The sequence below is a fragment of the Desmodus rotundus genome, chromosome 4 (assembly GCF_022682495.2).
Source record: "Desmodus rotundus isolate HL8 chromosome 4, HLdesRot8A.1, whole genome shotgun sequence".
In the NCBI taxonomy this organism is placed as follows: domain Eukaryota; kingdom Metazoa; phylum Chordata; class Mammalia; order Chiroptera; family Phyllostomidae; genus Desmodus; species Desmodus rotundus.
The window spans coordinates 38,421,286-38,565,464 of record NC_071390.1 but is presented as its reverse complement, the minus strand read 5'-3'; the positions used below and the strand labels follow the sequence as shown (position 1 = coordinate 38,565,464).

At 36.8% G+C, this 144,179-nt stretch overlaps 1 protein-coding gene across 2 annotated transcripts; it reads right to left on the bottom strand.

Annotated features, from left to right (window-relative positions):
* Nucleotides 1-25,236: 25,236 nt before the first annotated feature.
* On the bottom strand, nt 25,237-140,396 carry CABCOCO1 (ciliary associated calcium binding coiled-coil 1). 2 transcript variants are annotated; one of them, XM_024561311.3, is made up of 8 exons: nt 140,263-140,396; nt 127,979-128,085; nt 122,060-122,229; nt 109,779-109,923; nt 105,201-105,273; nt 32,140-32,262; nt 31,577-31,717; nt 25,237-25,631 (listed from the first exon to the last, which is right to left on the bottom strand). In XM_024561311.3, exons 1-8 carry the CDS (start codon nt 140,341-140,343, stop codon nt 25,557-25,559), a joined length of 915 nt encoding a protein of 304 aa, XP_024417079.2. In that variant the 5' UTR covers nt 140,344-140,396; the 3' UTR covers nt 25,237-25,556. The 2 variants fall into 2 exon arrangements, with proteins under 2 accessions (XP_024417079.2, XP_053779012.1); XM_053923037.1 differs by lacking the exon at nt 127,979-128,085 and having other exon boundaries at nt 140,263-140,376.
* Between the last annotated feature and the right edge of the window lie 3,783 nt (nt 140,397-144,179).

Sequence of the window (144,179 nt, the reverse complement as noted above, 5' to 3'; positions counted from 1 at the left end):
TTTGGATATTGAAGGGTTGTAGCCACAGAGATTAGTGTTGACTTTTGCATGGGAGGGTTTTTCTTTAACTTTATCCTAGAATTAATGGCACAACAAACATCTGTGCCAGTAAATCCACTCTGCTTCGTGACACCTCTTACCAGAGCAATTGGCAGGAGGTCTGTCTTGCAGAGGGTTGCAGTGGAATGGGGACAACGCTGATAGGAGAAGGGGTCCTACTTATTTGAAGTCAGATTCCTCCATTTTTCTCCTATTTAAGTATTTAAAGTAACTTGCCTCATAATCCACCTCCCATTCTAACTAGGTGGACAGCCTCTCTTTGTCATTTGTATACATCTACTTGGTTCTACTTTTTCAGTCCCAACATTCTTGTTCCTGGCACCTAAAACTTTGTTCACACTGCTCTTGGGTGTTTGTCTGGGGGTGTTATTCCTCAAGAAGGCTACTGCTTGATTCAACCTTCTGATAAAATTACAACTGAGAAACAGCAAAGTGAATAAAAGGAGACAAGAGGAGCTAACTGTGTGACAAAGGCAATCTTGTCACTGCAGTGCTATCCAAACCGATTTTAGTCTGGATGCGGAGCACAGGCCTGTTTGGGGACCTGGGTGGTGCTGTTTTGTATTTGATTTGTATTACTATACCTTGAAAAATTACCTGTTGTGTATCTTATGTTTGTCTTGGAACAGGCTGACTTATGTTCTAGGCCTTGGAATGTAAGAAACATATTTGTGAGTGTTTAGAAACCTAGGCATTTTTTTTCTTGTTTAAAAATGTCCTTTAAGGAAAAGAAGTGAAGCTTCTTTTTTGCTTCTAAAAAATTAGTCCATTTCCCTACATAGCTATTAGAGAGCTAATGTCCCTCAAAACAGTTGTGAGCATGCCTATGTATACTCAGTTAGCTCAGAACTTTGTCCTTGAGTTGCTCGGTGTCCTCTACTTCAAGTTGTTTTATGAACATTAATCATCAACCATTCTTTTTTAAACTGTGGATAGGTTACCCACTCCTAAGAGACTTTCTTTTATTTTTTACAGGTTTATTGAAATGTAATTGACAAAATTGCATATACTTACGGTGTACAGTGGGATGGCTTGATAGATGGTTACCACAATCAAGTTAGTTACTACATCCATCATCTCAATAATTACCTCACTTTTACGTATGTAAGTGTGCGCATCCATGTGGTAGAACACTTAAGATGTCTTCCCAGAAAACTTCAGATATTCACTCTAGCACTATTAACAGTAGTCATTATGCTGTACATTAGATCCCTAGAACTTACTCATGACTGAATGCTTGTACATTTTGACCAACCCATCCCTAGCCCCTGACAACCACCATTCTACCCTCTGGTTTCATGAGTTTAACTTTTTAAGAGTCCACATATAAGTGAAATCATATTTATCTTTCTGTGTCTTGCTTATTTCACTTAGCAAAACAGTGTCCAGGTTCATCCATGTTGTCACAACTGGCAAGAACACAACTGGAAGAATTTCCTTCCTTTTTAATGGTTGAATAGTATTCCACCATTCTTTTCTTTTCTCTTGTCTTTTCTTTTTCCTTTCCATTCCTTTCCCTCTTTCTCTTTCTTTCTTTCTCTTCCTTCCTTCCTTTCCTTTCTTTCTGTCTCTTTCTCTCTTTCTCCCCTCCCCCTCCTCTCTCTCCCTCACATTTTCTTTATTTATTCATCTGTTTGTGAATAGAGTGTTTCCATATCTTGCCTATTTGAATGATGATGCAATGAACATGGAAGCGCAGATATCTCTCTGATATATACTGATTTTATTTCCTTTGGATATATACCCAGCATGTGACTGTTGGATAAAGAGGGACTTTCTGCTATAGAATTGTTTTTGATGGTCTGAAGATGAAAAATGACTCAAAAGACTCTGAGATACTGAAGCCATTTTGTAACTGACTCCCAAAGAATGTTTTTGAAATCCTGACATCACAAGAAAATTGTGTACTTGCTGTAAGGCAGTAAGTGCTACAGGGGATTGTCAGGGTTTCCTTATAGCCCATGAACAATTGAACCCATGACTTTGAGAGTCCCTTCCAATTCTGATATTATTCAGCACGTGGGAGTTCCTTCTACTATAACTTCCCTTCCAGTGGGGAGAACATCCCGCTATTGCTTGACTGTCTTCTATGATAGGAAACTCACCACTTTAGCAAGACGTTAGTTGGAATTTCTGTAATTGTGAATATTATGTCCCCAACCCTGTAACTTCCACAGAATCTGCATTCTGGAACAGAAAGAACCCATCAAATCCCTCTTCACATAACAGGTCTTCAGGAGATGTCTTATCTTCTCTAAGTCATTCCTTTTAAGGTTAAACATCTCTAGGGGGTTCACTGCTGTCCAGGCATTTTATTACCTTGACTACGCTTGTCTGTAGAAACTCCAGCTCAGTCAGGGTCTATATAAGAAAACAGCCTGACGAACTGACAGTGCTCAGGTGACTAGAAGTATAATGGTCACGTTGAAGGTGGAGTGGTTTCCTAGACATGTCTAACCAGTGCAGAGCATGCAGGGCCTCAGGTATTGCTCTTTGAAACATTCTCATGTTTCTGTTTATGGGAGAAACATCTGCCACTAAATACCAAAGGAATTCAGGCTCTTACGCAGTGCCTAAGAATTGATATTTTTGCTTGGATACCCCCAAAACACATAAAATCAAATTTATTCAAGTCCAGACTGTGATCTCTAAACTGAAATCACATTTGGTTCTTCCTCTGGACTTTGCTGTTTCTGAGAGTGGGGACCCACCTTCTTCTTCGTGTCTCTGACTCCTCCTTTTTTCCCATCACCTTCTTCCGGATGATTATCATTCCTGATCTTCCTGGTCCCAGTTTCTTTCCCAATTCCAATCCACTTTTTAGTTGATACTAGGAGTGTGCAAAACATAGGCATTCTTGTAAAACCAGACCTTCTTCTGAGGTCACACCGAGGAGAGGCTTGCTACAAAACAACCTGGCTTTTGACAACGTTAATCTGCATTTTCCTAAAATATACGTGTGAGGGAAAAAGTTCACATGACAAGAAGATGGAGAATGAAGTTATTCCTCTTCTTAAAGAGGCTAATGTTGAAAGGGCCTCGAGAAGAACACATTTTCAAACTGAGTAATCATCTACAAATAGTTAAAGCTGAAGTTCCTCCAGCCCAGCTACACCCAGAGGAGTGGGGCAGACATTCTGATTGAGAACTTTGATTTCACACAGATTGTTTGCGTCTTAAATGAACTTTGGAAAGGTTCCCTGACATCAAAGGCTGTTCCCTCTGGTTAATTGATTGAGTATGTTGTGCCTGTCCTCCCCTGAGGCCTAGTGCCCCCTTCCCCTACCCCTGGGGAACAAATGTCAGGGTCTCTTTTTGCCAGTAATTTGGAAGTTCATGATAATAAAACATCCTTTTCTCTATGTAAAAGAAAGGGAATGTTAAGGCAGCACAGGAGAGCAATGATTTACTCCTGCCTGAAAAAAATATACAAAGCCTGATCAATTTCTATCTGAATATCATCTGCATAATTTGAAAGTAACACACTGAAGGGAATAGGCCCAACCTCACTATCCTGTTCACATTTACATCTGGAACAGCTGCCAGAGCCTCTTGCAGTTGATTTTGTTCCATTCTGCAGGGCCGACTTGAAACCTAGGCAGAAAATGAAAGTGAGCAAATTTACCTCTGGCATTCAAAGAAATGCTTTTGGTCAAAGTGAGTATTTCTGACCATGACTCATTTTCAAAAGAAGCATTGAATTCGCTTTGTCATCTTTGCCTGGATCGGACTCAATCGGCCCTTTTATGATTTCTAAAATACCGTATATAGCCAGGATGGCATTTATTAGGCTTCAGCTATTCAATATTGCATTTCAATATATAAAAGTCACTGTTCAATTGAATATTGCGTTTTCTAAGGAAGTAAACCTACGGAAAAGAAATTTGCAAGAATCTAAAATAAATGAGTTTGAGGAAGATCAAACTGCCCTTTTGGCTGTTTCAAAGATCAAAACATCTTTCTTTTATAGAAATCAGGAGCGGTTTGAATAGGCTCTTTTCTCTACCGCAAAGCCCCATTTTCTCACTGTCATTGATAGCTTGGGACTGCACCAGAATGGTATGAAAGGCCCCAGGGAGGAGGGAAGAAGATTCATTCCCCAAAAGCACCCAGGACTTTTGCATCAGAAATAGCAGGTTTTTCATTTAATTTAGTCTCGAGCCCAGCAGAGTGAGAAAATGAAAATCTGTCCTCAGCTCCTTTAGGAGGAAGGGTGGTCTTAAAGGGCACGCCAGGGTCTCCTGATAATTATTTTTAAAGCCTGCTGAGCATCTTTGTCTCTACCGCTCTGGGAGGCTGGATTATATGAGGAGGCTATCATGGGTTTCACACTACCTCTGTTCTGGGGAACTTTAGGAAGTTACCTAATCTCTCTAGGTCTCTATCGCTTCATGTGTAAAGTGGGGATTATGCTACTATGTACCTCATTGGCTGAAGCTCCTTCCCACCTCAAAGCCTTTGCTCATGCTGTCACAACATGTTTTCTGAGTGAACGAAATTAGTGGAGATAATGTCTGTCACACAGAAGTGAACAAGAAATGGCAATTTCTATTATTACCCTGTACTTTCAATTCTTTCAGGCCAAGGTGAGCCTCGCCTCTCTGCAGGGGTCAGGATGGAGCTGGTCCAGGAACGCCTGTGGATGTGCAGATGGATGTCATCATTCACTTCTCTGTCCCATTGCCTCCTTCACCTGCCTGTTTCTTCCTCTTCTCTGAGAGTATGTGATCAACTTTGCAGGAGAGTCTGGACTCCTTGTTCATCTCCTGCCGATGCAGGCCTTCTCTTTCCCGGAAGGCCCGGTGACTGTACACAGGGCTCCAGAGCCGAGGTCCGCAGTGAGAGGTGTGGAACTGAGTGGCAACCGCGGTGTTTCTGGCCCTGGTTGGAGGGTGCAGCGGGCTGGAGGAGAGAGCTGCAGGTGTTGGCCCAGGGAGCCTTATAGGCTGGATCAGCTCCCTCATGCTTTTACACATCACCACCACCGTTAGTGTCTCCATCATCATCAACAACTAACAACAACTTCTTTACAGTTTTAAACACCTTTGCCTCCCTATCCAGGAAAAAAATTTCCCATCAACATTGTAAGCCATTCATGGTTAGAAATTCACCATTAGAATATTTTTGCTTGGTTAAGACAAGTGCCCATAAGAAGTTACCTTCTTAGTTATTAACTATGTACTTATGGTGAATTGGATTATCAACTCATGTCATCTAAGATGGGGAGGAACAAACATGAAGGAACCCGGTTGCTTATGTAGGATGAAGTGTTCCTGTTCCTGTTCCTGAAGAGTTACCTGTAGTTAGTGGAATCCAGCCTACTATTTTTAGCAGAAATGGATTTCATACAAGGCATAAGGAATTTAAAAAAACCCTAGAAGGCATGGAGGAAGGGGCTTTCAGCAGAACTTCCGAGAATCACATCTTAGAACAATAACTTAGAGCTGCCCTCTGAGGCCACTAGGGTCAAGGTGATGAAGGAGGAGGCCACCGCTCCAACTGCTGGCTCTTGTGCTCATCACATCCATCCCAACCCCTCCAGACAGAACAGATACCGTCCACTTGCTCTCGAAGCCACAGTGCTGGCGTCTTGACCCTGGGGCTTCTGGTAGAGTCCCCCCATGTCTCCACACTGTGCTGGCTAGCAGAAGTAGTGGAGTGCAGCCCCCACATCAATGTCTCCCTCCACCATATGAATCTCTTGGGGAGTGTCCACTTGGCTGACACTTGGTCTCATGTGGAACCTACGCTATAGGTCACTCTGGGGAATGAGATCATTTAGCTTATCAGCCTCTGCAGGGCCATACAGTGACTCTGGGGCTTTTGGGATGGACTAGACTTAACCAGCCTGTGGGTTTTGCCACAGGGGTACATGGTGGGTGAGCAAGAGAGCATTTTTTGAGAGAGAAATGGAGAAGGTGCTGAAAACAACCTTGAGTCACCTCACAACTTAGCCCGGTCCTGGTTATTAAGATGAGGCATTTCAGGAATGCCACATCAGAGAGATATTATGGTTTTCTGGGGGGTGCTGATTTTGAGGTCTGCATGTAAACCTTCTTGAGTTAATAGACTCCTTCTCCTATGGCCCTGACATGTATGGCAGCAGGTATTTTACTGGTCTGCGAACTGGCCCTTGTACATGGAGGGCAAGGAGAGGCTGAAGAAAGAGGCAGATCATTGCGTATTGGTAGGTGGCAGTTTTAATAAGCAAAGGGACCTTACACAGGAGACTTGTCTTGGGTGACTGCAAGACGAATAGATCTCCGAACCCATCAGCCAGGACCTTAAAAGATCTCACGGAGGCCCTAAGTGGGCCAGTCACATATACTGTCCAGATGGTCTTCACAACACATTGCTCCCTCCAGGCTGCGCACTTAAAAACAACAGTTGCCACTGTGGGAGTGGTGAGCAGAACCTGTGTTCCAAAGTCTGGGGAGGAGATAAGGAGACACCATTGCCAGGGTCCAGCTCACTCCTTCCCAGAGGAGGAAAGGTGTTCAAACTCACCTTCAACTGAGTGACCTTCCTTTAGGCCAGTGCTCATTTGGCCTAGCAAGTGCTCTCAGGACAGTGGCTGAAAAGAGAAGGTTTAGGTTCTCCCCAGAGGCGTGGGCACTTTGGCCTACTGGGTAAATAGATATGAAGATTCCAAATGAGGGCTGTGAGTTGTTTACATGGGATCCATCCTGGGAGCCCCTCAGGGTGTTGGAAGCAGACAGTCAGTGGTGCTCTCCTGCCGTCTCCCTTTTAACATTCAATCCAGCAAACACCTTAAGCTTTAATAAAAACATCTTTTCTTTTAATAGTGTTGACTTCAAGCTAATAAGGCAACCAGCGAATCAAGTAAAAGTAAATTTCTCATTAACAATTTATTTAACTTTGTTGAAGAGAGCAATTCCAACTTCTGCTAATTGAGTTTGTAACAAAAAGATGGATCCATTTTACCACCACCCTCAGGAACTTAATCAAACTCAGGGAAAGGTAAAGTAACTCTCATTAACAGACTAAAAGGGAAAACCCAGGATGGAATGGAAGATACTAGAACACTGTTAAATTCCAAAAACTTCAACAGGATTATAAAGCAGAGGTTCAGATTGGCATTTCACAGTGTTTTGAATTTTATTTGCCAGAGGAAGAGCCCCTTGACATGAAGCTAAAGCCATGTGTGAGACTTTGAAGATGCTGGCTGTAGGATGCAGGGGATGCGTTCTCTTTCTCCCCCTTTATTCCAGCTGCCTGTGTGGAATGTGGAAAAGCATGCTGGGTAGACCTATAAGAGGACTTACCCTTTTCAGCTGATCCAAAGCCTTTCCCTCTGGCTCCCAGAGGTGGCTGTAATTTAGGAGTTTCACAATGAAGGGAGAGCGAGATCGCCTAATGTGACAGCTCTGTGGGCAGAGGGACATGTGGCGCGTCTGTGATCAGCCAGTGATTGAATTTGAAGGGATTTAATAATTCTTCTTAAAATTCTCGGCTTTTTCCTCAGACTTTCCTCTGGAAGCCTGATTAAATGCGTATTATTTCTTCTTAAGTGATTTTACAGGTCGTTTATTTTGGATTTATGAGCATCAACACATTTTAAAAGGTATTAGTGAGCTGTACTGCTGGATACTTGTTCTCTAAATCATTAACTTTACTCTCTATCAGCATCAGATAATAAGAAATATTTCAAATATTACTTTGTTTTTAGTTCTTCTGTATTTGCTCGGGCAACAAATCTTTTTAAACACGTCCTGTGTGCTGGGTTCTAGAAATACTCCACGAACAAGGCAGGCATGGTCTTGCTATCCCTACACCGTAGAAATTAAAGAAAAATGTTTAGTCAAGTCTGTATTATTGTGAAATCATGGGGAATGGATTTTAATTTGATTGAGCCTTCATTTCCCATTCAACACTCCACCCATAAGTCAAACGCTGTGCGGGGAGACACAGACAGGACATAGTTTTGACACATGCTAGTGTGTGGTAACATTTACAGTAGGAGGGTAAGGCGAGTGGGGTAAAAACTATCCCTTTCCCCCTTGTCACCTTCTCCTAAGGTGCCTGTTCTATAGAATTTGAAATCATCCAATTGTTTAAGGTCAATAGCTCCCAAAGAGAAAATGTCCCCAGGGCAGGCAGAAATCCTTACAGTGCCTGTTTTGGGAGACACATACATCTCAGCTCCTACATCTGCATGTAACTCCTTTTCTGACTATGTCCCATTCATAGAGCTGGGGTAAGAGGTGCTAGGACCCAGGTGGAGTGGGTAAAGGGAGCGTGATTGAGTGAATCATTCCAATCATGATGGAGAAGAGAAGCAGAAGACCCAAGCCAGAATAGTGGAACCATCTCTGAAGCAAGAGAGGTGAGGCAAACAACCGCAAAATGGTAATCACAAGGTCAGGAACAAGGTGAGTCAAAGGGATTCAGGATGGAATGGAGCCCATGAGAAGTGGTGGATGGGGGGTATTGTTTCTCTGTGTTTATTTGAGGCTGTGGTTTTAAGTGTCACGAGTAGGGCCTTGTCTGCTTACAAGCTCTTGTTGGGGCTGTGTGGAGGGATCCCACCGGAAGTGGTCACCTGTGCAGCCACTGGAAGTCCCTCTCAGAACATCTTGTTCACTTCACCTGTGGCTTTGGGGGAAATGTGGATGGTGAAGATGGGGGAAAGGAGACAAGGATGCCACTATTTTCTCAGGAGGAAACAGGAGTTAACCCAAGACAGAGAAGAATTTAGCAGGGTCCATGCAGCTTGAGACTAGTACTTTCCCACCCAGCCCATTTGTCCCTACAGTGACCCCAGATGCAGATGGTAACTAGATGGAAATGGGGCTTCTTACTTGACGGATGATGAAACTGAAACCAGGGAGAGCAAGTGAATTTAAGATCACGTAACTGTGTAAGGTCAGACTTAGCACTTGAGTCTAACTTTCATTCCAGCTGCAATTCTCTTGCCAGTATAACTGACGTGGCATTTAAATGATATGTAAAAATAAGTAAATGATGAAACAGAACATTACAATTTATTGACCCATGGAGATATAAGTGTGAGATTGTAGCCAAGTCTCTGTGATTCTTTTGGAGCTTTTGACAACTTGCCCTGGCTATCTCTGTTTTCGCCGGTCTGACCTTGCTTGGCCCTGGTAGAAATGGTCTCTGGGCATTTGTGACACCTGCTACCTCCAACACAAAGACTGGCATTCTATCTGTGTCCACAGGCTTCAAGGTGATTCAACTGTGGAGTACTCGGAAACTTTTTATTCAGTAAGATTCCACTCATGCTTACTTGGTTACTGAATTATCTTCCTGGAATAAATAAAAAGGTTTTACCATTCTATTTGCTTGCTTTATTTGGGAAATCTGAAGGAAACAAGTCTAATTCACTCTTCACAGTTACAATGAAAACTTTTGACATTTCAAGCTTTTTGACAGGGGAAAATGAGACAGGAAACATTGTGTGGAAGGCAGCTTTGAGAAGACAGAGTCCACGTGAGATTGCTTGATTAAGAAGGGTTAAAAAAGGCAACAACAACAACAACAAAAAGCAGGCTTGCTTGCGCTGGCTGGTGTGGCTCAGTGGATTGAGTGTCGGCCTATGAACTGAAAGGTCGCTAGCTCGATTCCTGGTCAGAGCACATTCCTAGGTTGTGGGCCTGTCCCCAGGTGCGGGTGTGCAAAAGGCAACCAGCCGATGTTTCTCTCCCGCTCTTTCTCCCTCCTCTCTCTCTAAAAATAAATAAATAAAGTATTTTTTTAAAAAGCCTGCTTGTTTTATGCTTGCTTAAAAAAACAGCAACTCAAACCATCTCCAAATGTAGCTTAATCCATTTTCAGACTCTATACATTATGCATCAAGATTTTGTACAAAAGGAATTTGAGAGGAGCGTTTACATGAAACCACTTCAGTGGATTAAATTTGCAGTTCAGCGTATTAAACTCAAAAAATATAGAAGACATTTTGAGAGCCCTGCTCCCCTTTACATGCCAAGTTCTCACCTTAGATAAATAACTTGTTAAGAATAGTTGATTCCAGCAGTGGTCTTCTTTTAAAAAATTAGGAAACAGTTTGGTCTTCCTTCCACCTAGTTAGTTGAAGAGGTGGATCTAAGCAGTTCTGTGGATCATGAGGCTGTTTCGGGAAAAGCCATCCTATCCGAGGTGGACATGCTAACGTGAAAATACATTCCCAGTAAAAGGAGTTCACACGGATTGCTTCGTAATAACTGCTGACCCCACCCAGCCACAGTTCAAAGTTGAGCTGCCACTGTGGTTAAACGTCTGGATGGAAAGCTCAGAATCAATCCATCATCCAGATGTCTTTACCTAGTAGATGCCAAACGTCACTGAGACCACATCTGCATGCTTGGAGGGCCAGTGGCATTTTTCTTTCCTGTTGTTTAAGTAGTGGATTGTTGGGGTCTTGGAATAACAGTGTCTTTTCCCTGTTGCCCAGAGGCTTTGCCTCACTGTAGGAGCACACTTTATGGCAATCAGGCAAGGGTCTGGAGCACCCCTAAGGCAACCCATTTTGGGGCTGTTAATGACAGGAAGCCCTAAAGTGACAGGCAAAGTCTGACCTTGGGCATCATCACTGTTATAAACCATGGCCTTTCCAAACAATCTAAAGAACATCTGAAAGTGTCTATGTAGCTTTTATGTGTTTTAAGTGTTGAAAAGTTCCCTGTGGCATGGCTGGTTGCCTGGGCTACAGGGCTGTGTTGACAGCTCTGGTCCTTTTCCTGGCAACTAAAGATTTGGACAGTGACCAATGAGAGGGCAGCATTCTCTTCTGAACTTTCCATTAGGCTGGTGATTCATTTTGAGACCCACGTTTTATGAATGCTGTGAATTCAATGCAGTGTAGCTGTTGAGGTGTCTACATTCAAATTGGATTCCATTAACTTTATGGTGTGATTAAATGTCTGAATCATAAGGACTCAGGGTTGAATTTATGTGCCTTCTGAAAGCACTTTCAAGACTGGCAGCTTTGATGAATGTAATTTGATGCACGGGATTGAAAGAACAAACCTAAAGAGATATCAAGGCTATCTCCAACATAACAAGGATCTGAGAATCCAAATTTGAGAGTTGAAGTGGGTGGTCACTTTCAAATGTACAGAGTAAGAGCTGTGTTTCAGCATGCATATACATTTTTTTTCCTTAGGAACACTCAATTTTGGACAATAGAAGGAACTTGGTGGTCTGCCATTGTATGGTTTTCAAACTTTAAGTACCAAGGTGTTAATTGGGGTGCTTATTAAAATGCCAGTTTCCAAGTCCTGCCTTCTGATTCTGAAGGGCTCTATGAAGTGCAGGAATGATAGACCTTTCTGGGAGAAATACTAGTTTAATCATTTCAAATTTGGAGAAGTGATGTGCCTTATCCCTGGCCTGGCTCACAGCGAGGGGTGAGAGAGCAAGACTCAGAATTGGATCTCTTCATGTTTTCCTCGGGGATTGTTGGTCGTGTATTTAGTCCATGCTCATCTAGATCAGTATTTTTGACATGCAAATTGTCACATGAGGAAGCTATATGTGCCATGTTAGAAAAGTAGCACAGAATATGGGGTGACAGGGAGGGTGATTAAGTGGCACTTAGCAATTTACCAAAAACGAGTTCTAGTATCTCATTTAAAAATGTAAAGTACTCCTTAACACACAGGGATGTGAGAGCTGCACGATGCTTCTCATATTTGAGTCAATTTTGGGCAGTTCCTGACACAGAGATATACAAAAATACTTTAATTTCTGTGATTTAATTTATGGATTTTTGGCTTTAAAATATACCAAACACATATACCAAATATACCAAACATATAAAATTTGGAAGTTCAAGTGCTTTTCCATTATTGTTGACAATTTGTATTTATTCTTTAATTTGTGAATTATTTGTTTAGATCCACTGTGATTTTTCTACTGAGTTTTTAGGATTTTAAAATTTATTTTAAAGAGCTATTTATATATTAGTTATCAACTCCGTATTTGTCATACATCTTGCTGAAAGTATTTTTCATCAGATTTTTGCTTTCTTTTATTTTTACATACAGTGAGCTTTCTTGTACATGGAGCAGCTCAAATATTTCCTGTAGTTAAAATCATTCTTTCTGGTTATATTTTGTTTCCTTTTTTCTTCTATTTATTATGTTCCAGTTAAAGGTGAGATCATATGGTATTTGTCCCTCACCGTCTGGCTTATTTCACCTAACATAATGCTCTCCAGTTCCATCCATGCTGTTGCAAAGGGTATAAGCTCCTTCTTTCTCTCTGCTGCGTAGAATTCCATTGTGTAAATATACTATAGTTTTTGGACCAGAGACATTGAAGTTAAGAACAATCTAACAATGGGCACGGGGGAGTGGGGAGGGGACAGTGAGGAGAGGGGATTACAAGAACTACTATAAAGGATACATAGACCAAATCAAGGGGGAGGGTGGAGGTGGGGGAGGGAGGGGGGTTTGGCTGGGGTGGGGTGGAGGGATGGGGAGAAAAGGCACACAACTGTAATTGAATAACAATAAAAAATTAAAATAAAAGAAATAAAAAAATAAAAAAATAAATTCTTTCTGCCTGTTCTCTGTGATGCTGTTTCATTACTTTCATTCATTGAAGTTCTCCCCATCAGGATACCCAGAAAAAAAAATCTCTCATGCTTCCTTTTAGCTATATGGTAGTTTTAATATTTACATTTAATGATCCAAACTGTTGACATATTCTGCAAAATGTAATTTATAAAACAAATATGTAACATATAAACAGTTTTCTTTTAAAAATTAATTGTCCCAGCACAATTTCTTATGGATTTCTTTACTTTTTCTTGGTTTGATTACTGCCATTTACAGTATACTTTGGATCTGTGTAAACTGTTTTAATGAATTTTAAATGTTAATGAATATACCTTGCATTTGGTCCTTCCAACAATATTCTAGCGTAGTTACATTTATCTTCATTTTACAGGTGAGTGAACTGAGGTTGGGATAGCTTAAATTGCTTGTCTACATGGGGCAAATCTGAGAGGGGATCTTAAACCTTAGTGAGTTCAAAGTTCACAGACTCAGTCACCCATGGAGATTTCACTATAAAACAAATTCTTAGTTTAAGGCATTTTTTGGGTTATCTATTGTTTCACTAATTTGGCTGCTATTTTTGCAAATAATATCATACTTTTAAGTATTATAGCAGAGAGCCTTTGCACTTTATTACTTTTTCAGTATATATGTTGACCTCAGACTAAAATTAGCAAATACAAAACCTGCGATTTTCAACGGAATTACACTTACAATGACATCTTTACTATATTTAAATTTTGCATCTAGCAAAATGCCCTTTAGAAAAGTTTTATATTTTTCTTCAGACAGGTCCTTTACATTTCCTCTTTTCACCTTAAGTGTTTTGTGTATTTGTTACTATGGTAAAAGATTTTTTCCATTATATTTTAACCATTATTAGTTTATTAAAGATCTATATTTTAATATTTATCTTTATCTGACTTATTCATTTTTTAAGAATAGTTTTGCTCATGGGTTTTTCAGTGTACATAACCTTATAATCTATATGTAATAATGACTTTTAGCTCTTTGTTAATTATACTTTAAATTTCTCTGTATTGTTTTATTGCAGTGCTAAGAAAAGCTAAATACCAGTGCTGAAAAGAGACAAGCAGCCAGTGTGTCTGTTTGGCTCCTGCTTTTTCTTCTACAAAAATATTTAGGAAGTACCCACTCTGTACCAGGGACCGCGCCGGATCTTTGAGAGAGAGTATGGGCAAGACAGACTCAGTCCCTACCCTCCTAGAGCAATAGCCTAGGCTGCTGGACAGACATTAAATAGGTGTTTATACAATCATTTCATTAGTTATAACCCATTCTTGACTTCAGTGGGAATGCATCTGACATTTCAACTTTACTCCAATTTGAGAAATTCTTCTACATGCCGTGTTCCTTTCAGGCTACCTTCTATTTTTTTTTTTTTTTTAAGTCAGAGATGTCCCTTGAACTATAGGAAGAGGCATCTCAACTTTGCCTCCTTTCACCTACTGCCAACCCATCCATTTTATAAATAAGAAACTCGAGGCTCAGTGAGGGAATGCAGCAAACTTCACATTACACATTTGCTGAGACAGAAGCCTCTGGAATTCAGCTCTAGATGATGTTGTGGAACTGTGGAGGCAATGTGTATATCCAATACTTGTCAGTGTATCCAATTTAGCTTGGAAGCTTCTTCACAAAAGGGGCCATTTATGGGCAGCTCTTTGCGATTCCCTGAATCCAAACTTGCCATGTTCTCAGGGCTACTGTAAATAGCTAGAACAGCCTACCTGCTCCAGAGAGGGCTGGGGAAATGCCCAAGCCTCCAGTGGGTTGGTCCAGAAGCTGGTAAAAGGGCAATGACACTGAAGGCTAGGGTGTCACATAAACCTATCAGAAGCCGTGTTTATTTCTCATTAAAAAAAGTTCATGTGGAAGTATGAAAATACAAAAAAAATATTAAATCATCTGTAATCTCACCATTAAGAGATAACCCCCATTTTGTTTGAATGCCTTTTCTTTCCCTATCAATTTCCCCCCACAAAACACACACGGTGAATGATAGATTTTACCTCTTTTCTTTTCAGTTAATATTATATCATGAAAAGTTTCCCAACACTGTAATTGCCTCACCTTTTTGTTTGTTTTGTTTCCTCAGTTCAACGCTGACCCATACATTTTGCTTTGCGGTGTTCTGCTGATTCATCTGGCTGTTAATTTTGAAATAGTTCTAGCAAATAAAGGAGCCCATGAGGACACCTTGAATGAAGACACTTAACTGAATCTGAAGTGGCCACACTTGGTTGAATGAATGATAACCATGTCATCAAATTTCAGCAGGATGGAAGTGGTAATAGTAATTCAATATGAGCCTGGCACCTTAACAGCAGAAAAGCTTGGATTTCAAAAATTTCTAGCTATTTTTCATAGACATCTTGGAAGTGCAGTAGCTTCTTCTACCGCAAACACAGTTGTATTAATACAAAACACCCCACTCCACCATAGAGATGATAATCAGCACCAGTAGCGTAATCTTTGAAAAAGAAGATCTATCTAAATTTAAAATTGAAGAGTGCTGAGAAGGTAGGACATTCCAAGGTATAAAATGTGATGCAGGCAAAATCACTTGGTGGACTAGAGTGGTAGTTGCCTACCCAGTAGCCATTTATCTTTCCTCCCCCCTCCACCCCGATAGATTCCCAATTTTGCTCAGCTACTCCCCAGCTCCAGTAGCTGAATCCTGACTCTCCCAAATCAATCCTGATAATTCTTATTCCCTTCCTGGTGTCTGGTTTAGGACTGGCCAAGTGATACAATTCCCTAGGAGGGATTTTCCTGGCAGGCTCTGGGAAAAGTTTTTCTTGTTCTCAAAAAGAAATGTAAGAAAAGAAAAAAAATTTTCTTGGAGCTTTTGGTCCCTTAATGAGAATGTAGCTGCCATCTTGGGCATATGAGGGAACAACTCTGAGGATGAAAGCCAAGATGCTAAGGAGGGCACCACAGACTGAAATAATCTGGGCTTCCCATAATGTCATTGATGATTCCTACCTCTGAGCCATTTTGAGTTTAGAATTTTACTTGTTCATAGCCAAAAGCATTCTAACTGATTCAGGAGGTCACTGATAACAAGTGCATTAGAGACTGAGCATGGTGAGGGAGGGAACAACTAAGTTCTGTTTCTATTTCCAACTTTATCTATTATCTGACTGTGCCTTTTATTTAAACTATGGAACTATTTACTATCCAAGTTATAATAATTTATATTAATACTATTAATACTACTAATAATGCGTTAGCCTTTAGACCTGGATATAGTTAATATCAATAGTAACTAATATATCAATACTTGCTCTGGTAAGGGCCTTAGACAGAGTCCTGGATTGGAATTTGGTAAATAATTTTTATTTTTAAAGATTTTATTTATTTATTTTTTAGACAGAGGGGAAGGGAGGGAGAAAGAGAGGGAGAGGAACATCAATGTTTGGAGGCCTCTCACATGCCCCACACCGGGGAACCTGGCCCACAACCCAGGAATGTGCCCTGACTGGGAATTGAACTGGCCATCCTTTGGTTTGCAGGCCAGTGCTCAATCCACTGAGCCACACCAGCCGGGGCTAAATAATTTTTATTGAATTAAGGAATATTTCAGCTGAGGAAATAGCCTTGGCCTAAGGGAAAAACTATCATCAAACTAATTATTTAGAACCTTGTTTGTACTTTTCTTATTATATTAGAGAAGTCCCAAACCAACCACAGACATTTAAAAAATTACTAGCCTCACTTAAAGTAGCAAGTATTTAAGGTGTGTCCTCTCATGGGAAATCCCTGAGTGTACAATTCATCATACTTATACGGCTCAGTCAATTATTTCATAGAATGTCAGTTTAGGAGGGACTGTAGGCTTATATAAACTAAGAAGTAATTACCTTATGCAATAAAACTATAAGTAGGTCCCTAGTAAATGAATTTGCTAGTTGTTCTCTGAGTTTGTGGACATTGACCCACATGGGACATGTTACATATGCAGAAACACAGACAGACATATTCTTGCATTAATTAGGGCAGGCTAAACTGCGGTAACAGATAGACCCAAGGATGAAGTCACCCCAAGAAATGGAAGTGCATTTCCCCCTCATGAGACAGTCTGGAAGAGTCATGCAGGTTGGTAAGCGTCTCCTGACACATGGTGGCACAGGAACCAAGGCAGACAGTTGTTCTGCTACCCTCAGATTGCCACTCTCCCCGCTGCTGTCCAGCCCTCAGAGAGGAAGAAGAGAGGGTGTGAAAGAGGTGCTGTATAGTCTTGAGCAACACCCTCCAAGTAGCACATTTCACTTCTGCTCACATTTCACTGGCTGAAACTTGATCATATGGTCACACCTAATTGCAAAGGGATCTGTGAAATAAAATCTAGGCATGCGCTTAGGAATACCGGGAACCTGGATTTTGATAGACAGCTTCTGACACGTACGTAGTGTAACAGAAAAAGAATCGAGCTGGAAAAGTCTCCTAACTGGGGTGACCCCTCCTCTCTGGTCTCTTCTCCTTTCTCCCCACGGACGTGCCTGTCCTTCACCAATCGCCTCCATGTCTCTGCTTAAAGCCTTTCAATAAGCTTTCACTGTATTTAGGACAAAGATAAAACTCTTTATCCTGACATGCAAGACTCTGCATAATCTAGTGTTCATTTACCTATTCATTTTCAATTTTGGAAAGTGCTCCTTTTCTCTTTTGAGGTTCTAGACCCCTGGACCCCCTTTCCACATTCTCTACTTTACACCTTTTCTTTCCACAGGCACTTTGCACTTGCTGCTCCTGTGCCTGAAAACTCTCTTCTCCCCTCTTTGCCTAGTTGGCACCTGTTCATCCTTTAAGTACGACTCTCCCAGTTGAATCTTCTTCGATTTAGTCAGGTTCTTCTAAATAAGCTCTCATTGTAGAGCATATTTTTTTTTTTTTATCACAGCACTAGTTACACTTACTCTTTTATAATTGTGTGATTGATTAAAATCTGCCTCTCCCATTAGGCTCCTATGAGGTCAGTGATTGTTTTTGCTTATGAACATTTAGCATTGCTTCTGACCTATAAAAGATGCTCAGTAAACATTTGTTAAATATAAGCATGTTTGAATAAAGAAAGGAAGGAAGGAAGGAAGGAAGGGAGGGAGGAAGGAAGGAAGGAAAGGAGGAAGGGAGGAAGGAAAGGAGGAAGGGAGGAAGGAAGGGAGGGGAGAAGAGGGGAAGGATGAAGAGAGGAAGGGAGGTAGGAAGATCTGGGTTCTATTTCCTGCCACAAAAGAGCACAAAGTCTCTGTCACAAAGTCTTCACTTTCCTGGGCCTCAGTTCCTTCGTTGTGAAAGGATTCAATTAAGTGATATTTCAGACTTTTAGCCCCACGATTCTATGGCATTACTATTTTAAAATTGAGTCCTCTGGGTCATCACGTTTGTTCAATCACTCATTTGTTTCCTAAGCAGATGTGACAAGTTGTGAATCAGGCAAGGTCGAGTGAGAACACTTTTTATTCTTTAATTTTGAATTTTTTACTATTACAGATTCAGTGCAGACTTTAACTTAATCCTAATCCATAGATCCAATAACAACCAAAAAGGAGATTGGATGAAAAATAACGGCATCAATTATTATACGGTAAAAGATAAAAAAGTAAAATCCAGAAGCATTTTTGTTGGTCATTGTATGGGCCCAGAAGATAAGGATTATGTTCCTTTTATTCTGGTTGAATTTGGGCCCTGGTATTATGAAAACCATGTATTGACAGTGCATTAACATAAAATTTCACCAGTAGAAGAACAGGAGCTGTATTTTCCCCATTTAATTTTGAGATATATATTCAATTAAAAGATTAGTACCCAGGCTATTTTAACTTTTTTTTTCATAATAGGATGGCAGGTAATCACTACCAAGCCTGATTTCAAGTTGCTGGATCTCTCTCTCTCTCTCACTCTCTCTTACAGTCTATCCATCTACCCACCCACTTACCTCTGATGCATTTAACAAGCATCTCTGATGTAATATAAGACGAAGAATGCTTGTTTAGAGAAGTCTTAGTAGGATCCCGAGGAGACTTACCTCACTGAGAGAAGCTTCAGAGACCATTCTACCGCATAGTGATTGATCTCTTTTCTTTAGCTGATACACCATATTATCATGTTATATTTGAGAGAGTTAGGTATTTAAAGGAAACCATCTACTCTCTGCTTTAATAAGCTATATACTTTCATAGAAAGCTTAAATTTCTACCATGAAACTGAGAAAATAAGGAGTGGCCCAGGACTGATGAAGTTAGCAATTTCCTCTTTAAAAAGGTGAAGGGATCAGCCGAAGAACATGTGTGCATGACCTATGGTCATGGACAATGCTGTGGGGATTGCCTGAGGGAGTAGTGGGGCTGGGTGGAGGGGGCAAAAGGGGGGAAAAAGGACAACTGTAATAATGTAAACAATAAAATACAATTTAAATAAATAAAATGGAATTGTTTACCACTTTATCCTCTTCATAAGCATATCTTTTCTACTCTAGTGTTCAAAGTGGCTACATCTGATTTTTCATGTGTCATTTATAAAGGGGTAGCATTCCATCAATGGCAAAATCTGATGGCGGGGATCTTTCTAACTAATTTTGGTTTGTTTTCATCAAGATTTTTGGAAATTCATAACTATTTTTTAGAACACTTTTAGATTTACAAAAAGATTGAGTAGATAGTACAGAATTCACATTTATTGTCCCCTTTCCCCCCCTACAGTTTCCCCTATTATTACTAATTGCTATTATTACTAATCTTACATTAATATAGTATATTTGGTATAACTAATGAACCAGTTTTAATGCATTTTTATTAACTAACATTCATAATTTATACATATTTCTTTAGATTTCCTTTTTCTCTTCCAGAATCACATCCTGAATTTTTTATTCCATTAGTTGTCATGTCTCCTTAAGCGTCTCTTGGCTGCAACACATTCTCATCCTAGATTTGTTTTTGATGACCTGACAGTTTTGAGGAGTGCTGATCTGGTATATATTAGGATGCTCCTCCATTGGAATTTGCCAGATGTTTTTTCTCAGGATTAGACGGGGGGTATGATTTCTGGTAGGAAGATCACAGAAGTAAAGCACTGTTTTCATGATCTCATATCAAGTGAACATGCCGTCAACATGATTTATGACTACTGATATCGACCTTGATCATCTGGCAGTAGTAGCGTCGATCAGGTTTCTTAAGTGGGAAGACACTCTTCCCCTCCGCCTTTCCATACTGTATCTGGCGGGAAGCCGCTATGCACAGCCCACATACAATGAGTGGGAGTTATTTTCCTCCTTTTCTGGAGTGGAGCACCTACATAATTTGTTTGGAATTCTCCTGCAAAAGAGATTTGGACCAAGATTCTTTTTTAAGTAGGTGGGCTTATTTAAGATTGGGAGTCATACTGATAAGCATTTCCTTGCTATAATTCTGCATTTTTCTGAAAAAAAAATAAACGCGATATGACCATACCAACATGGCGGAATGGCAACAGCACTAGATTAGGAATGTGAAGGTCTGGAGATAAAAACCAATCTGATTATTTCCCAGGAGTCAGGCCCTTTCCCCTGGAAGCCGCTTTGAGTGATCACAGGTTCTACTTGGCAATGTCACTTCACTCGCCATTGTCACTAGCTGGAACGTGGTGTACCATGGTGTTGCCCATGGCTAGTTCCTTCCATTCTGGTCAGCTTACAAGTCATCTCCTACAGGAAGGGCTCTTGGAGCACCCTAGGTAAAGCAGCTCTTCTACATCCCAGAACCTTTTCCCCATTGGCTTTGTGTTGATCATTGCCATTATTTGTTATCTCAGATCACCTTATTGATCCACTTGCTTATCATCTGACTCTAGACCATAAGCTTTATCAATTCCATGAACTTCATGAAGTCAAGGACCATATCTTATTTCATCTCAGTGCCTAGAAAATACCCAGAATAAACTACACATTAGATTAAAAGGAAGAAACAAATGCCAAAATGACCACTGGAGACATCTACACTGAACACTGTCTGGAGCCAAAACCAAAATAAAATAACACAATACTCTTTGGCAGCTCTGACAAAAAATGTTAAGCTGATGTCCACTGCTTGTATTTCCATGAAAAGGGGTGGAATCCTAAAAGCAAAAAGAGATTTTTAGTATTCTCTCTCTGTTTCGGAATTTGATTTCCAACAAGATGGTATTATTCAGATCTAGAGTATTTTTTGCTTAAGAAACTTGAATTAAGAGGTATTTTGGCTGCCACAGAGGGTTCATGACTTCTCTTATTTAACAAATCAATATCCAGAAAAAAAGACTTTGATGTCTAGAAGAGGGACGTCTTCTCGAGACTCTGAAATTTGAGATGTCAGAAGCATTTCTCCTCTACAATTGTTGGAAAAGGAGCACATTTATTCTCTAGGGGAACTGAAGCATAATGAAATGCAATCTAAGAACATGCAAACTTATTATCTACCAGGATGGTTGAATGGTTCCAATCAAATGGAGGATAGAAATAGGGGCTTTATATTTGGATTTTGGGAAAATGACTCCACAGCTATATTTAGGTGCAATAGTGCCTGCAAATACCTGTAATGGTGGCAGGCTGTGGCTTGTTCATAACGTAATGAATATATTTACTCCTTGAAATTTATCCTGAGGGTGAGAAAAAAACACCCTTAATTATTCCTGCAAATGGAAGAAAGATGTCTTACTGTGGATGATAAGTGAAAGGTTGCTACTTGCCTAATAGATAGGCTGGTATTGTTTTTTAATCCGCCCTTCAGAGGGCTGCCTTTGTGCCAGAGACTCGATCCTGCGACTGTAACAAAGTCAACATTTTTCTTTATTTCTCCTGCTCTTGGAAATTGCCAAAATGTACAGCTATGGCACCATTAACAGTAAGAATTCTTTAATGGGAATATTTCCCCCACATCTCTATGGATAGATACCCTGGCACCACGGAGATGGCCTTTTAAAAAATACTAATCTGGTGTCACTTGCTACTTAAAACTTACCAACAAATTCCCATTGCTTTTAGGGTAAAAATTAACATCTGTCCGTGGTCTACAGCACCCTACCAGAGCCCTGGCCACGGGCAATTGTGCAGACTCATTTTGTGTCCCAGGGGCTTTGCACATGCTTTTCTCGCTGCCTGAAATCCATCTTCCTTCACCTTTTTCTGTCCAGTTAAATTTTACCTATCCCTCAGATCGCAGCCCAATGTCACAACTCAAAGGTTGCTTCCCTCACATTCTAGACCAGATCAATCTTCTTTGTTCAACACTTAAATGCCCTAAGCTTGTGTTTTTCACAGTTAGTGTTAACTGTCACTCCCACTAGATTATTAGGTAGAGATCATTTCTATTTGGCTCACTGCTGAATGCCATGGCATATAGTAGGTATTCAATGACTACATAGTGTAACAATGAATGCATGAATGAACGGAGCTGGGTGACACATTCCATCCTTGCACACACTTTCTAAACAATATGTTAACAATTTAAATAAGCCTGTGCCCTTATTATAACTAATAACAAAAAAGGTCAGTTTTCACTCTGTTTTCATCCAGACTATGGGGTAGCTAGATGAAGATAAAAGTTAAATACGTGGGTTTTGTGATCATACATGTCTAAATTCCAAACCTGGCTCCACCATTTTCTGGCTGTGTGATCATGGACAAATTACTTAAAATTTCTGGGTTCCAGTTTCCTCATCTGTAAAATAGGTCAGACCTGGGTTTCAAAACCTGATCCATCAGTTAGTAATTGTGTAACTTGATTCAAGTTAATAATATCTTTAAGCTTAAGGTTCCATAATTTATAAATAAGATGAGTAATAATATCTGTCTCTCTCTTAGGGTTATTAGGAAAATTAATACATATATATAATTTAAGTATACATATAAATATTTTGGTTATAAACATATGAAAAGTGCTCAGTCCATGTAGAGTAAAACAACAAAAGCAAATTAAAACAATAGTGTGACATTATTTTTATCTATCGGAACATTAAATGTAAAAAATTGAGTAATGCATGAAGCTGGTAACAATGTAGACAAAGAGGTTGTTTTCACACATTGTTGGTGAAGTAACTTGGAAGGCACTTTGACAATATCTATCAAAATTGGAAACACAAATAGAATTTGACCTAGAAATTTATTCTTCTGGGAATTCATCATACAGGTATAATCATGCTCGCAAAGGTGGCAATGCAGCATCGTGAGAGTGAAGTGCTGGAAACAATAACATTTTCATCAATAGGACTAGTTAAAAAAGTTTTGGAATTGCTATAATGAAATACTATATGATCATTAATATACTGATGGAGAACTATCTCTAAGTTACATTATTTGATTTAAAAAGGCAGTGTAAATAACAATTTAAGTTGTGTTAAAAATAAAAAAGACCACAACTTACAGGCGTCCACTTGTTTAAATGGGCAAAAAATGCTTTTCTAAGAACTTACTGAAAGCTATTGTTGCCTCATAGGGAGAGAAATGAAGGTACCTAGCTAGGGTAAAAGTTATTTTTCATAGTATATGCTTTTAAAAAAATTTAATTGTTGTTCAAGTACAGTTGTCTCCATTTTACCCCCACCACAGTCCCCAAACCCCAGCCATCCCCACTCCCCACCCTTGATTCTACCCCCCTCTGGTTTTGTCCATGTGCCCTTTATAATGTTCCTGAAAACCCTCCCCTTCCCCCCCCATTATCCCCTCCTACCTCCTCTCTGGTTACTGTCAGTTTGTTCTTAATTTCAGTGTCTCTGGTTCTGTTTTGCTTGCTTATTTGTTTTGTTGATTAGGTTCCACTTGTAGGTGAGAGAACTGCTTTTTGACCCAGCAATTCCACTGTATACACTTTTTTTTATATATAATGAGAGGAAGTGCATATATTTCTTTATTAATTTGAAATCAATTTAAAAGAGCAAATACTGTGAATTAAAATTTATAGCTACTGCCACTATGATTATTCTTTCTTTTTTTTATTATTAGATATTAAAGTTAGGCTCCCACGGAGAGCCCTGGGCTGCGCCAACATGAAAGGTGTAGGCCAGCGGGGTGGCCACATGGGTACTGGGGGAGCTCACACAGGCGCCAGTGGGGCGACAGGGAAGGCCAGCATTTCTGGCACAGAGGCTGTCCAACAACTGGCCAGTGGGTACTAGAGATGCACAGTAGCCTTTTAGGTATCCTAGGAGGTAAATAGAAACCAAACCTTACAAGAAAACATCAATTCAATATGTAGTTATTGGATCCTCATGACTACCTCAAAAATAAGTATTATGCCCATTTACTGGACCAGCAAATAGAGGTTCAGTAGCCTGTCCAAAGTCACACCGCAGCCACTGGGGAGGCCAGTATCAGACTCGCAGTTTCACTCTGGAGGCACGCCTTAGGCATGGTCATGTGCTTCAGGCACGCGTATAATGTATTGTCTCTGTGTAGCATTTAGGGATTCTCCTGTATTTCTTATTCAGTTTTGGACTATCAGTACCTTTGCTCACAATAAGCACTCTTTATTAGAGAATGCAGGGCCACTCTGTGCCAATGACTTCATTTGAAGTCACCGTGTTTGGTGATTTCTAGAAGCTCCTTTATTCCGGTTTGTGGTTTCTCTAATTTCATCTGCTTTCCCTGGAGAAAAGACTGATGGCGTAAGACATGGGAGCCCCCCTAGTGCTCCCCCGTGGCTGTGACCATTTTCAATTAGCAGGACAGCTCAAGGAAAAAGCACATCCCGGCACAACTCCAGGCCTTCCAGTCTTGGAACTGCATGAGCAATAAGCATGGTTTTGTCTTACGGGCCCCTCTTACATCGCTGGTCGGTGTAGTTAGAAAATCTCCAAATGCTGTCCTATCTGTCTGTGCCCCAAATAAACACATTTTGGGTAATCTCTTTGGCACTGATGGAGAGGGTAAGGTTATAGCTGGAGGCTAGAACATAGACATATTTGACCAAGTGTCTCCAAGACGCAAGTGCATTTGGTTCCAGTATGAACTGGAAACTTTTTGAAGGAACTGTCCCTTCTAGCAACACTCTCCCTTGTAGAATACTCTGAAGTCTAAGACATTTGGAAAGGGCCTAAGTTGTAACTGGTTTAATTTGTCCAACTAGGGACAATCCGTTAGTAAGTGGATATTTTTCTTTTGAAATGATATCTTAATAAATGTATTTAAAGGCTTGAGATGTTTTCAACCACTCTACTGCAATATAATGGTTAATTTTAAGAGCTCTGTGAGTTTGATTTATATTTAAGATTTTTACAATCTATATATAGGTTGGTCTTTAATAACCATTTATACACTGCTTCTTTTTATATAGGTCATGTATTCTCCTGGGAGAGTAACAAGATTAGAAATAACAAATACAGTACAGAATAAATTAAAGTGCTTCAAACTACATTATATAATTTCAGAAAATTGGTTTCACACTGAAACGTTTAAATAAGAAAACCAAACGATTTAAGGAAAAACCCCTAATATATGCATTTGAATAGCTGTTGTCTAGCAAGTTTTATCCTCAGTGGTGTGGTTAGTGGTATCTGCTCACGGTGCTCCATTAATGTGGCAGTTCATTTGGGTCAATACGAATAAAATCATTATTATTTTTTTCTTTATTTAAAAACGTTGGCTTCATTCTCCTTGAAGATGAATAACATTTATTAGTCAAAATGTCAAAGGAGGATTGTAAAAGTAATTGTGTTTTTATATATAATTCTCCAAACTCTTGTAGACAAAATGTTCTTATTACACTTAGTGCAATAAATTCAGAGGCTGTTATGAGACAGGAGATAGCAAAATTGGGGCCAATACTTTTCTAATTACTTAGGATAATAAAAAGTGGGGCTTGGTTTTCCTCTCTAAACTAAATATAGGAGACACGATGCGCTAGAGGGTCTGTCATTCTGACGGGTTTTGTTTGTTTCTGTGAAGTTTAGCATCAGTCTCTTTGTACCGAGTCCTCAGGCCTTTTTCAATTTTTCTATTCGTGCATTAAAGGCCTCTTCCTGTATTTGCAGCTTTTCGTTTATCTCGGTCTGTGAAGACAATCATAGAAAAGTGGTTATGATGGAGCTATCTTTTGCTGCACATTGTCTTTGTGGTTTTGACATACTATAGTGCCTAAAGACAGACATTATCCCTCACACACCTTCCTGTTTTGCAGACATAGCTGTGTTTCAGCCTGTAGTGATGTGATAACACTTTATCATATTTCTCTGCACATTCCCAATGTATAGCATGTCTGCTGCAAACAGGAAGTGGTATTTGGACAGCCATTTTTCACACAGCCTTGTGCTGGAAGATAGGATAATTTATCTGTATTTTCAGACAGACTTTACCAATAAGCACCGAGTCAGAATAACTGCTCAGGGCTCAGTTATTGCAATGTTGTTGGTCTCCCCACCCCTTTGCAATAAATGTTTTTGTCTCCTGTGTAACGCATTCTAACTGGGATCCCAGAAAGCTTCTGTTGTGAAATAACAACACAAATAATCTTACAATTAGAACAATTTTGATAATTAAAAGTATTCATCAAACAATATAACTCCTGGAATTATGCCACTTTGTAGTACAGTTTTGGTTAAAAAAAAAAAAAGATAAGTGGTGGCTGACAGGTTTTAGTGTTTGCTACAGCTGCGACAGTATTTAGCTCCTGGCAGTGGTGACCTGTGGGCTACCGTGGCCACCCGCACAAGTCCAGAAGTACTTTCACGTTAACTGAAGGCAGTAGCTCTGGAAATGTCTTCTCTGTTTCATGATGGATAATAAAATTGTATATAGAGAAACCAGTGGTGGGTGACGTGGTAAAATTGGTGTTCTTGTTTACATGATTTAAAAAAAATCTACTAATATATGTAGAGTAGTTTATACATATATGTTTATAACTAATTTGAAGTTTAGAATGTTCATGTCTATAACATAATTTGAAGTTTTCAGGGTAACTGTATTTTGAGAAACTTATTTTAATTTATACAGAAGAAATTTAAAAAATCAAATACTGTTTAGGTCCAGATATAACTTTTCATTCTTATTTATTTCTTTCTGACCATAATAGATAGTTTTGAAATGTACACCCTAGCTGCTCTATCTGATGAAATTTTATTTTACCTTCACACTAAGAATTGATATTTTTGAAAAGATCACATTGGTGTAAATAATTCTGGATTCTCATTTGAGTACCAGGTTTGTTTGTTTGTTTGTTTGCTTTGTTTAAGTTTTATCAAGCTTTGGATCAAACTCTGTCCTCTGGTTTTTCATTTTTTCCTTTCCTGGTGGTTGGGTGGAGGAGGCAAGGAGGGATGAACATGTTCTTCCAGGTTACAGAGAAACTTTCATTTTTCAGAAATCTCTAATCCCTTGGGCATGATTCTGGGACAGCTGAAAAGAGCACACGTCTAGGAGTGTGGAGACCTAGGGGCTGGGTTAGCCCTGCAGCCGTGGGCAAGACACTTAACCACCTAGGGTCTTAGTCCTTACCTGAAATAGGAAGCAGTTAAAAATTATCTAGTTAATATTACATGTCAGCTCTTAAACTGAGAATTCCAACTCCTAATTTTGTTATATATTCACCAATGTTACATTTCAGTGATATGATGTTGTGAAATGTTTTAAAAGCATGCTCTGCGAGGATTTAAGATCACAGTGTCCCATGCCGTGAAGATTGCCTATGCCAAGAAATAACATTTGGCATAGTTGTCTTTAAAGGGCTTAGTGTTACTGATAGCAGTTGTTTTGATAACATTTGGTCAGAACATTTTGATAGTTGGAGGTGGTAGGAAGTGAAGGTTTTTAAAAATTACCTAGTCTTTCTTTAGCCTACTAGTGAAATATGAAATATGAAGGCCTTAATCTTGTACGATAAACTTTTATTTGTATTCTATATATAATACTTCATTTATTGGCCCACTGTCCTATCCTCAAATACTTATGCTATTCTAGAACACATACAGTAAATAAAACTGCTAAGATGCTTTCCTAGTAATATTTTGGAGCGGCCAATGTAGAGTAACAGTGAACTATTTTAATAAAAGCAAAGAAGTATTAAATCAAAAAAATATGTTACTCTTACTTCTTTATGTCACGCAACATATTAGGCCATATCAGCATAAAGCAGTTGGAGGAAATAATCTTGTCACAATTCCAAAACTCGGGAAGCACTGCTCTCACTTAAGTGACTTTTCCCACTTTCGATTACGTGCCACATAAGGATGTTCTGGTCCCAGACAGACCATGTGGATGACCGTGGCCCCGTTAAGATTATAATGGAGCTGGAGAATTCCTATCGCCTAGTGACGTCATAGCCATTGTAATGCCCTAGCCTCGCCCATGACTCACCGCAGTGGTGCTGGTGCAGACAGACACACCGTGCTGCCAGCAATGTGGCGGTGCAGCACGCACCAATTGTGCACAGTGCATACTACTTGATAACAATAACAGCTATTTTACTGGTCTATGTATTTAACACACTACACTTAACATCATAGTGCAGCCTTTCCACTTAACAGCACGCTGTGTTATGCGGGGATCAGACTCACACGCGTCTGTGTTTACTGTGTTTCTTGACTGCATCATTCTCCCTTGCGCTTCATTAATCTCCGGTTGTTCTGCACAGCAACACGTTGCAGAGGCTTACAGCCTAGGAACAACAGGCTATATCACAGAGCGTCGGTGTGCAGCGGGCTCTACGATGTCTGATGTTAAGTACACTCTGTGGTGTTTGCACAATACTGCCTAATGACACATTTCTCAGAATGTATCTCTGTCAGTAAGCAGTGCCTGACCATCATGTGTTCTACGTCCAGCAATAATCTCATTTCTTTTCAACTAGGGCCAGAGGTACTATCATCTTCCAGCTTCTGTTTCACTGTCTCGCCAGGGTTTTTTCACATTCACCTGGAGACCTTTCTGGTGTTTCACTGAAATGGAATTCATCTGCGTAAGTGTGGGCTTTGGGGAAAGGAAGCATGAAGGTAAGGTGTCCATCTAACAGCGTGGAGTTATGTTTAAGATCTCCAGGCCGCTGTGGGGATCAGTACTTCAGACACGACCAGCAGAGCTGGATGAAATCACTCCTTGTCTGGTCCAGAGCACACTGTCGTTAGCCCACCATCTCTCCTTGTTATTCCCTCCAACCCTGCTGAAGGGACAAGCTGTCCCACAACAGCCAGGATTGGGGTGTTCTGTGTCCTTGTAGTAAGAACCGGAAACATGTGGCCTGGGTTCAGTAGCCTCTCAGTGGCCACCACCTTGATCTCACTCTCAGGTTTTCTAACCTGGAAATTCAAGTTGACCTAAAAATACCTGTAGGCCCAAGACGGCAAGCTTCCCTCAACATCTTCACTTGATTTTACCCTATTGCTTAGACAGGGCCAACAGCCAGCATTTAACAGCAAGAACCTAGTGTTAGCATTCATATTTTTCTGAAATGTAATTCTTTAAATATATTAAAGTTTGCTCCACTGGGTATAATTTTTTATTATACAATTCGGGGCCAAAATAATTTCATTTTGAATGTATCTTTAAAATTAAAATAACTAAACTATAAACCTTAAAATCTTTGCTCTATTCAGTATAATTTTAATTAACGACTCAGGGCCAAGATAACTTCAATCTTAATAAATCTCTAAAACTATAAAGTGAGTCAATGGGAAAGTAAACAGATTAGTGTAAAAGAATTTAAGGATTCACACTACATTTTTAGAAATTTCTGAATTATATAAAGTGAAATATGCCTCTAACCACACTGGAGAAGGAGCCCTGAAAAACACTATGCTTAAAACATGATCTCTCTACTGCCTTTTCCTCCAAAAATATAATAACAGTATGATTTTTAAATAAATGAGAAGAAAAACTATTGGAAAATTTTAAACATCTTTTAAATAATAATTTGTTAAATGTCTCTACAGCAGGTCATTGTTCTCAGAAGGCTTATATTCACTGGCCACTGGCATGTGGGTACCTTTGAAAAGGGATGCAACAGTTTTAAGAGCCAGAAACCTTGGAAGGCAGATTTTAGAACTGGAAAATAACTTACCCATCTAAAACAAGAGGAGAAATTTAGGTAAGTGGAGAGTAATTACCCAACTTGGAATCTGACCAAGACACAAGGGCAAACACTGAAGGAGTGCCACACCACGGGGGCATTAAAATCCAAAGTGGTCTGGTCGTGATATTAGAGGGTATGTGTTTTTTGTGGATAACTCTGGAATTTGAACTAGAACCCAGTTTACAGCTCTCATTCAGAGTCTTTCATCAGTTTCTGATCTTGGAAACTCTGGACAAATGACTCAGTCTTCTTGTGTCTCTCATTTCTCAATTGATTTGCCGGAGAAGTGCCTGCCTAAGTTGTCTAGCGTGTACTAGGATTGTTGGAAGAAAATACATAAAGGGGTTTGCTGTCTTGAAACACTGAATAAATCCACGCCATCATGTCATTTTATTGAAATATTGGCAGTGATTTGGCCCAAGCTAATCCATGAATTCACTTAATATGGAAATGATTGTAGCACCTAAAGGATCTACATCCTTCACCTCTGGTCCAAGTTCTTTCTATGTTGAATTATTCTTAGATGAACCAGCTAAGGAGCTTCCAAGCCCAGTTAAGGATACCTGCAGGCCAGTGGGGCAATCATGGGCATATACAGCAATCGTATTCTTCCTGCTATAGTGTTATAAATGCTGCAGACTCGAACATTTTTAAAAAATCAATGAGTAGTTAAAAATATACTCACTACACAGAACATAGCCTTGGTAAAATGTTTTCAATTTTGGGGGGCTGCAAACAATTCTATTACTGTCTAGTAGTTCCTCAGCAATAATTCAGAGCCACGGGATTGCAAAGGAGCCCAGGGCCATGATTATACATAAACTATATTTAGATGAAGTGTTATCAAATCTAAAAAGGAGATATGTTCTGAGCTCAGCTTAATTCACTGCACTCTGCCCTTCCACACAGTAACCAGTTATTACATTCATGGGGTTGTTAACAATAAAGCTTTGTGTGAAACGTGTTCTTCCACTATTTCTGGTAAACACTAAATACTCCTTATTAAGCCAAGGACTTTGGCTGATTCTGTTGGCATCAAATCATTAAATGTTCATGTAAATAGTGCATTAACATTTGATGATTAAACAAGTAACAAGCTATGCTTATGCCAAGCTAATCTTTTGCTCTTTCTAAATTAGTTGTTAATACAGTGAGCTTCTTATATACAGTCTCATGTTTAGATATCAACTAAATCTTTCCCTAAGATGCATTAATATTTTAAACATGCAGTAAACTGTCTTATTGATTCATGGTCATTTCTGCAAGAAATTATAAATCCTCTCAAAATATGCAATTCACTTATTTCATCACTTTGCCTGGGCACTGATGCAAGTCTTTGTGTAGGTAGAAATGTTTGTTTTGTTTTGTTTTGTTGATGGAAAAAAATTAATCATAAAGCCAAGCCAACGGATCCATCATTGGCAATTGCTGTTGAGACGGCTGTTGCCATCACCGGGCTCACGCAGCCACTGGTGTAAACTGCTTAGCTATTAGTAACATGTGAAAAGAAACAAACTATCTGAGAGGGAGTTCAAAGATTCGAAAATCTCTTTTTGGAAATTTGATGAGAAAATAGCTGAAAATTATACTTTGATCACCAGTGTTTACTGTTTTCAGAAACGTACTGTACTCTTGTATGAGCAATTTTAGTGTGACAAGGCGCAAAGTCTTTATTATTTTTTTGGTCTCGATGCTGAATGATTTTTTTAAACTGAAAGCACACACGGCACTATGTGCTATTAGCAGATCTATTTTGTGATCTTGTTGGGTCTCAGATGACTCAACTGAGAATAATGTGGAGATGTTAAATTGAACTCCTCCATTATAAGCGTCGCTCTTGCTGACTGAATGTAGGTATTACTTACACACATTAAGGATGAGGTTGGCTAATTAACCAGTAATGAAGTAAGTGAGCACACTAGCAAGGCCGAGTACCTGAATGCCGATTAAAATGTCATCTGTGACTTGAGCCAGCACTGATTTTACATCTTCAATAGTGAAACCAACCAAAGCATCTGTGTCTGAAGCACTGGCTTCTGGCGGGGACTCCTCAGGGACTTGTTCTTGATCCGGTCCCTAGAGTATTGAAAGTAAACAGAGCTCAGGTGACTTCTGGAGCACTCAGGGGTTTCTATGTGGCCTCGAACTTCCCCTAGGTGCTCTTCTACCAGGAAGAAGGCCCATCTATCAGGAGGCTGTAATTCGATGTCATCCTGCATCTGCATTATTTATGGGTATCCTGACAGATCATGTCAAGGCGCCAACAGTGCTTACTTTTGGGAAAGTGAAGGAGATTGGGGAAAATGGAGTAGGAAAGATTAAAATTGCTGAGCCACCCTCAACTGGCCCACCTGTGAATCAATGGTGAAACAAATACTTACATTTAGCTGGGAAAAATCAGAGTGAGAGAAAATAGAAAAGCAATTGCTTCCTTTCCTCTTGGCCATAGGGAATGCTATGCTGAAATAGGGTGAATTAAGAGACAAAAGGAAACATACCTTCATTTCTGTATCCAGTGTTGGGGGCGGCTCTATGAACGTTGAGTAAATATCCAAAGAGATCCCTTCTTCTAGAGGGTTGGGGAAAAGGCCACCCGAAGGCTTGACAATTTCTATCATTTGCTGAAGAGGAAGAAAAGAGCTGTATTATGATAAAGCCTTTTGTGTGTAACCACAATTTACCATTTCAACTCTGTATTGGATAATTAGCATTTTCTTCTACCCTTTCTATACTGTATGGTTTAGGACTTGATTCTGTGCTTCTCTGAGCTTTCATTGTTCATGGGTCAGTGTCTCCTTCCTGAGCTTGCTGCTTCCAGGCTCTCTGTATGTAGAGACAGTGGTTTAGATACCCTGCATACCTTCTCCAGTTGTGGCAGAAGGTTATATGACTAAAACATTCATAACAGCCTGATGATCTTCAATATTACTCAGCAAGATATACAAGTAACTATTCTTGGAGGCAACAGTAAAGTGACCATCAGGAACTTGATAATGAGCTTGATTACGTCACTAAAGGTTAACGTATAAAACTAGCACACAGTAAATCAGAGATTCTTACAAAACCAACCAGAAACCCCGAGGGCAAGGCAAGACTTCACTGTGAGCATTTCATAATTCTGTAGCAAGAGTGTGTCAAACAGAGGAAGGGTGAAGATGGTTGGTTAGCACTGGAAAGAAGAAACAGGAGTTGAAGAAGTCAACTTCAGTGGTGTCCAGCTCACCACAGAGAAAGAGGAGACGATTGTACTGATGTCATTAAATATCTGAATCATTTTATTAGCTCCTCTCGTTCTGATTCCACATTGAACAACTGTTTTGACCACAATCTGACTGTGCATTTCTCAAACGATCTGTAAAGATATGTCCGTTCAGTGCTCTGATTCTCACGCTTATTGCATTCCCTACTGTAAATCTGTAAACTGATGTTCCAGTTTGTATAGTGAGCTCCAACAGCCTGTTTTTGTGGCCTGAGATGAACACACCGACTCTATGCTGACAAAGTGAGCTCTGAGCCTACAAGTTTGAAGACAGTATTCTGAAAATGTATACATTCAAATCATTACCATTCCATGAGGCCTGGAAAAACCCTAAAATCATCATACATGCATTTCTAATTTCACATAAATTTACATATTATAATATTTCATTTGAATGTTAATATTTATTTTCACTTAGAGAAGTTTTGAAATGTACTGGAGACTAAGTTACTGCTTGGCCATACCAATGTATTTTACATTGAATTCATATTTTTGTTTTATTTTATTTTTTTAAATAGGTAATGTGATTTATTAATTTTTAAAGATTTTATTTATTTATTTTTAGAGAGAGGGGAAGAGCTGGAGAAAGAGAAGGAGAGAAATATCAATGTGTGATTGCTTCTCACATGCCCCCTACTGGGGACCTGTACTGCAACCCAGGCATGTGCCCTGACTGGGAATTGAACCAGCGACCCTTTGGTTTGCAGGCCAGCACTCAATCCACTGAGCCACATCAGTCAGAGCCATATTTTTAATTTTAATTTGATATTATAAAAAGTTGCTGCTTAGTATACATATATAGAAGAACTGAAGTGTCCTAACTTTACAGTCAAGTAAATTTTGAAACCAAGAGATTAAACAACTGGTTTAGACAAATAATTACTTAGTAGCAGGTCTGGAAGTTTAAACCCTGGTGTGCCGAATTCTCGGCCTATCCAGTTTTCAGTAAACTGTAATATGTCATCATGTTGCCATACTTGGAAACTATTGATATTATTAAGCACTTAATCTCTATTCTGTCAGATGACATCATGCCAGATTGTTTATCTTAAGTTGACTAAATACTAATCAAAATAGAATATCAAGAAACATATCAGAACAGTTCTTTTCTCTCATCACATTCATAAGCCACTGTTCTTTTTTCCTAGATGGAACATACAAGCATTTGCAGCTTCCTACCAAATTATTTGCACCTTTTTTTCACCATGCTTGTTTCTTCATCCTCTACCTTATCTTGCCCTTCATTTTACCAAGCTAGGGAAACGAAACAGCTAAATATATTTTAGTGTCCTCTGAAACATTATAGGTAAAATAAATAGGCTGCGCAAGGGGATACAGAGACAAGGGAAGATGATTAGTGGTATAGACTGTAAAATAGGGTGAGAATAGAAATTTGGGGGGAGTGGTGGTGAGTGACACATTGAAAAAAGGAGAAAGGAACTGAATGGAGGTTACTGAATTGACTGCAGGTATCGAGCAAGCAAGCGTGAGCCCATCTACAAGGAACAAGTATGTCCTCTTAATGAAGCCAAATTTTCTTCTTTGTTGCTCTTGCCACCTTTGTCTTGATGCTATGCTTTTCCATGTACTGGATGGGCCTTTCTGACGCTTTTCTCTCAGCTCTTGGTGGAAGTTCTCAATAGATTCCCTCTCCATCGTGTCAGGAGCAGATTATATCATCTGCCCACCTACCTGTGCCCCTTCTTCCACCGGCGTATACACATAAGTGTAAACAGATATTTGTGCTCAAATCTCTTATTTTATCCCGCATAGCCCTGTGGACTGGCTTTCTTTACAAGGCTAATCTGAACTACTCGCCAGTCACCCAGTTTCCCTGGCCTTTGGCACTGGGGTGTGCGTACACTGGGCGCACACTCGGAAACCCGGAGCGCCTCACTAGGTCCACGTCACTTCTTTTGTGGAATGAAGCTCCTGTTTATCCCCCAAACCTGAAGCTCTGACTGAGAGTCGACGTTTCTTTTCCTTGACTTTTATGAGTTTAGCTCATACAGTGAGCCACTTGATTTAATTTGTGCAAAAAGCTGGGGGTGAGCACTTCTTTTCTTTAGGGTGTTTGGCACACTATCAGTGAACCAAGCCATGGCTACACTTTTCTCTTTCATGAAGAGCTACATTTGTGTGTTAGGAAGATACTGCAAGGGAAAAAAAAGGACCCTCGTTTTAGATGAGAATAAATATAAAGTCATCTCACTAATATTATGAAGGTGTACAGTCAAATATATAGATTGAAATAAACACAGTTCCCAGAAGCATAACAGTAATTTTTCCCCATTAAGTAGTATTTTTTAAAAAACAAGTTTAAGAAAAATTAGAATCAATAATTGTGGTGAGAGCACAGAGCCAGCAAATATGTTTAAATGAAACCGTCTGATGCAATACTTTAAAAAAATACAATTAAGCCTTTGTATTTTTTTAACAAAACCTCATGTTTTACAACATCACTGGTTCTGTAATAAAATCTATTTAAAACAGAGAGACATGGTCAGCTTTATTAAGTTAGATTTTCTGAAAGAACGTTATAATTTCCTCGTCTATGAATAGCTGAAGCAAATTAAATAAAGCTAGTTTTATAACTATTTTTATACATTCTTGTAGAATTGTAATTGTCTCATATTTTTTTCCTCAAAAGTCTAACATGTTACCTTTTAAATCTAGAGAAATAAAAGCAGAAAAAGGATCAAGTATGTTTATTAAAACAACACTCCTATTTGGTACCCCGATTCAGCAACCCCCCCTCTTCTCTAGGAGAATGGCACCCATAATCTTCCGATCAAGAAACAAAGGGAAAGACTTTAAGTGACTTGCCTGAGGCCTAATGCTGAGATTAAAACTCAGGAGTTTCTGATTATACACATACATCCATTTGGCCAAATGATTGGTTTTGCTTGACTTTCAAATACCCCCTAAATATTACTTTGAATGTAAAGCAATAAATGTGTTTCTCTTGCCATTTTTGAATGCTTGCACACAAATGGATATAATAAAAAACAATCATGTTGTTCCATGTGAATGCCATTTATATTTTTTCAGATAACGAGCAGACCATTTGAACCAAGGTGAGTACATTAAAAGCTCTAATAAAGAAGAGAATAGATTTCTAAACTGAATAATTGGCTGTTAAGGGGACATACAATAAATAACATCTACAGATGTGGTCGCTAGAAAATTAGTTTTAGATAACTTACCAATACACCTTTCCCCCAGATGTTATCTGTTACATGAAAATTAATTTAGTTATATTGTTCATTCTGTGTACATTTCATTAGTATTATTTAAGACAGTTTACAATCTGAGTTTTAGCTGAAGCATGCTATGGTATTTAAAGAATATCAAGTAAATGGATTTTTGGCATAATTTAATACCCGTAAGAACAAAGTTTCATCATCGACCATTACGCAGCTTAAAAAAAATCCAAGGTCTTCACTTACTAGGCAAATAAAATCACTAGAAATCTTTTAGGAGTTTATATCTTCAGTATGAACTGGACCTCCATTGTGGGAATAAATGATAAGAATTTTGAACCCTCCTGGAACTAAGTACAGGGTCAGTTTAGATCTAAAAACATATTTGTAGGAATTAAAATCTGCTTTCAGATCTTACTGTGTCTAAGAATTATAAAGCTTTTATCTGAAAAATATCTTACTTCATGCTTTTTCCCCCTACTTTATATGATAACATTATTAATCCTGTTAACTCTGACTTATTGTTTCTTTTTGTTGTTATTTGGTTTCTGTTGTTTTTGTTTTTTGCTATTTATCTTATTTGCTTATTATTTTCTCTGGAGAAAGTACAGGTGATTTGTGGGTAGTGTTTGTACTGCTGAAATCTATGATTAAAGTGTTAATTACTAAATTATTCAAGACATTAAAAATGTCATTCAGATGACAACTTCCCCCTGTTTTGAATGGCAGACAGCAAGATAAATATGTTAAACCATTTTGGAGCTACAGGAACACATACAAAACTCTGGTTTGCTTTAAAAAGACATTTGTTTGGAATTGTCAAAAGATGACTTCATATGTAAATCAGAACTTACTAAAAAATGTCAAAAGTTTCAAAAAGCAAACTTTATTGCAAACTTTTCCCAATACCAAGGAAAAAAGGTACAAAATTCCTGCAATGATTTAAGTACTTTTCCCCCACAAGAGAAAGGCATTGCTGATTTGCAAGTCTAATTAAGAAATACTTGAGTGGTTCTGGAAATTTTTAACAAAAAATTGTAATCCACTGCCCACAATATACTGCACGTAAAGGAACAACATATGAATGCCACCTGCGAAACGCAGTCAACTCTGGTAATGTCATACTGAGGCCATAAATTTAAAATCAAAAGAGAGTAAATTCAAAAGCAAAGATTATCAGAGAAACTAAATTAATTCATTTCTGGAGTGTTTTTCTTTTGTGTTCAGGCCATTACAAACTCCTTAATATGCCCTTCTACATTCATAAATGTAGAATATCAATTCTGCTAGGAGATCCTCCTCCTCCTTTGCATTTTTGACTTGGAAATAAATTTGCAAATGCAGCACATTAATTTTCTTTCCTATGCTTAATATGCAGTATTTACATTCTGAAAAGGTTCAGAATGTTGCCAGGCTTCTGCAGGGTATGAATAGACATCTAATAGCAACTTCTATTTTTACTCTAGCACACTGGTAGTTTGAACATTTATAACTTAATAGAGCTTTGAGACCATCAGATCCACATGCTAATCACCTGCACAGTGAACGGTAACACAGTACAAGTCAGGACAGGAAACGAAGACGACTCATTCCAGCTGAAGCTGCAAGGAGGAATTTCGGTTGGCAGGCCACAGTCAACCAATTTGCAACCTGGCTAGGACACTCCAGTTAACACCTCGTGCCCATTTTTATTTATATGTCTTGATTTGATTTTGTTTAACTTGGTTTTGAAATTTAAAAAAGAATTTAGATAGTTAAACTGATTCCAGAGAATTTTAGACATCTTTAGTATTTCAAGCATACTTCTGCTTCAGGCCAACACAATTTGCAAAGAAATCTGAGTACTCCTACCTTAATGACCTCAGAAAACAAAATCCTCTGTAATGAATTTGGGAAAGAGTGCCTTCTTAGGGTAAATGCAATTTAAAAGGAAAAGATCTGCCTCTGATACAAATATTTCCGGAGGGGCAGAACCGTCCTTCAGATATCCAGATACTTTCAAAAGTGGCAGTAATCTGGAAGATAGGCCACTGAATTATAGGCTTTAGCTTTGGCTCTACTCCTAATTGTGTGATGCTAAGAAAATCCCTAGGCCTGAGTTTATTTATTTGTGAAAGGAGGATAATGATAATTGCCACCTGGCTACTTCTTCGAATTGTTTCAATCACAAATTAGATAATGTGAATGAAAATGATGGGAGTTCTTCAAAGGGAAAGTATTATTAAACCCAAAGGTATATTATTATTATTATTATTATTATTATTTATAATTACTGTTGTTGCTGAAAGAGTCTTCTCTGTGATGCCGAGCACTGGAAGACACATTGGAGTGGCCATATTGAGGACACCGCCTCATGTTATTTCTATATGGAATTGTTAATATTGCCCAAGCAGTCTAATGCACTCAGGAGAATTTAATGAGAACATGTCATCACCCTATTTCTGTATAGTCACAGTCTTGGTAATGCCAGACATGTACCCAAAGCCACCTTATTTGAAGAATTCCGTGGACTCAAACAACTTTTTTGAGACCTACATAGCATGGCATGACCAGGTACTTACGTGGCACGGTCGGCACGAAGGCAAATCTCCTACTTAGAAAAGGAGAGTATGTACATCTAGCTTACAGATGAGAAAATCTGCCTCCCTTCCACCCCCAGCTCAATTTATTACTCTTTTTATCTTTTGTTTTTCAGCATCCAGTGTAGTCTGTGGTTGTCCAGATTGAGTTCATTTCAAAAAGATCTCCTTCAACAAATTTCATCAAAAGGAAAGACTTAGGGCATATAGGGCAAACTGTCAACAAGTCTTTCTTTTGAAAATTGAAATAGCAGAGCTCTTGGAATTACTAAATTCAAGATTGTATTTTTGACTGATCTTATTCTCCAACTTCTTCAATGTGAGAGACGGAAAGTATGGTTGGTTCCATTATAAACAGTTAGAATATAACTAATGCTTTTCAAAAATATTTTTAGGAGCCACTCAGTGTATCTTTGTTTAGCTTACTAAGTTATACTCTAAAAGGCATATCCTTGAACTCAGTTGTAAATTTTTTCAAATAATTCTGATCATGGATAAATTTTTGTTTTTGTTCCATTTAGGGTGTTCTATTTCTTTTTTATTAATTAATTTATTTTTTATTATCGTTCAGTTACGGTTGTCCTACCCTTTTCCCTGTTGCTCTCTCCTATCTACGCCCTCCCCCACAGTCAACCCCCAACTCATCGTGCCCCCACCCCATCGTGCCCATGAGTCCTCTATTCATGTTCCTTGACTTGCCCCTTCCCCTTCTTTGCCCTGGTAAAAGTTTTTTTTAAAAGATTTATTTATTTATTTATTTTAGAGACGGGGGAAGGGAGGGAGAAAGAAAGGGAGAGAAACACTGATGTGAGAGAGAAACATTGATTGGCTGCCTCCTGCATGTGTCTGGACCTGGAACCAAACCTGCAACTCAGGCATGTGCCCTGACCAGGAGCTGAATCAGTGACCTTTCGCTTCGAGGGATGATACCCAAGCAACTGAGCCATATTGGTCAGGGCTGAGGTTTTTAGTATTTAAAATATTAGCAGAAAATACTCTATATTATCTCTTGTTTTAAGAATTGGAATTAAATATCAGTATGTGTCAATTAGTCAGAATAATAAAGATGAGTTACGCACTTATCTTTGTGGAAAGTCTGTTTTGAATTATCAAATATAAATTTAAATATTTTATTTTATATATGTTGCACTTTAATTACATCCTAAGGTAGCTTATATAAAGATGAAGCTATTTTATGGCCTTTATATTTGAGAATATTCTTTCTGAACAAGTATCATAATTTGCAGAAATCACACAAGATAATAAACCACAATAGTTAGATGAGAAACTATAACGGAAGGGCCCTAAGTCCACGATTCTAGTCTTTCTCTTTTCATGGGCTTCCTGTTATTTTTTACAGGTAAGCTACCTGAGTAAGAGGAGGCTGAAACCTTTTTTGAATCAAGTTGTACATGTAATTTACTTAATTTCAAAGCCTACTTAGTGAACTGCCTTTCAGTCCTGAAGTCATCACTGGAAAACTAATAGTTAAAAAAACTCTTAAAACTATATTGAAACTAATTTCATTTAGAAATACAAAGCTTTTTTAGGCAAAACAAGAATGTTTGTAAAGTGCTATGAAACTTTTAGAGAAGTCAACATAATATTATTATTCCTGCTCTCTTAGACCCAAGATGTCTATTTTAAGTAATCTGACATTAAATATGTGCTGACAAATATAGATTAAAAAACAACACAGGAAGTTGTAAATCAGTTGGTAACCCTTAGCATCAAGGAAATAAGAGACCACGAAAATATAGTCATTTACTTTAGTCAACCTCAACCTTAATTTTTAACTAAAGAAAATTTGCAGAAGGCATGATGTTTACATTTTGGATATTTTACTCATAGTTTCTGTGTTTCCTTTTTCTTCAGTGGGCTCATAAATTATTACAGGGAAACATGTTGTCACAGTTATAAATATTTCCCTCTCTGCTCAGCTCCCCTCCACCACGCCTCCCCCTCCTTTTTCAAATCTCCACTAACTGGTTCTGTGACTGTGAAGCACTCTTCCTTGGCCAGCAGCAGGGCATGGTTTTCTTCCTTCAGAGGAGGAAACTGCTGTCAGTGACTCTTACGTGCCCGGCACTCTAGAAACCGGGCTCTTTCAGGAAGCAACCAACCCTCTCCTCCTATGCATCCCCTTATTATGTGCGTGGGGGTGTCATCATTTTAAAGACCTAAGAACAGTCGTGTCTTCCCAAGCAAGACACAGCTCTAGGAACTCTAAGCCTCTGAGGCTTCTTATGGAATGTGAATTCTTGGAAATTAAATTCAAAAGTAGTTTTGTAGACAATGGTTTACATGACAATAGATTCTCTCAAAAAGGACCTTTCATCTGTAATCTGTAAGTCATGCTAGTTTAGTTAATACCAAACAAACCAAAATAACAACAACTCTGAAAGATTTAGATGGTATCTTTATTCCCGATTTGAATGTTTTAGAAATCTGGATTTTTTCCCTTAAGTGTGTAGAGTCCTGGATGGGTCCTCCCACTCAATGGAGAGTATGCCTGAGATGTGGTTTCTTTGCTTGTAAAATTAGGGGTTGGGCTAGGTCATCTCTAGTCTAGTTACAGATGTTATATCCTAGTTTACTAAATTTCAAGTGGCTTTTTCTCTGTTTATACAAGACTCAAAGTTGCCGGTCTCTGAGGATCCTGACTCAGTATTTGTCTGTAGTGATGTAGAAGAATATTTGGACTCCACACCCAGTGCTTACTGGAATCTTTTACAGGCTCAAGCTTGTCCATTCATCTCTCCTTAATTATCTTCTTGAAACCTGCTCCTCCTCCATTTCCTTATCTCTCAGTGGCATCAACAGCTTCTTAGTGACCAGACTCAAAACCTTGCAGTTGTCTTCAGTTGTTCCTGTTTCCTTGTTCCTAACATTAAATCCACCACAAAACATTTCGGGGGCATCTCTGTGATGCCTGTCACACCTGCCCCCTTCTTTTTCATCACAGTGCCCATTGTGTAATCTTCAGATCCAAGTTCTTGTCTTGTGCTCCAATCTTACTCATTCCCAATCACACAGTGCCTGGAACATAGTAGGGGCTCAATCAAAATTTGTTACATAAAAAAAGAAAAGAAAAAAAATAAGAAAGAAATCATGGTTGGAGGTGCACCCCCAGGCCCGAGTCTTGCCTGTGCTACTCACTTTGCTATGAGGGCGCTCCTCCCTCATTCCTGCCAGTCGATATTCCATTTGGCCTTCTGGGCCAGCTCATGCACCTCAGTGACGTTGTTCTTGATCGCCCTTGTGTTTCAGAGTATTTTGCTTGTTCCTCTTGTGTAGTACATGTTACATTGGACCCTGAGTTAAAGCCACGCATGAATGATCTCCCACCACTTTGTGGAAACAGCGTGAGGTCAGTGACCGTGTCTTACTCATCTTGAGGGGCCCTAGGTCGGGTCGGTCTTTGTGTATAGGAGGCATTCATTAGGTGTTGAGTGTTCCACTAGGGTACTCATTCATGTAAAAATGTCCGGGGCTGCCAGTTTGATCAGCTGTGATTCAGTTTAAAAAGTTTATCATGAAAATAATACCACCTGGAGGAGAAAACCTAATGATTGATTACGTGAGGGCAATACCTGCATTTCTTAGTTATGAATGGAGTCCTAAAGTATTTGTGTGATTAGCATAATGCCAAACGACTAAACAGCTTCTCACAGACTTGGCTGCATCGCTCAAACTGACTAACAGCTGTTTTATAGACACAGTGCAGTTTAAAATTCTAAGAAATTCCCCAGAGATACCAGTCCTCACGCATAGGCCCTGACGGAAGTCCCCACATTAGAAAATCTCTAGATTTTCAGAGTTGTCTGGTCCAGGGGCCGTTATTCACATTGTTTCCCATAAGACATCCCCTTCACCCCCGGCACTCTCAACCCCCAAAATGTGAAAGATACCCATTGGACTTGTGGCAGCATTTGCCACTATCCAGGGGAATGAACACTGATGATGAAAAAAAAAAAAAAAAACACCCCAAACCCCCAGCTTTTATTTACTGAGAACCTATTCTGAGTTTGGCATTGGGCTAGTGAGAAAGCAGATTATAAATTAGGTCCTTTAATTCATACTGAATTGTGAGGAGAGGGTTTTTGACCTCATTTTTTGAATAAAGAACCTAAAGCTCAAAGAGGTTAAGTAACGTGGTCAAGGTCACACAACTAGAAAACAGTGAATTCTGTCAGAACTTGCCCCCAGATCTATTTGGCTCCAGAGCTCACACGCCTAATCCGTAGGGGCAAATGGAACCTCACTGGTTCTTGATGATCCCCTGGAATATTCCTTTTGACTTTATAGGTGAGGAAGCAGCGGTTCAGGAAAGTAAAATGATAGATGTCCACTAGGGACCTGAAGGCATAAGTTCTCCGGGAATTTCAGAGAATTTGTTCACTGGTTTCTCACAGCATTCCAGAGCATTGTTCCAAAATCAGTCAATGAAAGGAAGGGGCATGGAGGATTGTTTTTTTTTTTTTTTTAAAGATGACAAGATATAAAAAGGATTTGGTTTAGAAAGAAGTCTGAGAACATGCTAATTCATTCATGTCAACAGGAAACACGGGAGCATCAGTTCGCTTCCGGCGACCAAAAGTGCGTGCTCCTGCTGAACAGCAGTCTGCCCTGTTCATCGTGATTGCGATGGATGTTTTCACTGGAATAACAGTTTTTTTTCCCAGGAACAGGCATGCAGACAAATAACCAATGACCTAGGCAGCTAAAAAACACATTGAAAAATGGGCATGGCTGTGTGAACAAATCTCCCGTGGTTGTCCTTCCACCGTGGGCTACGACGTGCTTGACATCCATTTCCATAGTTTTAATTAATGCTTAGTCCCAAAAACTTTCTGGAGGCCATTAAAATCACAAATGGGGGAAAGAAAAACAAATTTACTTTATCAGAAAATTGACTATAGACTATTTTGGTGGTGTTTTAAATTATTTTTACATTTTAATGATTAAAATTAAATATAGCTCAATTACTCATGACAGAGGACAGTGGAAGAATTTTAATGACTGATATAATTTTAGAGTCAAACCTAGGTCTGACTTTATGAGTTCTGCTGTGGACCAGTTTCATCATCCACCCTGCAGCTCTAATTCCTGGTCACGTCCACCCATTTCATAAAGGGAGTTAGACAGCTGTGCCACGTGACAGTTTCAGCAATGACCCAGTGGTGCTATGGCTTTATCTCAACAGCTTTTCTTTAGGGACTATAGTGTTGTTTCAGTCCTATGGATTTTAGGCACCTATTTACATAGTTTGAACCATTTGTTTCTTTGATAGGGAAACAGGGAATGAATGAATATTATTTGAAAATCCTTTGTACCAATAATCTGTATCATCTGCGAGTTTGAAACACTGTCATTGTTGCCAGTAGAAGGCAGAGCTGCAGCTGAGGACACTCACCCATTCGTGGTCCCACAGCAAGGACCGCCGTTTCCTCATCTGGAAAATGGGGACGACACTGGTTACCCACCACATGCATTTTTGTGAGGATGAAATTGACATGCGTAAACCTCTCAATTCCGTGCCTGGCATGTAGGAAGAGCTTAAAAGTATGAAGCTTGTTTCTCTGCAGATTTTTATCTCACATATTTATGTCTATGACAATGCTAAACAGAGCTCTCCACGGGCAGGGAGCTGGTCTCTTTTGTTCCCCATTTCATTATCTGGCAGGTGGCTGATAAATGTGGGAAAGTACTAAATATTTATTGAATAACTAAATGTAAGAAATCACTGTGGTCTCATATGGTCAATAGATCATTTTACCACTACTTTTCACCCTGTTATATAGTCTAATGAGATACAGGACACTAAATTTAAAGTTTCTTTTTTCAGTCCCACCCTTTCCCCCCTTTATGACCTATAACACAAGATACTTCTCATCTGCGTGTCCGGCCCAGCTCTTTGACTTCTCCCCTATTTCTCCCCTGCTAGTGGTCAGGTCCTTCCTGTCTATGCTAGATGGAGTTTTATGAAACGAGTAGATTGTGGTGGCCAGGAAAACCCTTGAATTCTGATTTCCACACTTGTATGAACACGGTGTTGGTGTAAAGAGTTGTTAATGAAGCCAGAGAATCTGACCCAGCATGTTAATTTCAATTCGGGGAACATCCGGTATTTATAAATGAATTCCGTACACTAGGCAACTGATATTTAGATAAGAAAATCAGAAAACAGCACATGCTGTAATATATTGCTCCAACAGATTATAATATCAATTCATTCTAGCAAAGCTAACATCATTTAAATAATCAAAAACAAGCAAGGACAATGAACTACTGTTGCAAAATTTTTTTGCTGGAAATAAGAAACCAGGACTAAAACCATCAAATGACAAAGGTACATTGCAAAATTAAGCCATAATATTAATTGGGTTTATCTAATTACACTGTCTATAATGCAGCCTTAACAGAATTCAGACTGGAGCATCACTGGAAATACCAGTCACCTGGTTATCATCATTGCCTCAGGGGAAGATGAAGGTTTTACCTTTGAAGGGTCCAGTGTTCAAGGCATGTTTTGAAGAACAGATAGAGTATCAAAATATTATGAAAAGACACATTCAACTTCTGCAGCTTCTGTTTCTATCTGAAACATTTTATTTTGTTTGGCTCAGCAATGATGGTAAACACTAAGAAATGACTGGGAAGATAATATTTTACAGTAATTCTTTATTCTAAAAATATTCCTTTCCTTACATTTTATTTTGCTATAACTAGTTTATTTATTTCCTTATTGGTAAATACTTTTACTTTGATTTTAGACACAGAAATGCAATATTGTAACTGATTTATTCTTTTATGAGACTGATTTTCTACTGGTAGATGACACTATTTTAACAAGAATTTTTTTAAGCATTTGCTGTTACATCTCAGAACTTCACCATCTCACTAACATCTGTCAGATTTAATCACCTACAGAACTACCTCATAAAGATTACCTTATCAGAGAAAGTGTCATCTTGTGAGCTTAGGTGTGAGAATTGCAAAATAAAGCTGAGCTACACTAACAACTGCTGTGCTAATTTATTGTAAATTATGTTTTTCTTTGTTTGCAGATATAAGACATGAGAAGTGTTTCTATTTTAAATTCATTTCCTATTATTTCAACGTAAACACCAAACGACTTGACAAAAAGAAGTGAGAGTAGAGATGATTCCTTAAATAGGTTCTAGGTACAGTGAAGTTTATTTTCTGACCTATCGGTACCAGTCACGTCACATGGTTCCAGGTGTAGAGCCGGACGGCACAATTAAGACAGCGTCTATGCTTAGAATGCTAGCTGGAAATTGCTGATTGTCACGTGAAGAGCGATGATTTATAGGATATGAACTGGAAATAATTGCATAGCACACTGGTCTACAACAAAGCTTTAATTCACTGGGCTGACACTGTAAACTCATCATGTGTCGCCCTGGCACCAGCCATGATAGATTACAGCTGTTCAGAACACATAAGCTTGTCCCTTTCATGAACATTCTGGGAACTGTAGTTCAGATGACCCCAGTAAAAACAACTACGCTGGTTTTAACCAAGCTGGTTCACTGAGAAATGTAAAAACCATGATGAATCATTATATTATTAAAATTCAGAACTAGGTGGCAATGAATCACATGAAGTTATCACCTCTAAATCATCAAAGGGGTATAAATTGGCTTCTATAAAGTACCACGAGCCTCAATGCATTTTAACAAGTTGAACCTCTTATATAAACAAGATTTTATTTTTATATTTATTCTTCTTATTATTAAAACAAGAGTGAAATTTAGTGGCCATAAAAGCGAAGGGCTAATGTTGCTAGCTTGAGCCAGGAGTACAGGCCTGTGTTTGTAGACTGCTTTGTGTAGCTCTGCCAATAACTTTTGACCTATTTTTGTTCTTATGAGTCAATGCCAAAAATGGGAATTTGTGTGATTCTTAAAAAATGCATTAGTGGATTGGACATGTGGCAAGAAGCCCTCAAATCTATTTTGTTTTTTAATCTAAACTAGAATTTGAACTCTAGTTTCAAGAACCAGTTGTAGGTCAACCCAACTATTTCACAGACACCCCCCCCACCACTTTTTAAAAATATGTTGGATTTTTCAAAGAAAACAGAATGGAAATACCATTTATGAAAAAGTTAAAATAAAAAAAAATTACTGGATTTGCTATGAGCTAGTAAGATTTATGCTGTACCAGACCACACATTTAAAGAAGAGTTTTGCCTCTTATGTAAAATTTAGGTATCGGCTCAATTTAATTGGTCTGGGTGTATTCTATCCAGGTATACACTTCATAGGCAGGGTTTCTGCCTTCACAGGCGAAACAGTCTGAAGGCAAAGTTAGAAGGCAGGGGATACAGATACCTGTGCAATAAATTATAATAATATGTGAAAAGGGCTACACATGGGCTAGAACAGGGTATTTTTGGGTCATTCACAATTTATTTAGTTGACGACTGAATGATGTAGCAGTTATGGAATCAGACAGACAAGGAGAAGAGCAATGAAGGGAAGATCAGCTAGCTAATTTTTATAATCATTACAGAAAGCAGGGGAATAAGTGACATTAAATCATTTGAATATAAAAGCCATGCTAAAATAAACTCGGTTATGCATAATTGTCAATCGCTGAAATATTGTCTTCTTATAGAGATTTTCAACCTTTTTTTAATCTTACGGCGCACCTAAGCTAATTATGAAAACTCTGCAGCACACCCCAAAACATATTATTTTCCGATTTGACAAAAAAAGTAGCTATAATTTTGATTCATTCACACCGGACGGCTATGGTCGTGTCGGCTCTGGCCATTTTTTATTTGACAGTCTGAGGAAAAACAAGTCAGCGCCCCAGAGTAAATAGTCGGGTATTGGATCTTTTAAAAATTCTTGCAGCACACCAGCGTGCCATGGCGCATCGGCTGAAAATCACTGTTTTAGTATTAAGAAGGATAGAAGAAATATTTTTGGTTAATGGTTATTTTTACTTAAAATATTTATAGTTGGAGGGACACAAATAGGCTTCTGGTCACAGATTATGGAAAACACATTTGATAGCTAAATATAAAAAAATCCAAATATTAATAACTACTGACATTTATGTAGTCTTTTTTTTCTCCTAAAGCTCTTGACAAATATTACTGACTGTACACACACAGGAATAGCAGTAAAATGCTGCTACTCTTAGACATTAGTCCAAGAAAAGAGTAGCAAATGCCTGATCTACTTAAATGTATCTGTAGAATATAGGTATGCATTTGGAATTAAAACGCACCCTGCAGCACCTCCTTTCCAAAGTGTTTGCCATGTTTTAACTTCAGTGAATAACTGGTCTTATCTAACTCCCTTCTCCTACTGAGACAACTGTGGTGTTAGTACTTTTTTCTTAGATGGGACCTGAGCTTGTGTACGATGTGCAGCAGTGACTAAGTACCGGGGCTGATGGCACCTCCTTTCCAAGGATATCTGCGCTGGCTCCTTAGCGCCTCCCAGTGGAAGGAGGGCTGATATGCCAGTGCAACAGAGGAGCGCCTCCTGCTACTGAGCTAGTTGTTTCATCACCAACCAAGTTATTAGAGATGATCTGGCTCAAACAAGTTTCATTTATGAAATATTAGGTCAGATGAATTGTTGCCGGGCTGCCCGGTAACACTGATTAAAAAGATGCCATGTTAGTTGTACGTGCTTGAACAAAGTGTAACTTACATGGCAATAATCATTTGTAAAGGTCAGAAAACATAAAATGTTTAATGTATACTCTTAGGGCTCTTACTGTAAAATATCAGTTATTTTAAATTATTCTCACAGTATGACTGGTAATGACAAATATAATTGAAGTTTCTTTACATTTCCTGTAATGATGTTATACTTTGGAAATTTTCAATTCAGGGCTTATTATAAACATCTTGCTTTAAATTTTAACATTCCTTCCTCTCCTATATACATCCCATGTCTTAAAAAGTTCAGCTAAATTCCAAGCTCCTCCTTAAAGCTTTCACACATTTTTCAGAAAACAAGGCACTCCGTGTTTTGAAAACTCTCATTTATACAGTCATTATCAGGGTACCTTCACTAAGCACGCACTGCAAGCCAACCGCCGTTAGGTCCTGGGGATTCATGGGCGACCAACACACATTCATAGACTCTCAAGGCAGGCTATGATCTAGTGTGCATGTTTAGAGATGGGGCTTGGTAGGGATGACACACAAGGGAATTTTCAGAATAAAATAATAATTAGAATTATAGGTAGGGTGTCCTAGAAATACAGAGGAAAGACAGCTGTTTCATTCTAGTGGAAAGGAAGACAGGAAGGGATTCAGGGAAAGCATACAGGGGAGATGGTGCCTAAATTGAGTCTTCAAGGATAAATAGGGATTAGTTTGCAGATAGGGCTGGATAGAGAGAAAAAAAAATCCCAGGCAAGAAGACAGAGAGGGGAAACGGGATGTACAAAAGCAGAGAGACATAAAAAGAGCATTCCAGGACAAGAGATGCACATGGTGTTGGTGAAGAGCTGGGGTCAGACAGGCCTGGGTATAGCTCCAGCTCTGGTATTTATGTAATAACGACCCAACCTTTGGGCAAGTCATTTACTTTCCTATAAGCATTAGGTTTTTCACCTGTCAAATGGGTCAAGTTTGACCCACATCAAACTGGCAGAGTCCATTCACCTGGACATTTTGTGGAAACATATCAACAATTTAAAAATCAGAAAAATAGAAATAAATATTAGGGTGTTAAAGTCTAACAATAAAAAAGAAAATTTTATTTTAGGAGTGCTAATGTTTTAAATACTTAAATACTGTGAATGTTTTAAGTTTAAAATGTGATTTATAGTCTTTTAGAGTAAGTTATGCCTGGAAGTAAGTATATGTTTGCCATTTGCTATAGCTACATAGAAATGATCAAAAAATGAATAAAAATTCAAGGGATTTATTTTCCATATGTCCAAATAACATCCAGCAATTTTAAAAACAAGTTTAGCAGAAGTTAGAACAATGTATTTCCTTCATCATTTGCTGAGAGGAAGCCTACTTGATTAATGTAATTAAAGGGTTGCTTGTAACTCAAGACTCAATTAAAAAAATAAATTTGGCCTCATTACTTTACTTCCAACTGGTGGTTTTCCTAGTGTGATTTTTGAGCTAGAGTCTGCGGCTGCTTTGTTCATGACACATGAATTGTTTTAGCACATCCTTTCCCCTGCTGTGCATATGATTAAGAAAGCAGAGGTTAAATAGTGCAGGAAAGAATTGGATAAATTCATTCTATTTTTGCTCATAGAGCGTTTTGGTCCCCCTCCCCCTTTCAGGACTTGAAGAGTGCAGAAATCTCTTACCTTCTCCTGAAATTATTTAAGATATGTTCTTATACCAAAAACTCAACTTCTCTCTCAGCGTTTTTCAGTACACTGATTTTGTCATGTCTGTGATATAGATACTATCTGTATTGGCATGAAAAGCAAATGCCAGTGCATCCTACCACTTAAGCAGTTTGAATATGTTGTTTTACTTTTACTTCGTGATAATCCTATGGACATTTTCATTTTTAGATGAGAAAGAAGGAGCTCTGAGAGGTTATGTTATCATTTCAAGATCCTACGATTATCAGGTGACAGAACCGAAGGTGGTAATGCCATATTTCACTCTACATTTCATGGTCGTATTTCATTCTAAACCTGGGTTCCTATCCATTTGCTTTTTTTGTAGGTAGAGTTTAATGCAAAGGATTTACTGGTAGAGTATGTTATATGTAGTTGGTGCAATACATGTTAAATTCAGTTGAATAAAAATTTTATGCTCAGAGGGCAAAGAGCAGTCAGTTGCCCTCTTTGAGTCTAGAGTTTAATGTGTGTATGACTATAGTAGAAGGTGTAATAGGGAAGCCTGGAAGGCACTGTAGTATAGTGGGAGAATCAGGACAGACTCACTATGTCCAAAGAAACTGTTCCTTCCCTTAAACCTGTTCCTCCTCCAGTCCTCCAGTTAATGGTGCTAATACCAACCCTGCTGTTCCAATCAGAATCCCGGGAACATCTTTGATTCCCCCCTTTCCCTCACATAAAATTCTTGATCAAGTCCTGTCAGATCTGCTCTGAAATAGATATAAAATCTACCTCTACCTCCCTGCCACCATCCTTTCCAAACCACCCTACCATCCCCTTCCAACCGGCTTCCTCGTTTCCTCTACCCAGCCAGAACCATGTATGAAGAACGGGCAGAGCAGGTTTTGTGAAGCCTGAAGTCAATTATGATAAAACACATACAAAAGTGAATATATAGAAATTTCAAAAGTGAGTATGTAGAATGATAAATTAATTAACAAAAGTTTGTACATTAAAAAGATGACAGATTCCACAAATATCACAGCAAATAAATTAAAAATTAATCATTGATTGGCCTATAATATGTTTTAATCTACTTTCTGGGCTTTATAATCTAATCAGCTGTTCAGATACCAACAACTTTGTAATATTACTTTCCACATAAAGAATAGATTATTTAGTGTTTCCTCTAGCTTGGTTAAGGAAAATTGTTTTTATTAGTGATATAGTTTAAAAAACAGACTCACAACTCATTATTGGAAACATCTCATACATTTTAAAATTGATGTCAACTTTCAGAGAACCTGCACAAGTTTCCTTCATACATGAACTGCAAGATTCAAGGTTCTTTTCAGGTTCTTTTATGCAGCAAACAATTTAAAATATTCTTTCCTCCTTGAATGGATGACACTCATTAACCAATTTGTGTCAATGTCTTCACTGTAGAGGCGTATTATACATTGGGTGTTCTCTTCAAGGAGGTTAGTATTTTTCACAACAATGCAAGAATTTAACTCTTTTTACAAGGTGTTCATATGATTCACTCTTCTTCACTAACTGCACTATCAAGCAATCTGGAGGCCTATTATTGCTTCCATTTAAAATGTATTTCTTCTTATTGATCTGATTCATGGGTTTACAATTTACTCATTGATGTCAGAATAATTTCTATTGAATTTAATTGCTCATCTGTATTGCTCTTATTTTATATTCCATGATATTTTGAAATTTTCTCAATTCTTTAATAAATCAATTTGAAGATGACAAAAGAAGGCACTCTGAATATAAGCCCAAATCAGACACTGTAATTTCTCACTTGTTGAACTAAAACATTCCAAAAGTCTGCCCAAATTGCAGTTAAAATGGTATATTCAAAATTTATTGAATAAAATGTTAGCATTTCATTTGCACTTGAGTTTTTATTCCAAGTCTTCAAAAATATATTTTAGAGTTCTTAAAATGTCATTTAGCTCTTATTGCAAGACTTGAATAACATTTTACACAGCCGATGATTATTAGAATTTTCCATAGACTAGCATCTAGCTCCATACATTTCATACCTGGTTTGTCCTCCACTACTTAACCATGTCCAGGTCTGGCCCTGAAGGACACACTCACATTGCAATATGACCTTGGACCCTGAACCTCTGTATCATGGTATCCTAGTGGGTGGTGGAAGCTATATCTGCACAAAGATAGCTATAGTTTATTACACAAGAGTTCCCTCTTCCAATTCAACCAGCGACCCTTATATATTTACCTAGCTCTACATGTCCAACTTGTGTCGGAAGTTTATATTTTGTCATTCCAGTAATACATTAAGCCTAATGTATTTAACACGTAAGTCATCATTGCAACTTTTCCTATCATTATGAAAAATTGTTTTTCTAATTATGTGAATGGCATAATTACTTTTAGATCCTTTTGCTCAAATTTGTGTAAGATTTTTTTAAAATATATTTATTTATTTTTAAAGAGAGGGAACGGGAAGGAGAAAGAGAGGGACAGAAACACTGTTATGAGGGAGAAACACCGGTCGGTTGCCACTCGTGTGCAGGGGATGAACCAGCACGCAGGCACGGGCCCTGATCGGCGACCCTTCACTGTAGGGGACGATGCCCAACCCACTGGACCACACTGGTCAGGGAAAAGTCGTGTAAGTTTTGATTGACCCTAACTTCTTAATCTGTCTTTACCAAATGGTCATAATTTCTATGTTACATTTTCTTTAGAATATTTGTGATACATGTCCATTCCTTTCCATTCCCATTCCTGTATACTGGTCCTGTTTTTATAATTTCTTAATTTCCTAACTTATCTTTCTGTCCTTAATCACTTTTCATTTCAAAATCTTGTATATAGCATTGCCAAGTTACTTTGCTCAAAATACTTCTTTTATCATACCAGTCATATGCTTAAAAACTGCAATCCTAAATTGCTTTTTATAATGGTATTTAAAAAATGAGCTCAAATTTCTGAAGAGTTAAAGTTACTTATATATAATTTTCTGGAGGTCTTAGTTCTCTTGCAGGACTCCTTTTAAAAACACTGGTATAGTAACTGGAATAAAGTGTTAATGAAATGTTACAAGTAGAGAGTCTGGATCTACTTTAATGACTAAAAAAATCCCCCACTTCATTTATAATTAGCAATGTCTATTTGCATATAAACAGTGGATACTGCCAAATTCAAACCCTGTCCCACTTCAGAGAGCAAGGGGCTGTTTATAAACAGCCTTCATGTAATATTGTCTACATCGCGTCTCTGTTCTTTTATAGACTAAAGTTTCACTATTAGTGCAGACCAGAATGACATGTCTGAAAGTCGAAGTTTTTGTGTTTGAATTAATGAGGTCTGTACTCTTCATAACTTGCAAAAATGTTCAGGCTGCAACTTCTATTGTCCAATATAATAGTTAACATATAATACTAATTTTTCTGTTAGCATTATATAAAAAATATAAATATTCTGAGGGAGAAACTATGAGATAATATTTGATTCAGGAATTACTATGTTCTTCATGTAATTTTAAAAATTGCACCTTTGTTCACAATACAAAGTAGTGACATTGGTGTATTTGGTTAGCATTTAGCTGTTAAAGTGACAGAGAGCCAAAATTCAGAACTGATAAGGGTGAAGACCATAGGAAAGGTTAAGTCAGAATTGTTAGCATCTCCTCAAATGTTCCTTTCTTCCCTAATTCAACTGACTTGGTTACCAGTTCTTCTTATTCCCACCTTCCTTCAAGCCTACAGAGTGGTTTGGCTACAGCCCACATGACAAAGTAAAGAGGGTAAAAGAAATCTAGGAAAAAAAGAGAAAAGTTTCCTGCAAGGAACTTAGGTGATTGATAATAATAACACTGACAGCAATGAAGTAAACTTCTGGCAGGCAAGGCCTTCATCTTTTCAAGAGGAACTCCAGGGTCTATGGCATGGTAGAAGCTCAAGGAACGTCAGTGTGGAGGAGCTACTGGTTCAGTCTGGCTGCTCCTGGGCTTTGGGTGGGAAGCTAAGACTCGAAATTTAAGGGTTGCCATTACCTAGCATTAGATGATTTCGCCTCCCTGACTTCACCTGATTTTATTGACAGAAAACTGCTCTCAGGCCAGCCTGGAGTCTGGAAAGAGATAGGGAGTTTCTGCTGATTCTGAATTAGCTTTCCGAGGAGGTTGTGTTCTGAGCCCTACACATTCCATTTTGACTATGGACCACGTGATGCTCATTTTATAAATGGCTTTGGGATTTATCCCGGATCCCTTTGAGGGACATTTTCTGGCTGGGCCCCAATTTTATTCCATTGATTTTACTGTCCTACAAAGATACCTTAGATTTCATCATTGCCTGACAATGGAAATCCCTATATTCTTGGCCTTAGAAAATTCTATTCTTCTGGATTCTTTTTAGAACATAGAACAAGGATACTCAGTACTAAGCATGTTTCAACTAAAATATTAAGGCTGCTTTTAGGTTAGATTTAGTTTCTCAATGATGGCTCTAATCTTGCCAGGTCTAACTAATTAAGCTATTTTCACTGCAGGAAACAAACTCTGTCCTCCACTCTGTTCCATATTATCTCACCCTATTTTTTTTTCAACACTTCTAATTTAGATGAGCTTACTCATAATCTCTTTGATCATGGCCATTGCTTCAGAAAGAGCTCCACTTACTTCTCTAGTTATGAATACCGCCAGTTACCTAATAGTCTGTAATTATAGACGTTTAAACTTTGAAAAGCCAATGTTTTTCCCTTTTCAGTTGCAGAAGACAGACCAAGATTTACATGAAGAGACAAAAATCCATTGTATTTATTGTTGACATGAAATGCTACAGAGAGCTTTCTGGATTTGTTTCAACTCTTTTTAGTGATTTTTCCCGTTTTCTTCAAGAAAGTTTTAACTGGTTTTAGTGGCTCTTAACACTTGTTTATTTCCCATTTCAGAAGGAAGGTGGCCTTTAGGTTTTGAGTGGTTAGCAGGCATCCTTAGCCTTAGCAAGTGGAAAAGCTTGGGGAGTAAAGCAGTGGGCCACTGGAGGAAAAGACTAAATCCAACAGGAACTACTAGACACTTAAATCCCCCGATCTGAGAATTTTATGCACATTGCACTGGATTATCAACGTTCACCAAGAGTAAAAATGTCGTGTGCGTGTGGGCGTGAGTGTGTGTGTGTGCATGCCACGTATGGTAATTAACCGCACATTTCCACATCCCTGAAACTAAGACTAAAAGGAAACTTAGAGCTGAGAGGAAAAGCAAAGTATTTTGAAATAAATATCTAATATGTAACATTGATTTATCCCTAGGAAGACAGTTTAAATCTTGATCTGGGGAAAAAAAGCTTGAGTTTGAAAAAAATCACCTTCTTCATATTTTATTTGTAAATATAAATGAGTGTATATTCTAGATTAAACTTTGTCATTTTCTCTTTAATAATTTAAAAATATAATCTTAAAGACTCATGGACATGGACAACAATGTGGTGATTGATGGGGATAGGGGAGTATAAAGGCACTAAATAGTAATGGAAAACATACGATAAACATTAAATTAAAAAATTCAAAAAATAAAAATATAATCTTTATGCTTCCAACAATAAAACTGTTCTCATTACATAAATCTGAAAATACCTTAGCCAAAGAGTTTATCTTTCTAGCTAAGGATTTGATTATGCTCCTTCTTCTTTATTAATTAATTATTTATGGAAAAATCAAGGAAGAAATCATTTAAATAAAACAATTTAAAAATGTAGATAAAAAAGACAACATGCCTCAGTTTGTATTTTGAACTGCAAATTTCCTCAACCGTCACTGCTTTTACATGTTAAAAGTAATTTAACATCTAGTTACAAATGAAAAAAATGACCAAACTATATCAAACTTCAGTCATTTGAATGCAATGATTTTGTCACTTAGTTTGAAAATCATTCTCATGGGCACAAAGATGAAGTTTTAACCAAACCTCCACAGGAGGGCACTATAGTGTGACTCTGGTATAAATTGAAACTACTGCAATCCAGTCTGTCATATCTGGCCCTTGGTTAAACATCTAAAATAGTGCGTCCTTCTCCTGAATGAGAAAATTCTGGTTTTTCAGAACTCAAGATAGGTAGATCTCACATGCGGTAAATATTTTTTATTTGGTAAAAAAGGTATATAGGTAAATTAATCTTTATTTTGTGACATTTATTCAACATAAAATCATATCTCAAAATAACACCAAAATTTGTAAGATCCATGGTCTGGGTGAAGCAAAATCGAAATAGTTCGAAGTTATGTAATACTTTAACAAGAATCAGTAGTATTTTAGAACCATCTTATTAAGCAATCAAAATGGAAAGACATTACAACTGATAAATGTATTCACTACGTATAAGTGGTATGTATTTATAAATAGTATGTGTAAATGGTCTATATAAATATTACTTCTAATGGGATGTCTAGATGACTAGACAGTAGATAGGTAAGTCAATCTTAGTGAATGTAGAAATATAATCAAAACATATATATACCAAAGCATTTACAAATTGTTCACCTTGTCCCAATAATGTTCTAAAAACATTCACTGTAATGATAAAGATGGAGATTTGGTCCAAATTAAGGTTCTTAAAATGCTTTTGGTCCTAACTTCAATTTCACCGGTGTATTTTCAAGTTGTTCTTCAGGAGATGAAATATTCTGATGTTTTACTAGAGTTGAATCAATGTAAAAGTAATTGTGATCTTGTCAGTTGCCATGTGTCTTTGGGAATCTTGCCTTGAGTTTTTGAGGACTAACGGAAAGTTTACAAGCCCAAGAAAGCTGTATTAAATAGAGTTGAATCAGATTTGAAGATTAACAAGAGCAGAGATTATAGACATAATTGCACAGTTCTATAACTTTACATAACAGATATGTTTCCACTGGGGAAATTACTCATTTCATTACAGTTTTGCAAAAAAAAAAAAAAAAGACATTTAGGTAAATTCTAATAAAGGAGGAAAGGATTGGTAGAAAGTGAAAATGGTGAAAATCCCTATTTATATCATCAGGGCTTAACTTTGGGGTGGTACATATGCCTTTTTATAGTCTAATATTGATAGCTTTAATATTATGGAATTTATAGTTAAATCAAAATGTAACCGCTGTACAAATCTGACAGCTTTTCGAATCTGCATTCTATATTGATGGAATCATATTTTCATACAAATGCAAACACTTAACTTAAAACAGAGGAGTTCTCTAAACTTTTGATGGTTCACACCTGGGTTGAATAATTAAATTTGTTGATAATTAAAATATTAGTTCATCACTCCCCTGGGGATTTAAGCAGCCGGTTCTAATTTAAATATCTTTTCTTTTAACTCATACTTACAGATTCTTTAGCCAATAAAGAATTCAAAAAGTAGGTTTAAAAGTAATAAAAATAACAAAGTAAGACTTGGGTAATCGGCTTGCACATAATAAAAATTACTTTAAAATATTATTTTTATGTAATATTGGCAAATTATATAGTCAGATACTTAAATAATAAAATCATACACAATCCAAGTTTTCCTTTGCTTTTTTAACCTGGAATCAAAACTAACCAGAACATTCAATTTACTGGATTTTTTTGTTTTTTTAAGAACTTCTATATTTAAAATGATTCCCTAGCTTTATGGAGGTACATTTTTAGATGTAAAAATTGCACATATTTAATGGATGATTTTGATGAGCTTGAACATATGTACACACACACCCATTACATCATCACTACAGTCAAGGAAATAAACACACCCATCACCTCCAAAAGATTTTGTGTCCCCACTTGTTTCATTTATTTATTTTTGTGGTAATAACAGTTATCGACCCTCTTAGCAAGTTTTCAAGTGCAGAACACCCTATTGTTCACTACAGACGCTATACAGCAGATCTCGAGCACTTATTCATCTTGCAGACCTGAAACTTTGTATCCACTGGCCAACTTCATTCCCTGGCAACCAGCATTCTGTTTCGCTTTGACCATTTTATATGCCCCATGTAAATGGAATCACGCAGCATTTGTCCTTCTGTCACTGGCTTATTTGACTTAGCATAATGTCTTTCAGGTGCATCTATATGTTGTTGTAAATGGTAGGACTTCCTTCCTTTTTTAAGACTGAATAATATTTCATTATATACACATGACACATTATCTTTATCCATTCATTGTTGATGGACATTTAGACTGTTTTCTTATCTTGGCTATTGTGAATAATGCTACAATAGATGTGAGAGTGCAGATAGCTCTTCGAGATCCTGATTTCAATTCTTTTGGTTATATATCTAGAGTGGGATTGCTGGGTCATACAGTAGTTCCATTTTTAATTTTTTTGAGGAACTTCCTTACTACTTTCCATTGTGACTGCATCATTTTACATCCCACCAACAGCATATCAGACTTCCAATTTCTCCACATCCTCACCAACATGTTTCTTCTTTCTTTATTATTTTTTTAATAATAACCACCCTCAGAGGTGTGAGGTGATACCTCTTTGTGGTTTTAATCTGCACTTCTTTAATGATTAGTGATGTTGAGCAACTTTCATATATTTGTAATCCATTTGTGTTATACAGGATTATGTAACAAAATCCAATAGAAACGGGATCTAGAAAATGTGGAAGTAGCTTCTCCTAACGGCCCACGTGAATATTGCCAGTATCCCTAACAATTCAGACCTTAAATTTTTAAAAAACACAAAAAAATCTGGGCAAAATCATCTTTTTCTGTTGTTTTATTCTTTTCTTTTGAAATAACTTCTAATTCACATATGCTATCGAAATAACACAGCATTCCTGGGTGACTATTGAGACTAAGTTGCAGACTAATGTGCATTTCTCATCGGTCTTCAATGTGCATTTAAGTACAATGACACTAACCACAGAACAGCTATGGAGATTAACGTTGATCTGATGTTGCCGTGTAATCCCTGGCCTCCAATGGAGTTTTGACAATTATCATATGCTGTTTATAAGTTCAGGATCCAATCCAGAAGCATGTTTTGTATTTAAATGTTTCTTTAGTTTCTCTCAATTTATGAGTTCCTCAGACTTTGCTTATTTTCCTTGACCTTGACATTTTAAAAGGGCCTAGAATAGTTACTTTTTAGAATATTCCTCTTTTGGAGTTTATCTGATGTTCCTCATGATTTATGTATTTGTGGCAGAAGTACCCCAGAAGTGATGTTATATTCTTCCCACTGCGGCATATCAGAAAGCACCAACATTAACTTGCATCATTTCTCATATTAATGTTTATTACATGATTAACATTATATGGATCAAGATTCTCTGCTGTGAAGTTAATTATTCACTATGTTTTCCTTATTATTTGATAAAAATAATTTCTATGTGAAGATAGAGACTATGTAAATATTCAGTTTCTCATCACACACCTTCACTTTTAGCACTCTTAATCATTCACAGCTAAATCAATTATTATTGTAATGGTTATCAAATGGTAATATTCTACTTTATTCTTTTTGGATTGTTCATTTCTCTGACATATCTATTTTTTAGATTCATGTATTTATAACAGTAATGCTTCATGGATATGTTATTTTACTTAAATAATTATAGCCCATTACCATCATAATTTATTTTGATGTTCAAATTGGTTAATAAGAGACCATTCAAGGTGACCTTGTGTCCTTGGTTTTCTTTTTTTCAAAAACTTGTTCTTTTTACTTTTTCAGTCCTCACCTGAGGATATGTTTATTGGTTTTAGGGCAAGAGGGAGGGAGAGAGAGACACCGACTGGTTGCCTCCCATATGCGCCCTGACCAGGGATTGACTCCGCAACATTTTGGTGGATGGGACGACACTCCAACCAACTGACCAACTTGCCCAGGGCAATTCTGTGTCTTTTGGATAAGACCCCACCACTCTTTGTTTGCTTCTTTACTGTCTAGCACAATAACATATCCCAGACTCATCCTATCCTTTCCTTCCCTAAAGCCAGTCGGCATTTCTTTTGGAGACCTCGTTTCTTCTATTGAACAACAGTATTCAGAAAGCAAGAGCAGAGGGCTTGTGCTTAGTGTGCGTGTTACCACGGTATCATTGCTCTGGGTCATTTCAGCAGACAAAATTAGAAAAAGACTGTACATTATATTTTATTATGATTACGATCATCCATCTATCTTTCTGTCTAATCTATCACCTATCTTAAAATCCATTAGTTCACAACGATAAACTCCAACAGCATAGAGTTAATGCTAGTCTTCCCCCTTACCAAATATTTAACTCTCTTCTCCTATAGTGACAAAGCCCATTGTTCTTGTTGTATTTACTTATTTGCTCAATACCCCAACCCCAATATGGAACCGATTTTCAAAGCTGTGCCAGAAAAGTTCACCCCTAGACATATGCTGCCCTGCTGCCCTTCCCCCTCCCAGTTGCCCCCAGCCAGGCTCCAAGAAAGGGAATGGGAAGTGGATGAAGAAAGCAAGGAGGTGGAAAGCCTTAAGAATCTTGGCTCCGGCAGTGTAGCCAGCCCCCTATAGTGCTCTAGTTGTGTTACCTGAAAGCTAGGCCCTGGATGGATACACTGTATCTCTCCAGGCTCCTGCTGGGTGGTGGCAGCAGCTAAGCTTGGTCAAAAAATTTGAAAACCCAAATTCTGAAATCATCTTTTGGAGTCTATTCAATATTAATGGAAATGACTGGGTTAGCTATAAAAACATATCTAAGTATATAAAAGAAACTAATACTGTTACATTCCCTTTCCCTTGTAATCCCATGTTCAATAGATTCTTTCACCTTGGAAGGAAGATAAAAATGCATAGGAATATTATAAATTATTCTTTTTTTTAATTGAAAAGGGATAGTTGATGAAGTTACTTCTGAGGCTAGCTCCCTACTGATAGGGTTTTGCGCGGAGGTCTGCGAGCTCCTGGTAATGTGTGGTGCTGCCGTGTAGACAGGCAGGCCAGGTGCAGCACCGGCGGAGCTCTCTCATTCTGCCACCTTTCGAGAAAGATATTTTTATTGCTAGACATCTAAGGATTTATATGCCAAGTGTTAAAGGCCCTGAATATAAACATGAGTAAAAATTAACTTTGTATATTTAAAAGAAAAATAAACAATAAAAATAGAAAAAATCCAACAATACAAAAGAAGACTTACAAAGCTAAAAGATTCTAAACAAATAGATAGGAAGATAAAGTAGCCATACCTCCGGTACATACAAAAGCATGTTGAAACAAAGGAAGGTGGAAAAAGCAGTTTTAGTCCTATAACATTATAGTCTAAAAACACTGAATGTTTGTGACCTACAGATTTTAAGTCTCTAGAAATACAATTTAAACCAATCTGAAACAGATGCTAATGTAAATGATGCTTACAGGCATTGATAAAACACTTTGCCTTCCTTCTACTAACATATTCCATAATTATACTGTGATTTAAATAGTTTATATATAGAGAGATGAATGTGGAACAGGAGAAAATATTCATACATTAGCATTCAGAGTATGTAATTCAAACATCTAATTGTTCCAGCTCAAGGAATATTTGAAAATATTACATTTAGGTGTTCAAAATTATTTTGGCTTATTTTTTTATCGAGTCATGCTTATCATTTATAAAATTAGAAAATGTTCTGGATCATCATACATGCACATTACAGAAAATACAGAAAAAGGAATAGAATGACAGACAAGTATCAGAAAAGCATTTCTGTTTTCCTTTTATTCTAGATACATTAAAAATCATTTTTTTAAAAACACAGCTTCTGCTAATTGAAGACAGTTATGGGTGAAAAACAGACATTTCTAGTTATTTTTTTATTTGAGAGAAATACTGGGTGTAGGTAGGGGTTTAATTGTACATTCTTTGAACTCCAATGCTCTTTCAGATACATTTTAATTAGCTTGCAAAAATTTGTCTCTTTATTAAATATTCTGAGAATACCATTGAAAATCTTTACTACTACAAAAATTATTTTGAGATTTATGCATCGGCCTATTTATAAGTCTTTTCCCTTTGTAACTTGTGTAGAACTGAATGAAACTGGAGTCACTTACGTCAAGGACAACAACATTGAGATGGTCAATGAAGTTTCATAAAGGAAACTTAGCAAAGCATTAGTAAAATTTACAGCTCTTCTCAGACATCCAGAGGACAATAGCGATCCCCAAATGTCAGGCTTGTTCACATCATGTCTGGACTTCCTTGTTCCCGTGATTCAGCTACCATAATCCAATAAGAAAGATAACCACTAGGTAACCAAGCAGCTAAAAAATCCAAATAACTTCTTTATTTTATCCCATACTATCATTTAATCTGTGATGTGAGCAACTTGGAACTCATTGCTCCTATAGCTTTGAGTTTCCCGGCTTGCACATTGAAACGTTGGAGTAAATTCTTCTCTCTGCTTTGTTTTATTCAGTATGCAGAGTTTGGTTTTTGACAGTAAAATAATTTTAAAATTTAAAATCTTTAAAAATTCTAGTTTTATTAGTATAAGTATAAAGATTATGATTTTTGAAATGGTTGCAGAAGTTCAATTGGTTCAACCCAATAAATGTTTACTGAGTATTTCCCTATGTTAAGATCTGTAGAAGAGTCAATTAAATAAGAAATAGTTCTAACTTCAAGAAGTGTGTAATATAAACAAAAGGTAATAACTTAAAAATCACACTTTGCCTTTTATGATTATAATTTATACAAGTGTCATAAATGATGTTGGAGTTCAAAGGAAGCCATCTAATTCTGGGCAATCATATATGATTCCATAAAAATAGTACTTTCTGACTATTAAAAATGAGTAACATATCCTCTATCATAGTATTTACCCATCAATGAAAATGATTTTATTGTTTTTTCATTATACAAACAAACAGAATCATTGTGAAAGAGGTCAAGCAACCAATAAAATAGCAGAAATATAAAAGGAAAAAGTGAAGACTCATCCAAATCACATAAATCATTAGCATTTAAACATTTCCCTAGATATTTTTCTATGTAATCAAATATTCACATACAAATAAACCCATGTTTTTTGTATTGCTATATTTAGTATTATGCGTATATATATTTATTTACAAAATAAGGTATAGGTATTTTGTAATCTGTCCTTTTTAATCTCATGTAAAATGAACAAGTTCAGCATTTTTAATGGGTCTGTGGTCTTGAATTGGAAGGACGTGCCAATGTGCTTAGTCACGTTCCCGTCGAAGACAGCTCTCCAAATTGTCAGGGCTGTAAAAGTAACATTAGGGTGAAAACCCTCACAGACACGCCTCTGTGCACGTTGGATTTTCTTCTTGGAAACAAGTCTTAACATAAGAATTGCCAGATCAAAGGTATGCCTTTCTAAAATTCTGATACAAATAAAACTCTAGAAGAATACCAGTTTAAATTGCCACAAACAATGCAGGAGTTTCTCACACACAGGCTAACACTCAGGACTTCCCATCTAATAAAGACAGACTAGTATCAAATTATTTTATTTGTATTTTTTTGTTAGTGAGCCTAAATGTTTTCTCATGTTTTTTGGCCATTTTGTTTCTTCTGTTGTAAATTTTATTTATGTTGTTTATTTTATTGTTGGGGTGTTTTTATTTTTATTCACCTGTGAAATGCTAGGAATATTACTAGTCCTTTGTTTAACATGCATTGCAAACAATATTTCTGTTTAAAAAACTTTTTCAAACTTGTTTTTGGTCCCTCTTTCTACTAAAAATGTAATTTTGATATTTTACAGTTATCAATTTTTCCCTTTCTGGTTTATTTGATATGCTCAGAAAGGCTGCCCCACACAAAGTTATAAACAAATTAATTCACTCATATTTTCATTTAGTTCTAGTATGGTTTGATTTTTTAACTTTATATGTTTATCTGGAATTTTTTCATATAACAAATAAGCCATAATGAACATTTTCCCACTTTCCGTATTTCAACCACTCCTTTGAATGTCATCTATATCACATATTAAGATGCTTTGCAGGCTCACAGCTACTTCTAAACTTCTTACTGTGCCACACTGATCTGTTGCTCTTTTCCAGATCCTGTAAACACTGTATGCGGCTGAATAAGTTTCGCTTCCTTACATCACAGTTCTATGGTTCCAGGTGGAAGAATAGCCTTTTTATACTCTATCATCAGTCTACATGTCCCACCTTGAGGGTGTGTTAGCCACAAAATTTTAATAGGATTTTTAATGGCATTGCATGGGATTTAAACACTAATAGCTTAAATTTTCACAATATTGAGGTTTTCTGTCAAAGAAACTATGCCTCTTCTTTTGTTCAAGCTTTCCTTTATGTTCTTCAGTAAAGTTTGCAGTTTATTCTCTTGGGTTTTGCATATTATTTTCACTTTTTCATATACATCTAAAACTTTTCTTACTTTTGTAAATGGAGCTTTTATTCCAACATGTTTCTAGTTACATTGTTTAATATGTCATTAAAATGTTAAATAATCATAGAACCCCTTGTCTTGTCACCATATTTTAATGAGAATGTTTATACTATTTATTATTTCAGCTTTTGTTTCAGGAAATGCATGTTTTTATATTGTTAAATATATTATTTTTAAATTGACATGACAGTAATTCACATTATGTATTTCAGGTATATAACATTATACTTCGATGTCTGAGTCCACCAAAAGTCTCATTTCCATCCATCGCTATTCATTTGACCCCCTTTGCCCATTCTGCCCTTCTCTGCTCCCCTTCCCCTCTGGTGGCCACCGAATGTTTTGTTTTGTAGTCCGCATGAGTGAAATCACATGATTTATCCCTTTTATTTTTGACTTATTTCATATAACATAACTCTCAAGGTCCATTCATGTTGTCACAAATAGCAATATTTCACCTTTTTTATGACTGAATAGTATTCCATTATATAAGAATGGAATATAATGGAATATATTCCATTCTTATATAATGGAATATAAGTTCCCCATTATATACATGTATATGTATACATATATATTATACATTATACAATATATACATGTATATATTATATACATGTACCCCATTATATACATGTATATGTATACATATATATTATACATTATACATAATACATTATACATATATATAATACCCCATTATATATATTCTTCTGCAAGACTCTGTATAATGAAAAATATACATATTTTCCATATTCCATTATATATAATATTGATTCTATTATACAGGGTCTGGCAGAAGGCCTGCCTAAGTGTGGTTGGTAGGGTAATAATATGGGTGTGATAACTTAGAGTTTTAATTTGCACATTTCACCTAAAATGTGCTTGAATGTGATATTGTTATGTTAGAGAATTACATGCTTATGATTTTGTAATAAAAGAGTTTGTAATAAAAGGGGTGTTATTTGTGCTGGACCCTGTATATATGTAACATATTCTTTATCCATTCTTCTATGCCTATTTGAACAAGTTCCTAACAGCAATGTGGTGAATATTAAATGTTATCAAGTGCTTTTTAATATTTATCAAGAAGATAATGTATTTCTTTCTTCTCTACTCAGGGATGACTTATGTCAGTGGACCATCCTTGCATTCCTGCAATAACTCTACTTGATCATAGTGTGTTATTTTTTTAAAGTATCACTGAATTCTATTTACTAAAATTATATTTAGGTCATTTGCATCAATATTCATAACTGAACTGCTTTGTAGTTTTTTTCTCTTTTAGATTACTTTTAACAAAATTTGGAATCATTATTTTGTCATGATAAAAAATATGAGCAGTCTTCCTTATTTTTATAGCCCTGGAAGTTTAAACACATGCCAACTATCACTTGAAGACTTAAAAATTTATCTCTGAAGACTTCTGTTTTCAGTTTTTACTCTAAAGCTATTGGCTGGTTTAGGCTTTCAATGTTATCTTGTGTCTATTTTGATATACTTTTCTTCCCTTTCAATCACATTTCTCCACACTGGTGTATGGCCAATTGTGCTTTCTGATTCATATGTACTTTTATATCAGTGCTTTCCCTTTTTAAAATTTAAGCTAGCTAGTATTTCAGCCACTATATTTTCTTTTTGAAGAAACAATTATTAAATTTATTCATTCTACTCTTATCTTTTACAAATTCATTAATTTCTGCCTTTATCTTAATTAATGATTTTCTTCTGATTTCTTTGGTATTACTGTTTATATTCTAAACTCCCCTAGTTTTGGCAATTAGTGTTTAGATGGCTATTCTTCTAGAAAGTTTGGTTTAGATTTAACCTTTGGCTAGAGTAATTCCAGGGGAAATTTTAACTTCTGCAAGCAGCTATTGTATTATTTCTTTATACATTTGTTTTTCATTCCTAATTTTAATGCATTATTGTCAGTGTATTTATTATGTACTATTTATAATACAGGAATTCATTGAGGCTTTCTTTGGGGACTAAAATATTATATATATTTTTTGATGACTGCTTGAAATAATGTCTTCCCTGTACACAACAGATGAAATACAAATATAGTTTTGTGTGTATATATGTATCACATGTTAATGCCCACCGGAGGCCATCCGGCATGGATGAACTAACGCAGTAGACAAAAGACTCAGAGAGTTGACATCAATTAGCTTTTGTCATCACCCTTCTCAGTGCTGGCATGATGGGCACATGGCTGGCCGTTTTGGCCCTATGTGGGATATGCTGATGCGTAATTCTCACTCCAGAGCTCTCTGATGGATTGCCTGAGGTTTTGTAGCTCATTCTCTACAATGTTTTGCCATGTCTTCCTCTGTCTAATCTCCCTTTATCCCTCTTCCCTTCACAGGTGTCGATCCCTAGTAAAGATTTTGTACTCAAAACTCTATCTTATCATCTGGTTATTGGATATCCAACTGTGACTCTGAATTCTATGTAATCCATCAATCCTTAGTCCTTTGCTTCCAGTTAGATTTGACCAAATGGAGACACAAGCAGGATGTAAGAGAGAGGGCAGGAGGAAAGGGAAGTCAAGGTATTTATTGCCCCATTCCCTATGGTTCTGGCCTACAGTGTGCTCTTTTTTAAAGTATATCTTATTGATTATGTTATTACAGTTGCCTCGATTTTTCCCCCTTTTCCCTTTTCTTCCCAGTACCCTCTTTCCCTTCAGCAATCCCTCCCCTCTTAGTTCATGTCCATGGGTTGTGCATGTAAGTTCTTTGGCTTCTCCATTTCCTATACTATTCTTACTCTCCCCCTGTCTATTTTGTACCTACCAGTTATGCATCTTATTCCCTGTACCTTATCTCCCATTCTTTCCCTTCCCCCTCCTAGCTGATAACCCTCCAAATGATCTCCGTACCTGTGGTTCTGTTCCTGTTCTGGTTGTTTGCTTAGTTTTTGTTTTTGTTTTTTTTTCCAGTTCAGTTGTTGATAGTTGTGAATTTGTCACCTTTTTTAATGTACATAGTTCTGATCTTTTTTTTTTCTTAAATAAGTCCCTTTAACATTTCATGTAATAATGGCTTGTGATTCTATATTACTTCAGTTCAAGTTTTGTGGCTCCTCTTTCATGACCCCACCCCTTAGACTCTAGCGACACCTGGCCATTCCTTTTCGCTGTCAGGCTTAGGGGTAGTATATATTAGTAAGAGAAGACTAGATTTGCTGTTGTAAAAACTTACTCCCAAATCTCAGTCACTTCCCACTACGAAGGTTATTTATTGTTCATTGGTTGTGGTGTTGCTTCCTAATGTCCAGTCTGAGGTCCAGGTAATGGAGAAGCACACACTGGCTTTAAAAGTTTCTTCCCATCTATTTCAGCTCACATTTTATTGGCTCAGACAGGTAATGACCAAGTCTAATGTCAGTGATCAGGGAAATATAAGTCTCCTCCAGAAGAAGCAGAAATGAATGAACAGTAATCCAATCTAGCAAAGGTATTGATCCCTTCCTCACTGCTGTTTGGGTGTGTATTTGTCCCCCACTTTCCCCTTTGCCTCCCTCCGCCCATCCCACATGCACCACCTTCCAGCCTGCACCACATCGTTGTCTGTGTCCTTGGGCTGTGCATATACGCATATATGTTTTTTTGGTTAATCTCTTTCAGTGCCCACCAACCCCCTTGCCTCGGATATCTGTCAGTCCATTCCGTGTATCATCCATGCCTCTGCTCCTCAGTTTATTTTGCCTCTGTTCTGTTCTTCAGTTTATTTTGTTCATAGATTCCATGTAGAAGTTAGATCATATGGTATTTGTCTTTCTCTGACTGGCTTATTTCACTTAGCATAGTGCTGTCCAGGTTCATCCATGCTGTCCCACATCTTTTTTATCCACTCATCTACTGACGGGCACTTGGGCTATTTCCAGATCTTGGCTATTGTAAATGATGCTGCCCTGAACATAGGGGTGCAACTGTTCTTTCTGATTAGTGTTTCTGGATTCTCATATACCCAGAAGTAGGATCGCTGGGGCAAACAGCAGCTCCATTTCTAATTTTTTTAGAGAACTCCATACTGTTTTCCACAGTGGCTGCACCAGGCTGCATTCCCACCAGCAGTGAACTAGTGTTCCCTGTTCTCCACATCCTCTCCAGCACTTGAGTCTTTTATCAACATTTCCCTTCAACATCATGTAGTTTTTCTTTCAGGAATTATAAAAATTACATTGCCTTATACTTTGTTAATTAGTAACTTGGCTTTAATTTTATGCTCAACTGAATTTAGTACTCACTAACCAACTCTCATCCCATGACTTTGCCACTTCTGTAGTTTTTATTTGGATGAATCTCTATATTGGTTGGTTTGTATTGAAAAATAAATTTTTCAGAATTCTTACCTGGATAGCTGGGAGATATACTTCCTCAAACTCTCTACATTTGAGATTATTTCATATCATTTGGACATTTGAATACAATTTGGCTGAGTATGTAATTCAAATATTTTTTCTCCCAAAACTCCACTGACATTGTTACACAATTTTCTTACATCAAAAGGTACTAATGAGAATTTTTAAGTTTGTGGATTTTTTCCTTTATTTTTATCTCTTCCTTTGTTGGTAATTTATTTTTATTGCTTGGATGCTTTAACCTTGAAGTTCAATAACTTCATTGGGATGTGTGCCAGTTGTCATTTTTTTACCTTTCTCTTCTAGAACAGGGACTCCTTTTGTTCTTCATATTCTGTCTCCCTTCACTTTAGAAATGTTATTTCAATTATATCATTGAATGATTTTTTTATTCCATTCATTCTGCTGTGTCCTTTCCATCACAATTTCTTGTGTGATTTTTTTTAAAGCTCATTCTCTGTGTCATAAGTTGGTTTCCTTAGTGTCATTTTCTATTCTTCATTATTTCTAAATATTTTAAAGTTCTTCAGTGTCATCATTTTTCTCTCTCTTTAGCAGTTCCTTTTTCATTTCATTCTGTTTTATATCTTTATAGGTCAAGTGTTTTCTTAATTTCTTTGGGGGTATATAGCATTTATAGTTTACAATCTTCTTTTCTCAAGTAAATCTTCATCTACATTTAGTGAGCCGATTTGGTTTTTATTAAATTCTTTTTTCCTCCCTTCCTTCTCTTTTCTCTTCCCTTTTGTCTTTTCTTTCTCTCCTTCCCTTCCCTTCCTTCTCTTCCTTTTTTCAGCTGTTTTTAGATGTTGTTTTAAATCATAGATCCATTTCTTTTAAACAACTGCTTACCAGTACTTATTTTTGACTGAAGGAATCTCTTTCTGGTACCCATTAATGTCACCCCAAAGCAATAACTGGAAATTAAGGGGGTAAACCACAAAACAGAACAAACTCCTAATGTAGAGAAGCACTCTTTGGTTTTGAAGTTTCAAAAAATCTAGAGGATAAACACCGAACGAAGCCCCTCATAATTCTACAGCTCAACGTTCGCCCTAACATGGCACCACTTTTGAGTAAAAGGACAGGTCAGAGGTAACAGCATGTTGCTTGGAGAAGCAATTTCCCACCTACTTGCCAGTCTCGCTCAACAATGGTAGAAGAGTAGGAATTATGCCAAGTATTTTCTAGCCATTTCAAGGCAAACAACAACAAAAACATGAGAATCTTTGATTTACTATCATACATCACCTGTAAGTCTGCACTGTGTTTGTAAACTGGAGATGTTAAGTGTGGCTCTCATTATCCTCTTCCGGAGTGGCCTAAATAGTGTTGAACCTAATAGTTGTTCTAGGGCATTTATTGTAGAGGCCTAACCTTTTCAAGTTTAAGTTGGAAATCAAAGAAAAGAGTTTTGGAAACATGCTTGTGTCATTACTTTTCCAAGAAGCCCATTGTAGCTTTCATAATTTGTTTTACTGAGACCCAGGAAAGCAATGATCAGACTTAATGTTTGGTTTAAGATACAGGAAGTCAGGGCTTTATTAATACTTCCTGAAACTCTAGGCATTTAGAGGCAAATTATATATTGGAATTATTTTACTCCATCAGTAAGTGTATCCAAAAGGTAATTTATTTAAATTAATGACTTTTTAATAAATTAACAAAGTGTTTTCAAAGCATATTTATGAAATAAAAAGTAATTCATGAAAGTTTTCCATTTGGCAATTTTGCTGGCTTTTTATTATTAATCGGAAATCAACTTCTAAGTACCTAGAAGATATAGGCATTTGGTAAAAATTAACATTTTTTTTCCTGAGAAATGTATCCCATGAGATCAATCAAATTTACTTCTATGACAAAGTGACAAGCTGTTAGATCTCATAAAATAATACCTGTATTAATACTTTTCACAATAAATTGGTAAATATATTTTAAACTTAGGTTTTTGAACTTTTTCCTTCAGATTGTCTATTCGTGAATTGAAATGACCAGCTTGGTTGGTGGGCTTCACTTGTAGCACTAATCTGCCTTTAGACTCCCCTCTTTGGACATTAAAACATACACACACACACACACACACACACACACACACTAAACACCCAAACTCTGACCTTTGCTTTATGTTTAAATAACGACTTATGGAAAAATGTACTATTTTTATACCTTTCTTTAAACAAATCAGGGTTGCTTTTCATAAAAAATGTAATTATTTTAATTTAAACAGTATATTCTAGTGAACTGACTATGTTTTGGACTGAACGGGACAGCTTGCTCAGTTGCTGAGACAACTGAGCCTAACCTGACCCCGACTTTGGAAATTAAAACACCTACACACATCATCGTGTTCATGGGCACAAATACCCACCCAAACACTGACCTTTACTTCATGTCAAAAATAATAATCTCTTTATGGAAAATCACGCTGCATTCGTGCCAAACAAGTAGGGAGACTTCATTCCAACTATGCGTCAGGAAGAATTTTCCTATGTTAAAACTCAGTAAAGTTTCATTTATAGTTCTCATGGTCAAGTATGTAAAAGGCTTCAGGTTGCTTACTGCACTAAGCCTGAGCCACATTGACTAGCATGCACTTCAAACTTGTTATAATATAGCCTTTTACCTATTAAATTATATTTCCAATACTCTCCATTACATATCCGTGCTCAAGATGAGTGTAGTCTCTTCCCTGTTTGCTGGTTCAAATGTAGCAATCGTTTCTGTCTCTGTGACCTTGCTCATACTGATAACAATTTCTACCTTCTCAAGTCTGAAATGTTCTTTGCTAACTTTTCTACTTTGTAGGCCTACTTCTTCCATTCTCAACTCCTGAAACAAAGTTTTAATTTGCCATCAAATTCCACAGTGATTCTTCTCTTTTCTGATCTTTTCTTATTTTTTCAACTAAAGTTTTCTTCTTAATGCGCTAAGTGTTTAATTTTTGCCTTTTCAGGTAGACTGAGTATTCTCTGATGTCAGGAGCTGTGTTCCACACCTTTTTAAAAAAATTGGACAAACAGGCACAAAGCATAGCACTGAGCACATAATAGTTTGGGGTTGTTAAAAGGATCAGAAATGTGTTTAATTTTCTCTATAAGGTAGATTTTTACTTCTAGGTAGAGCTCAAGTTAAAAAAAAAAAGTTATTGTTAGGCTTTGCTTTTCCTGTGTAAATGCTTAAAGGATTTAACAATATATTGAAAACAACACTAAGGTAATTTGAAACCTTCAAAGATCTAATAAGGTAGAAAATCTATGATTTTGTTTTTTAAAAATAAGAATTCACAAGATAAACTATACTCCATGCAAACATGGGAAGGGTAGAGTCTAATTCAGAGGAAAGATGTCTTTATTTATCCCAAAAGCCACTTCCTGAACATGTTCTTAGAGTCTGGGTGTCATCCTGGAGCCAGCTCGGTCAGATTTTCAGAAGTCCTGGAACCCTTCAGAGTTCTATAGGATATACTTTTTTCCTGGTTCTTTCCTTTCCTTTGTTCCTTATTTCTTCATTTTCTTCAAAACACTCCAGGGCTGTTAGGAGAATAACATTCTCAGAGCTGTGCCTGGCACGTGGTTAAGATCTCAGTAAGTGTTAGCTGTTGTGTTATTTTCTTTTGTTTCTTTTATTATAACAGTATCCACCTCTACCCTTACAATATGAACCTGGTAAAATATATAAAATTATTATTTAATATTATTTTGCCTATTTGTGTCTAAAAATATGATTAAGGATAAAAACTAAAGTAGCAAGCTAAATGCCCTCAGAAGTACCTACTATTTGCCTGTAAGAAAGGTTGGATTTTATTCCTACCTTCCTCAATAAATGTTTATTAATCATCTCATATGTATAAAGCAGTATGGGAAGGGACATATTATTCAGAAATACATCCTTATAATTTTCTACAATATGAATATCTTATTCAGCAACTAGAAATAATGTTATTTAAAATGTAGAGGGGATAAGACATAAATAATTCAAGGTTGAAAGTTAAAAGTGCCCCAAGAAAGGTACAGATAAAACGAGAGTTCACAGGGGGAAATGGAGGAGCTATTTTCAGTTTAGGGGGTTAATAATTCATAAAAGAGAGAGAATTTGCAGTGAACTTTGATGATGGAACTAGTTTTGGACAAGTATATATTTGAGGGAGGTGGGAAGATGTGATGGATTATGGATGGCTGCAAATTCTCTGTCACTCCCCACATTGCGGGGTGACATATTTTCCCCTCCCTTTGAATGCTAGCTAGTTCTCTGTTTTTTGCAAGGCAGTGTGGGCATGGTTGAAATGACACCACGCCAGTTCTGAGCTCAGCCTCAAAGGGGACCGGAAGCTTCTGCTTCCTCCTTCCTGTTCACTCCCACTTTAGGATCCAAGCAGTGTAATTAGCCCAGGTAGCCGCATGGAGAGATTCTGGGCAGAGCCTTGTAGAGACAGGTCAGCTTCCAGTGGTTTGCATATTCTTGATGACTAATAAAATTGGACACATCTTTTAATTTGGGTATCTTCTTTTGTGATGTGTATATCCAAGTTTTTGCCCATTTTTTCCTATTGGTTTATCTATCTCATGTCTCATTGATTTTGTAGTTCTTTATCTATTGTGGATATATCATTTATCACCTACATTTCCTGATCTACTTGAAGTTTTGCCCTAATTGTGTCTGTCATTTAAAAGAAGTCCTTAATATTAATGTGGTACAGTTTATCAGCATTTCCTTTTATGGGTAGTATTTTTTGAGACCTGTTTAAGACCATGATGATACTTTTCTGGTTTCTTCTATAAGCTTAAAAGTTTTACCTTCATGTTTATATCTACAGTGCATTTCCAATTGATCTTTGCTTACATTGTAAGCTAAGATTCCAGATCCATTATTTGCCTGATGGAATGTCCACTTGACCCATCATCATTTATTGAAAAGGCTGCGTTTCCCCCTCTGCTCTGCATTGCCACTTCTGTCATAAACTAAATGACCGCGTAACTCTGGGTCCCACTCTGCACTCTATTTTCTCTTCTAGTGGTCTATTTGTCCATCATTAGGCCAAATACATGTTTTAATTCTGACAAATTTGTAAGTCTTGACACATGGCAGTATAAACCCTTTAATTTTCTTCTTCAAGATTGTTTTATCTCTTTTTTGCCTTTTGCAATTCTTTATACATTTTAGAATTAGGTTGTCAATTACATGCACAAAACCTGCTGGGATTTTTAATGAGATTATGTTGAATATGTAGATCAAATTAGAAAGAATAGACATTTTTATTATATTGATTCCTACAATCTGTGTCCATTATATATTTCTACATTATTTCTACCTTCTTTACTTTCATTCAATTATGTTTTGTGTGTGTGTATATTTTACACATTTCCAGTAAGATATCTCATGCTTTTGTTGCTATTGTAAATGTTGTCATTCTATTTTTATTTCCTAATTGTTTTTTGCTAGTATTCAGACTTTTTCTTATATTTGTCAGTTGTCTATCAGTTCATGAAATTGTTTGAACAATTTTTCTGTAGCTTCTTTGACATTCTTAATATACGATCAGGTCAAATGTGAAAAATGAAAGTTTTAAATCTTATTTTCCCACATCTATAGTCCCATTTTTTTCCTGCCATACTGTGCTGGCTAAGATTGCCAGTGCATATTGAATACAATTAGTGACTGCACGCACCCTTATTCCCATTCTCAGGAGAAAAGGTTTCAATATTTCACCATTAATTATGATAATTACAATTATTAATTCTTCTATTCCAGGTTTGCTAACAGATTTTTATAATGATTAGGTGTTAAATTTATGAAATGATTGCTCAGCTTCTAATGAGAAGGTCATGTGATTGCCTTCTTTTATTCTAATGTGTTAAATTGCATTGACTGATTCTGAAATATTAAACAAACCTTGCTTGCATTTGTGAAATAAACTTAACTGTGTTCTATCTTTTCATTTGCCATTGGCTTTGATTTGTTGACATCTTGCTTAGAATTTGTATAGGTATGTTCATAGGGGAGATACATCAAGAATTTTCCTTTCTTATAAGATCCTTGTCAAGTTTAGGTTATGTTGTTATTTTTCTTAACTTGAAAAGTTTATATAAGATTAATTTCATTTCTTTCCTAAATATGAAGATATATGGCCTTGGAAATGTCCATGTGGAAAATATTTTAAATTCATTTTTAAAAATATTTTAAATTCAATTTCTTTCCCATAGTTATATTAGTATTTTCCAAATTTTATCATTTAATTTAGTATAAAATTTAGATATAATGTTGCTCATTTATCTTATCTTTTAATATCTGTGTGATATTTCAAGATGCCCCAATTTGTTACTGACAATATACTTTGTGCCATCTCTCTCTTTTTTCCTTAAACAGCCTTGCTAGAAGATTATCAATTTTATTAGTTTTTGTAAAGAATCACCAAATAGGCTTGTTAATTTTCTGTACTGGTTGTATGTTTTGTTTCATTAATTTATGCTGTTGGCTTTTTAATGTCCTTCCTTATCCTTTCTTTGAGTGTCACTTGGCATTTTTAATCTTTTTATTACTCTAACTTGATCTCTGGCTCAGGAGTCTGGGGTCTTTTTTGCCCACTTCCATAAAACTGAATGCTAACTTGAAAAGTTATCTCAGACCCTTCACAATTTCTGACAATAATATTCCCTTATCTTCTTTCTAATATTTGTAGAAATTTTAGTGATGTCTTAAGATTCAGTGCATGCCTGCAGTAGAGAGCTGTCCTGAGTGTCAGGCTCACTCCTGTACACCCACCTGCTTCTTGAGACCTTTCTCTCTTAATCCTGGCTGCCTCGGCATGCCCAAGCTCTAATTTTGTCTTCTAGTGTTACGAAATCACCAAACGTTTGCATGGCTTCTCTGCCTCTTAGGGGCAGCCCTCTGCCTCCTTCTAGACTTCTTGCTTTGTATCTATCTCCTAAAACAAATTCCCCTAAGGGAAAAGCAACACACAAATATTGGGCTGACTTTAAAATATTTGGCTCGCTTCTCTCTGGGACCATGGCCTCTTAAATCCTTCTTTGGAAGATCTCAAAAAGCCTTCCAATGGACTTTGGAAAATGCGTCCACTTTTCTATTTGTTCTTGATGAGAGCCTGATCCATTACCTGATACTCCTCCAGAGCTGGAAACACGGGCAGGAGTGATTGCTTTTTGAATGAAGCGCTTTCACATGGAGAGATATGTAATTATTTGTAAATTTTATGCCTTACTATTCAATGCCCCCAAAACATATTTCCACTGTTTTGAACAATGAGAATATTTTAGAGTTCACTGTATATTCAGGGAATGCCAATAGCATCACAACTGCTTTTAGGACACAAACTGTGTTCAACAGAAATGTAGTTTTCTTTAGTAAACTGTAAGGGCTCCTTAGAGAAGATGTTAGAATGAAGTCTCTATCATTACCTCTTTCTTTGTATCTATGTCTACACACACTCATGTGTGCACACACACGCATTCAGCATCTCAAGCCTCCAGTCACAACGCTGTGTTAGGAATTAATCTTCGGCAGAGAACAAAAGGTTATCATTGACTATACACACAAAAAAGCTCACCAAAAATACTATTTAAAATAGTGACTAGATAGGTTTCTTCTTGTTTTTGGCAAATAAATACAAAGAGTTCTTAAATCATTGTCTTCATTTTGTATACAAAAACTTAAACTTACACATTGTGTAAAATGCTCATTTTATGAAGTCGCTCATGCTTTAATTCATGTCCTTCACCCTTTAATTCATTTTATAATTTTGAAATGGCAAGTGGAGCTTATGTTACCACAAACATTTCCTTTAATCTGAAAAATATGTTTTTTAAATATGCCACTCAACTCAAATAAAGCTCTAAGTAAAGCTTCTTTCTCTAAATCAGTTTAAATTAGTTATATTTTAGATAGTGATGCAGTGCTGGAGACCTAAGAAAAATGAGAAAAATGGAATTAAGTTTGGCATTTACGTATGTTTTTTCTATTTGTAGGGAAGAATGGAAGTCAGGCCAATAGCAACTTAAATAACTTTAAAAAAATCGTTTCTATTTTTGTATTTGTTTTTAGTGGTTGTTGAAGTCCTTTTTTAGTATGTAAAATGACTGTGTGAAGGCACTGATTTTGTGTATTTGTGAGTTTGTATAAATGCACTATGCGTTTACTGTGAAAATTTAACTGAGTGTTTATGCTATGGCATAGAACTAATAACACAATCCAAATATTTTAGCCATGTTTTAATCAAAGGTGACTATCTTAAACTCACTTAATTCCAAATGTCTGGCCTTATTTTAACTTAATGGGTCTGCGTCTTAGCAATAATCTAATTTTAAGATTTTTGTTTATTCCAAGTAAAGTCAAACAGTATGTACATTTGTTAAGAATAATCGTTGGGCAACACTTGAGTTAACACATCCCATCAGAAATGATTTGGGAGCCTCTTTTAAGTAACTTATCCAAATTGTTTTTCTTATGATTTGTAGAGGAGAGATAAAATTAACTATGTCTTCTATTCAAAATTAACTGTTGAATGTTAAATATTTTTCCACTCTTATTCATTTTGGATTTATTGAAATAAGTTTCAGAAGTGGGGCCTCTTCCAAATTCTGAGAGCATTTTAACCATAAATGGCTAAAAAATATTTTCCAATCCCGTGGTCCGTAATCGGATATTTAGAAGAGTTTTTTTTTTAAAGGAATTAATGGACTATAAGCTTTAAAAATTAGAATTCTATGCACGAACCATCATATACAACATTATTTCAGTGCCTATAACGTTCCAGGCATTTGAGATACAAAAGGGACAAGAGAAAAAGAAATAAAATTTATGGAGTACTCCCTATTTTCCAGATATTTTAACTGTTATCTAATTTACTTCTTGTAACACTCCTATAGGAGGTATCATCTCAATGTTAAAAATGAGGAGCTCACAGCTAGTAGGGTTAAGTAGTTTGTCCACAATTATAAAGGCAGCAGAAGGAGATGGAATTTAAATACAGGTAGAGGAATGAATGGAAAAGAATGTAAATCATAAACTGACCACTTCCATTGCATTATAAAAATAAGGCATTTACTCATTCATTTAATTACTCCTACAGTTGTGTCTGTTTGCATGTTGAGCGCTGGGAATGTACTGGTAAAATAAGTGGCCATGGATCCTGAACTCAAGGAATTTGTAGTACAAACAGTATGTGGTATTAGATTGCAAGTGCTATGAGAGAGGAAAGCCCAAGATGCTGAGTCCAGAAAAAGGGAAACTTAATTAGTTTGTTAGTTGAGCTGCTCTCCTCTATCCTGCTTATCCTTGCAACTATGGAAAGCAGATATTATTACCCTCATTTTATAGATGAAGAAATTGAGCTTCATAGAGATTAAAAGAATTGTCAACAATAACCCAACTAGTAAGTGGGGAGGGCTTACCTTTGAACCAAGTTCATGCATCAGCTTCTGTTTTCACCTTGTGCTAAACTTGAAATAGGACTCAGTACTTTTTTGTATCAGTTATACAGAGTGTATTCATTAAAGCATTAGTGTCCAGTGTAGATTTTACTGGAGAATTTTCTAAAGCATTTCATTCAGCATTCTTTTCTTGCTAATATTATTAAAAATTCATTTAGTGGTTAAGGAAGTATAAACATGCCATAGGAATGGAAAATGTAATCTATATATCAAACATGGTCCCCAGCACCCCACTCCCTTGCTCAAAAGTCAGCCTACAGAGAACAGCCACCACTGACTGACCAGTGTTGGTGATGACCCCCTCACCAGTGAATTTCAGAATGCCTTGATAAAAGGAGTGTGTCCTCCAGACAATCCCTGGGATATGGTTAGCAAGTAGCTGAACATGCACATGATTTCATCTTCTTGAACTATCTGAATCCTTCCTCTACCTATGGCAGGGGAGTTCTGGCACAGCATCCTAATTGACTGTAGGCCACCACTGAGTTCACTCTTCAGTTATCCGATCTAGCAGACTAATAAAGCACTCCTGGGTGCCAGAGCCATCCTTCCAAGTCCTGAATTCTGAATGAGTGCATCTACATGAGTACATTCATCCTATTCAATATCTATCACTTTATCATTAGTCTCATCCTCTTTTGTCTGATATCCTTAAAGTCAACTCAACCATGTTCCTTAGTGTTGCATCTCTACTTCCCCTGACTCTTGCCCAGTAAGTTATCTGGATGCCACACACATATGTGGACAATCGAGTTCAGAATCCCTTTTGAGGGTGAGTTTCCTTCAGTCACTCCTGTTATCAATTACTATACTGTCTGAATTCTATGAGAAAAACAGCACACTGATGCTGGATCATGGAAGAGGGCTTAATGAAGGGGCTATGTACAAACATGCAGGGCAGTTTAGGGGAAAGTAACAAGGGTGGTTTGGTACCCTATATGTTCTCCCTGCTGGGCCTAGTGGGAAGGTGAGGGGGTGGTTTCCAGAATGAAGAAAGAAGAGCTGTAGAGACAGGACAGGAAGTAACTTTCTGTAGAAGACACACCCAGTATACAGTGACCCAACTGGAAGAGAGCTGGGAGTAAAAACATGTCAACCTCACCCTTTTCTCACCCATTTCACCAACCGGTCCAGCTAGAAGTCAGAGGGTAAAGGAGGGTATTGATAATTTCCATAAGCTCTGGCCTTCTGAGCACAGAGTGGGGTAGAAAGCATAGAAAGTGGACCTGAAGGGGCAAATGGAAGATAACCACTGTACAGTACAGTACAGTATGGGGAATATAATCAATAACATCGCGGTAAGTATGATGGTGCCAGCTAGGTACTAGACTTATCAGGGTGGTCATTTCATCAGCCACATGTAAATATCTAACCACTATGTTGTACACTGGAAACAAATATAACATTGTATGTCACTATAACTGAAAAATAAATTTAAGAAATTACATCCAAGCAATAGACCAAATATTTAATGTGTGATTGTTTGTTTATGGTATTTAAAATGTATTTAGGAACTAGTTATGTTCAATTATAATAGTTTTTTTCCTAGATAACTAATTGTGTTAAATAGGTGACTGCACACGTTTTGTGTAAATGGAACGATTAAATATTCAGAACTTCAGCCAAAGAGTTTATCTTAAGAAATATTTCTAGTTTTAAAAAATTTACATTTGTACCACATTTATGCTCATTTGTATTTAATGACCATATTACTTCAAAACATTCATTATTTAACAAAGAATAATGAAGTACTTCCCTTCTCTTTTCTCAATTTTGGCTATTATTGAATATATAGTAGAGTGTCCATTTTCATAAACTAAGAGGCAGTATACATGCCTGCTTAGCAGTATTTATTATATAAAAAAGGACATCATGGGGTTCTTGGGTAGAAAGCATAAAGAAATTGCAAAGGTCGTAAAAGTGATGAATAATTTAAAATTAGTTATAATAATTTAAGTTATATAACTTAGTTATATTATTTATATCATCCTTTATTTTTTTAGAGACCATGTTTGGAGGGTAATAAAGTTAAACTCTGTCCTCTTTTATTTGGGTTTTAATTGTTGGAACTTCTGTGGCTAATCAATATTATGACATGGTACTTAACTTAAAAGTGCTCTATACAGTCTCTTTCATTCAAGACTTTTGCTGGTGCCCCCAGGGACAAATTCAAAGCCTTTGCAGAGGAAATCTGGGACAGTAGTTAATTCAGCATGTGGACATTAGGCCTCAGGTTTCATGTCTTTTCACATCCTATGGCTGTGAAGATGGCATGTGTTGATACTTCAAGTGCGTTGACAGCTCCTGGCATATAGTAAATGCTGAACTAATTTAACTTCCCTTCCCCTGAACTTGAGCCCAGACAGCTCCTATTGTCCCTAGATCTCCATACCTAGCTCCCAGGACCCTTCTGTGACCCACTGATCCCCAGACTAGAGAAAGCCCTCTCATACGCCTCTTTAGAATAATGGTTTTTTTGTTTGTTTGTTTGTTTGTTTTAGAGTCTGGTACATGTACCACATTTGCTTAATAAATATCTTGATTACTAAAGGTGGCAATAGACACCAACCTGAAATTACAAGCAACACTTAGAACTAAACCTGCATTTGGAAGACAGTGATCTGGAATCTGTAATTGCTCCTTAGGGCAAAGCTTGTTGAACATTAACTGCGTGGCACCTGTGCCCATCTGGAACTGCACTGCATACCTATTCCTGTTCCTGAAGCCAAAGAGTGCACTGAATCCAACAGCTGCCTGGCCCAGGCACCAGGGGAAGTTGTATAGTTATCAGTAGTAAGCCTTGCTCATAAAGAGGCTTAGCTTCACACACTTAAACGCTTCTCTTTTAACTCTAGTCTGAGGTAGGAAGAATATATTGTTTTTTCCAAATGAGTGATTTTTGTTTGCACGAGTCAAAAGAGATTTAAATTTGGTTACATGATGAACAAATATTTATTAAGTACCTTTTATGAGAAATCTAGTTTAGGAAGTAAGCCATTCACGTGGAGAATTTGAGTTTTCACAAGAATTACAGGGGGCTTCTTTAGGAGTGAACAGCAGGCCAGAGTGGGTTGTATAGAAGGACCCTGACACAGGGGAGCAGAAAATGAAAGATGAAGAAGTGTGCATTTTTAGGGTGACTAAAATGTGGCATGAAAGAGAGATTTCAGCTACTGTTGTGAATGAGAAGTATATTAGTTATCTGTTGCTATGTAACAAATGTCCCCAAATCTGGCAATTTAAAACAACACACAGTTAGAATCACTCTTCTGTGTGTTAGGAACCTGGGAATGCCTCAGCAGGGTGGTTCTGGCTCAATTTCTGTCACCAAGTTGCAGTCAAGCTGTTGGTCTGGCTGCAGAGATATCAAGGCTTGTGTTGGGGAAGATCTTAGCTCACTCAAGTGGCTGTTGGCAGGCTTCAGGACCTTGCCCAGTGGGTCTCTCCAGAAGCTTCTTATATGCCCTTACCACATAGCAGCTGGCTTCCCAGAGTGCAAATGATTCAAAAGGGAGACACAGCAGAAGAGTACAAGCCTCAAGATAACCACAAGGTGGAAGCCACAGTTTTTTTATAACCTAAGCTTGGATGTGACATCCCATTACTTCCACCATATTCCATTCTCTGGAAGCCAGTAACTAAGTCCAGCCTACATTCAAGGAGAGGGAAATTAAGCTCCATCTCTTGAGAAGTTTAATTTGTGTACATATTTTTAAAGGTGATAGAAGAACCATGGAGGGAAATGGAAATACACAAATCCCTTTGTGATGCTTTAGGTACTATGTCTGGGCTGACCTTTTGAAGAAAGCTAAAGATATAAAGAGTCATAGTTGACTCTAGCTCCTAGGAACCAACCGTTTGTGTGCATATGTGTGTGTGCCTGAGTGTGTATGTTTGAACTTCAAGGCGACCCAGCCATAGTCAGATGCCATACAAGCAAGACGGCAAGGCATCGTGCCCTAGTGTCGAATCCTGTAGTTTGCAGAGGAGGAATTGAACATGGTCCAGGAAGTCAGGAATGGCTTCGAAGAAGAAGCACACGTTGTTCCAGATTTTAAATATTGCTATGTGGTATTTATTTAATGTATTTTGCATTTTATTGACAAAAGATAATTCAAGTCATATTTTCACTGCTTAAATAGAACAAAAATATCTTCATTTATTTGTTAGCTGTATGTGTCATTTTTTCCCCATCTAAAATACTTATCTCTTTAGTTGAAAGCCCCTAAATCTTTAAGTTGCTACACATTAAATATGTAGGACATGCAGACTGGTGCAGCCACTGTGGAAAATGGTATGTAATTTCCTCAAAAAACTAAAAATGGAACTGCCTTTTGACCTGGCAATTTGCTGCTGGGATTATACCCTAAGAGTCCTGAATCACCAATTCAAAAGAACCTATGCACCCCAGTGTTCATAGCAGTGTTATTTACAATAGCCAAGTGCTGGAAACAGCCTAGGTGCCCATCAGTAAATGAGTGGATCAAAAAACTGGTTCATTTACACAATGAAATACTACACATCAGGAAGAAAGAAGAAACTCCTACTCTTCACAACAGCATGGATGGAACTGGAGAGCATTATGCTAAGTGAAATAAGCCAGGTGGTGAGAGACAAATACCATATGATCCCACCTATAAGTGGAACCTAATCAACAAAACAAACAAGCCAGCAAAACAGAACCAGAGACTTGGAAATAAAGAACACACTGAGGATGACCAGAGGGGTGGGGAGGGGAATAATGGAGGGAAGAAGGGGAAGGGGCAAATCAAGGAACATGTACTAAGGACCCATGGACAAGGACAACGGGGCAGGTGAAGGACTGAGTATGAGAGAGGGGCGTTTGGCAGGTCAGGGGAGAGCAATGAGGGAAAAATGGGGACAACTGTAACTGAAGAATAATAAAAATTTTTTTAAAAATATGTAGGACAGAAAAACTTTCTCTGAATAATGGAGAATATCTCCCCCAAAGCTGTGGCACATGTATCTGATTCTGTGTGTACCAGCAGGCATGCAAATCCTGAAACAAGGGAAAGTAGGTTGCTGTTCCCATCTAAATTCTTATTAGTCCGAAGCCATGCTCTGGGAGCTATGAAACTCCATATTCATCAGTTAAACTTGCCATGTTTGCTGTGGTCATTAGCACTTTGAGCAAACAGAAGAAATAAGCAACTTCAAAACAAAACAAAAAACAATCTACCTCATCTACCCTTACATTATTTTCTTGAGCAAGCACAGAGCTAGTTCGCCACAGAAAACTTTGTGTTTTTTCCCCTCTTCTCTCCTATAGTGTCGATGGTGCTGATGCAGCTGCTTAATTTGCATAGGAAGTTGCTCGATTCTGTAGTCAGAATACCAAAAAGGTGGCCTATTTCTAAGCATGTGTATTCTCTTGTGATTGACTCTTCACTTTTTTGCACAATGCATACTTACTTGCATAATCTCAGCCATCTGTCAAACACTCACCAAGCCTTAAGGGTGGCCTAGTAATCAATCTTGAACACTATGGAAATATTGGTATATGGCCCAATATTGTAGAACTGTGACCAAAATTCTTTTAAAGAAAGTAATCAATAAAAATATATCACCCTAGTCTTGCTTGACTTACATTTGATTACATAAATTTATGAACATTTAAGTCTGTATTCACCAAGACAGCTAGCTATGTATTTATAGTAAATGACTTCCTAGTTAGAAACAACTGTAGTTCTCCATCCACACCACTATAGCACTCCAGTATGATTTCCAGGCTTTAGAATGAAATCTATTTTGTTATTCAACTAGCTATGCTACCCAGAGTAAGACAGGCTCATCATAAATTGTGAGCTTTACTACCAAGAAGAACATTCGGAAGCATACTTATGGGAAGAATAGTTTAAATTGGAATTGTCTTAGAAAATCCTAGAAAAATATGGGATAGATGGCCACATATTTATAGATGACCTGGCTTAATCTCATAACCAATGCTTTAAAAACTTTACAAAATATCTTTCAACAAAAATCATGTAGTTAAATTTAAAATATGAGGGTATAACCTATTACCTCTCAATTCATTCAATACCGTGTATTAAGTGCCTTCTGTTTGCCAGGGCCTGTGCTGAGAGCCGGTAGTATAAAAGTGAGGAAGGCACTTCGTAACCTTTCCATTTCTGGATACATCCATTATTTAGAAAGTGACTGCATATACTAGTTAAAATTTTCCCCCAGAAGAGCCAGCCTCTGGTATTTGGTGTGCCATCTGGGAGTTATACAGACAAGACAAATCTTTTTTATTTTGCCAGACCTTTAGATTCGAAGACAGTAATTAAATCTTCTCTGAATTTTTTCTTCTTCAGAGGCCTCTGGTCCTGGAAAATCCAGGTTATTTTCCTGTGAACACATTTTGATTTGAATATGTCCTTTTTCAAATGTGGGTTGTTGAAGCTTATTTATTTAGTCTATTTTAGACATGTCTGGGCTTTTTCTTTAAACTAGAAGCTTGGATTATTAATGGATTCTGTTGAGTATGTAATCTATGTAATCACAGAATAGAGACATATTGATTTTTCTTAGACTCCATTTATTCCCCTATTTCTTGCCACCTATTAGTCAGATAGTATCTTAAATAATAGAGTACACCCCTGTAGCTAGAGTCCTTGTTTTTCAGATTTCACTGTGATCACCCTGAACATTTTGGTGATTTATGTAACTCATGAATAATAAAATACTCATCCTCAAGTAACAATTAAATCTTCATTTACAATAAAAACCTTTTGCTTTAGGGAAAAAGAATACAGCCTAATCACATAAACATGAAATGCATCTCTTCAAAATAAAACAGACATTTTCATAATGTTATGCAATCTTTTAAAGTTAAAGAAGGGGGAAAAAAAGCTGAATAAGGAAAATAAAAGGAAATAGAATAAAACTCTGATAGTTTAAGCCCTTACTCTTAAAAACAACTGCATACTATGACCCATGATGATGACAAAAATGGTTTCAGTTTATATGGACAAGCAAAGAGAGAAGGCAAAGATTCGCTGGTACACAATCAACATCGAGTGACTACTGCCAACAATTTGACTGTGTCCTTCAGGACCTATTCTCCACGTCTAGAAACAGGTGTGGATGTGAAAGTATAAACCGCAATCACAATAGACACATTTAATGGTCTGTTTTTTAACTTAATTAACACAGTGTGAATAATGTCGCACCATAAGTGCAATACTATATGAGCACTCAATGATGACAGAATTATAATGAGGTACCACAAGTTTTTAAGACTTCTCTCTAAAGATAGATATTTGGTACTTCATCATTTGAGGTTTTTGCTTCTATTCTAAACAAATGTACGCACCCATACTTCTGTCCATTTTTCTGATTAGCTCCTTAGGAGATAATCAGAAAAGGAGTGCAGTATTTGTTTAAAAAAGAAACACATTTTTAAATTTGATATATCATGCCTAACTGTTCTTGAAAAATTTACTAAATTTAGATTCTTCCCATCAGCACATGAGAGTGCCAGTTCACCACACTTTCACAAGACAATGTGTCATCATTTTAATTTCTAAGAATGTGATAGTTTTAATTTATTGAATAGTGTGCATTTCTTTGAGTACTACAAAGAGTGGAAATCTTTGCACAAGTTTATTGGCTATTTCTATATCTTCTCTTCTAAGTATGCTTTGTTAGATTTTCCACTAGCATAGTCACCTTTTTCTCACTGATTTGTAAGAAAGCATTATATAGAGTATTAAAACTATTGATATTCTGCCTGTCATTCATACTACACATTTTGTTTTTACAGTTTGTGTGATTTTTTTCATGGTACTCTGTTCCTCAAAAATAGAAGTTTTACATTTTGATGTGGTCAAAAATATTAGTGGCTTCTTAGCGCTTAGTCTCAATTTATAATAGGCATACCCTTTATACATTAAACATTCCCAAGGTGGTCCATACAAAGTAAGACCGTAATTAAAAAATGACTAATCTAAGCATATTTTATTGTCACATCAGCTTTTAATTTTCTAGTAATGGGTTTAGTAATTGATATTTTAAAAGGTTAATTTAGATATCCAATCTATACACCAAAATAATATTCTCCAAATATAATGTTTTGGAATTAATCACTGAAATAAAATTTTCCTGTTTCCACACTGATTTAGTAAACAGTTATTGAAAACTGGGTGATGTATGTAAAGTTGACTCTTGAACAACACGTGGAATTAGTTCCAAGACCCTGAGGATACCAAAAGCCATAGATGCTCAAGTCCCTTATATAAAATGGTATAGAACAATGCACATAGTTTGCCCTCTCCTTTGGGAGTCCCCATCAGGGGCAGAAAATACTCTTTTATCTGAGATTAGTTGAATCATTAGTTACAAAATCCAGAAATACGGAGGGCTAAGTGTGTATTTATTTTTATTTTTATTTTTATTTATATAATTTTAAAGATTTTATTTATTTATTTTTCGAGAGGGGAAGGGAGGGAGAGAGGGAGAGAAACATTAATGTGTGGTTGCCTCTCGTGCACCCCCTACTGGGGACATGGCCCAAAACCCAGGCATGTGCCCTGACTGGGGATCAAACAGCAACCCTTTGGTTCACAGTCCTGTGCTCAATCCACTGAGCCACACTAGCCAGGGCTGTGTATTTATTTTTTAAAGTCCACATATGTGGACCCATACAGTTCAAACTCATGCTGCTTAAGAGTCAACTGTTGTTTCTATACAGAAAAAAAAAACAAGAAAAAATATCAGTAACCCAGATTTCAGAGACCTTTGTGATTAGTCCCACCAGATGTTACTCTATAAATAGGAGGTATTTAATACTGAAGAAATAAGTAAAAAGTAATATTAGATTTTCCTACCCTCTTTCCCTCTTTCTTTCTTTGATTCCTTTGAGATGTGTTCCTCAAACTGAGCTGTGAGAGAATAATACATTTTGGTTGGCAGAAAAAAGGATGGATAGCCTTTTAGATAGTAGGTAGAGCTTACTTCAAGGCAGAAATAAGCAGAAAACCTGTAATTATTGAAAGACCAACATAAAACTCAATCAGAGAACTGGTCACAGAGGAGCTAAGATTAATGCTAATGGGCCAATGGATAGAAAGATTTGAGTGACAGGTTCAAGAGTTTAGGTGCCATATGATCTGTGATGGAAACCATCTTTAAATTATGCTCCTGCCATTCATCAATTATTTTACTGGAGAAAGATTCCTTGAATTTCTCTTAAAAGATTTATATTTAGGGAGGGATGATTATTTTTCTGTGCTTTGGAGAAAAAGGACTAGGTGGAAGTTTGATAAATTGTACACCCAAGTGTCAACCATTTTCTTTAAATGATAGATTCTAAAGTCAGTTAGTCACACATGCCAGGGAAAGCAGATAGAGTTATTTTAACACAACAAGTTTTGATTCATTTTCTTTAGCAACACCCAATGTGAGTAGGTCAAACTACAAATTATGTTCTGTATGATTTTCCCTTCCAGCAGTTTGCTAACACAATCATCCAACAAGAAAAAAAAAAAAGCCTTTTCAAGATTAAAAACATCATCCGGATAAGGTTAGATTATTTTGATAGGAACATCTCAAGGGTAAACTGAAGAGGAAAAAGATATCTTTATAGCTGTGCTTCAGTTGCCTTCCTCCTCTCCAAAATATGATGAGACACGCAATGTTGTTTTTCTTTTTCCCCCCCATAAAAGGGTGTTTACATAAGTCTCACATTTTATTTATTCAGGAAACCAAAACTTTATAGTTTAAAGAAATAAAATAAAATTTCTATTTCTACCTGATTATTTTCCTCTCAAAAACCCAACAATTTTTAAGTACAGTGTCATTAACACCCATAATCTGTGTTGGTTTTGAAATAGAAAAAAGTGTTTTATTTTGTTTTTGCTTTAGGAATAAGTGCTCAGAACATAAAATTATATACAATTGACATTCACTACTTTCAGAGAGGTCTGCATTTTCTGTATTTGCTGACTTTAAGTGGTATTATTTTGGGTTATGAAAGGCTGCCAAAATATGACTCTAGGCAAGGTAACTACTTAGGTATATTTATCATTCTCTTTAAATGTCTAAGTTTATCACTTTATAATAATCAGCTTCTACTACAGTACCACTTGTGAAAACAGGGCCTCCACCAACGGCTGCACAGGCTGTGCAATGGACTACTCCATCAATCACATAGGCTGCAATGTGAGTGGTGCCCCCTGGAATTGTGCAAAGGAAGTTTGCGAGAAAATGCTCATGTCATGAAGTAAAATTCCGACACGTGTTGAGTATACTGGCTTAAACAAGAATGAAACTACATCTGTTACACTTTGTAAATTAAGAAAACTATTAAAGCAGACAATCTTAATGAGGTTTTTTTTACATCCAAACACAAATATGTGTATATGTGTGAGTGTGTGTATTTAAATACTTAAAACCTTTGAAAATACAAATTATTCAAGATGTGATATGTTGTCACATTGGTGAAATTAAACTGAATAAATATTTTTAAATGTGCTATATATACATAATTCATGATTCCAGTTTTATTTTCTTATGGAAAATTTGGGAGGTTATAGCACACCACCAGATTTTCACTCTATAAGTGACTTTTCAGATAAACCCAGTTTATATTTAAAATTAAAATATGGCATCAACATAGTTGTAAAGGATTTAATTTTATGGATCCAAAGTTCACCTATTTTTTTCTATTTGGCCTTTCATTTTCTAAACACCCAGATACTATCTCTCTGCCTGTCTGTCAATACATTAGTATGGAAGCTTGTTTATACGCCTACACTTAATGTACAAAATGTGCCTCAATACTTTTGGAATGAACTAGGGATCATTTTCACTATTGCATAAGTAATACATGGAGATATTCACATTATAAAAGATTAACATAAAAATGAAATATATAAAATAAAATGTTTCTCTTCACAGCTATTCAATTATTATTTCTAGCCCATTACCCAATGGTATGCCATGTTAATTAGTACAAACCCTCTTATTCCTTTTATTATCACTTAAATACATATACTTGTCTATATGTTTTCCTGTTTATCTGCATTTAAAAATAAATGGAAAACCTACTCATATTGCTCTTCTTCTATACTCTTTTCATTAAGAATATGTTTAAGATCTTAACATAATCACACACTGGAATCTACTGAAATCCTTTTAAAGGCTCGATAATTTTCTATAGCATAATTATACTTTATAATTGACCTTCCACAATTATTAGTTGTTATAAGCCATGTTTTGACAAATGTTTGTGTGTAAATAGCTTGATATAATATTGGTATATTCATGGGCAAGACTGTTAGAATTAGAATTCGAGGAGCAAAGTATATTCACATTTGATTTTGCTAATCTGCTATCCAAAGTGCCTTCATAAATTTAATCTTCCATCATATCTCAGCATGAGCTAAATTTTCTTACACCCTCATTAGTATTGGGTTTTAATCAATCTTTTTGCTATTAGCCAATGTTATACTTAAAAATACTTTTCCTTCTTTTTGAAATTAAGGAAGACACAAATGAATGGAAGCATATACTGTGTTCATGGATTGGAAGGATTAAGATCATCAAAATGGCATACTACCCGAAGCAATTTATAGATTCAATACAATCCCTATTAAAATACCAATGTCATATTTCACAAATATAGAAAAAACATTTCAAAAATTTATATGGAACCATAAATGACCCCTGAATAGCCACAGCAATTTTGAGAAAGAACAAAGTAGGAGGGATGACAATACCTGATATAAAACTATATATATTACAAGGCCACTGTAATCAAAACAGTCTGGTACTGGCATAAGAACAAACACATAGACCAAAGCTGGCAAACACAAGGCCCATGAGCTGAATCTGGCCCTCCACCTTGTTTTATCTGGCCCAGCACTTAGTTTCTACCCAGTGGCAGTGCCAAGCTCTTTGCCCCTTGTTAAGGAGTAGTTACATTTATACAGTCCTAAAATTACATTTGGCCCTTTGAAGGCAACTGCGAGGCTGATGTGGCCCCAGGTGAAATTGAATTTGACACCACTGCTAGAGCAAAGAACATAAAAGAAAGAATAAACAAATGGGTGTTTATCAAAATAAAAAGCTTCTGCATGGCTAAAGAAAACATCAGCAAAATGAAAAGGAAACCAATCATATGGAAAATATATTTGCAAATGGTACCTCAGACAAGGGTTTCATCTCCAAAATATATGAAGAACTCACATGACTCCACTCCAGGAAGACTAACAACCCAATAAAAAAAATGGGCAAAGTACCTGAACCCATACTTCTCCAAGGAGGCCATACAGAAGGCCCAGAGACATAAAAAGATGCTCAGCATTACTAGCCATCAGAGAGATGCAAATTAAAACCACAGTGAGATGCCACTTCACATTGGTGAGAATGACCATCATAAACAAAGCAACAAACAACAAGTGTTGGAGAGGATGCAGAGAAAAGGGAACCCTAGTGCACTGTTGGTGGGAATGCAGACTGGTGCAGCCACTGTGGAAAACAGCATGGGATTCCCTCAGAAAATTAAAAATGGAACTGCCTTTTGACCCACTGCTGGGATTATACCCTAAGAACCCTGAAACACCAATCCAAAAGAACCTATGCACTCCTATGTTCATAGCAGCACAATTCACAATAGCCAATTGCTGGAAGCAACATAAGTGCCCACCAGTAAATGAATGAAGATACCTCTTTAAAATTTTTCATTCTGAAGAAAATTTCTACTTTGAATAGAATTCTGCCTTGACAGTTATTTTCTTAGAACAGTTCGAAGTTTCCTTACTGTCTTTTGGCTTTCAATGTTTCTGTTGAGGAGTCAGTTGTCAATCTTACTATACTTTGAAGGAAAAATATACTGTTTTCCTCACCAAAGCTGGTTTTATTTTCCACACTTTTTTAATTAAGAAAATGTAAAGCTTTATTATATTTTAGAGCAATTTGTTTTGCAGCAAAATTGAGGAGAAAGTACGGAGATTTCCCAGATGTCCCTTGCATCCACACGTGCATTACCACCCTCCATTATTAACATCTTTCATGAGAGTGGTGTATTTGTCATAACTGAGAAACCTACGTTCACACATCAGTCACCCAAAGTCCATAGGCCACAGTAGGGTCAACTCTAGGTGTTGTATATCCTATGGGTTTGGACAAAAGTATAATGACAAGTATCCATGGTACCATATAGATATGGTACGGTAGCATAACGAGTATTTTTACTGCTGTAAAAAGTCCTTTGTGCTCCTCCTATTTGTCCTATTAACCCCTTTCCCCTCCCTCAACCACTGGCACACACTAATCTTTTTTTAAAAATTTTTACTGATATTCAATTACAGTTGTATGCCTTTTCTCCCCATCATCACTAATCGTTTTCCTGTCTCCATAGATTTGTCTTTTCCAGAGTGTCACATAAGGAATCATACAGCATGTTGTCTTTTAAGACTGGCTTCTTTCACTTGATAATATGCATTTCAGGTTCCTTCATGTCTTTTTATGTTTTCGCAGCTCATTTCTTTTTAGCATTGAATAATATTCCATTGTCTGGGTGCATCACCCATTATTCATCCATTCATCCACTGATGGACATCATGGTTGCTTCCAAGTTTTGGTGAAGTTTGAATAAAGCTGCTGTACACACCTGTGTGCAGGTTTTTGTGGGGACGCACATTTTCACCATCTTTCAGTAAATATCAAGAAGCAGGACTACTGGATTGTATGGTAAGAGTATGTTTAGTTTGTAAGAAACTGCCTTACAAAGCCACTGTTCCATTTTGCATTTCCCACCGGCAATGAATGAGAGTTCCTGTTACTCCACATCCTTGCCACCATTTGGTGGTGTCGTTGTTCCAGATTTTGGCCATTCTATTAGGTGCATGGCTGCATCCCATTGTTGCCTTAATCTGTATTTCTGGGATGACATATGACGTGGAGCATCTCTTCAAATGCTTTTTGGCTATCTGTGTATCTTGGTGAGGTGTCTGTTAAGGTCTTTGGCCTAACTTATAATCAGGTTGTTTCTTTTTTTTAAAAGGATTTTATTTATTTATTTTTAGACAGAGGGGGAGGGAGGGAGAAAGAGAGGAAGAGAAACATCAATGTGTGGTTGCCTCTCATGCTTCCCCTACTGGGGACCTGGCCGCAACCCAGGCATGTGCCCTGAGAGGGAATTGAACCAGTGACCCTTTGGTTTGACAGCCAGCACTCAATCCACTGAGCCACACCAGCTGGGGCTGTTTGTTTTTTATTGTTGAGTTTTAAGAGTTCGTTGTATATTCTGGATAAAAGCTCTTTATCATATGTGTCTTTTGTAAATATTTACTCCCAGTTTGTGACTTATCTTTACATTCTCACGATACTTACTTGCTCAGCAGAGAAGTTTTTAATTTTAATGACTTTTGGCTTATCAATTATTTCTTTCATGGATTGTGCCATTGGTGTTGTATCTTAAAAGTCATTGTCATACCCAAAGTCATCTTGGTTTTCTCCTATGTCATATTTCAGGAGTTTAATAGTTTTGTATTTTACAATTGGCTTGTGATCCATTTGGAGTTAATTTTTGTGAAAGTTGTAAAATCTGTCTCTAGATTTGTCTTTTTGCGTGTTGATGTCCAGTTGTTCCGGCATCACTGGTTAGAAAGTCTATCTTTGAGGCATCGTATTGCATTTGCTCCTTTGTCAAAGGTCCATTGAGTATACAGAGGTGGGCAACAGTAGGTTTACCATTGTGAGTGTGCAAAATACAATTTATTCCTGAATTATTTGTTAATTATTGTATTATTTATTTGTATTACAACTGTACACCTACTTTTGTCCACCCTGTATTTATGGATTTATGGGGGCATATTTCTGGATTCTTTATTCTGTTCTACTGATCTATTTGTTGATTTTTGTTTTTTACCAATACCACACTGTCTTGATTATTATAGCTTATAGTAAGTCTTGAAGTTGGGTAGTATCAGTCCTTCAACTTTGTTTTTCTTCTTCAATACTGTGTTGGCTGTTCTGAGCCTTTTGTCTCTCCACATAAAGTTAAGAATGAGTTTTTCAATACAAATAAAATAACTTGCTGGAATTTTTATTGTGATTGCATTGAACCTATACGTCAAGTTGGGGAGAACTGACGTCTTGGCAATATTGAGTCTTTCTATCCATGAACACGTAACATCTCTCCATTTATATAGTTCTTGTTTCATTTTGTTCATCAGAGTTTTGTAGTTTTCATATCGATATTGTACACATTTTGTTAGATTTATAACTAAGTATTTCATTTTCGGGGTGCTAATGAAAAAGGTAAAGTGTTTTTACTTTGGAATTCTACTTGTTCATTGCAGTATATAGGACAGCACTTGATTTTTGGTATATTAACCTTGTATCGTGCAAGTTTGCCATAGTCACTAATTCATCTAGCTTTTACTTCTTTTGTAAATTCTTTCTGATTTTCTACATAGACAGTCATGTCATCAGCAAAGACAGTTTGATTTCTTCCTTCCAAATTTATATAACTTTTATTTCCTTATGTTATCAAATTAGCTAAAACTTCTGGTATGATGTTGAAAAGGAGTGGTGAGAGGAGATATCCCTGCCTTGTACCTGATCTTACTAGGAGAACTTTGAGTTCCTCATTGTTAAGTATGATGTTAATGTCAGGGCTCTTTTTCATCAATATTCTTCATTAACTGAGGGAGTTTCCCTTTATACTTAATATGCTGAGAGTTTTTGTCATAAATAGGTGTTGGATTTTGTCAAATGCTTTTTCTGCAGCTACTGATGTGATCATATGATTTTTATTTTTTAGCCTGTTGTGAAAAATTGCATTAATTGAATTTCGAATGTTGAACAAGCCTTGCATACCTGGGAGAAATCCGTTTGATCATGGTGAATACATTGTTGGATACAGCTTGCTAATATTTTGTTGAGCATTTTTGCATATATGTTCATGGGAGAGATTGTTCTACAGTTTTCTTGGAATGGTTTTGTCTGATTTTAGTGTTAGGGTAATGCTGGCCCCATAGACTAAGTTAAAAATTATTTACTCTGCTTTTATCTTTTGAAAAAGATTGTAGAGAGCTGGTATAATTTCCTCTTTATATGTTTGTTCGAATTTACCAGTGAACCCATCTGAGCCCCCTGCTTTCCCTTTTGAATGTTAATAATAATCTATTTAACTTCTTTAGTATATATAGGCCTTTTCACATTATCTATTTCTTCTGTGAGTTTTGGCATGCTGTATCTTTGGAATTGGTCCATTTCATATAAGTTATCAAATTTGTGGGCATAGAATTGCTCACAGTATTCCTTTATTACCCTTTTAATGTCCATGGGATCTGTAGTGATGTCCCCTCTTTCATTATTGATATTGTTAATTTGTGTACATTCTGTTTTTTTAGTCAGCCTTGCTAGAGGCTTATCGATTTTTTCAAAAAACCAGCTTTTGATTTCATTGCTCTTCTCTATTGATTTCCTGTTTTCAATTTTATTGATTTCTGCTCTAATTCTAATTATGGCTTTTCTTCTGCTTACTTTGAATTCAATTTGCTATTTTTTTTCTAGTTTTTTTAAGGTATAAACTTAGATTATTGATTTTAGATTTTTCTTGTTTTTTAATACACACATTCTATGCTATAAATTTTCCTCTATGCACTTTTGCTGTAGACTACAAATTTTGATAAGCTGTGTTTTCACTTTTATTTAGTTCAAAATATTTAACATTTTTCTTGAGATGTCTTATTTGACCCAGTGTTATTAGAAATGTGTTGTTTAATCTCTGTGCACTGTGGGTTTTTCCAGTTATATTTCTGTTATTGATTTTTAATTTAATTCCATTGTGGTCTGAGAACATTGTATGATTTCTGTTCTTTTAAATTTGTCAAGGTGTGTTTTATAGCCCAGAATGTCTTGGTGAATGTTCCATGTGAGTTTGAATTCTGCAGGTTTGGTTGGACTAAGTAGTCTATAGATGTCAATTATACTCAGTTGAGTGATGGTGTTGTTGAGTTCAACTATGTCCTTACCGATTTACTGCCAACTACATCTGTGCACTTCTAATAGAGGGGGATTGACATCTCCAACAATGATAGATGATTCTTGTATTTCTCTTTGCAATTTTGCCTCACGTAGTCCGATGCCCTGCTATTAGTCACATACATGTTACACTTGTTTCTTCTTGGGGAATCAACCCTTTCATCCTTAAGTAGCGTCCTTCTTTATATCTGGTAATTTACCTTGCTTGAAGTTTGCTCCATCTGAAATCGACATAGCTACTCCTGTTTTCTTTTGATTAATGTCAGTATTGTGTAATTTCCTCCATCCACTTACTTTTACTCTAGGTGTGTCTTTATATGTAAGTGGGTTCCTTGCAGACAACTTATAGATGGGTTTTGCTTTTGGATGCACACTGACAATCTCTTTTTATTGATGCATTTAGACCATTGGCTTTGAAAGTGATTATTCTTATAGTTGGATTAGTATCTATGATATTTGTTAGTTTTCTATTTGTTGCCCTTGTTCTTTGTTGTTCTTACTGTCTTCTACTGTTTTTCTGCCTTTTGTAGTTTTAATTGAACATTTTATAGGATTCCATTTTTTTCTTTCTTAGTGTATCAGTTATATATCTTTTTAGTGGTTTCCCTAGAGTTTGCAATATCAATTTACAGATAATCCAAATCCAATTTACAATAACACTTTATTGCTTCATGGGTAGTGTGAGGATTTTATAACAAAATCCTATTTTCCCTCTCCTCTGTTGTATCCTTGCTGCCATTTGTTTCACTTATACATTTTATACACACAGTTATTCCTTCTTTGATGTGTTTCCTTACTTTATATAGGTCCTAGTGTCTCACCTATATTATTTTCTGTCTTTCTAAATAACTTGTTTAAACATGTCTTGCAATGCAAGTCTACTGGCAACAAATTACCTCAAGTTTTGTTTGTCTGAAAAAATATTTCTGTTTCACTTTTAAAGGGTAATTTTGGAGGGTACAGAATTATAGGCGGTACCTTATATTTTCCTCTCAAAACTAAAATATTTCATTCCACTCACTTCTTGCTTGCACAGTTATTGAGGAGAATTGGGATGTAATTCTTACATGAGTTCCTCTATATGTTTTTATTCCCTCTTGCTTTTTTCAGGACTTTTAATTTTTGATTTTGTATAGTTTGATATGCCTAGGTGTAATTTTGGGGGACATTTATCACCCCTGGTGTTCTCTAAGCTTCCTGGATCTGTGGCTTGGTGTCTGACATTAATTTGGGGCAATTTTCAGTCATCGTTGCTTCAAATACTTTTTCTGTTTCTTTCGTTCTGCTTCTGATATCCCCAACATATGTATGTTAAACACCTGTTAAAATTGTCCCATGTTCCTTGAATAGTCTGCTTTGTTTTTTTCCAGTATTGTTCTTTGTTTTTTTGTTTGAGAATTAAATTAATAATATCCTCTAGCCTAGAGATTCTTTCCTCAGCTGTGTCCATTCTACTAATAAGCCCATGAAAGTCATTCTTCATTATTCTTAACTGATTTTTAAAAATCTTTAGCATTTCTTTTCAGTTCTTTCTTAGGATTTCCATCTCTCTGCTTACATTTGCCTTCTTTTTTTCTATGATGTCTATTTTACTCATTAGAACCTTTAGCTTATTAATCATAATTGTTTTAAATCTCTCCTCTTATAATTCCAAGATTTTTGTCAGGCTCACTTTTTGACCCATAAATTGTTTTAAGCTTTGCTAGCTTCAATACTTTCAAATATTTGAGTCTTTTAAAAAATCTTGCCCAATTTTTCTAGCTGTTTTCAATGGAAGTTTGGGACAAAATTATAGTTTTCTATTATTGGATATATCTGTGATTATGAGAAATGAATCTCTTAATGAATTAGACCTATTTTCAAGTTTGGGATGAGGTAGAAATTTAACTTTTTTTCATCAAACATGTAGCCAATTATCCCAACTGATTTTTAAATGCCAATTTTCTAAATACTTGTAAATGTTATATGCAAGAAACACACATCTTCATGAGTATAATTCTAAAATTCATATGGAAGAAAAAATGATCTATTACATATAAACTATGTAATCAACCAAATATTGAAGAAGAACAACAACAATGAGAAGGCATAGCCATATCAGAAAACAAGACATTCTACAAAGCTATGGTAATTAAAACACTATGGTATTCAGACAGGAACTGGCAAATAGACCAATGGGGTAACTGATCAAAGATGAGACAACCTGAGCATTAATAAGAATAGCAATTAAAACAAATGTGTGCCATTAGTCAAAATCTGCGTTAGTTTCTTATTCTTGCTATAACAAATTATCACAAACTTAGTGGCTTAAAATAACACAAATTTAGTATCTTACAGTTCTGCAAGTCAGAAGTCCTTCACTTCACACATTGACAGGCCTGCATTCATTCTAGAGGCTCTAGAGGAGAATCTGTTCCCTTGCCCTATCCACTGCCTGGGCGTGACCAGGATTCTTTGGCTCCTGGCCCATTCCTCCGTCCTGAAGGCAAATAGTATAGCAAATTCGAATTTCTTTCCCTATCTCTGACTGTCTCCTTCCTTGCCTTTTCTCTTATGAGTCTTATGATTAAACTGAGCCCACTTGGATAATACAAAATAATCTCCCCATCTGGAATCTTTTAATTTAGTCATATCTGCATACCTTTTGCCCTGTACGGTTACAAATTCACAGGTCCCAAGAATTGGTATGCAGGCATCTTGAGGTGGAGGAATCACTTTTGGAGGATACTAAAAATCCAACTTATTATTTGAAAACTATTTTTTAAAGAAAGAAGAATCAAGCATTCATCCTATCTTTACTATATGAGCTATATCTCAGTTCACTAAAAAAAATGAAGAGTAAAAGTTTTTATTCATAAAAGTGTCCATCTCATAAATTTTAAAAAATAATAAATAGAATATCGCCACTTTTTAACCCTTAATGAAATTATATATCTAGCCAAGGATGCTCAGTGGTTCCTGAGATCACACAACAAAATAGTAAAATCAGACATTATTGCCTCCTAATAAAAGTGTATAGAACTTGTTCTTGCTAAACGTCTGAACTGAAATCCGGTCCATCTTTAAACCTTAACAACCCATTTACTAGAAATATGGAAGACAGAGGAACATGTTAACAACACCATGGGAATGCAATTAGCAAATCAAGCCTTGGGAAATTCTAGAGGGTAGAAGATGTGGTTTCTTCAACAAATAAATTCCAAGGGAAGAATAAAAACAAATAGTAAACCTATACATTAAAAATGATTCAAGAAACTAATTGCAATGTAGGTGTCTTATTTGGATGCTACTTCAAACGAAGAAACCAAAACACAAACACAAACCAGTTTTAAGATAATCAGGGGCTTTTGATCATTGGTTGCACATTTGATGATATTAAAGAGTAAATTTAAAATAACTATATTCTAGCAATATTAAAATATTTAACAATTATTGGCATTAGTTCAAAACTGTGGAATATAGTTAATAGATATGTGAGGGTTAATGCTATTTCTTCTACTTTGTATATGTCCCACAATAATTTCTTTAAAAAATTTACTTGGTAAAGTGCCACAATTATAACATTTTGATTGCAACCACCTTGAGTTTACAGGTTAGAGTGAAATATCTTCCTAAAATTGAATATTCATAACTGGGAACATGTTTGTCTCTCCATTTACTCAGAATTTAAGAAAAATATTTTCTTTACTAAAACTACTTAATTTTCATTGCATCATTCTTTCACATTTTTGTTAGGTTCATACCTAATTATTTCATGGTTTTCATCACTATCGATGTGATCCTTTTCTAATGGGTTATTACTAAAATATAGAGAAATGATATTTTCTTATTGTTGTTTGCATTTGATACATCCTGCAAACAATGGCAGGCTTGTGTGTTATTTTGCAGTAACTTTCCTCGTCTTCTACTTTTGACTTCTTTTTTGTTTTACTACATTGGCTAGAAACTAAATAGCAATATTGAGTAATAATAATTAGCATTGTCTTGTTCAAGTAGGTATTTTAAGGTTTTCATTAAAACATTTCTAATGAGTTTCTTGAGTTAATATATTTTATGACTCAAGAGTGTAATTCTATATACTGATTAGTCTTTTTAAAATCAGAAATTAATGTTGAATTTTATTAAATGCTCTTCCATATCTATTGAGATGCTCACCGGTTTTTTATTCTCTTAATTTGACAATATAATGAAAAACATTAATAAATGTCTCGGTGTTAAACCATCCTTCCATATCTGGAATACACCCTATTTGAACATCTAATCCTCTTCTATGTTTCACTTCCTAAAATTTTATTTAAGATTGTTGCATCTATTTTCATAACTGAGATTCCCCAGAGCTTTGCATTATTCTTTTCCATTTTTCATTATAATTCATTACCAATTTATAGCCTTTCTCGAGATTATACTAACTTCAAATGAGTTGAAAGCTTTCTACCTCCTATCCTCCACTGCAATTCATAAAAGGGAATTATCTATGAAATTTCGGTAAAAGTGGCCTATAAAACCTTCTAGGTCTGATGCCATTTCTATGCATGGATTTTTCAGTACTTTATATGGTTATCATTCATTCTATTAAGATTTTCTGCATTTTCTCAAGAAAATACTGGTAATTTATAGCTCCCTGAAATCATTTTTTTTTTACATTTTTAAATCTATCAACATAAAATTGTACCTGTAATTCATTAAATGTTTTCAACTCATATTTTAAATTTCTAAGATCTCTATTAGTTCAGTGTTTCAAAGGACACAAGGACAAAATCAAGTGTTGGGAACCACCCTGCCCAGTTTCAGAGGCTGTAACCCCCCATGGTTAAGGCTGAGTGAGAGTTGGGACCATAAACCACAAAGGAGACAAAGCTTGTCTCCCTGGCAGGTGTACCACCTCTGCCCACTTCACCCTGCTTGGTCCTGAGCTTGGCCAGTTAGCCAATGATGGATAAGAATCCACAAGGAAGGATCAACCTAAGACAGGCTCTGGTCACCAGGGATAAGCCCCCAGGGAAGGACTCGGGGGGCTGTGGCAAAAGGGGGTGATGGACCCTCGCCCCTCTGCTTTGAAATAGCCTGAGTCCTCATTCTGTCTGCAAGAAGTCTCCTAATCTCTTGGCTGCTTTACTTCCCTGTCTGACTGGAGCCTGAAGCAATAACAGAGGGCAGTGCAGTCCTGTGCTGGGAGGGGTGGATTCCCTGGGGAATCAGGCCTAAGAAAAATACGGACATTCCTGTGAAACCTACTTAATCTGTACCCTCAGTTTAAAACATAAGGGTCCAGACCTGAGATGAGTCTGGCACCTAAGGTTTTATGGCCCTCTAACTAATTGGCTGTGACTCAGAATAAGCCCTCAAGGTTCTCTGTAAATCCTGTATTGTTTAACCCTTACTGGCTGACAATGATTGATGAGCTTTATCTGTATTCCTATGCAAATGAACCTAATAAAAGCCTATGGAGGGAAAGGATCAAGGCCCTTCTCCTTTGAGAGATCTGCCACCTTTCCTCAAGCAGATCATGTCTTGGTAGTCTTATTCTTCATCCATGGCGGACAGGGCGGGGGGGGGGGGGGGGCTGCGTTAAAGCTCCCCGACATCTGGCGCCCGAAAAGGGACCTGCACAGACCAGAGGCTTCGAGCCACCATCACCACGGATGGCCTTCATCCGTGGCGGACCGGGGGGCTGCGTTAAAGCCCCCTGACAATCAAGGGGGAGGGTAGAGGAGGAGGAGGGAGGTGGGACTGGCTGGGGTGGGGTGGAGGGATGGGAAGAAAATGCAGACAATTGTAACTGAATAAAAACTTAAAAAACAAAAACAAAAATAAGCTTAAAAATAAAAATAAAATATGAAAAAAAAGTATAATAAAATTTCAAACTTTCCTGAAAATATAATTGGTCGTCTACCATTTGCTCGCTTAACTCTTCCTTAGCTATTACCTGATCTGTTTGTAGAGTTTCACGCCTCTGTATGTTTTTATTTTCCTCAACTGTTAGATGATTTGGGGGCTGCCAGCTTATCCTTACATTAGATGACTCCAGTTCACGTGTCTGGGTGTGTTTGTTTGCCGTAGCTTGCTTCTAGAGACAAGGGGCTAAGGATGATGGTAGTTAGGTGTGCTAGCAGCGTACATGTAGCGTGTATTTGTCATCTCTCCTGAAGGTCAGTAGCCACTACAGAGCTGCTTTCCTGTTGGATGTCAATGTGTGCACTAGTTTCTTTAGCTTGGAGCAAATACTGTGGAGTCCCAGTGCTCTGCTCAAGCACCAAAGGTGAAGGGGCTGTATAGTGCAGTTGCTCTGAAAGTAGTCCCCTACTTGCTTTCGTTTTTTCCATCTAAAGTTTTCTCCCATTTCCATGTCAACTGAGGATGCCTAACAAACCTTCATTAACTCTGTATCATCTTCTTTGTACATATGAGGCTATGGATTCATCTAATCAAAATAATCTATAATTTTAGATATCATAAAACATTTCATCCACAGCATTATGGATTTTGAAAATTTTGGTCTCATGGGGTTATGGTTGGAAGAAGAGTTGTGTACACATTTTCACTTCACTCCTTTGATAAAATCACTTTTCTGTTCTGCAAAATTTCTTTCTGCTTCTTTTAGGTATGTATACATCCTGTTACCCATTCAATATGGCCTACTTTGGTCTTCTAATAACATTAATCAGGGCTGGACACAGGGGTTCCTCAGGGGTGGACACAGGACACGAGCACAGCCGGGAATATCAACACAGTGAGGAAGGACCTCTCTTCTGGAGTTGTTAAACTAGAGCTGCCTGTGTCCTGCCTCCTGCCAGTTGGAGGAAGCCTGTCTGCAGTAGAAGGGACTGAGGCTAAAACAGAGAGAATCATAGAGGTGAAATAAAACTGGGATGAGGGAAAGAGACACGTGCATTCGTAATAGGCGCACTCTCATGTACATACACACTTAATAACTTTGTTTCACTACTTAGATCCAGCTAACCACACGTGGTTACCAGGTATTTTGAGCAGAATTTCTTTCATTCCCCCCACCACCGCCCCCAATTATAATATACTGTCTGGCTAACTCATTTACAGACTTGAGGTTTCCTATTCGATTCCATTTCTTCTTTGAAGCTCCCATGAGTCTTAAATCTATAGGTTAGGTGCTCCCTCTTTGTCTTCTATTTGTTCCCATGGGATCATAACATTTGGGGTCCTATATTGTAATTACCTATTTATTCTTCTAGCTCTCTTCATCAGAGTGCTAATTCCTTGAGGACAAGCATTGCTGCTTGTCACTGTGTATACCTAAAACAAGTACAAGGCCTAAACATAACAGGAACTCGATAACATACACTGAAACGATGAACAAACAACCGTATAGCTGCAGCATCTAATTTTAGTTGATGTCTGGCAGTAGACACTGGGCTGGAACAACGACTTTGGGTGTCTGCTCTGAGTTTTTGATCGTCACCATTGTCAGTATCCAGTAGAGTTCTTTGTGTGAAGTTATTAAATATTTCTTGTAGTTTTCACTTAACAAAAGCAAAAGACAGCAGTTTCTAGGTTTCTGGGTGGGGGGCTCAGGCCAAGGAAAATATATATCCCCTGAAGAGATTCTGGTTTACTTTCAATTCTTACGTCAGAGAGTCTGTCAGCTAATTGCATTGTCGAAACAACAGACTTGGAGAGCTCCTGACTTGGGTGACTGAAAGGGAGACCTCATCTCTTTAAATAAAGTGAGTGACGTCCACGTACTTTATCTACTCTGGTGGCTAAAACTACAGGCATTTGCTGCTTCCATATTCTGATCCATTGTATCATTATCCAAGCTCCTTCTGGTTGTTTACTGCCTTTTTCAACACATAAAAACTGTAAACCACTGAATCAATGACCAAACATGTTGATCATAAAATTATGTCCATTAAAAAGATTTCTAAATTACAAAAAATTCTCAGGTCGAGAATCTTGATTTACTGAAATGTGTCTTCTTTGATCTAAGAATAACATGAAATTTCTTGAAAAAATGAGTAGAAATAGCTAGAAACAGTAATTAAATTAAAAAAATCAACTTAAACTAAAACAAAAGAAAAGTGGGAACATTATTTATATTCTTTATTAATAATTAAAAATATTTATCATGTATTCTTAGAGGTGACTTATGTGTTTTGTTCTAATCTTCCATCCACAATTTCAAAACGAAACTCCATCAGTTACTGAACTTGACTACTTGCCTGACGGTTAAGTTTGGACCATTTATGTGGCCATCTTGTGGTCCTTGTTTGGTCCCAGAGCACTGAGGTGGCATGAATAATCCCATTAGTGGGGAAGGCTCCTGCCTCTTCCATAAAAGATTTTTAATTTAAAAACAGATGTTTGCACTAACAGTTACCAGGCAATTCTAAAATGCCACAAAATATTGTATTATAGTAAGTGCTTTTGTTAAGCCTTTAAAATTCCATGAGAGGTCTAATTCAGGAAGACCCAGTATCTTTTCCTTCAAGATTATTTTTATAGTTCAGATCAGCTTGGGGAACATACAAAAGACAATGGCAAATAAAGGAGCCAATCCCTGTCTATTTCTCCATTTTATCTTTCCAGAAGAATAAAGGTCACCTAAATATATCCTTACAAGAGAGAAGAGAGGGATGATGGTGCAATTAACAAAGGGAAAAGGCAGTTCTTTATGACACTTTTTTCTTGATAATTCTAAATATCTGCTCATGCTTCTGTTGAAGCCACCACCGCTTTCCCAAAGTTGTGCCAAGTGGTTGAGGGAGGACTGTACGTCCAGCCGACCACCATGGCGAAGCTGCCACACTGGATGATGTAATTCTTAATGGTATGATCCCAGTGAAACTTTGTCAAGTGACATTTAATTTAGGCTACAAGGACACTGGAAGGAAGAAATTTTAGGGAAACTCAAAAGCAAAACAGTTGCTTGTTTTCCTTCAGCTCATTTTTAAAAGGGCACCATTAAAAACAAATACCCAACAGGAGGGTAATGTGGCTGACATGTTTATGAAGCAAGCAATTTATAAACACCAAAGCAACGATCCTCTGGAAGGCTGAATAGCTGGCACATTCCATCTGGTTCTTAGTATCAGTAAAACTATAAAGATAACATAATATCCCCTTATTTACTGTTTATTTCTGAACATAGCCACCCCCATCCCTTATACTTCTAAGCAATGCAGCCTCCTAAAGTACTAGAACACCTAAGGAGCCCCTTTTTATGGCATTTTTAGCCTCCTCAGAGGTGTTGCCTTACACGAAATTCATTTCTGGTCCTTCTAGATATGTGATTATTTGTAAGGCTGTTCAAAGTGTGTGCAGGTAGACCACTGACCATAGAACTGCTACGCTATGCATTGTCACTGAACCACTTACGCAGTGTTAGTTGAGGGATTACTATGTCCTGCATTATACTGCATGCTGTGGTGATCCTTTTCTTCAAGGAAATAATAGTCAGGTTGTACTGACTCTATTATCAATGCACATGACACAGTACATATGTATGTGCTTACTGGTGCGGAAAAGTAGCCAATTTTCAGCAGGAAGAGATTAACTGGAATAAAATAATGGAATGTGATTGAAGAGTTTGCCTAAACCCTTCCTTTGAGATGCGATGCAATTAAAGAAGGTTTGTTTCACTGAGGAAGTGGGATTTGAATTAGGCCTTAAATGAGTAGACTGAAAATAAATGTGAAATTAGAAGAGATTTAACTGAATTAATTTATCTCACTTTTCCTGATTTTATTTCTATGAAGACATACATACCCTATCCAATTGAGCTTTGTCAAATAATCAATCCATAAATACCTAAAGTATACATGATTAACAATGCTTTTAATGCCAAAAGACAGCTTATTTTCTTAATCCAAAGCTCACTTTATGTAATTATTCTTTTTGTAAACCACTAGTTGGTTATATTAACACTTGAGTAATCTTGACAAGAACTTGCTTTAAGCAGTTAAAGATCCAGATGCTGATCAGCATGCATTAAGTGATTCAGCTTAATTAGTCCCATCTAGATAAATTACTTACCTCCGTTCCTATCACAATTTCTTCCCTGGCAGAGTAGAACAGAAATTCATATAGCTTGTAGTGTTGAAATAAGCTGAAATATAAAATGAATGCGCAACTGTGATAAATTTATTTCAGGAAAAAAAGCAATTACGTAAGAGTGTTTACTAAAGGTAAGCTGTTCACATTGACTGAGCTAAAGACATTAAACACTACTACGGAGTTAACCAGCTCCTTTATTACAAAATAAATTTGGAATAAATTTATTTTTATTTATAAATACTAAGAAATTAAAGGTTTACTTTTTGAGGCATTGACAATATAGAACAGTATCTAAAATAATACCAGTAAATTAATTGTGATAAGTAGATAGGTTTGGGATAAGGGAGTAATTATAACTCGACATTTCCTGGCTTACAACTAAATAATACACTGTCCCTAAATAACACAAAAATTTCACATTATTTTTCATATTTGCTCCAAACTGAAGTCTGGTATGAATGGCACTGAATTCTATAATCTACTGCTGTATCAATTACTTCTCACATTCTGAAACTGTTTCAAGATTAAATTAATCTCAGTAACTCCTGAAAAATGATACAGTGTGAATTTAAATCTATTTAGAAGATGTCTGATTTTCTTGTAGAATATTTGATCATGTATCAAAGAGAGGAATTCATTTAAGAAAGATAATTTTTTCAATTCTTACCCTAAAGACCAAGTGGTCAGTGTATAAAAATTATAAAGACCCCCCCAAATATGTGAGTTTCTTAAACACATATTTCTAGTAAGTTTAAAGATCTCAGCAATGTATTATTAAAGGTTAAAATTTTACTGAAGGGCTGACTTCTAATATCCTGTTTGTGATAATATTTGAATATTTCTAATTCTCTTCCTGCTGGTTGGGAAAATTAATAGACTCATAACGCAGCAAAATGCCCAAGAACAAAGAATTGTCTTAGTGGTTTCTCTTTCACTCTGGTGCCTTTTGCTATTTAAGAAAATTGATTTTAATATAACTGAGAAATTAACGTTTGCAAAATGTGGCTACAGAGCATGTATAATAATGGCTTCTTCTGAATGCTGCAATGGGTCAGAGTTTCAACTCATGTGAAATCGATGAAGAAGTCCTCAGGCAGCTGAGTCTCTCTGAGTTACGTTTGCAGTTGATCTCACAACTAATGCATTCCATTAAAAAGCGATGGGTGTGCAGACTCACTTATTGTATTTTTGGGGGGAGCAAAAACCTAATACACTGAAATTAGTCATCAACATTCAGAAAATTAACAGCTTTTTACATTACTTTGATTTGTTGGCTAAAAAAATACATCAAGATGAGTGAAGTTTGATAATTCCATGAAACAAAATAAATTCAAATTCTCCCTCCCTTACACTGCTTACCTAGAGAGAGTTTTAAGGTTGAAAAGATACACTGACAGTAACTGATTTTGAGTAGAAAAATTAAAAACTATAAAGTATTGTAAATAGTTTGGCTTCCTCTCAGAGAATTAGTATAAAAATTTTCTTTTTCTATCTTGAAATTAATTCATAAGTCTTCCTTCCTGAAATTTCGTAATCTTTCAGACTTATTCTCCTCATTACATATAGTAATTAGACTTTCCCATGCCAACAGGGAAATTCATGACTTAGATGCCACGGTCAAAGATGCAAGGTTGGGGCAAGGCCAGGACGAGAATGAGAGAGAGGAGGGGAGAGCGGCACATCAGTCAGGGGCAGGTCAAGTTGCCTCCATTGCCCCATACTGGTCTGCAGCTTAGCTGGGGTTCTTTAACTTTCCCAAGGCATATTAAATGGCCTTCCCTGGGAGCCAAGGGATACCTCTGCTATGAGAGTACATTTCCTTCCTCTTCCTTTAGACTCCCGGCTGACTCAAACCCATAGACTATTTTTGTTAAACATGTTGTCTTAGACATAAATCAAAAGGAAAATACCCAGAATGAGAATGGGTCAAGACACCTGGCTCCATGCCAGAAAGTGTGATACCTTGTTGCGCACGAAGGAGCAGTGTCGACTTTCCTGCACTGTGCATATGCCTCTGCACATTGCCTTCACCCGATTCCTGGGGAGTAGGTAGGATACACAGTGGCAGAAGTATATTTGGACTGGGTACACCCATACATCTAAATGATGTCTTATAGTAAGAGCTGCAGTAGTATTTATATTTGTATTTGTATGTTATCCAATATTTACAACTGTATATATTGCATAAGAAGATTCCTCAGTACTTACAGTAATGTTGGGGAGGAATTTTGGTGTTAGTTTTTTTCAAATCACAGACAAATAAACGGAATATACAATTTAGACCGGCAATTTTCAACCTTTTTCATCTCAAGGCACACATAAACTAATGACTAAAATTCTGCAGCACACCAAAAAACTTTTTTTTTTTTGCTGATCTAACAAAAAATAGGTATAATTTTGATCCATTTATACTAGGTGGCTATTGTTCTGTTGGCTGTTGTCATTTTATATTTGACAATCTAAGGGAAAAGAGGTCGGTGCCCCTGACTAAGTAGTCAGGTATTGCATGTTTGAAACATTCTTGCGGCACGCTGGTTGAAAATCGCTGATTTAGACTCTATTAACAGTATCAAATGAGATTTCAATTTTACTGCCAGTTATGTTTCATATGCTGTGGGGTCATGTTCCAAAAACTACTCTCCCTAAAGTGCCGAGTGCTTTCACTGGTTGGGCAAATTTAATATTAGGTTAAATTGAAGCATGCTTATACTTTCAGTAATTGAGTTAGCTTCATATTTATAAAATTTCTTTGTAGTCATTAAAATAAAAAGTATTACGTGACTTAATTGCCATTAAATTTACATTTGCGGATCTATGAGGCATTCTGAACAGGTGTTATAGAAGAGCACATTTCTCTTTATACAATTTCGGTATCAATCCCAGATTTCCTACTAACTGATACTTCATTTTTTGTAACAGGTACATTTAAAATGTATAATTTCTTTGAAATCACAGTATAAAGATTTAATCGCATCAAAATAGTTCTGATTTACTTTATATGACTAATATCTCAAATATTACTTTTTTTTTTAGGAGACTAGGGATTTGGGGTATGTGGTTACCCTGGTTAGGATCTAACAGTGACTAACACTGACACCTCCTCTTAACCATTTGCTGAAATAAAATGTTAAGAAGTTCACTGATGAGAGAGATGAGATGAAGGATAAAAGAGACACCATCTTTCACCATCTAGAAGCTGTCATTTCAGCACCCGCACTGGTTTTGCTGCTATGGTTAACAGTCAGCTCCAGGGCCCGTTATAAACCTCCTGGGCGTAGAACTTAGTGGTAAAAGTATGCTCTGCACAAGAGACCTAGCAGGCTCAGAGAGAAAGGGAGAGAAGAATGCTATACAAATGTGAGGAGGATGCCCTTTGCCCAGCGATTCCCAAGCCCCGAGATGCAGGAAGAACTTGGGGATCAGATTCTCCTTCAATTCTGGATGTTCACTCCCTCCTCTTCCCCTACACAAGGACCTTGCTTTATTCTAATTGATAGGAAGACTACTGTGGCTTTCAATGGGAAACACACATCAGAGGTGTGCTTCTATGTTAGGAAATCAAATCAAATGCTACTATATAAAAACATATCATGTACCATTATTAATTCATGCCAGAAACCAGTATATAAACCTCATCATATTAAACACATTAATATTTTAAAAGCTTCCAGAGTACAACCAGGACCCTTGCCAAGCAAACCATGAGCACGTCTACGACATCATGAAGCACGCTTTATTTAGGAATTTTAAAATTTAAAGTTGGAAAACACTGTAGTATACAGTATTAAAGGATCAAAGATATTCTGTGGAAGCTTTTAGCTAGACAAAGAAAGATTTTTACCAACTCTTGGTTAAACATTTGCAAACTCTAAAAAACGTCCCCTGGGAGAGAGGCGTGACTCTTATGCAGACCTCGTGACAGATTAAATAAAAAGACAGGTTTCTTAGTTCACCAACAAAGAATCACAGTAATAAAAATACTTTCCCTCCACATACCATCATCTTCTAAGCAGAAAGAAAAACTTACTGAGTTTAATTGGTCAATACTACAAGATATTTCCGGACACATAATAAATCTGAGGAAGTATATATATAAATCTTTTTAATTTCTAGTACAAATCATTGAAAATAAATGTTTAAGTGGAAATGAATGTTGCTCTTTAAAATATAAAAATTTGATGTCAAGGCTAACTACCTAAAATATAAATTCTATTGTAATCAAGTCTGAGAAATGTGAAAGAATCATTTTGTTTATAAAATGGTATTAGAGATTTAGAAGAAAAACAAATACTTAGATAATTTATTGTAATCCTAAATAAAATCATACTTATCAAACACAAACCTTCTTTTCAGAGTGTGAGGTTAGCTTAATCATTCAATGTCCTGACTTTTATTTATCAATGGAAGATTGGAATAGTATCATTATTGGTTGGGTTAATTACTGCATGAATTCTGTAAATGTCAACCTTTGCTAAAAATTGAATTGGTTTCTATTTAGTGGACATTTTCTAGAAGACATGAAATAAAATAGAAATACTACTGAAAAGAAATCCATACCTGATTTTTAAGTAATCAATAATAGCATTGGCTTGTTTTATATCAAAGATGCTCCATTTCTCATTCTTCTGCAGATGGGATGGTCCTATTTCAGCCATAACCTCTCCAAGCCACTTTAAGCTGTCTTCTAAGGACACGTGCAGAGCTGAAACACAGCCCAGAGAAGGGTTAGGCAGATTCTGATATATTTTCGAACAAAGTAATCCAAGAGGTCCTTAGGGTAGAAAATATATTTTTTCATTATTTGTGTGGACAAATTTTAAGACTATTGTTTCTTTATGATAAATTAATAATTATATTTTGAGTAAAATAATAGCAGCTGACACACCCAATAGCTAAATTTCTATAACATTACACAATTGTCTAAAGAATTTATGTTTTTATTTTGAGACACAAAAAATTGAAATCTAAGATTACTTTGAAATAGAAAAAAATATTTTTATGAGATTCAAATAACAGCACAAATGGACATGACACAGAAATTGGTTGGGTCAGCCGGTGAGGAAGGCTGGCTGCAAGGTAGATTCAGTCCCTGGGGACAGTGGAGCTGAACTCAGAGCCCAGAATGTAAATGAACAGTCGACCAACACTTGGCCTTAACTGACTGTACCATGTGGAAATTTGGGCTTGAAGATTTTCAATGGATGCCAGAAATATGGATTTTTTAGTAAAACACCAAGATTATTTTTCTTTTCCAAGCTATAGACTTGTAACTTCTGTAAACTGTTCTCAGATTAAGTGCGGTGGTGGTGGTGGTGGTGGTGAGAGCCAAGTGACAGTGTGATAAGAGTGACAGGGACACCACTGTGCCACCATCACCAAAAGAAACAGGTCGATGATGTGGTCTACCATCCTGCAACTAGGAAAAGACAAACAATAGAGCAACACTATCTTTTATGGCGTCTGTTCAGGTGAAAAAGAAGGAAATGTCAAAAGCCTTAGACAACTTTTGTAGTGTCTATAATGTAAGTATTAACTTCTATCTTCTGTCATGTTGGGCGGTATTATGCTGGGTTTCACTCATGGCAGGCAAACATTACATGCAGTCCACACAGACCCACTGTTCCCCACGTCCTGAGGTGCATCCAGGTAACTGGACTGTCCAGAATGTCCTTTGCTGACAAGTGATGGTTGGTTGTATGGGAGGAAAACTGAAGGGGCTTAAGGGGAGGAGTTGAAAAGCTCTAGCAAAGGCAAGGTTGAAGCAGCTGCTTGGGAGAGGTGAATGGGCTCTCAGGAGAATTGTGCTGCTCAATGTGAGCCCCACCCTCCCAGTGCTAATCACATCTCTCTCTCTCTTAGGAAACCATCAACACACTTTCTACTTCCTGCCTGTGGAGTGACTTTTTCAGAGAGGTAGGAACAGAGAATGCAGAGGAGTTATGAGAACAGAGGCAGGTTGTTGGACGCTGCCATTTCTGGGTTTCACAGGCTACTTTTTCTCTCTGGTGCTATGCCCCCCAAATTACTAATAAAATGACAGTAATTTACAATTTTAGGAAGATATTATAAATACTAACTTATAATTTGTTTAATTTAGATTCTTTTATACTTGTAGAAATTAGGAAGAAACAAAAATATATATAACAATTAAAATCGGTTTAATGAATGAAAACTGGTCTATTTCTCATAGGCTCCCTCCAGATCATCCTTCCTGAATGTCAGATACACAAATTATTGCTGGGTCACTAGGCTTTCCTATACCATCCTGAGTGGAGTTCAATTATTACTGCATATTTCTTTTTCTATAACGAATTTCTTTTGAAAATGGTGGGAGTAACTTCAGAAAAGAAAAATCTATTGACTAAAAGCAATTTGAAAAATGAATGGATTAAAAATGTGAATTATTTTATTAACAAAATGGTTTTAATTAGGGATGCAAAAAATTCTTAGATAATTGATTATAATTCTACATGTAATTATACTTATCAAGCATAAAATACATTTATGTGACTATTTCCTTATGCTGAAATATAACTGACTCTTTAAAACTGTTTTTTAATTTCTAATGTCTTTTTATAGAAAATGGTTTTAAAAATTAAGAAAGTTATCATTTCACTTATCTAACTGAAATGTTTGCTATTTTAAAAATTACGTTTAGTGATGTGGTTGAAATATGAAAGATTAAACTATTTAAATAATAAGGGCTGTTAGAAATAAAATTTGTCTTTGAAAATTCAGGGTAATGAAGGAGCACACTAACCAGACATAGGATTAGTTGGAAGACGTAAGATGATCCCTCACAACTGCCACTGACTAGCTTGTTGATCTGAGGTTCATTTTCCTTATCTGTAAATGAAAGTAGTATCAACATTCAAAGTTATAGTGCTTTGTGAGGGTCAAATAACAAGAAAGCAAAATAAAAATAGAAACCTTGAATTAGAGAACCAACTGACAATAACCAGAGGGGAGGGAGAGAGGGAAAATAGGGGAAGGGCCATCAAGGAATATGTATGCAGGACACATGGACAGGGCCAAAGGGGGTAGGTTTGAGGGTGGGAAGTGGGGATGGCTGGGGTGGGGAGCCGAGGTGGGTTGAAAATGGAGACAGCTGTACTTGAACAACAATTAAAAAAAAAAGAAACACATCTGAAACTCTTGGTATGTTGAAAAGATACATATACGAGCATATTACATGTATATAGTGCTTTCTAGAATTCAGCCCAAAGCCAGGCACATTTGATAAAATATTCAAGAGTATGGTCTCTCGCTCACTGGTCTTAGGAGTTATTTAACCTCTCTGAATCTTATTTATGTTTCTCCTTTTTAAAATGGAGAGAATAATAGAACTATCTCATAAAATTGTATGTGAATTAAATGAGACAAGGATATGACACTGTGATGGGCACAAGTTAATCATATTTCATTTTAGCTATTACTATTATTATCATTCCTGTTTGGGGGAAAACAAGTCAACTTTATAGAACTAAAAAGTATTCTATGGTTATTTACTAATATTCGGGTTAAATACAGGGGAATCAATCTAGGCCCATGGGTCTGGAGAGAGGCCAAATATCCAATCTCTCAAATACTTTACAGCTTGTCCTTGGTCAGGCCCTGGAAAAACTAGACCCTGAAATATACATTGTTAAGACAACTGGACAAATCCTACATATTTCACAATCATTTAGCCGATCCAGGTGGGTTGTCTGCAGAATGCCTTGTAGATAACATAGCACCAGTTTGAAACAGATCAGAAACTGAGCCACTATAAAATGCAGTTCCCACCCTGGAATTGTATTAATAAAAATGATCGACCACACCACAGCCAACAGCCCAGCCTGGGCTTTTCAGTGCGCTTTTTCTATTAAGATGTTGCTGGGTGGGCATTCGCATCGGTGCTCAGGACTCCACCACCTCTTAGTCAAGTGTAGACACAGTTTACCTCTTCCCTTGGCTAAGATGACATCTGTCCCTGATGATTACTGTAGCCTTGCTGGGTTTAAAAGTTTGAGGGGATTTTTTCTTGCCAGAAGGAAAAACTAGGTCCCTTGCTTTTTTTCTGGTTAGGTTTTACATATGTACTTTCACTCTCTCATAGTTTATGAGAAGTTGGATGGAACCTACTCAAGTTTAAAAATTCACTTTTGAACTGATATCAACAATATAAAGTTTCACATAAAAGAAATATTCTTGGGTCAGTTATAAGTTGTGGAAAAAGCTTAAAATGGAACTATCTTGTCAGATTGGGAATTGAGGTTCATGAAACTTTTTTACTCCCCTTTATTCTGTTTCTAGTTTGTGAATACTCAGCTCGGGGGCTGCAATGGTTAGGACTGCTTATGCCCTATATTCCTTTTACAGTTGAATTTTTGTGTAGGTGATCTATTCACATGATTCAAAAAATGCATGGGAAAATGCAGTACGCAAAGACTGCCTTCAATTCCTGCTGCCCAGCCTGCCTAGTTCCCACATCCTTCCCTATAGAAAATTTCGATAATTTTTTTCTGACTTCTCCTAGCATTCCTTTATACATGTAACAAACGAAAGCACATATATTCTCATTTTGTCTTTTTATAAACAAAAGCACACCATTCTGCACCTTGCTTTATTCAATAACAATATGCAGTTCCTCGTGCAATTCTTAAAAAGCTTCCTCATTCTTTCCTTTTTGCAGCTGTATTGTATTTCATTTTAGGGACAGACTAATCCCTACTAATTACCTTTAATTTCAGAGTCGTCTTAGATTTACAGAAAGGTTGCAATAATATCACCCAGAGTCCCCAAATACCCCATCGACAGTTTTCCCTATTGTTAATATTGCTGTGGTACATACTTTTGAGGGGTTTCTTAGTTTTTATTAAAGCCTTTTTCATCTTCCAGGGTCCCCTCCAGAATACCCCATTACCTTTAGTTGTCATGTCTTCCTGGGCTGTACAGTTTCTTGTTTCGATGGCCTGGGCAGTCTCAAGGGCTAGTCAGGTATTATGCGGTACATTGTTCAGTTTGGATTTGTCTGCTATTTTTGTCACGATTAGACAGGGGTTACTGGTTTCAGGAGGAAGACCACGGTGCCATTCTCATCACAATATGGAAGGATCTCTACTATTCGACCTGGCTCATCAGTGATGATGTTGGCCTTAATCACCTGGCCGAGGCCGTATTTATCAGGCTTCTCTATTGTATAGTTACTGCCTTTCCCCTCTCCGTACTGTCTTCTTAAGGAGGAAGTCACTGTGCAGCTCACACCTCAGGGGTGGGGAGTTGTGCTTCAACTTCTGGAGGGTGAACTATCTACATAAAGTATTGAGAATTCTGTGCGGGAGACTTGTCTATTACCCCAGGTCATTATTTACTCAATCATTGCTTTATACCAGTGTGGGTTCATGGATGGTAATTTTATAGTTAGACTATAATTCAACATGTATTATTTTGTTCAAATTGTTCCAACTTTAGAGATTTTCATTTTCATTTTGAGTACGTACTTTTGGCCACTAACGTTGCCCAAGGGTCACCATTTATGTTCCTCACTCCAGGTCTACAGACATTTCTCAGGAGCCTTGATTCCCTTTATTAAAGAATGAAATGATAAACCTAGACCTGGCCCTGGCTGGTGTGGCTCAGCGGACTGAGTGCCCACCTGCGAACCAAAGGATCACTAGTTCAACTCCCAGTCAGGACACACGCCTGGGTTGTGGACCAGGTCCCCAGTAGGGGGTGCACAAGAGGAAACCACACACTGATGTTTCTCTCCCTCTCTTTCTCCCTCTCTTCCCTTCTCTAAAAAGTAAATAAATAAAATCTTAAAAAAAAAACAGACGTGGGTTCTGGGTATGCTCATTGCTACTGAGATGTCATTGCTTGTAGGCCCTCTCTGTGGACTGAACTAAGAAACATATGTGTGTATGTATATGTGTACTTAATTACATAACTACACATCTATATCTATATTGCTAAACATAAGTTCACACTGATGCTTCCAGGTGACATTTCTAGTCTTTTGCTTTTACAAACATTACTGTAATTAATGACTTTACATATATATCAGGTTACATGCATGCAAGTGGATATGGAGGATAAAATCCCTAAAGTGGAATTGCTGGGTCAAAGGGATACTACATTTGTAAACTTGATAGATAGCCACTAACCCACACTCCATAGGGGGTTTTCAGGTATACTTTATTAGCAGTGTAGAAGCCTATCTGTTTCCTTCCAGCTTTGACAACTGAGAACGCTACCAAAATTTTATGGTTTTGTCCATCTGATAGATGAGAAATGACTTTGCTGTGTAGTTTTAATTAGCATTTTCTTATTAACTTTATGGCTGAACTTTTCATTTGCTTAAAAATCATTTGTGCTTATTTAGTCATTTCCTAGGCATCCTCTTCTACTGCATTATTGGACTTTTTCTTCCTGCTTTGGCATGCTCTTTTTACAATTCAGAACTAAACTGGTTGATGGTATGCAAGATGCAATAATTTTCCCAGTTTGTTATTCTTCTTTTGATTTTTCCTTTAAGAAATTACTTGTATTTTTTTTGTTGCAGACTTTTGACTTTTATATGTCAAATTTAACTACCTTTGTCTTTATGGCTTTATGGCTTAGAGGCATAATTATAAATGTCCTTCTCATCTAAGGCTGTAAAGAAAAACCATGTTTTCCTCTAACATTTTTATAGTTCCACTTATTTTACATTTAAGTCTTTGATCCGTTTGGAATGTATTCTGGTTTATGAACAGAGAGAAACTTGGATACAATTTTATTTTATTTTCTTCTAGATGGATCTCTAGTTGTCTAGTTGAAAAAGTATATTTTTTCACCACAGATGCGAGATGCCATTTTATTAGACACTGAATTCCAGTGCTTGCTGGGATCTGTTTCTAAACTTTTGGTCTGTCTGTTTAGTCACTCACCACTGTGTTTAAATATTTGAGATTTTATAAACACTACTACATACTAATACTTCCAATAACAATATATGCTATAGCTTATTACACTCTTTAAAGACAGCTTTTACAGTTTTAAAGACAGTTTTTCTGGCTACTTGTATTTGTTTATTTTCAATATTTTTTGTGAGAATCACCTTGCCTGGTAACCTACCTCTGGGCAAAAATATCAATAAAAAATCTGTTGGTATTTATAGGAATACTAATATTTTAAATTAACTTGAGATGTAGCATCTTCATGCTGTTGAGTTAGAGAATGTCATGAGTTTTTTCTAAATGTTGAAAAACTTCCTTTGTGGCCTTTTTTATTTCCAACAAATTTATGTTTTATTAATTGCAACACTTTTTAAAAAAATGTATTGTTATTCAATTACAGTTGTCTGCATTTTCTCCCCATCCCTCCACCCCACCCCAGCCAAACCCACCTCTCTTCCCCACCTGTACCCTCCCCCTTGATTTTGTCCATGTGTCCTTTATAGTAGCTCCTGTAAACCCCTCTCCCCACTATCCCCTCCCCACTCCCCTGTGGCTATTGTTACACTGTTCTTAATTTCAGTGTCTCTGGTTATATTTTGTTCACTTTTTTCTTTTGTTGATTATGTTCCAGTTAAAGGTGAGATAATTGCAACACTTTCTAATAAATAATGTGTTTAATCTGTTTCCAGAATATATATATTTGCTTTCCTTAAATCTTTTATATTTGTTTCTATACACACCTATTTTAAAAAATCATTACACAGGGAAATTGACTTTTCCTTTTGCTGTACAGTACCACGAACTTAAACACTCGGACCGATCAGGTCACCACCACCACCCCAAACAGGATGCAGACAGTGACATCACATCGAAAAACTCCCTCGAGAGGGATAACGGGGGGAGAGGGGGAAGGGCCATCAAGGAACATGTATATAGGACACATGGACAAAGCCAAAGGGGGTAGGTTTGAGGGTGGGAGGCGAGGATGGGTGGGCTGGGGGCCATGGTGGGGTGAAAATGGAGACAACTGTACTTGAACAACAATTAAAAAAACAAAATAAAACAAAACAAAATAAAAACTCCCTCATGCTCTCCTTTCGTGTCCTCTTCCCATCCCAATCTCTGACTTGTTCCCCATCACTACAGCTGTTAACCATTTTGAGAACATCCTACAAATGTAATCACACAGTGTACAATCTTTGGAGACTGACTTCTTTAAATCTGTATGATGCTTTTGAGACTCATCCAAACGATTGTGTGCGTAAGGGTTCAGTCATTCGATTTGCCAAGTAGTTTCAGTGTACGAACATGGTTTGTTTCCTTGTTCACCTATTGACAGTCAGTCATCTAGACTGTTTTCCATTTGGGGCACTTATGCGTAGAGCAACTACAAAAACCTCACGTACAGGTTTTTGTGTGAACACATGTTTTTCTTTTATTAGGATAATGCTTAAGAGTATGTCATATGATTTTATAAGAAACTGCAGACAATTTTCTAGAGCGGCTGTGCCATCTTGCATTGGTGAAACTCTTGCTCGAGTTGCTCTGTATCCTTCTCAGAACTTGGATGGTCTGTATTTTAAAAATTTTTTTGCCATTCTAATAGGTGTGTAGTGCTACCAGAGTGGTGTTAATTTACATTTCCCCAAAGGCTAATGATGCTGAAAAATTTTATGTGCATATTTGCATCCTTTTATCTTCCATGGTAAAGAATTCTATTAAAATTCCTTGCCATTTTGTAAACTTTATTTTAGAATAAATTTATATTTATAGAAAAGTTTTAAAAATAGTGCTGAGAATTTTTGCATTATCTCATACACAATTTCTCTTATTTTCAACATCTTACATTAGGGTACATTTATTATAACTAACAAGCTAATATTTATGCTTCATAATGAATGAAGCATAAGTTTGTTAGATATCCTTAATTTCTACTTAATGTCCTATTTCTGTTCCAGGATCTCATCCAGGATACTGCATTATATTTATTAGTCACATCTCCTGGCATTCCCCTACACTGATAGTTTCTCAGACTTTTCTTATTTTTGGAAACTTTGTCAGTTTGAGGAATACTGCTCAGATATTTTGTACAATGTTCTTCAATCTGCATTTGCCTGATGTTTTTCTCAAGGTTAGACAGAAATTATGGGTTTTGATGGCTTTGCTTATTTTTAATAGGACTGTTTGCTTTCTTATTGTTGAGTTTTGAGAGTTCTTTATATATTATGGACACAAGTCTTTGGCAGATAGGTCATTTCCAAATGTGTTTTCCCTGCCTGTAGCTTGTCTCTTTATTCCCTTAACAGTGATATTCTCAGACAAGGGTTTGATCTCCAAAATATACAAAGAACTCACATGACTCCACACCAGGAAAACAAACAATCCAATTAAAAAATGGGCAAAGGACCTGAACAGACACTTCTCCAAGGAGGACATACAGAGGGCCCAGAGACATATGAAAGGATGCTCAGCATCACTAGCCATCAGAGAGATGCAAATTAAAACCACAATGAGATAGCATTTCACACCCATGAGAATGGCCATCATAAACAAAGCAACAAACAAGTGTTGGAGAGGTTGTGGAGAAAAGGGACCCCTAGTGCACTATTGGTGGGAATGCAGACTGGTGCAGCCACTATGGAAAACAGTATGGAATTTCCTCAGAAAACTAAAAATGGAACTGCCTTTTGACCCGGCAATCCCACTGCCTAAGTGTCCTGAAACACAAATTTGATATGCACCCCAATGTTCATAGCAGCACAATTTACAATAGCCAAGTGTTGGAAGCAACCTAAGTGCCCATCAGCAAATGAGTGGATCAAAAAACTGTGGTACATATACACAATGGAATTCCATGCAGCAGAGAGAAAGAAGGAGCTTATACCGTTTGAAACAGCATGGATGGAACTGGAGAGCATTATGCTAAGTGAAATAAGCCTGGCAGTAAAAGACGAATACCGTATGATCTCACCTATAAGTGGAACCTAATCAACAAAACAAACAAGCAAGCAAAATATAACCAGAGACATTGAAATAAAGAGCAAACCAACAGTAACCAGAGCGGAGGAGAGAGGAGATAACGAGAAAAAGGGAAAGGGTCATCAAAGGAACCTGTATGAAGGACACATTGTCAAAGACAAAGGAGGGTAGCATCAAGGGTGGAAGGAGGGGTTGACTAGGGTAGGGGGGTAGTAGTGGGTAGGAAATTGAGACAACTGTATCTGAGCAACAATAAACAATTTAAAAATTAAAAAAATAAAGTGTAGTTTAGATAAAGTTTTAAAATTTGATGCAACCCAATTTATAATTTTTTTAATTTTATGGGTCATATTTTGGTGGTCATTACTAGAACTTCTTATATAACCCCAGCTTGTGAAGATTTTCTTCCAATGTTTTCTCCTAAAATATTTAGTTTTAGTTGGATTGTTCTGTAAATGCCCATTAGACCCAGTTAGTTGATGATGTTTTTCTTTCGGTTTGGCTTGTTTGTGGTCGAATCAGACTAGAATTTATAGGTTTATGTCTTTTGCCAAGTTTGGGAAGTTTTCAGCTGTTATTTCTTCAAATGTTTTTCAGCACTGCGCTCCCCGTCCTACCCTACTGGGGCTCCGATGGTGATATGCATATTAGAAGTTTTGTTGCCCCCACAGGCTCCTGAGGGTTTGTCCATGTTTTCTCTGTTTTGGTCAGACTGGATAATTTCTGTCACTCTATCTTCAAATTCACTGATTTTTCCCCCTGTGTCTCCTCTCCATTCTTCTACTGATTTCATCCAGTGAGATATTAATTATGGTTATTATATACTTTGGTTTTAAAATTTCCATTTGCTTTTTCTTTTTTATCTTCCATTACTTTCATGATTCTTTATAGTTTAATATTTGTTTCAAGAATGTTCACTATTGTTCGTTTAAGCACTTTTATAATAGCTGTTCTGAAGTCTTTGGCATATAATCTCAATATCCATTTCATTTTATTCTTGGCTTCTATTTATAATTTTCCATGCAAGTTCAGATTTACATGGTTCTTAGTTTACTGAATAATTTTGGCAATGCTGTTGAAAGAACATGTTTAGAGAGACATGTAGTACTCAGATTCTATAAATATTTGTGTCACAAGGGAAAAAACAGCTAAAATCTTTTTGATGAAGGTTGTAGTTTAACAATTAAAATTGAAACATTATATTATTCATTACACCTTTTAATTACAAAATATGTTTCTTGAATGGTAGTAATAGAAAAGACTGAATTCTCAAGACTAATTACCTGAGACTTCAGTTTTTGTTTTTGCTTTATACCATATTTCCTATGCACAGAGTAATGTGAAGTCAGTTATTATCATATTTGTTTTCATTATCAAGTATAATTATTTTGTCTTCTATAGGCATAGTTATTTTTCTTTAGCATGGCAATACATACTTAAGTAAAAGCAAAGATGAAATTATCTCACTTGAAGAGCAGGAAAATAATAATTTCTTCGCCCCACATATGAGAACTACCGATCCTTCCCTTGTAAAGTAGGACCGGAAGCAGGAAGAGTGCACAGGGCCCTCTTGCTAACTATATAGTCTATAGTCTATATTCCTTACAGTCTTGCTACCGCAGTAAATCTTCCCTTGCAGCAGTGTAGTTAGAAATTGCTACAAAGAACAGACTAGGCTTTGTGCGACCACAAGGCATCCACACATTTTGCTAGGAAAATGGTGACAATTCTTTAGGGGGACTGTTCCTTCCTTGTTGAAAACAATAAAAAATAGAAACAAAACTTTAAAAAAAGCAAACAACTAAAGATAAAACAGAAAATAAATGAAATAAAGAAAGAAAAGAAGGGGAGATGAAGGGAGGAAGAGCGATAAGGGGAGGGAAGGAAGAAGGGGAGGAGAGAGGGAAAGAAGAAGGAAGAAAGAAGATGCATCCTAACTGCCACAAGCATGTCTTTCAATTGAGACACAAACATCTTTACATTTATTGTACTCATGGCATTTCGGTTTTTATAGTCTGAGATCCAAATTCTAGTTCAGCCATTTCCCAGCTCTATGCCCTCATTCTCTGGGCTTCTTGCTCAACTCTGAGACAATGGGTACAACATCAGCCCTGAAGGAGATGCTCTGAGGGTCAGTAATGTGTGTTAAAGGTTAGATCCAAACATAGTGCCTAGAACACAGAGCTGGCATTCAGTAAATTATAATCTCCTTCTTTTCCTCTTTCTAAGAAACAATTTTATTTATTTTCAAACAAAAGTTATCACATTTAAAATTTCTCTAAGGAAGAATTTGCAAATTTCCTGTTGTACCTGATTGAGGTGTTATATAAGAAAAAAGTTACAAATTCTAAGTGTATGTGAGTAATGTCTATTTAATGGGGGTTTGAGAATGACCAAAGTACGTCCTCTTTCAGTCATTCTGAGATATCCCAGTAATACTTTGAGATAAGATGAGATGAAAACAGCTCAAACAATGAAAAAATGCCTAAATAAATCCAAATGATTTGACATTTGGGGGGATGGATAGCACTGATAAGATTTTAAAATAAAATTAACATATCTTTGGTAAATTGATTTTTTTTGAAAAAGCCTACATCATATATTTTATTTTATTTTTTCCCATTACCATTTAGTCCCATATATCCCCCTCCCCCACTGCAATCCCCACCCCGTTGTCCATGTCCATGAGTCCTTTTCCCTATTTGCTTGGCCCTTCTATCTTCTAACCCTACCCTCCATTATTAAGAGACCTTCAGTGTTAAGCATTATTTGAAGTTTTACAACTTAATGAAGATATAGACTCTATTTTTTGTTATATCCAGGAAAAATATAATTTTCACTGAAGGAATTATAATATAATTAGGAACTTTTGCTTAACAACAGAATTTAAATGGTGGACTAAATTTTCTTTTCTTTAAAAAAACAGAAGGAAGTACTTACTTCTAAGATTGTGAAGCAGCATATCTAGTAAAGTCATAAATTTTGAACACTGAATAATAGAAAAGTCCATGCCTCTAGCCCACGAAAATCCAGATACGTAATAATCTAGTAGAATGGCTTCTTTAAAACAGGTTTGAAGGTTTTTGAAATTCAAAAACATGGCCAATTTCCTGTAACAAAAAGAAAAATTCAGGTATTAAAATCAGATGTATTGAACATTTGCTTTTCTGTTTTGAAAATGTAAGTATTTTTCTTGAATGAAAATTCATTAATGTTCATAATCTACAAATATTCATAGCTATATGTAAATTCGAAGTCCAAAACGACATTCAAAAGAGAAAGAGAGAAGAGAGAAAGAGAGAAACCCTTTTTGGTCTTCTTCGTCTACTTCATTTCTTTCTAATTCTCTTCCTTCTAGTCCTCCTTTCTCTTTTTCCATCTTTGAAGTAATGACTATGATTCTTTCTTTGAAATTCAATGTCTTTTTCTATTATACAATCAAGTTTCTTTTCCTTCTGACAATGTTCTGAAGCTAGATTGTTAAATATTTGTTCTTTTTTAGAATTCCAATTATGTATATTTGCCCCTTTTTTTCTATAGCTATAATTTTCTCTTTAACCTTCACAATTTTCCTAATCAATTTCCTTTTAATTTTACATACTTTTCTCATTACTGTCTTCTATGTCCCTCTGTGTTTCCAGAATGTTAATTCTCCCTTGGGCTGCTTATAAATTTTACCTCTGCAAGACTGTGCCTTTTCTACTCTGTTTTACACATTCATCGTCTTTTATTTCTTATTATCTCTTCCTTGAGTTTGTATATCTCTGTTTCATGCTCTTGTGGTGATTGCTTCATAAGTTTTTTATTAAATTCATGATAAATATTTGACCTTATTTTTTATCAGCTCATGGCTGTATTTTTCTGGTGTATTTAATTTGCCTGTGAGTTCTTTTTCCCATTCTTCAATTTTTTTTTCCTTGTGATATCTTTGTATGTATATTTCTTGTTAAGTACTCAGACCTGGCCATGTTTACAAGCTATTTTCTGTATGAAATAAGTTGATGTCAATGATTCCAGTTTTACATTTTTTAATTAGTGGGGGGGAAAAGAAAAAAAGGAAGATAGGTTTTCTTTACTATGACATAAACAATCTATTCCTTGTGAGCGTGGGAAGGGCCTGCTCCAAGCCTTTACCACCTGGTCCCGCTGCTGCAAACAGAATTCTCGGAATGGCACTGCGGGGCTGTGTCTTCAGCTAGCAGAGGAAGTATATTTTTACCTCACTCTAGGATCTTCAGATATGTCTATCCTCCTAGTCCTCTCTCCTGCACTTCTGCTTGATCTAAATGCTTCTGGCATTCATCCTTATTTTTTGTGGCTTGGGCCTTCAGCATGCTTGTTTTTGGAACAAAGATGGAATTAGTATTTCCTCATTGCTTATGTGTGATTTCTGAGAGAGTATGTGACAACTTTTTACTGCTATTTGCAAAAAGGGAAGTACTAATCACAGTATTAAAGTAAATTACATGATCAGAGTAATAAATGCAGCAGGATTGAACAAGTCTCAGAATAAATAAAGCTGAAATTGTGTTTAACTCTCTTAACATCCACTTCATCTGTAGTCAGATCAGGGCAGACTTCAACCCCCAAAGTGAGTTCTGACTCTTCTAAGCCAATCGTGGTAGTCTTATCCCCTTCCCATAATGCCATATAATGCCATTCAGTATATGGCATTCTCTGTAATAACTGTTGGTCCATGTCGGGCACTCTTCTGAATTGTTCTAATTAATTCATAACTAAGAATGAGGACATTTTTTCCTGTAGAACAAAAATACAAAAGGGTAAATAACTAGGTGTTATTGCTACTGAGAGCCAACTTATAACCATAAGATTGTGCCTCCTTTCTTAGCACTGTTGGGCCTCGTGTTAATTTACTGTGGAGTCAGACCATCTCTGAATGTCCTGTTATATGATAGTACATATATACATGTGTTGGTGTATTTTCTTTATCTTTAAGTCAGTATGATCAGTTTTTCGTGTTACATGCAACTGAAAGCATCCTAGTTGATATATTCCATCAAGCATAGAACTCAGTTGGTGGATACAGGTGTGAACAGACAAGCACCAGAAAGGAGCGGTTACCTTAGCAGCCAGGCATCTTCAACTTGCATTGGCTATCAGTCAGCAAGGTTTATTTTCCCATGTTTAAGGTATAATATCATTTAGTCTTAAGTGAAAGTCAATAAGGAAACATCTACAGTAATAAAAACTTCTAGTATTTTAATAGAATCAATAAATAGGCCGATGGAACAGGTAGAAAGCCCAGAAACGGGCCCAATACATAATGGGAACTTGGTATATGACAGAATGTACTTCAAACCAGTGAGGGAAATATGAGCTCTTCAAAAATGGTGCTGGGAACAATGACTAGCCATATCGAGAATAAAATGCTACCTCATCCGATACACTAAAGTAAAATCCAGGTGGTTTAACTAAAGCAACCATGCAAATTAGTACTTTATTCTGGAGTCACATTCTTTTCACTCCCTAAATTTGGTTACTTGTCACCCCATTGATTTCTGCTCCCTATTGTTGTTAAGGAAAAGTCAGAGGCTTGCCTAATTATTTTCCTGTCTAGGTTATTTTCCTTATACCAGAGATAAGGTCATATATAAAGTTTTATACAGTATTTACAGTATTATTAAAATATTAAAATCAAAGTTTATATTTTATGAAGTTGAAATTTTTTTCTAATTCACTATGTTGGTGTATATTCAAACACCTTCTAATTGCTTTAATCTGCATTTTGTATACGTTTTCTTAAATATGTTTTCCACATTACTGGCTTAATTTTCTGCAAGGTAAGTTCTCCATTGGTTTTATTCTCTAGTTTCTTAACCTAGTTCTAAGAGCTCTTTATTTACATATTTTATCATCTTTTCTTTAATCCGTAGTTTTACAGAACCAATGCCCTCTTTAATCACCAGCTTTTGTCTGGCACTTTCTTCTGTTTCTAGCAGTTAATCTTCCTTCTAAGTGTGCTCGTCATCTGCCATCGCTATGCTATGTATTTTAAAAAACTAAATACTTGGCCTGAATAGGTACATTGGTTCTTTGCTTTTCATTTTTATTTTTTCCATGTTTGACTGTATGTGGGTGAAGGGAACTGCTTGCATAAGAGTATTTTGGTACAATTTCTTTGGCATCCTCTGCCTTTGCTCTCCCCAAACCCCTTCCACCTCTTTTCCCAGTACCATTTGGATCTTAACCTTCAACTTGAAGTGCAAGGCTAAATATTTACTGTTATTTTCCATTCAGTCATTTCACCCCAAAGGAAATTATGCAAGGAGGAATTTGGAGCAAGTGGTTCGAATTCAGTTTCCATGCCCTGCTGGCAAATCTGTAAGCTTTTTCTCTGGGGACAAGGAGAGATGGAGCAGGGGAAGGGGAGAGACAGTCACAGCTGTAGAATGAGAAAATGCAGGGAAAGAGAAAGATGCTTCATAGTGACTTAGGAAGTTTTACTACAGTGATAGGTGATGTAACTATCTCATCAAGAATTTAGTAAAAATATTACATTATTTTTGCATGCTCTTTAAATGTTTGCATGCTCATTTTATTTTTTAAGATATGATGACATGCAGAAATAAGCCTTACGGCAAGAACTGAACAGTTCGTGAAAGCCCAGTTATAGAAAGGTTATTAAAAGACTTCTTAGTGCTATTTCTGTGTTTAAATAGTTATTTTTAATTTTGTTGCTATGATTTTTTCAAAAAAGATTTGGGTAGATCTATAGATAAAATCAGGGTTACATTACAACATAACTGATGCTGGTTAGGAGACGATGAGAAATGTGCCTGGACATTTAACTTTACTTGCAGTGCAGTCCACAGACATGTTTTAATGGTACTTTAATGTTTTCTTTGGTTGGCTGCTTTTATGGAGTATAATTGTTTTAATTTTAAAAGGTAGAAAAATGTGCTAATTTCCTATAATTAATTTAAATAGGTTTATAGCTTTGTAGACTGTGTGCTTTGGCATACTTCTGTCACTTAGTGACAGGATACTTAAATTATATCTGTTATGTTGAAAGGTATCTGATCCCCATTTATAATAATGTTATTTTAAATGGAAAGTGAATGATTGCAAATATTTCAGGATTACTGTTACAAAAATCATATTAAAAACCTCAAGAAAATTACTTTGCAAAGAAATGGCTCCTGACATAACACTGCTATCATTTATCCCAAATTGATGTCCTAAAATTTGAGATTACTTCAGGTGAATTCTATTAATGAGACAGTTTAAAAGGTCAGTCTATGTTGAACCTGCTTGTTTCTATACCACTAACTTCTGTATCACCCTCTGCGTGATTTCCTTTGTCCTAGACTTCACCTCTTAAAGATTAAAATACTTTTAGAGTTTAGATATTTAACAACAAAGATAACCAATAATTGAAAAAAAAGATTGTCACAGAAGGTATGCTATACAGGGAAACTTAGGATGTGGTAATAAATAAGTCTAAAGAGCATTTGTTCGCAATACCTTTTATTTGTATTAACTGCATTTAATATAACATCTTTTATTTATAATATTCAATAAAAATAAATTTAAACTATATTAAATATCTGTATCTGCATCACATTATTCTGCCTAGTATTAAATACCTAGCTCTTGCATTTCTATGCCCAACAACATTTGGGATTGTGTAGTAATGGAAAACAGTATTTTACTTCAATCGTAAATAATCAGTGAGGCTAATACAATGGGCTTTACTAACCATATCTGACACTCAAAGTTGGAATTCCCAATGTGCATTCATGTCTACAACAATGGTAAAATCACCATGAAATACTTGTTTTAAAATCAGTAAAATTTTTTATTGACTAATACTCATCAAGATGCAGATAGCAGCATGGCCAAATCACAAATCGCCTGCATTTCCTGCAGGATTTCCAGGCACTGGAGGTGAACAGCATCTTGGGAAAGGCCTGTCAATGTCATTCACCTGCTCTTAATATGCCTTCCCTTCTTAGATTTCTCTTCCAGCCAGTACATCTGTCATATTTCCTTCTCAGTAGTAAATCACCTCTATTCCATAATATTTGAGAGATTTGCAAATGATAACCACTGACAGAGTCATTTTCTATTTGTCCATTATAGTCCACAATATCCTGCTAAAATCTGGAGGACTGGCCTGCAGAAATCTAACGCTGGGACATTAATATCCAGAACATCACATTGTCCCACACATTATAGCCAATCAAGATTCCATTATTAAAGCCAGATGATTTTTAAAATGAGTGCTTTCTAAAATCACCATTTAGGAATTTGTGTGTGGGATACATCTGACTAGAGTTCTAAGTATGTGTTCTACTATAGAAATCAATGGTCTTAAAAATAAGATGCATATATATTACAATTATTGCTTATAAACTCAGTTATACTCACATTTTTAAGTAAATTTATGAAATCAGAGTACTTGGTATAGCTCCATATCCAATAAAAATCACAGGTGAATGGCTAATAGTCAGAATTTCCAGAATAATAAAATATATTCATTATTCATATTATAGAAAATACAACATACTCTTTTCATGATGAACACAAGACCTAAATGTTCTTGTGAATATTGACAGTTTTATGAATAAAAGGGAAAAGAAACAGAAAACAGCATATGCTACAGGCTGCTTTTATCTCATAAATCCCTACCCTCAGTCAGCATTAACAAGTTGGTTTGAGTGCGTATCTCCCATAAAGAAGACTGCGGAGCATTGCAGTTAGTTGTTTGAGAAGTTTTGTATTCCAGAGTCTGGAGATATTTAGAAAAAAATTTAAAATACATAATAGAATATCACGGTCATTTATAGATGCAAAACTAGAACGGTTCTTATTTGGTTGTAATACTGAAGTGCTTACTTTTGAACTCCATCTATGTCCTCTGCTAGGATTTCTGTGATTTGGGCAACTGAAAGAAAATCTGGAGACAGAATCTCTTCATGGTCCTGGAATTCAGCAGCATCTTTCTACAAAAAAAACCCAAACAAACCCAAACAAACAAAACTGCTATGAGTTATCTCAACATATGTTTTACATATTAATCCCAACAATATCAAAATTTCTTCTTACTGTGCTCTAGTTGCTGTCATGATTTTTTAATCCTAGCCCAAGGATATGTTTATTGATCTTAGAGAGACAGGAAGGGGAAGAGAGAGAGAGAGAGAGAGAGAGAAACATTGATAAAACATCAATGTGAGAGAGAAACATTGATCAGTTGTCTCCCGAACACACCACAACCAGAGATCACATGTGCAACCTAGTTATGTGCCCTGACTCAGGATCGAACCCACAACCTTTTGGTGTATGAGATGATGCTCCAAGTAACTGAGCTACCAGGCCAGGGCAGGAAAAAAATTTTAAAGACAACAGTGTCCTAGATAATTCTTTTTATTTTCTGTTTTTAAGTAAAAGTTGAATGGCTACTCAATCTATCTTTTGTGCATACTTAAAACTGAGTGATGGTTTTCAATTAATAAATATTTTTAATAGCCACATATTCCTCATTGAATTTGGGGTTCAGGAGGAAGCAAATACAAGTAAGAAAGACTTGCTAGCCTCAAGAAGCTTATCATCTAGTGGGAGGAACAAATCAAGTTGACTTTAAAACAAGAAAATAAAATGGCAGACCATTAGAAACGTGACATGCAGTCTAAATGAAGGGACGAGAATCAGGACGGGACAAGGGAAGTCTACAGGCAGAAGGTCCAGGAGTGGCTTTGTGAGATCCGGCATGGCTCATGCCCCGGGTGGATGAATCAGCAATGCCAATGCAACAAAGAAGTGACAGTTGGGTATTAGTTCTGCAAATATCAAGTAATTCATAACGGTGCCTAGGGAACAAGTAGGGGACTAGTTGGATCTAAGTGGGAAGTCACCAAGAGGAACCTATTGTGGGAGATCTTAAATTTAATAATTCAATAAATATTTATTGAGCGATTACAAAATATAAGATACTGCACAAAGAACCATAAATATTTTATACCTTGGCTGGTTAAAGAATGACAGGCTAAAGAGTTTGTTCTTACTAATAGAGCAGTGACTATCAACATTTTTCATCTCATGGCACACCTAAGCTCACTACTAAAATTCTGAGATTCACCAAAAAATATATTTTTTGCTGATATGACAAAAAATAGGCATATTTTGATTCATTCACACTGATGGGTATTGTAGTGTTGGTGGTTCCCATTTTTTCATTTGACAATCTAAGGGAAAAGAGGTCAGTGCCCCTAATTAAATGGTCAGGTTGTGTATGTTTTAAAAATTCTTGCAGCACACCAGTTGAAAATCGTTGTAATGGGGCAATAAGGCACCCATGAAGTTTTTGAGCAGTGGAATGGCAAGGTAAAACTGTGCTTCATGGAAGGGTAGTCTGTAGCAGGGTGAAGGAAAGGCAGGAGCAGAGAAAGGACACAGAGGAGGAGTTCAATGAACGGGTTGTTAAAACAGTTCATGAAGGAGGCATGGGCAGTACTAGGCTATATGCAGTGTGCATGAAAAGAAAGGGGAATGCAACATACAATATATGGGGGGCTAAAAGAGGGAAGAAGGAATGGAGATTCCGAGTTTCTGAAATAGATGACTAGAAGAAAAAGGGCCTCCTCCACCAGCACGTATGCCACCTTTGTGTGACCTAGACATAGGCATCCTCTCTAGGTGCAGGAAGTGCTTAAGGCTGGCGCAGCCCTGGGCCCAAGTGCACCATTTGTGAAGACAGTATAGTTTCAGCTCCTGCTCAACCCTCAGCCGAGTTCTTTTGTCCAGAGTACAATCTGAGAAACCGTACATGGTATGCTCGTTAAACAGAATAGAAATTGGAGTCCTGGAAGATGATGCTAGTTTCAAAAAGGCAAGATAATGAGTTTGGTTTCAGTCGTTGAGTTTAAGATGGACTCTGCCTATTAAGGAAGAAATGTTTCGAGGTTAATTAGGAATGCTAGAGTCAGAAGGGTCAAGTTTGAAGATCCTGGCTTAGGAATCACTGCAAGTGTGAGAATGGATGAAACTGCCCAAAGTCAGAGCAGGAAGAGAAGGGCTATGAATGGGATGGAAGGGGAGACAGACACAGAGTAAGAGCAGCAGCACCCCAAAATCAAGGATTGTGAGGTTTTGGGGAGAGAGGGTGCACAATGTTTTCAAGTCAACAAACAGTGATGTATCCTTCCACGTGAATCGGCTCCAGTATATAAGAAAGCAAATAAATGCTTTGCTATACTTAATGAGATATCCCAAATTTTCCTTATTTTTTTCCCAGAGTAGGAAAACCTCAAAGCTAGCAGTTATTGGTAATGGCAATCAGCTTAATGTTTACATTTAAATTAGGTTGTTTTATTTTCATTAAAAAAATCTAATTTAGAAATAAAATATACTACTTCAATAGCTATACTATTGTAATCTAGGGTTAGCAAATAACCTAAATGACATCATTCTAGGAGATTAAAATTTCAATAAGACAAAGATACCCGAGTACCTAATATATAATAATACCTTGCACCTAGTAGGCACTCGGATAATTGGAAATTAAATTAAATGCACTAACCTTTAGGTAGGATAGTATTTTAGTCCACAATACATAAACATATATTTGTTTAAATGTTTGCCTTTTATAAATATTTTTATTAGTAGCAGTAAAGTATAATTATCCCTGTACTGTTAATCCCATTAGATTATAAATTCTCCAGGGACAGTCATTCAATCTTTTACCTTGTTTAGAATTGTACAAATCCTAGTCATGTCCACATAGGCTGCTAACGGGCTGCCGGAACTCGTCTCCATCACAGGACGGCACTGCTGGGTGACGCAGTGCCATGACAAGCTGGACTTGGATCTGAAAGTCCCCTGAGGTTTGACTACTGATTAATTTTGAGACTTACAGCAAGCCCTATGAACCTAAATTTGGATTCATGTTAAAAAATCATTTTGATATGTTTGAATACACACAAGATTGCTATCATTATTAATAATGAATAAAGATATTCATGAAAGGTACCTTATACAGACATTCAGATCAATTTTATTATCTTTCATTTTTTTCTGCATAGAAAAAAATAGATCATGCAAGAACTATATGAAAAAGAATACAATAATCTTGACCTTTTGTATAATAATAATTCTAGTTAAGATGCCTATGATTACTGCTTCATTTTTTTTTTCCAATAAAACTTGATAGCTTAAGATAATCATCTTGTAGGAGGGTTTGTCTCTGGTTTCTTGTTTTCATTGTTTTAAATTGAATTCCTGCACCTATTTTAAACTGGAGCTCTTCTTGTTTCTTTGTTTATAGAATGGTTAAAAATCTTTAATCTTTTAACACATGTATTCTAATTCACACAAATTGAAGATACAATAGAAAATTCATGAACAGACTAATAAAAATGTGGATATGTAATTGTGGCTTTCTCTGTAAAATTACATCTCTGACTAGGAAAATCTGTAAGCTAAACTGCAGTATAACTCATTTTACTCCACCAGCTGGTGGATTTTAGCAGTTTTTCCAGAAGCAATAAAATTGAAAGCCTGATATTATTTGCCAAATAATCTTTTCTCTGAATTTTTTCTCTAATGTCACCTAAACCTTCCACATTGTATATATGTCTTCCTTCTAGAATTTAAGGTTTCTGGGGGCATCTCGTATCCATCACTGGTAGTGACTTAAAAGATTCTTAATGAATATTCCTTAAAAGAAAAATACATCTCACCAAAGATGACTAAAGAGGGGTTTCACAGTCATAGAGAACATAGAGTGATCTACAACTTCCACACTTTAAAAGACTTTCTTTAAACCTGAAAATAAATGAACTAAGAAGCAACACCGTAGAACCATGCTGGAGCCTGAGGCAAAAGGGGAAAAAAATCAGTCATACCAAGGCTGTTCTTATTTAACACTTTGATCCACGGGATTTCCTTTGCAATAATTTTGATTTTTTAAATATTGCATTAAATATAGTTTATTTTTACTGCTGCATTTTTGACATCCCTTAAATTTTGTGCTCAAGGGGAGCGCCTCACTCACCTCACTACAGTCCTGACCGCGCTAAACAGCATATTTGAAAAAAAGAAAAAAAAAGTTGACAGAAGGCTAAGTTAAAGCAAGAGCTAAAGCAAGAGTCTTTTAAAATAATGGATAAAATAGGCAAATGTGATTAAAAATAGACAAGAAATAAATACATGCCACATAAGTGAAATACATTTAAAATTAACAAGGAAATGGGTGATTTTGTAGGTATATGTAAGTTATCAAACGTGACCGGGGGAGAGGGAGAAAATGGAACTGACCAAACATGAACTACGCTGAAAGTCTACTTTTTAAAAAGTCACTGTGCTCAACACGTGAAGGCCTACCTAAAAAACAAGAACACGTAAAGCCTGTTAAGTGTAATAATTATACACTGTAGATAATTCATTTTTAAGAAGCCAGAATAATCTACACACAAAAAGCCCTGGATAGCACAAGAAGAAAATTATAAGCCAACATCATTAACAAATTCAGATAAAAAATTCTAATTAAAATATTGTCTTAGTGAATGGGTAAACAATGAGATCAAGGAAGAAATCAAAAAGTTTTTGGAAACAAATGAAAATGAACACACAACAACCCAAAACAAAACCTATGGGACACGGCGAAGGCAGTCCTGAGAGGGAAGTTCATAGCAATACAGGCCTATCTAAAAAAGATACAAAAAATTCAAATAAATGACCTACCCCTACATCTACAAAAACTTGAGGAACAACAACAAACAACACCCAGAGGGAGTAAATGGAAGGAAATAATTAAGATCAGAGAAGAATTAAGTGATATAGAGACTAAAAATAAAATTCGAGGGATCAATAAATTCAGGAGCTCGTTCTTTCAAAAGATAAAAAAAATCAACAAGCCTTTAACCTGGCTTATCAAGAAAAAAAGAGAGAGGACCCAAATAAATAAAATCAGAAACAAAAGAGGCAAAATTACAACCGATACCACAGAAATACAAAGAATCATAAGAAATTACTGCAAACAACTGTATGCCAAGAAATTTGAAAACCTGGGGGAAATTGACAATTTCTAGAAACATATAATCCTCCAAAACTGAGTCAAGAAGAAACAGAAGGCCTAAATAGACCTATAACAGCTAGTGAAATTGAAGCAGTAATCAAAAAACTCCCAACACACAAAAGCCCTGAGCCAGACAGGTTCACAGGAGAATTTTACCAAACATTTAGGGAAGAGCTAACCCAGATTCTCCTCAAACTATTCCAAAAATTCTAAACAGAGAGAAGACTCCCAAACTCTTTATGAGAGCAGTATTATCCTAATCTCAAAACCAGATAAAGACACAACAAAGAAAGAAAACTACAGGCTGATATCGCTGATGAACATAGATGCTAAAATCCTCAACAATATATTGGTAAACCGCATCCAGCAATACATTAAAAAGATCATACACCATGACCAAGTGGGATTCATCCCAGGGATGCAAGGATGGTACAATATATGCCATTCAATAAATATAATATATCACATAAACACTACGAAAGACAAAAACCACATGATCATATCAATAGATGCAGAAAAAGCATTTGATAAGCTATAGCACCCATTTATGATAACAACAGTCAGCATAGTGGGAATAGAGGGAGCATTCCTCAACATAATAAAGGCCATATATGAGAAACCTATAGCCAACATCACACTCAACAGGCAAAGACTAAAAGCTTTCCCCCTAAGATTAAGCACAAAACAAGGGTGTCTGCTTTCACCATTTCTGTTCAACATAGTATTGAAAGTCCTGGCCACAGCAATCAGACAAGAAAAAGAAATGAAAGGCATCCAAATTAGAAAGGAGGAAGTGAAGCTGTCACTGTTTGCAGAAGAAATAATAGTGTACATAGAAAACCCTATAGATTCCACCAAAAAGCTACTTGACCTAATAAATGAATTTGGCAAAATGGCAGGGTACAAAATTCAGATATCAAAGGCATTTTTGTACACCAGCAATGAAATATCAGAAACAGAAATTAGGAAAAAAGTCCCATTTACTATAGCAACAAGAAAAATAAAATACTTGGGAACAAACTTAACCAAGGAGGTAAAAGACCTCATCAGAAAACTACACAACACTGAGAAATAAATTAAGGAGACACAAATAAATGGAAGCAACTACCGTGTTCATGGACCGGAAGAATTAACATCATTAAAATGTCCATACTACCCAAAGCAATTTATAGTTTCAATGCAATCCCTGTCAAAATACCCATGATGTATTTCACAGATATAGAACAAATATTTCAAAAATTTATATGGAACTATAAATGACTCCAAATAGCTTCAGCAATTTTGAGAAAGAATATCAAAGTAGGACAGATCACAATATCTGATATCAAACTATATTACAAGTCCACTGTAATCAAAACAGCCTGGTACTGGCATAGGAACAGATACATAGACCAATGGAACAAAATAGGAAGCCTAGAAATAAACCCATGTCAATGCGGTCAGTTAATATTTGACAAAGGGGACAGGAACATAAAATGGAGTAAAAACAGCCCCTTCAACAAATGGTGTTGGGAGATCTGGACAAGTACATGCAAAACAATGAAACGAGAGTGCCTATTTACACCATACACCTAAATAAACTCAAGATGGATAAAAGACTCAAATATAAGTCAAAACACCATAAAAATCCGAGAGGAAAACATAGGCAGGAAAATTTCAGATATCCCACATGGCAATATTTTCATCTATCCATCCCCTAGGGCAAGGGATATCCTTTAGGAAAGAATAAACAAATGGGACTACATCAAACTAAAAAGCTTCTGCACAGCTAAAGAAAACATCAACAAAATGGAAAGGGAAACAACCATATGGGAAAACATATTTGCCAATGTTACCTCAGATAAGGGTTTGATATCCAAAATATATAAAGAACTCATACAACTCCACACCAGGAAAACAAACAATCCAACTGAAAAATGGGCAGAGGACCTGAACAGACACTTCCAAGGAGGACACACAGAGGGCCCATAGACACATGAAAAAATGCTCAACATCACTAGCCCTTAGAGAGATGCAAAGCAAAACCATAATGAGATACTACTTCACACTGGACAGAATGGCCATCATTAATATATCAGTAACAAGTGCTGGTGAGGTTGTAGAGAAAAAGGAACCCTACTACACTGTTGGTGGGAATGCAGACTGGTGCAGCCACTGTGGAAAACAGTATGGAATTTCCTCAAAAATCTAAAGATGGAACTGCCTTTCGACCCAGTGATCCCACTGCTGGGATTATACCCTAAGGACTCTGAATCAACCAATTCAAAAGAACCTATGCACCCCAATGTTCATAGCAGCACAATTTATAATAGCCAAGTGCTAGAAACAGCCTAAGTGCCCATCAGTAAATGAGAGGATCAAAAAACTATGGTACATTTACACAATGGAATACTATGCAGCAGAAAGAAAGAAGAAGCTCCTACTCTTCACAAGAGCATGGATGGAACTGGAAAGCATTATGCTGAGTGAAATAAGCCAGAAGGTGAAAGACAAATACCATATGATCTCACCTATAAGGGGAACCTAATCAACCAAACAAAACAAATGAGAAAAATAGAACTAGATACCTGGAAATAAAGAACAAACTGACAGTGACCAGAAGGGAGACAGGAGGGGGATAACTGGGGAAAGAAGGGGGAGGGGCAAGACAAGAAACATGGATAAAGGACTCAAGGGCACTGACAATGGGGGGTGGGTTGACTGTGGGAGGGGTAGAGGAGAGCAATGAGGAAAAAGGAGGGACAACTGTAATTGAGCAACAATAAAAAAATTGCAAAAAATAGTAAAATAAAATACTGTCTTACAAAACTGAATCCAAAAATGTACTAAAAGAATACTAAGGTGCCATTGTGGCCAAATTAGGTTAAATTCAGAAATTCAAGGATGAATTATCATAAACAACTCTAACATAACTTTGTAAGTATACAATCGTATGTAGGAACTAAATCTTTAGTCACATTGCATTGCATTTATATATAATGTAGGAAGGATTTAATTTTTTAAATTTAAAGGTTTCCAATAAATCTTTTTTTATCAATTCCTGTTAAAAAACTTTTGTTAGTTTTTAATTTCTTTATGTCCCATGCCTTTCTTATGTTTATAACCAAGTACAGTTTAATCAAGTTTTTGCCATTTCCGTTTGTAATTAATTTCTAATATAGAGAAAAGCAATTGGTCTCATGTACTCATGTTATATGTCACCATCTTATCAAATTTCTTATTAGCTCAAATCATGGAAATACAATGTCAGGTTCCTTAGGTATGCAATCATGTAATCTTCAAATAAAGGTTTTTTTTATTGCCTCATTTCTAAGATTTAAACCACACATTTATTTTTCTTAGTTTATTAGTTAGAGCCTCTACAATATGTTGGATTGCAATAACGTTACTTGCCTGAATCCCTTTTTTTAGTCCCTGACTTTTATACAAATAGTTTCACTATTTCACCATTCAATATGGTGATGTTTGGCAAATAATTTTTTCATGTGTAGCTTTTCTTTTTCTATTCATACTTTACTGAGAGTTTGCTGCTGAATTCTAGCAATGTCTGTTACACATTTGAATTATCTATTCTGTCTTCCTGACTATTTTGTCCATTCTTGTGCCCATTCAGGTGTACACATGTCCTAATGTGATAGTGGCAGTCAGTCCATCCTCTGTAAGAGCAGAGAGGGTAGTTTACTTAGTAAATGAAGGTACCATAATTGATGGTTCATGTCTAGAAGAAAACAAAATGAGATCCTTATTTCAAATAAACAATATACTTCAATCAAACATTAATTTTAGCTGTGTAAAAACCTAACTTTGGTATATTAAAACTCTAAATATCAGAAAAGATTGAAGATTATATTTGTGTCGCCTGAAAGAGAGGCTGGAGGAGAGATGAAGCACGACTTTTAAAATAACATAGGAGACCCGAACACCAATAGTAAGAAGAAAGGCAACCCCAAATGTTTGTCAGTGTCTCCACACCCAAAGCCAGTATTCCCAGAGGTTCTCAGTGTCTGATAAATCGTACTCGTATATTAACATCTTGAAGTACATCACTACTTTTCCTTAACAATATTTTAAACAATATTTTGGCATCTTCCCCTCAGCCTTGCACAGGTTGATTCACACTATTTGCTATGAGTGGCATTGATAAATACCTCTTGAGTAATATTGAAATTGCAGAAACCTCATCGTTTTGCTGTTCAAGATGGGCCCCAAGTGTTTCTCTCTATTATCAGTGTTGCTGATAATAGAGTGGGGGCTGTTTTCAAGGTCTGTAGAGACCACCTAATATACAGAGAATCGTCGATGGCCTTCTCCAGGACATGCTGAGGATCTCTAAGACAAATGACAGTCATCTTCCCACTCAAGATTATGTAGGTGTTCTCTTGTGCTGACCAAGCCCTGAATGAACCCGGGAAATGTCATCTATCAGGGGTGTGGTAACGCTATGGGGCATAATTCAGAAGCAGCATTTACATTTTCCTTTAGGTTTCTGATGTGAGTTGAAGTATAGTCCTTTTAAGTATACTACTTAAAGGATTATATTTCCCAAATAGTGTTCTTGGAGATATTAAGAAAGTCAGTTTATGAACAAACTAATGATAAAAAATTGATGATTGAATTCTTGGTGTTCACTGATAAACTCCTTTACAAATTCACTTATAAGCTCCTTTCACTTACACATATGACTACAGCAAATATTTATTTTCAGATTTTTGTTATTTTTCTATTCTTGTGCATTTATACAGACATCTGCCAAAAGTTTAGTCTTACCTTTTAGGGGAGGCATTTACTCCAATGTTACTAAAAAACCTGCGATGTTAAATTCAGAGTTGGCAAGAAGAGTTGATGCAATGTCACAGGAAAAATATTTTCCTGGACCTGCATTTCATGCCTGCTTGTTCACAGTATCTCAGACTAGATTTTAGTCTATGATAACTACCCCTACTGGCATATGTCAGACCACCTATGATTTTAATTAGTTATAGTTTATTGAGTGCCTACTATGTGATTGGGACAAGTGGATGTTTTTATTCTAGGTGTTGGCAACAAACAACAAATGGGAAGCTTCAGACTACTGGAATAGACTTGGCAAGAAAAGAAATATTTCACTACTATTTGGCTCAAATGACTACCTGGTCTCCTGGCTAAGTCAATTTGGATGCCGAATTTATCAGAAATGACACCATAAGGGACCAGGTCTCAGGGGTTCAACTCTGGAAAGAATCTGATCTGAGAAGAAATTCAGTAACTAACTGAAAAGCTGTGGCCTTGGGAACAGACTCCAAGAGAGAGGTTTTGCCATCTTTTCCATCTCACCCCTGACCCTCCCGTCAGCACAAATGGGTAGCTGGCAGAGCCTGTCACTCTAATGAATGACACAGCTCTTCTCTGTGAGCTACAGCAACTCTGCTTTTATTAGAAGGGAAACATGGAATTTTCACCATGCAGCATATTAACCTGTTACTCTTAGTACCTGAGCACAGCTAAGTGAGACCAAGTTCCAACTGGATTTCTTTTGTTTGTTACTAACGAAAGGATTGAGCATATTCTGAATCATCATAGGGAACCCTGCACTTCCAAGTGAACAAGTGTGCCTACTGACAGCGCTAACATGGCAGATAATCATCCAGGGTCTGTAACTAGCTCATTCACCTGACTCATCATCCATTATAAAAAGTGAACGGTTTTTCCTGTGGAGCATGGCATTTCTTTGCATCTTTAAAAAACTTGAGGGGTATTTCTTACTTGCTTTCTTTCTTTTGAAGTACAGGTTCATTAACATCTCAAATTATCAGCCTTCTTAGAAAGAATGTTATCTACCTGGGTAAGTACATTTAAGTGTACATAGACAATTGTGCACTGCCATAAGTAAACTTTTGTATGTATTCATAAATGGAACAATTTTATTGGGAAATTTCCTATGCCATTTTTGAAATTGTATTACGTTAGAGATAATGAGGGCGTAATTGTCTTAGGAACCAGTTTATCACATTAACATGTATTTTTTAAAGTATGCTAGTTTCAAAGGCTCAGAGGAGAGACTTAGTAGCCTGCGTAGGGAAATGGGAAGAATCTGGATTGTAAACGACTTTGTATATCTCTGAGCAGGCAAATGAATTATTGGCTCATTTATAATATTGCAGCTAATACTTCCTTCTACACAGAGAATGTTGTTTAGACTAATAAAGGGGTTGAGTATACAATGTTAATATAACATTATTTACCTCTGGGCCTTAAACAAACAAACAAACAAAAACCCTTCATAGTAGCAACATGGTGGACTCAGTGTTGGAAGACTTAAACGTTTTTTAGTAATATTTGGCAGAGCAGATATGTTCTTAATAAATATCTCAGGGTACTAAGCTTATGAGTAATTAAAGTTACCTAAAGTCCATTTATTATTGAGAGCTTATGTTGAAGATACATCTTTATTGTACACAGGGAACTACTGGGGCTCAAGGAGGTTAAATAACTTTGTTAGACAAGCTGGTGATAAGCAACTAAGCCACAATCAGAACGTCGATTTCCCAAGCGTTTCTCCTTTGTCCAACCTCTTCTCATATATTGATTTAGAAAAATGGTAAAATAATAAGAGAAACACCAAGCCCTAGGCTTCAGATATAATCCCGTACCAATGAAAAGTTATTTTCTGACACCTTTTCATAAATCGGAATTGTGATCGTTGGAAAAAAATTAGTAAAAATTTCCAAAAGGGATTGACTGGTCCATTTAAAATTCCCTTTTTAAGAGCATCAAATCCGGAAGAAGCGCCTAGATGTAAGGTCATTTAGGCCCGAAACCGTACGGTCCAATCAATGGGGGAATTGCTACAGTGTAACAGTTTACACTGCAGGGCACGAGGGGCGGAGGGCCAAGGCGGGTTGGAAAAGGCAAGCCGGAGGCTCGGGGAGCGCGGGGCGGGGCCTCCGCGACCCTAACAACGCCCCTTAGTACCCCGCGCCGCCCTCACTCTTCTGCCTTCAAGGCCGCTGCGCACCCAACCGGGCCTGGGGCGCCGCCGCCGCGGCCGCCGCACGGGCCTGGGCTGCGGGGGGCCGTGGACCGAGGGCGTGCGCTCGAAGGTTGTAGGTACCGAGAAGGGGCGACGTACCTCCGAGTCGGGCGAGGTTCCCGCCGGGGTTATTACCACGGGGGTCGTCACCCCGAGAGGTGTCCCCAAGGAAGACGCCATGATCTCGCCGCTGCGAAGCGGCCCCTCGTCGCCTAGGCAACCGGGGCGGGGCCGGGGTCCCGAACCCGCGGAGCAGTTCGCAGCGCCCTGCGGCTTCCGGGCGCTCTTGGGAAGGGGTGGGACTGGCTGGGGCCGGAGGCCGAGACCCCGGGGAGGCCACCGCCGGAGGGGCGGAGGGGGGACACTGACGATAAGGCCTTTTAAATCTTTGGGTAGAGACAGACCCGTTCCTTTTAGTAACAGTGAAAGCAAGAAGAAAGAAGAAAACCTATTTAAATAAGAGCAATTTAAATGAGTTAATATGTGGAAGTTTCTAATGCTAACACATAAGTTCTCAATAAATATTTAAGTGAGATATGTTCTTGGAACTTTACCATTGATTGACTCTTGATATTGAGGACTTACTGCAATTTTAAGGTGCTATGATGTTATTGTTATGTTTAGAAAGAAAATAGTTTCCTTATCTTTGAGATGCACCGTGAAAGATGAATCAATGATGAAATGATATAATGTATGGATTTACTCCAAAATAATAAGGGGAGTAAAGGTATAGTAGATGAATTAAGATTGGGTACATGGTGGCGAGAGTAGTCCTTATATTATTCATTTGTTTGACATTTTCCACAATAAAAACATTTTAAAACAATATAGTTAGTGGCTGTATGGATATTCTTTTCTGCTTTGAAAGTAAATTGTACTTTGCTTGTAATCACCTGCATGGGGATTGCTGTATGGGAAGCTTACTGTAAAAATCAAAATCAGACATTATTTAAATGTTCGGTTTTCCCATCTTTAAAATGACATAATAACTGCCTTGTTACATTACTGTGAGGATTTATTTTTAATCCTCACCCCAGGATATATTTATTGTTTTTTGTTTGTTCATTTAAGAGAGAGAAAGGGGGCAGGGAGAGAGAGAGAGAGAGACATGGATTTGATGCTTCACCTATCCATGTATTCACTGGTTGTCTCCCCTATGCACGCGGACCGGGGATGGAACCTGCAACCTAGGTTTGTGCTCTGACCAGGGGTCGACCCCGCAGCCTTTCTGGTGTACAGGATGACGTCCCAACCAACTTAGCCACCCGGCCAGCGCTAGTGTGAGAATTTAACAGGGTAATATATGGGATTGTTTAGAACAGTGTCTGGCGCCTGTAAATGTTAGATATTTTTTGTTCAGGTTAGTATTAGTTTGTATTGTTTCTCCTGTCTTGAATCCATCTTGTATACAGCTACTAGCATAGTATTTTGTCATGGACCACTTCTTATGTCTTCCCATTGCCTTTCAGACCAAACTGAACACTTAGCTTTACATACATAACCTCAGGAGAATAGAGCCTTTCCTTTACATTGTCCCCCAGTTCAAATTATGCACACAGTTTCTACTGTCAACTTGTGTTCAAGCATTGTCTGTGGTTTGGTGTGTGTTTGGATAATTTTTCAAGTGGGCTGTAATGGTATTTTTCCTCCTAAAGACACTTGTTTAGTTCTTAATACTCAGTATTCATTCACCAATGCATTTATGATTTCCAAGCCCATTTTAAAAAGACTACATTAGAACTTCATCAATCAGTGGAAATATAGTCAATCTTAGTGCCGGAGTTGATACAAGAGCTGCCGCTTTACAAACTCATTACAATGTGTAACTATTTGTTTCCTTCTGATCACTATTTCAAAGGCATTGAAAATAGCAAGTTACCTGCTAGCTAAGAACTCCACACATTTCTTAAATTTAGCATTTGTTTCTCTAACCTACAGTTCTAACTTCCTCAAAAATCTAATGTATTTTTGTGCTCTTACTTGTCATGTCATTTCTTTGACAGTTTTCAGATTTCTGCTCCCCTATTTTGAACCCCAGAAGGAGATGGTGTCCTCCATTAAAGATGAAGTCAGTTTTAATAGTGATGGGAAGGCTACCTCAGGGAGAGGGGCATTGTTTTGCAGGAATTCCAATTTTACTGTATTTAATGTTGTAACTTATTGGAGAAGTCAGTTTTGAGGAGGTAATTTAATATTATGGGGCACAATTTTTGCCCAGAAAGAGTGATGTTGAAAACCTATCAGCCTGAAGGTCACTTTTCATTTTCACAAGTCGAAGCTAATTTAGGCTCCCTCTTCTTTCATAGGGAGGTGCAACAAAGGAGACACCTCTCAGTAGTGATGTGCTTTCTTACATGGGAAGGTCAGTAAACTCTTCCTTCTCAGGTCTCTTGAAGATAAAGGCTTCCAACCAAAGCCTGAGAAATTCCATTTGTTACTTAGTTTATTGTTTTAGGCTGGAAGAGAAAAGGAAACATATGGATCTTTTTAAAAAAGATCTCTGACTTTTACCACATTGCAGCTTGACACTATTGTTTGACCAATTGGATCAGCTCCTGTGCAGGTAAAAGCACTCCAGTCTCCACACCTCTGTAATTATGAGTAATTAACAATGGAGTCAACTTCGCCTGAAGAGGGGCATTTTTATTTTACCAACTGAAGTAATGGATGTTTAAAAAGACCATACTTTTAAATACGAGAGAAACATTTAAGAAAAGGCTAGGTAATTCAGTGAGGGATGTGGATGGGTTAGTGTGGCAACAGATAGCAATGAACGCTGAGAGATTTCAGCTGTCTTTTAGGGTGAGGAAACATTTCTGCTCCACTCTTCGTGGTTCCTATGTTGCTGGCTCATTGTAAGTATGAACAAAGTACTTTAACAATACCTGAAATATCCCTAATGGGATAAATGACCTATTAGTAGTTCAAACAATGATTCCAGAGGTTTTTAATCTATTAAGTAACACCCGTGATTGTCTTAAGTGGATCAGGCTGGAAAGATTCCAATCTGTCCTACAAATGTTATTGAGAGACCAGGAAGTTCTGGAGGTGGAATTTAGGTAACGTATTGTATCTTAGCCTTCAAATATGTTGAAAGTGTTGGATGTAGAAGAATATATAAAAAGCATTTTGTGATTAAAATTTCTTCTTTGTTATACATTTAATTTTCAGCAAAACAAGTACTCCAATAGCTAATCAATCTTGAAATATGTTAGGTTTTCTTAAACCTTTACCTAATCCTTAAATCTGGTCTTCTCATTTCAATCAAGTGCCTTACTCCACTCAAGTCATATGTGAGAACATTTTAAAGTCTAACCTTAAAACACTTTCAGAAGGTGGCATAGTAAACCTACTGTAGCAGAATGCATCTAAGACTGACTAATTGTCGTTGGGGGAGGGAAAGATTTCCAATAAAGGGTGTGATTTTGACAGCGTTCATGTAATACCCCGACTTGTCTTTAAAACTCCACTCTCCTGTTGTGGGCACATCTGTTTTTGTCTCCGGGCATTTCTTTTACAGTGGGCCCGTATGCTCTTCCTATGAAAATTTAAAGTTTTTCTCCCAAATCAGAAAATACTCTCTTTTCTTAATCCAGATACCTCTTTAGGAGTTTTGTAACTTGTTCATTTTGTCCCTGATCAACAACATATTGAAAAAGTGGTCTCATTTATCAATCTCATGCCCTTCCACTGGTCTCCTACTTCCTTTGCTCTCCTAAAGCTGTCTTCTCAAGGGTTGCCACTGGGCCCTGTCTTCCTGGGTGTGTGGACATTCTCAGTTTGCCCCTCTTACCCACTCTCTACCTTCTCCTCTTGACAATATGCCCTGGAAGGCTTATCCTTGCCTGAAATCAGCAAAAATGAACTCCAAAATATTTAACACAGAAGACTAAGTCTGGCTGGTTCAACACCATTGTTGTCTACCACTTAGTTGTTTGGCAATGAGCAGCTCAAGTCACCTTGAACAATGACCTAGATAGAACTGCGCCCCACCCATTTTCACCTGGAGGGGCTGC

Bases quoted from the DNA above. Each gene is read 5' to 3' on its own strand.
- CABCOCO1 (XM_024561311.3), bottom strand. From the start codon at position 140,343: ATGGCGTCTTCCTTGGGGACACCTCTCGGGGTGACGACCCCCGTGGTA. The intron at 109,924-122,059 runs GTAAGTACTTCC...GCTGTGTTTCAG, and splicing joins GCTGCTTCACAATCTTAGAA to CTCTGCACGTGTCCTTAGAA. The intron at 105,274-109,778 runs GTATGGATTTCT...TTTATATTTCAG, and splicing joins ATTGATTACTTAAAAATCAG to CTTATTTCAACACTACAAGC.